The sequence below is a fragment of the Thamnophis sirtalis genome, unplaced genomic scaffold, assembly GCF_051295495.1.
Source record: "Thamnophis sirtalis isolate CommonGarterSnake01/CBP01778 unplaced genomic scaffold, rThaSir2_p1.2 scaffold_2, whole genome shotgun sequence".
NCBI lineage: Eukaryota > Metazoa > Chordata > Lepidosauria > Squamata > Natricidae > Thamnophis > Thamnophis sirtalis.
In genome coordinates, this window is record NW_028261382.1 from 173565323 (window position 1) to 173696412 (window position 131090).

Below are 131090 nucleotides of genomic sequence, written 5' to 3' on the forward strand. Positions count from 1 at the left end.
CTTCGATGGCGTGCATCCAGGAACAACTCACTGCTGGCTTCTGGATCACTCTTCCTTGTCTCCTCCCCACTGGTCCAAGGCTCAGGCGCCTCCTGGTGGCCAACCAGCGCCTCTGCACCCTGCTCGGAGTTGGAACCCTGTCCAGGGTCCTCAACATCCTCCAGAGCCGACTCATAGGGCCCCTCGCTGTCGGAGTCTGGTGGCAGCTCCAACGGCTCCTGTTGGGCCACAACAGGTGTGTATTGCTTAGATTAAACATGTAGTTTTGGATCCTACTATGTAAGAGCATCTCACTTAAACAAATACATCTTCACAGTTCTTTCATTTTTGTTTACTTGACCCAGTCATAATTAAGAAGGGATTCTATGTAGCAATTTCCCTTTGCCGCAGTTGTTTCTGACAGCTTAATGGTCAGATATTTTAAGGATTTGTCGATGAAATACTATTTGATCAAACCCTACGTCAAAGTCTTTTGGTCGTGTGCTTTGCAGCCTGCCTTACTCCACAGGGTGAAAATTGCTTACCTTAGTCACAATTTGAACACATTGGAGGGGCACTTGGTATCAAGAAAATATCTTGATATACCTAATTTACCTCCTAAAACTTGAAGTGGTGCTCCAGTTAAAAATTCTAGGTCAGAGTTCATGTAATTATCAAAGGGAGTAATTTTGTTGTTCATCTATGCTGCCTTTATCAAGAGAGATACAAGAATTGGGTGACCTATATCTGATTGCGGGAGTATTTTGATGTGGAGCCCAATTAAATTGTGGCAGCAGGCATGTAATAAAAATATGTGTGTTTCATCCACTAATTATATCGTCATATCTAAAACCAGTTAACATGCCAACTTGATTTCTTGGCATTTCTTTTGCTGAGCATTTAGGCATTAATTTGAGTTTGCAATGTCAGTTTCTTAAGGTCTCTATAGGAATAGCTGGCTTAAATTGCCCTGTGTCACATTTAAATTGTTTTTAAGATTTACAAATACAAGGTAATATTAGAAAGAAATGAGAGAGATAATATGTTTGGATATGTTTCTGGCAGCGCTCCAGGAAGGTCAGTGCACTTATTGAAATTTGCTCCATTTTCTTTTATCTGTCCTCTCTTGAACACACACACCTGCAAAACGAAGAAGTTTGAGATCGTTGTGCCCCTCTCCCCCGCCCCCCAGCGTAACTGGCAATAGATTCGGACAGTGAGGAGGCTGGGGAGGAACACGGGACAGTCCTGGAGTCTGGGGAAGGCTCTGAGAGACCGCCTGCTGCCTATTACCTCCCAAAGACCCATTAGATCGCACAGGGTCGGCCTCCTCCGGGTTGCGTCTACCAGCCAATGCCACCTGGCTACCACCCGGGGGAGGGCCTTCTCTGTGGCAGCTCCGGCCCTTTGGAACGAACTCCCCGCAGGGATTCGGACCCTCACCTCTCTCCAGGCCTTCCGAAAAGCCGTCAAAACCTGGCTGTGCCAGCAGGCCTGGGGTTGATGAGTTCCCTTCCCCTCTCAACCGTGTGGCTGTGTGATTCTTGGCTATTTTAACTACTTGTATTGTACTCTGTGTTCCCTTTCCCCCTTGAGTTGTTCGCCGTCCTGAGTCCCTCCCGGAATAGGACGGCATATAAATAAAACTAATCTAAAAAAAATCTGATGAGAGCTCTGTGTCGGAGGCAGAGAGGGGACCAGAGCTGAATGCCAGTTATCAGCTGCCTTCAGAGTCAGACATCAGTGAAGCAGACGAACAGCTGGAGCCTGTTCCCAGTGTGCACATGCACAGTTGCCAGACAAAGAGAACAGCTAAAGAACGGGTCAACTTGGGAGTAAGGCTACAGGTAGACGATGAATGGCCCCTCCCAGAGGAAATAAAAGGAACAAAAGGGGAGTGGAGTTTGCAGGAGACAATGGGTTCGCAATTCTGAGACTCCTTGCCAAGTTTTGCAAATATCTGCCTGGCATCTCTCCAAGCCAGATAAGGTCTGTGACTCTAAATCCTCTCTTGAAAGACTGATGGACGTGAATGAGCAGAATTCACAGCAAATAACAAAAAGTTTTTTTGGCAGGACAAGTAATTTGCTTCATGCTCTTGGGAAGCCTCGGTCAGAACAGATGTGCTTAATCAGCACAATACGAAGGAAGGAGAAACAGCAGCGACAACAGGTTCCTATAAGTGTATTGAAAGGTCAGGATTTTGAACAATTTCAATTTTTAATGCCAAAGTTTATTACACCTCATTGATTAAAAATGAAACCAGCCACTTCCTATAGCAAAACAACAAAAACGTTAATTATCCCGTATGCAACCTGTTCTGACCCCCCCCTTCTTCGTTTGTTCACAGACGACAGTCAGACAGACTTAAAAGGAAATAACTTTATCAGTCCTGGCTCACGCTGGCTGCGAGCCCAAATTTAAACATACATAAAGTCTCTGGCAAAAAGGTTACGCGGCAGAATACAAAAACAAAGAGCTCTTACAGCAAAAACCAGGTTTACGGACAGAAAGCAAATCACTTCTCCAAGTGTCTCTCTGAATCAGGGTTACAGAAAGCAAATCCCTTATCCAAGTGCCTCTCACAAACAAACCACGACCAACGAACCACGAACGTTGACTTCTGCAACCAGGCCATGGCACCATCAGTCCTTTTATCTCCAGAAGACGCCCCTAACGAGCCCCATTGTTATTCCTGCATTGTTATTCCTGCATCCCGACTCAACTCACAGCAAACTTCTGAGTCACAACAGCAACCATTATACTAATGTAATAAATCAATTTTGCTGGTTTATGTAAAATGGCGAGACAAACTCAAAACTCCTTCAACAAATAAACTTACGGTGCATTAAAGGGCTGTTGAGTATCTAAACATGCCACATCTGGCTTTAAAAGTATTTGTGGTAAAGAGGGAAGAGGTAGATTGTATAGATAGATCTGTTGTTCCATGTTTATTCTTATACTAAAACCAGTCATTGTGCACCAGAAGTAGCTCTGTTGCTGTTCTTAAGAGAGTTTGCCAAGTATCCTCATCGGAGACATATTTTTTTTCAGAACCTTTCTTTTCCCCTCTTTTTTTCCCTATCCATTGTTATAATTTTGTTGCACAAAGAAAGTCCCAGAAGACCAGGGGTGGGTTTCTTGCCCCGTTCCAACCGGTTCGGTTGGAACGGGGCCGGCGGCGTCCTAATGCACATGCGCGGTGCACGCATGCATACTAGCATCTGCGCGACGCTCCAGCTGCTCCTGGACGATCGCGCAGGCACTGTATGCGTCCTGCACATGCGTGGAAGCGCAGAACTCGTCAAAACCGTGTAAGGACCGCAGGCAGGCGGGCGCGCCCTTCGCCGTTCCCGGAAGTTACTTACTTCCGGGTTTGGCAACCAACCGGTTCGCAGGGACCGCCGCGAACCGGTTGAAACCCACCCCTGCAGAAGACTCTTCTCATTTAACAAGAGGACCCAACAGACATGAAGAAGGAGAACATTGAATTACACCGTACAACTATTTGAATTCAAGAAGTACCTCTAATAAACAGCTGGGGCTGCATTGGAATTGTCGTTTGGAAATAAATTAGAATTTGAACTAAGCCAGAACAAAACATTGCCCTGTTGATTGAATCAATTATATCCCCTTAAACAGCTAGAAACTCTTATCTAACTTGCCAGTGGGGGGTATTTTCAATAGCGACTCTTATAACTGGCATGAGCTTTAGAGCCAGCCACAACTCAATCCCACATTAACAGCTCTTTTCATCTTCCCCAATTTAGCGTTCGATTTAATGTCTTAAAAACCTGGACTCCCAATTTTAAAAATTCCAGGTTTTATTGGAGCCATCCTAAAAAACTAATGCTACATTGCAAGGGTGTGGATCCGATCCGGCCTGAGGGATGCTTAAATCTAGTCCATGGGGCTGGACTGGAAATAGCAAAGGACCTCCCTACAGTGCCACTGGCAGCCAAATCGGGGCGCGGGGTGGCCTCCCATGCCCCCTGCACCCCGTTTTGGCCGGCAGGGTGCTGCAGGAGGCATCCATCACATCTCCCCCCCCCTCCTCCCCCATTTGGCTCGCAGAGGAGAACTGACCCAGCCCTCAAAAAAATCCAGTTTAACACCCTGCTATATTGCAAGCAATTCTGCATACAGCCCTCATAGGAGGACAACTGATATCTTATGCTCTACGTTTTCCCAGACTCTGAGCTGGTTACAAGGAAAAATTAATGATTTGATTCGCCATACTACCACACTCCTAGGCTCTTTCAATAATTTTAAATTAACAATTGAAATTCAGTTTTCTGACAACGTATTCGAAACGCCTAAAAAAAACCCTACTATTTTCAAAAATGGCCTAAATCCTTGAGAAAATATCTGCTTCCAAATGGCTTCTAGCTTTCAAACCTGGACACAGGAAAAAAGAAAATACTTGCCAACAGAATCCATGATGTAGGATTTGCTCTTCTGGGCATTTAGCCAGGCGATCCTTAAAACCAGCAATTACTGTTGTTAAGAGTGACATAGAAACCATTTTTCACTCTCTGCTTTGAAGAGATTCTCTGTTTTCTTCCAGAAGGTTTGAAAACTTTTCCCTGTGTCAGTAAGAGATTGTGTGAAGTTACATTATAATACCAGGAATTGTTGACAGTATAGCAATGCTACCTCCTTCGTAAACTCTTTGAATGGCCTCTTAAGTCAGATTGAGAAGTCAAACGCACGCACGGTTGAATTTATAAAACCTCCCCCTGTGACTTTCACAATAAAAGGGAATTCATAGGAAGGTGGACAGAGAGAGATCATCCTGCCTGTAGCCTGGAGTTATGAAGAAGATGCCAAAAAGTAAAGCTTGGAATGAATTGAGGCTGGCAGAACACTAAGAACAACAAAAAGCTAAGGAAGAGAAAAATAAGACAGAAGAATCTGTATGCCAGTGTTTTAATGGAGTTGACAGAATGCCAATGGGCAGAAAAGAGAAGGCAGAATTATTCAATTTTTACTGCACTGTAGCTTTCTCTGAAAAGAGGACGTGTGTTTCACCAGGCAATAGTGAAAAGGGGGGAAATGAAGTTTGAGATTGATGGAAACTGTTAAGAATATAATTCTAACGGTTGGGTTGGCAATATATAAATCATGTAACAATGTTGTAACCATTTCTTTAAATCATACTGTAAAATGTGATTGGTTGCTGTTTTCCTCAATCGGCCATAAGAGGGAGCCAGAACGACTGTTAGTTCTCTCTGTTTGTTAGATGCTGGGCTGATCTGATCTGAGTGTTTTGGAAGCTGACTGTTAGAAAGTGCCGTGAGCTATTGTAAGTTTTGCAACTGTTAGCAAACTTCGAGTACCAGACTGTTTGTATGTTTATGGACTATGTTATTTGGATTATCCCTTAACTGAAAGACATTGATGACTGACTGACTTATCCGTGTATGACTTGGACTGTTTGATGGACTCTGATGCCTCTATTTCCACGGAGGTAAAAGCCTATTTAAACTGCAGTGTCTCTGTATGTTGGTTTGTGTGTTCTCCAACACAACTCTCACAACGCTTCTCTGAACGTACTCGCTCTCCCAACGGGGAGCTTACCTAACAAACATGGTTAGGGAAAACCTAATTATACTCAGTTTAAATCTCAGGCTAGCAATTAAAAGGATTTTCTGATAGTTTGCCATTGCTCTTATGTGTCACTTTGAGAAATCCTGGTAAGTTGATGTTTTATGGATTTGCTTCAGTGGTGGGATACAACCGGTACGCCCCATCGGTATGGGGGTACCGATGCCTGCTGGGAGCATCAGGTACCGTTCCGGTATGGTGCTCCGGAGGTGCCCGCCCGCCCGCCCGCCCACCCTCCTTACCATTTTGAGCTGTTCGGGGCTTCTGCGCATGTGCACAGAGGGTACGGTGCCTGCGCGACGCTCTGCCAAGCAGACGGAGCGTCATGGGCCACACCATGCCCACCAAGCCACACCATTCCCACCATGCCATGCCATGCCATGCCCACCAAGCCACGCCCACCAAGCCACATCAAGCCCACCAAGACCCGCCCACAAAACCAGTAGTAAAAAAAAATTAAATCCCACCACTGGTATGGAGAGCTTTTATGAATTGTATTGCTGTAAATTATTTTTAGTTATGTTGCCCTGTCTTATTCTCAATTCATCGCCTCAACGACTTTGGCTGATTGTCATCTTGATTGCAAATTGTATAGGAATCAGCAGCATAATATGGCTAAAAAAAAATGGAAATGCCATTTTAGACCACATTTACAGAGGTTTCTAAGTATGGATAATAAAGTTTGCAGCAGCGTATCAAGTTCCGGCCACCAGTCTTTTAAGCAGAACAACATGAAACCGATTTAGAGAATCACAGTAAAGGTGATCAGAGGACAATAAATTTATTAGATTAAAAAAACATGAAAGGAATTTTGACCTTGAGCAGAAACACCGATCGGGTAAGGAGGACGGAAACATTTTTAAAATATCTGAAAGGATGTAACCCTGAAGAAAGTCAAACGCTCTTATTGCCTCAGTGCACAAGTCACAAGTTTAAATTATATGAAGGCAGATTCTGCTTTCCGCCAATGCTTGGGGGGAAAAAAACTGAAAGAACCGTTTGACAATTGCTCAGAGGGCTGATGCCCCCCCCCCCCATGTTGAATGCATTTGGTGAAAATCTGAAGAGCCAGAAATCAGGACTTCTGTAGTTTAGTAGTTTATTGATTGGTTGATTGGTCTTGCAACTTTTATCAATAAAATAGTAAACTAAAATATATAGTCTGTAAATAATACTTGAGTAGCAAATCTTACTCAGTGGCCAAAATATTTTGTACCCCAATCCAAAAAGACACGTATGCTCTGAACATCTTCAATTACAGCATATTTAAGCACTGGTTGAAGACAGGAAACACAATGCAAATCTGATGGAAGAATATCTACCAAACAGGCATTTCACCAAAACCTTACACTTGGGAATCAGGAAGCCCAGCTAGCTGGCAGCATTTGGACAATGTCAATCAAAAAGCTAACCATGATCACAGCTATTTCGGGCTTGACTGGGAGACCATCAGGAAAGAACTGAGCTACAAATTAGATGGTAAGATGGAGAAAAACATCTTGGAAGAAAGCAGTGGCCATTCAATACCATGTACATTCATAGGTTCACCAAATCACCAGGATGGTCTATTTGGAAATGGTTCATTGTTCTGACCCACCCTCATCCCACACCAACACACATTCCGAGCCAAAGATAAGTTACGGCATTTAATTAACAGACAGACAGGTCCTTGGCAGCAAACCGGCACAGACAAGCTTGGGCAACAATCCAGCACAGATAAGCGGGTGGCAGCAATCCAGCCTGCCAAGCTCACAATAATGTTCTCCAACATTAGTTCCTACGTTGACTTCTGCAAAAGGGGCGTGTGCACAAGCAGTCCTTTTATAGTCTGGAGAGGAGCCTAATGACCACCAGCTGAGTGCAATTACCTCCTGTAATTACGTAATTGTTCCTTACGCCTATTAGCTCTCTGGTGCGGAGCATCTAAGAATAACCCCTTGGCTCCTCCCCACTGCTGACGTCCGGATCACACTCCCTTGTCTCCTCCCCACTGGTCCAAGGCTCAGGCGCCACCTGGTGGCCAACCAACCTCTCTGTGCCCTGCTCAGAGTTGGAACCCTGTCCAGGGTCCTCCACATCCTCCAGAGCCAACTGATAGGGCCCTCGCTGTCGGAGTCTGGTGGCAGCTTCAACGACTCCTGCTGGGCCACAACAGTTCATTATGTTATGTACAGGTGGCGCAGTGGTTAAAGGCAGCACTGCAGGCTACTTCAGCTGACTGCAGTTCTGCAGTTCGGCTGTTCAAATCTCACCGGCTCAGGGTTGACTCAGCCTTCCATCCTTCCGAGGTGGGTAAAATGAGGACCCGGATTGTTGGGGGCGATATGCTGACTCTGTAAACCGCTTAGAGAGGGCTGAAAGCCCTATGAAGCGGTATATAAGTCTAACTGCTATTGCTACATTAAATCTTTGATGAAGTTTACCCAGCTATATTTTTCTTAAGTTTTTGCATGGCAAATACAGGATTCTGAATGAAAGTGTAGAGATGGACAACTTCTAGCCCTCTATAGCTCATTGGACTACAAATGTCATCATAGTTTCCTAGCTATGATAGCTGGTGTTTGTGTGTGTATGTGTGCACGCGTGTGTGTGTATGTGCCTAGGTGTATATGTGTCTATCTGTATTAGGCTTTGTCAATCGGTGCCCACGGCTGTTCCTGGAAAATGATTAAAGAATCAATGCAATGCACAAAATATGCCAAAAATATGTCTGGATTTGTTAGGTTTAATTATGCCTGAAACAGCACAAACACATCAAAGTAAAGGTTGAGATGCACAAAGCATTTCCACAGAACTCTTGCCAAGAAAAGCAGAACTTTATCACAGATTTGCAGGGCCAATTATGGATAAGGACCAGAATGAGGAAGCTTTCTCATTGTGAGATCAACTATTGAGGCATATAGCTCGGTGTTGTGGCCCAGCAGGAGCCGTTGGAGCTGCCACCAGACTCCGACAGCGAGGGGCCCTATGAGTCGGCTCTGGAGGATGTGGAGGACCCTAGACAGGGTTCCTACTCCGAGCAGGGCGCAGAGAGGCTGATTGGCCACCGGGAGGCGCCTGAGCCTTTGGCCAGTGCGGAGGAGACAAGGGAGAGTGATCCGGACGCCAGCAGTGAGTTGTTCCTGGATGCCGGGCACCGAAGAGCTAATAGGCATCAGGAACAGTTGCGCAGTTACAGGAGGTAATTGCACTCAGCTGTTGGTCATTAGGCTCCTCTCCAGACTATAAAAGGACTGCTTGTGCACACACCCCTTTTGCAGAAGTCAATGCAGGAACTAATGTTGGAGAACATTATTGTGAGCTTGGCAGGCTGGATTGCTGCCACGGCTTATCTGTGCTGGATTGCTGCCCAAGCTTGTCTGTGCCGGTTTGCTGCCAAGGACCTGTCTGTCTGTTAATTAAATGCCGTAACTTATCTTTGGCTCGGAGTGTCTGTTGGTGTGGGATGAGGGGGGGGGGGGGGTCAGAACAATGAACCATTTCCAAATAGACCATCCTGGTGATTTGGTGAACCTATGAATGTACATGGTATTGAATGGCTTGGTGGGTGTGGCAGGGGAAGGATGCTGTAAAATCTCCATTCCCTCCCCACTCCAGGGGAAGGTTACTGCAAAATCCCCATTCCCTCCCAATCAGCTGGGACTCGGGAGGCAAGAGAATAGATGGGGGAGGGACCAGTCAGAGGTGGTATTTACCATTCTCTGCACTACTCAAAATTTCCGCTACCGGTTCTCCAGAACTGGTCAGAACCTGCTGAATACCACCTCTGCTGTGAACCAAAAGGTGAGGTATGTGAGCTCCACTATTCCTTTAAGACTACCCCAAACTTGGGGTGATGTGGATTCCAAAGCAGAGTGCATTTATTATTGGCTGTAAGTATTTTTATCTTGTACATTATTGCAAAAGGTTTGCTAAGAGCAAGGACAAGACACAATATTTTGTTCTCTGTAATCTATTTTACCCTTGGAAAGGGGACTTTTATATCTTTGGTTAAGAAGCACTGTAAATTTCCAAATAAATAATAGCTTGTCTGTTTTTCTACTTAAAATGATTAAGAATATTTCTTGAAATACATAAAGCTTTTAATGAAGGAATGATCTATTGTTTTCCTCTGTTTTTATAAGAATGACCAGAGTAATCAAGCAGACCTCTTTATTATCATGTGAAAACATGTCCTTTTTCTCCCCCACCGCAGAGTTTATTTATGGACTAGTTAGTAGATGAAGTATCTATCTATTATGAATATATGTGTGTGTGTGTGTGTGTGTGTGTGTTTGTGCGCGTGCAAAACATATACACAATGATAGGAACTCTTCAATTATCATCTTGCTCAAGCCCCACAAATTTTGAGGCACAGCAAGGAAATGAAGGCTGTGACCATCTTCACACTGCTGAATAGGCACGTATATTGCTTGTACAACTCATTGTGAAAATAACACATTGACTATAGGTCATAATGGAGACTTACACAAGGCAGCAAAAATATGGTGGTTGATTAAAGTAAATATGTAAGACACTGGTTTTAACCCAATTGTAAAAAAGCAACATACAGTAGTAATCTGAGCCTTTTTCTGCAAATGCACTGCAGTTGTTCAGATGTGAAGAGATTAGTCATCTGGAACTGAATCATATTATTCTATTCCCCGCCCCACCTCTTAGAGACAGTACAAGGTTACAGCAGCGACTGATGTATTCACATGACACCAGGGGAAAGTGTTATTCTTTTATACTCTACATTCAAGAGGTGATATAATCTTAAGAATTAATCCAGCGTGTTTTCTACGTGCCTTTTAAAAGCTGCTTTTGCCGCAAAACAAGAAATGGGGGAAATATTAAAATTTGCAAGAATTACTACAGGTCACAGTTCAAAAGGGACCTCAAAGCTATAAAAATGCATTTCCTGGGGAAAGATGAAAGAACACTGGATGAAGAATAAGGACAACACTTTGCAGCACTTTTAAGAGGTGTTAAGAAATATTAGTTTTATTTTAACAGGTTCACAGCTGAATATTTATTCTATAAAAACTTTACAGATTGTACAGTTTATATATAGTTCAAACTACTAGAACAACAAAAATTAGGTCCCACAGATGCAAAAATACTGTACCAACCCAAGGAAAAGCAGATTTATACACTGTACATCTTTCTGCTAGGATGAGGTGGTCAGGCTCCAAGTATAAAGTTCAAAACTGTACAAAAATAAGGTTTAATTTTTCCCCATTCTTCATACATTCAGTAAGATTGCAAGTATAGATATCTAAATCCTAGTAGATATCTGGAGTAGGAATCATCATACACTCCCGACAGGAATGTAAAATAGGTCTATTTACACAGGGCACTCTCGTACACCAGACCGTCTATTATGCACCCCGATCCAGAAAAGGCATACAGGGAAAACAGAATTTCGCTAGCACATTGCCCTCCTGGATGCAGTTCCATGCGCACAAAAGGGCACTGTGTGTTTGGGGGGAAGATGGAGGAGTTGCCTCCAACAACTGATGTAGGGTTGTGAGAACCAAGATAGTAAATCTGCAGGCTGCCAAAAATACATACTACGTACCCACTTCAATCACAAGCACTACTCTTGTTCTCTGGAGGGGAACCACATCTAGTGCCTTGCAAAATGCCTACAGCCTGTTGCTGCATGGAGAGTTCTCTGGATCAGGGTCATAGTGTATAATTAAGATTAAAAGCATTGACAAAAAAAACCCCCAAACAACTAAGATAAAGTTGCATGAAAAAGGAATAATTAATAGTGTGCCACACAAATTTTAACTTATTAAATAAAATATATTCTACAGGAAGCTAAATATGAACATAATATATATATTTTTGGTGTATTTCTTTAAACAAGCAAATAGAACAAAACAACGTATAGTTTTTTTCACCCAGCAATAGAAGCAATTATGTAGTAAAATAATTAAAAAACCCTAAATTTTTGTAAAACCACTAAGACTAAACTATTATTTAACCCATAGTACATATGGTATTTCAGTGATTCACTAATACTGCAAAACAAAACTTTTTTTGGGGGGTGGGGGGGGGACAAGAAACTGGCATCTTCATGCTATCTGGGTAAGAACGGGTTCCCCAAAACAAGAAGGACTGAGTGTGTGTATAGAATAAATCCTGAGCACACTTAGGGATTTGGGGGAGGGGGGGCATTTTCTATATAGGGTACTTTTTTCTTAAAAAATATTTGTTTTTTTTAGAATACATTATTTGAGGTATTTTCAAACCTTTCTCAAAATTCAAGGCAATGCCTCTTCTTAACTGACTTTTGGGGCAGTGAAAGTAAGGGCCGGCCAATACCCGTTTTATCTCTTGACTCTAGTGAAAAAATAGTAAATTGCTTCAGGAATTTCCTGCCACATACAAAATAATGTAACATCTCATTTTATTCACCACTTTCTTCTGATACAGTACTAGCCAATGATAACAAAGTAGAAGACAAAAGTTTGGTAGTGCACTCCATTATATATTTTAGTTTGTGTATATAAAGAAATATAATATATATTTATATATATATATATATGTGGAAAAAGAAAAAAAAAAGTTCAATGCTTAACATACAGTACTTCTTTTAAAAACCCTTGACCATAAAACCAATGCTCCTCTACCTTTTAGCCCTCATTTTCCGAGCTTTAGGTATGTTTTATTTTAATTTCAGTTTTAGGGTATTGATGAAAAATCCAGATGTCCAAGTAAATACAATCCAGTGTCAATGCACATCTCTTCAAAATTCATCAATCTTCTTCTGTAAGTATTTTAACATTGAGTCCATCCCTTGAGCAGAACCCCAAATTTTCTTTAAAACTTCACACTCCTTATCATTGGCTTGTTCCAAGTCCACCTTCATAATACTACGAACTAAACCTTTGGATTCTTCAAGTACCTATATTAAATTTTTAAAAAAAGACAGGAATGGTATTATTTAATACTCAAGATACGTTTTAATCATAAATAGTGGTCAGAGAGAAAGCACGTGAATGCAGACTGTTGTGGTAAATGCACTGCATTACTATGGATGTCTGGGAACTGAGAATCACAGCTGGGACACAGTTCTTCTTTCTCTTTTAAAAATTAAGCCTTTCACCTTTCCCGAGGGGACTCAATGCCAGACACTTCTCTAGAAGAAGGTATATAAAGAGAAGGCATTTCACACATGAATGAAAAATCAGTATATTTCTATTTTGCCACAGTTATAGCTACTCCATCCTAACTCCATCAATGCTTGCTTTAAAAGGTCACAAAATATTTTTTTAAAAAATTCAAAACATTTATTTTAGTACCATAAGTGTCTAAGCGTATTTTTTAAAAATTAAAGAATGGATTTCTAAAGTTGTTTTGCCTTCAGCATTACATTTTACACTTCCTGTTTCTGCTGATCTAGGAACTGAATTGCAAATTCGGAGAACTACCAAATTAAAAAAAATGAACAGTATATTCCAATCAATCATTCAATCTGGGAAAAGACTCAAGCAAATAATTGAATCATAGATCTGAAGACTGGAATACTTCCCACATCTAAATACTTGTACATTTGAAATATATCAAGACCTATTTAGAGTAGAATTTAAAAAAAAACTATCACAAGTGATATATTCAGTTTGGAATTGACTTTTTCTTGGTGGGGCAGTGCACTTTGACGCAGTGTTGAATTCTGTCAACTTGGCAAGTTTTGGAAGCGGTTTGCCATTGCCTCTTTCCTAGATCTGAGAAAAAGTATGCGGCACAAGTTATCCAGCTGGCTTCTTGCTTAAGGTGGGAGCCGAAGTCAGAGTCTCCCAGTTTTTAAGCTAGTCTCTAAATTAAACTGGCCCCCTCTGCAATTAATTATCATTACAGTGTTCTTTTCAAAATTATTTTCCATTCCTGAGACAAGAATTTTGTTTACTAAATTAATATTGCATTTGTTTCTGTAATACTGCATTTCTTTCATTTTTGCCTTTTATGATATACATTATCTTATTTGTATCATCTACAAAACTGATTACCATTCCCTTAATTTCTTTATCCATGTTATTAATAAAAATAATTGAATGACATGCATATAGACAAGGATGAATTCTGGTGACCACAACGGTAGGGCTAGGAAAGGACATTCTCTTTTTCTATTTGTGGTCCAGATTAGAGAATGAAGTCCTCTACATTCACCTTTCTGGAAAATCAGGGGAAGGCCAACAAATACTCTTTCGGAAAACGTTTTGATAAACAGAGAACACTTTTAAAAATAAAGGCTGCCTGAACAGCCAAGAAAGGAAAAATAGACACACACCCCAAAAAGGGGGGGGGGGGAAATAGGGACCATCAACTTTTAAGAAAATTTCGCCTTCCCTTCAGCAATCCTTTATGTTTTCATGCTACACTTTTGAAATGGATTATGCACAAAAGAGGATGTAAAAGAAAAAAAACCTGGACAACATTTTATTCATAAATATGTTATTTGTATTAAAAAAATAATAAAAAACCATTTAAAAAAAGGAAAAGAAAGCCCACAGCCTCCCTGGGATTACGCAAAGCATAGATGACCCTATGAAATTTTCTGTCATCAGATGTGATGATGGCTACCAATTAGGAAAGTTTTAAAAAGGAACTGGACAACTGCTAAGGAAGTATTGATGTCTGTTTTCTAGCCCTTGGATTCACAGCCAGACAACCTTGAACACTAGTTGCTAAGGAGCAAAAGTGGAGGAGAAATATCACTCCCCCCCCCCACAAGTCGGTGTGTTTCCTTAATGCATTTTGTTTAAAACAGTGAGTCATAAAATGTTGGCTAGATTACCAATTTGCTTTTTATGTTTTTAAATAGATTGTGATTAAACAGATTGTAATAGCTATGTTCTTCTGTGTCTTATATAGTTGTTAAAGCATATGAAATGAGACAGAACCATATGATACCGCAAAAAAGAGTTCCCAAACCCTACTGATTCCATTTTCCCTGAAAAGGACTGGAATTACCATAACATTATATCCTCCAGGTCATTAGAGTAAAGTCATCTATCAAAATTTGTAAGACTGTCCCTATCCTTTATCTGAGTTTAGCTGACTGAAATGTCTCTATTTATAACAGCTTGGATTTCAGATAGTACTACCAGCTCCACAACCTTCCATCCTTGACTTCAGATTTATGTTGAATTCCTTACCTTTTCCATCATAAGTTAAATTATATGCAATAAGAACATATTTATATGCTACTTGTTGAAATAATTAAAAATATATTGTTATACCTCTTTGAAAAAATAAATAAAATTAGGATGTTAACTATTTTTGGGGACTTTTACTGGCAATTTCACAAATGAAACTTTTAAATAATTAAATGTTAAGCCAATCCAATAATCTCCGAGGCCATGTTTTCTCTACTCTGCCCTTTCAAATAAAAAAGAGAAAGGAAAGAAGAAAAATGTTAAAATATTCATGATTGGGAGAGACATGGGAACAAGGTCAGCCAATGAATAGGCATAGCAACTAAGTCAGCCAATGGGAGCTTAAACAGACCTGAGTCTGTGCAGAGAATTGAAACTGAAACTAATCTGTAAGGTCTGAGTCTGCTGCTCAAAAAACTAGCAGCCTGTCTGGGCTTGTCTCCTGATATGAAGCTAACTGCTTGTGCTTGGCTGTAACTCTCCTTCCCTGTGTTTACTTGGAAGAACCACCTGCTGGTATTGTACAAATATTCATCTATTCTTATGTATATAAAGAAGTTAATGAATCCTGCTGCATCAGTTAAATGTGTGTGCTTCTGGATTTGAATTTATACAATAAACTCTGACAGAAAGGCATGTAGGAGGTCAGAAATCCAATGGCTCCTCTGGCTCAACTGCCTTTCTGATCCCCCCAAAGTCACCAAACTGGCAGTAGACTTGGAATTTGCACAAATCAAATCATTTTATTTGGTTTCAAGGGAAGAGAATATAAATCCAAGGGTTTTTTTTAAAAAAAAACAAAGACAAATGAAAAAGTCTGTTTCTTCTCTTCCACTTGTACAGGCAGATTTTTGGATGTATTGCAAGCTGTGACTTGCTGCATGAAATAGGATTTTCTATTAGTACCCTTTACTCAATTTTTCTTCCTTTATCAAGTGTTTCATTACAGCTGATTTGGGCTAATGAAAAAGCAAAACAACTAGAAATGTATGTAATACACATCAAGATAATGTGGAATAAATTTATTTTAGCTTTGTTTTACTAAATGTGAAAGAAATGTCAACAGATCTTCTCTGATTTAGGGCAGCACAAAGTGTTCCAGAACATTATCTTATTCAACAATTTTCCGAAACAGCCACGTGTCTGCAGAAGGAATTCTGTTGACACTTGAATGGATCCTGGATGAATCCTGTTATCTGAATTCTGATGCACAGTTGCACATCTGAAGTGCTATTTCAACATGTTGCTCTCCCTTGTGGTTTGACTGCATGTTCGTTCCCCCATATCAGTGCTCTATTGCACAACTCCTTTGATTACAGATAAGATGTGGAAAGGATTCTTAAGGATAAAAATGAACAGGCATTTAATGTATAAGTAGTATATATTCAATTTAGAATACAATCAACTTTTATATTTTCCTAAAATTAGCATTTTAAAAACACAAAGCACAGACAGTAAAGTGCAAATATTATCTCAGAAAGATAAACTGCCTCAATCCCTCTAGCAGGCTGTGGTGGGACTGCAATTAACGTAGATGCTGTGCTAAAAATGGGTATGTACATGCAGAGAAAAACAAGCAAATGAGTTTTAATTGCTGCAAGAAATCTTAGTCGAGAAACATTAACATTCCCAACTGTAATTAAGGCTGGGGTCTACAAGACAGCTGCAATGTGGAAGCTAGTATCTTTCATCCTTCATTGAAGCTACCCAGATGTCACTGGTTTGGTTATATAAGCATCTTTTGCTCATAATAATCGGTACTAAATCAAGGCTAGATATTAAACAGGTTGAAGTAGCAATCCACACTCCATTGCAAATCTCACCGTGGAACTACAGAAAGGCCAACCAAATAGATTAGTAGATGACAGTTAAAGGCACAGTTAAAGTACTTTTAATGGATTGCAAAATGTACACTGGTCTCACTCAGGACCACTACTAGAATGCAGGTGTTATGAGCATAACTTATCTAATGCAGCAGCAACAAATTATTTTGTAATAGTGGTTGGGGGTTCAGCATATTATAAACCTTACGTTCTGCAGTAGCAGATAATTACATGCAAACACGTCTTTATTTGGTAAGTAAGTATTATACAGTAAGAAATTCTAAATTAAACAAAGCAATGTGATGAAACTAAGCTGTTCAGGTAAAAAGTCCAGAGTGAGTTTTCATGCCTTTTCTCTTCCGTAGTTTTGGACCAGATATAGTCAAAACAAGAGAGGCTTTTTTGGAGTGCATTCTTACCATAAACACTTACAATTTGTTTTCTAGATTTGTGCATTACACAATAGCTGCATTACAGCTACTGATGATGTGCTGTTGGATTTGGGGAACCTACAATTTGTTTCCTAGATTTGTGCGTTACACAACAGCTACTGATGATGTGATGTCGGAAATTGGGAACCTATTTGCAGAATTCATCCACAAGTCATTTCCTTCTCTGTGAAATATTACAATCTGCAGCTGAGTGCCTTTTTAAGAGAAGAGACAATAAAGCGTCAGCTTTTGGGTTCAAAGTTAATTGGGATGATTGGTAGAAACCCTACCTGCCCATTGTATGTTTTGAATAGTGAAAATCCTTCCCAGAATATTGCAGGGCCAGGTCAAAATGGTTTTAAACTAAATTTACTGTGTGAACTGACACTTAATCATTATAACACTCTTGAGTATTAAACTTCCATTGAAAGAAGCAAGCAACTTACAACTGAATTACACGTGACAAGTTCCTTAATTCGGACCATAACCTCCTGTATGAATGTTCCTGGCCAAAATACTTGAGATACCAGTCCTTTCGAACAAGCTTCTTGTGCTGTTAGCTTCCTTCCACTAAATAACATTTCATTTGCCTGAGAAAGACAGAAATTATTTGTCAGTTATAATAAAGCATAATATTTTTCTAAATATAAAACATTGTGGCTTAAATAGCAATAGCAGTAGACTTATATACCGCTTCATAGGCCTTCAGGCCTCTCTAAGCGGTTTACAGAGAGTCAGCATATTGCCCCCAACAATCTGGGTCCTCATTTTACCCACCTCGGAAGGATGGAAGGCTGAGTCAACCCTGAGCCAGTGAGATTTGAACCGCTGACCTGCTGATCTAGCAGTAGCCTGCAGTGCTGCATTTTAACCACTGCGCCACCTTGGCTCTACTTGGAATAATTAACTAGAATACGTTACTTTTTGTTTGTACAGTGAACTGAAATAAAGCAAATATTGAAAGCAACACAATAATTCAATGTCAACTGATGATATTTGAGTTTCAGAGTGTTTATGATGCAAGATTTTTTTTAAAAAAATCTGTTTATTGCCAAAATATAGAATCTAGATTAGGGGTGTCAAACTGGTGGCCTGTGGGCTGGATGGATCACGTGCAGGCCATACCCAGCCCAGCTCCGCGAAGGGAAAAACGTCTCAAAACATCATGTGACAGCAACGAGTTTGACACCCATAATCTAGATCAGTGGTGGTCAATCTGGTCCCTACCGCCCAATAGTGGGCGTTCCAGCTTTCATGGTGGGCGGTAGGGGTTTTGTCCGATACTGAAGCACTTTCCTTCTTTAAAATTTAACTTAAAAAAAATTCATAGCATTATTTAAAAACATTTTCATCAGGTTTTCATAAAATCACCATTACTGTGGAACTGGTGGGTGGTTAGAAAATTTTACTACTAAAAGAGATACAAAAGTGGGCGGTAGGTATAAAAAGGTTGACTACCCCTGATCTAGATTCTTGCAGGGGAAAAAATCTAGTTAGTATTAAAAGAAAAGCAAAAACCAGAACAAATCAATGCAAAGTATACCATTAGTTCTAAAGTCAACAACTTTAACTGCCTTGAATTGATTGCAGAAACATCTAGCATGATAATATCTCAAAGGAAGTTGAACGGGTTGTCATAGAAAATTTTTGTAAGGGAAACAGATTACAAAGTCAAGCTGTGGCAACGTGCAGACCATATGTAAGTTCTACCAGTAATTTTTGTGACCTTTGGAGTCTCTCCCTCAACTTTGGACTGCCACCCCAAAATATCTCAAAAATATTAATAAAGCTCCTTACTATTTTTAGATGGAAAATAATAAAACAAAACAAAATAAAATAGTTGTTCAAGGTCTGGGGCTGGGATGGCAAACCCATGGCACGCGTGCTGGAAGTGGCACCCATCTCTCTGGGTGCGCCAGCCGTGCCCGTTGTTCTTCTGGATTACGGCGCGCACATGCATGGTGGCCAGTTGGTCTTCGTACGTGGGGGACAAGCGGAAAAGCAGTTCCCTGGCATGCATGCGCGCACTGGGAAGTTGAGCTTCCAGTTTCTAGCACACGCATGCATGCTGGCCAGTTGGCATGTGCGTGCGCATGCGCGCAGAAACCAGAAGACCAGGTGATTGGCATGCATGTGCATGGCAGAAACTGGAAGCTTAGAGAGTTTGAGGGAACTGCTCTTTCTGGCGCTCCCCCATGTGCGTGCGTTCCCATTTCAGCATTCGGTGCTGAAAATGTTCGGCAACACTGGCCTAGGATCTATAACCCCTTAGTTCCAATGGGAGTTGAACACAAAGGAATCCAAAAAATAAACCAGGAAGCTGTTGTAGCTCACCGAACAACTGCCCCATTAATAGGAAGTAACACATAGTAGACTAAGCAGATTAGACTATTAGACTATCAGTCCACAAGACTTAATTCCAGTTTCACATAGCCTATAATCATTTATACTATCCGAAACGCTAGGAAACCTTTCATGCCAATGATATATTTTTAGTTCGGCTTGTACAGATGCATTTGAGAAACCTATGATTTGTTTCTCATTGGATACCCAGCTGCCTTCCTGATTTTATTTCAACTGACTCCAGAAAAAGCATTGACTGCTTTAATGTAGGTTTTTTTTATTTTTGTAATTTTATGCTCCCCATGTCCTGAAGCAGCATCTTTTCTAAATTAAATCCAGCATCTCTTCTTCAGCTCTATAAAAATAGTTCTTAACTTATTTTAGATACATAAAACATAAGTATATAGAACTAATTTTTTTTCCTGAATATGCAAATGCATCAACACAAAAGCACACAGCAATATTTTAGGAGCCAGAAACTGCTTTTTCCCAAAACATTTTCCTTATACATGAATCATCAAAATGTTACATTTTTTAAGGGCTATGAGCCATAAACAAATATTTTGAGATGTCAATTATGTCAATTCAATTACATTGAAAACTATAGGCACATGAAATGTTATAAATATATAGAATACATATTTATTTTACAGATGACTTACAGATGCCAGACCCATTATTCTTGGGAATGTGAGCGATGAACATCCATCAGGGCTTTGCCCAAATGTTGTATACGGAGTCTGAAACCAAGCCTTCTCATTAGCCCATACCACATCACATAGAGGTAATATAGATGCACCAAGTCCAATAGCTGGGCCATTTACTGCAACAATTATGGGCTTTTTAAACTGAATAAAAGTATTTACAAAATTCCTGAAATAAAATAAGAACACGGTTACAGCTCACATTTTAGCAGCAATATTCTTCAGTGAAATCTATTTCAAAATTGTAACTATTCTAGTAATTATTGCTTATAAAGACTTTTTTAAAAATATGAGTGTCACAGCCACATTTTCCTAGGAAAGTATAAAACAAGAAATAGTAACATCACTCTTTTATTAGAGGTGAAATGGAGGAAGGGCATCAAATTTAATAATCAATCTCTAATGGAGAGAGTGAACATAGCCACATAAGCTGTTTGTAGCCAGTGTTTTTTTTTAAAAAAAAAATATTAAAACATTTTGTATTAGTTCTCGTCTTACAACAGTTCATTTAAGTGACCATTCAAAGTTACAATGGCACTGAAAAAAGTGACTTACGGCCATTTTTGACCCTTTGGACTTTGGCGCATCTTCATGGTCACATGTTCTAAATTCAAATGCTTGGCAATTGGTACATACTTATGATGGTTGTCTTATCCCAGGGTCATGTGATCGCTTTTTGCGACCTTCTGACAAGCAAAGTCAATGGGGAAGCCAGATTCACTTAGCAACGGTGTTACTAATATAACTACAATGATTCACTTAACAACTGTGGCAACAATGGTCCTAAAATAGGGCAAAAAACCACTTAACAAATGTCTCACTTAGCAACAAACATTTGGGGCTCAATTGTAGTTGTAAGTCAAGGACTTGCCTGTGTTTTGTTAGGATGCTCAAAACAATTTGATAAATACATACAAAAATATTTTTGAAAAAAGAAAATGCTACAGCTCTAAAATGAACTTTACTTCAAGAAGTAACATAAGTTACTAAAATGTTTTTTACATTGGGGATAAACAGTAAGAAATAAAGCAGACTCACTTGCAGTTTTTCATATTACACGCTTAAAGAAATAAAACATAAAAACATTTGAAATAATTTATTGTTTTAAGGAACATAATCGCATTTCATTTTTTTCATTCTTCAGCACTGATTTTTGTTTTAGATATTAAGATTTGGTTTTGATAGAGTCATTTCTTAACCAAGTTTTTCACATTTGGTATTAATAATAAATAGTGGCTTATTACAAACCATCCATCCAAATTTCCTTTTCAGTGAAAGAGGGAAGTTGGAAAAGCAGAACATTAGATTCTCATTCTGTGAGTCCATACACACAAACACTCTCAACATATACGTAAGTTCCAAACATCCAAGCTGAATAATCTTTCTGGATAATCTGGTTTCCTATATTATGAGACTTTTATGAAAGGTAAAAATTGTATCTATTCAGTAAGATTCTTCCGAATATAAAAATTCTTGCAAACATGCTTAACCTAATGGATGTGCAACTCTTCCTAGTTTTAAAGAAGACACCTTTACAAATATCTCCCAAATAATAAATATTCTGATTTAAATCCATTTACTGAGGGGGAAAAAACCCAAGTATAATTGGAATAGCAGTTTTGGTTTCACAAATAGCTGTTTTAGGTCATGATCTATTAAAGCACAACTTGAATAATTTTACAAACCTAATTGCATCTGCCATCTTAGTACTTTCTCTTTTTCTATCGTCTGTCAAACGTCGAATAAAATAAATGAAATCAAGGCCACAACAGAAAACACTGCCAACTGCACTAAGAAGTACAAGTTTACTGTCATCAACAGCTGCTGTGTTCAGTGCACTCTGGACTTCTTTCATCACCTGGAATGAGATGCATGAAACACATAAAAAAGGGATATATAATATTTGCTTCTCAAAAGCTTTTCATTTACCACGCATTTCTGTAATGTGAACAGCAGGTGGCATATGTAACCAATTCAGAGACATCTAAATTTAGGATAAAAGTCTAAAACTTTTTTTTTGCCAAAAGAGAAAGACAGACAACAATGGACAAATGTTTTTTTTTTTAATGTAAGCATTACCAATATGAACTTGGGTTGTGTTCAATTTTACTGAGCTCAGCAGAATTTATTCTCAAACAATAAGGCTGAAGTAAATATATCTAATTTCTAAATTCACTATAAAATTAGTCAGAAAACTTTAATTCTTAATAATTTATAATAGTTTATAATAGTTTATAATTACAAAAATACTGAAAAATAGTACACAGGCAAATCAGTAAATCACTTAAGGTAATTTGAAGCTTTATAATTACATTCTTGTCAAATTTCCATTAACCTGAATGGTTATATATATATAAAACTTTAGCTTCTATAACTTATATAATTGCTAGTATTATGGTCAGTGTAATACTACCAGTATAATACCATGGCACTATTCATAACTTGTTTTAATTTATAATTTCCCAATTTATGACCTGCAGTGGTGAAATGAATTGACAGTGACCTATGAAGTTTTAGGGAGACAGGTTTCTTGAGGGGTGACGCAGTGGCTCAGTGGTTAAAAAGACGCTGGGCTTGTTATCTGGAAAGCTGGCAGCCGTGTTTTGAGATTCGAGCATCAAGTGATGGGGTGAGCTCCCATCCTTGCTTCCAGCTCCTGCCGAGCTAGCAGTTCAAAAGCATCCAAATATGAGTAGATTCATATTTATTCTCTCCAAGTACCACTATGGTGGGAAGGTAACATGGCTCTATGATGTCATGCTGTCCACATGAACGTGGAAATGTCTTCAGACAGCACTAGCTCAATGGCCTTAAAAAAGAGATCAGCACTGCCCCCTGTAGTTGGAAATGACTAGTGGAGGAAAATCCGCAGGGACTCCTCTACCTTTTGTTTCTTAAGAACTCTCTGAAAATTCAAAAAAACCCAAAGCCTGGACTTCCTTGTAAGATACATGTTCTACCAATGAGCTCTCGCTATCATCATTCTAATCCTCCTGAAAAGGCTTCTGCCTCCTTATCTCCAGCATCCAACTCCACACTTGCATTTACTAATTTACTAACGTTTTGCCATTTACTAATTTAACGTTTTGCCATTTACTAATTTACTAACATTTTGCCATTGATGTACTGCTTAACTTTTAATTTCTACACTATTTATTTATCAATATATGGCCACCCAGCTGACAAGAAGTGACTCTAGTGGCATAGAGCAACCAAGTAAAACAATAAATATATAAAAACAATGATTAAAATATGCAAAACCAGCAAACCTAGGAGAGAATAAATATGAATCCCAATAACAGAGCCATTTTAGAATACCCCTGATCTTCCAGAACCCCAGGCCTGAAAACATCACTAGATGTTGAGGGACTATTAACAGACGAAGAGTTAGCTTCACTTTAGGGAGGTAGATGCTACAGGAGAGGAGGCCCTCCTTCTGGGACGCACCTCTAGCAGATGGGACCCAAAGCCTCTTGCAGATGGGATCTGAAGTTTCTAGCAGATGGAACTTGAAGCATACCTCTTCTGGGAGAATTAATGGGTAGGGCAGATGTAATTAAGGAGAGGTGATCCCTCAGATAACCCGTCCCATGCCATGAAGGATTTTAAAGATTGAAACCAGGACCTCGTCTTGACCTGGAAGCAAACTGGCAATCAGCGCAACCCACAGAGCAGAGGTGTAACATGCTGTCCTAGTTGAAGCTTCCAAATACTCTTCAAGGACAGCCCTATGTATAGCACATGAAAGTAATCCAATCTGGAGTGACTAGGGCATGGGTGAGTTTTTGGGAGAGCAGGAATCCCACCCTCCCAGTTTAAAAAAAAAACGGAAGTAATGAAACAACTCTAACCTCTGGATTTAATGAATTGTTCTCTGATGACTTGGTGGATAATAAAATATGCGTGAATCCATCTTGTTTCCGGACAACAATGTCTCTGTAGCGATAAGCACTTTCAGTTTGCCGCACACTGAATCGTAGCCTTTTATCAAAAGGCTGATCTCTCCTTTCATCAATAAATCTTCGTTTGTTGGCTGCTACTCCTGTTACTGATGTCTGAATGTTGGTACCATTGGTTGCCAAGGCTTCTATAAAGGTAGACGTTCCTGTGAAAAGGGTTACAGTATTTTTAGACCTCAGCTTTATTCATGAAACATATCAAATTCTTATTCTCATGGAAAGCATGGTAATACCTAAATACAGGGCGGGGCATAACCTTTTCCTAGGGGGTCACAGCAACACTTGTAATAACAACACAAATAATTCATACACCATTCGAAAGCCCATCAAAAACTGAGTTTATTGACACGATTTAATAGTCAGTATGACCACCATTAGCCCTTCGAACAGCATTCAAACGAGGTGGATAAGAACACAACAAATCTTCAAACAGTTCCGTTCGATTTTCCAGATTTTTCAACACAGTTTCCAAATTCATTCTCAAAGTTTCAACCGAAACAAATTTAACATTTAATAGCTCATTCAATTCAGTTTTTTATGGGCTTTAAAATGAGGTGTCGCGGAAGTTGTAAACTGCTGTCGATCTTGCTGTGACCCCCTAGGAAAAGGTTATGCCCTGCCCTGAAAATCGAACGGAACTGTTTGAAGATTTGTTGTGTTCTTATCCACCTCGTTTGAATGCTGTTCGAAGGGCTAATGGTGGTCATACTGACTATTAAATCGTGTCAATAAACTCAGTTTTTGATGGGCTTTCGAATGGTGTATGAATTATTTGTGTTGTTATTACAAGTGTTGCTGTGACCCCCTAGGAAAAGGTTATGCCCCGCCCTGTACTATAGCAAAGAATAGCAGAAGCAAAAACTAAATGTTTTAATGAAAGCTTACAAAAAAAAGCGTTTCTGAAATGCAACTGCTTACGGTTCTACAGAATACGTATGAGAGAAGGTGGAAATTATACTTATATGGATAATAGGGGGAATATTAAAAGTCAGATAACCAACACTGAATTCTTAGAAGAATCATTTTATTGCTGATACAACAAAATGTAAAAAAGTACAGACAAATACACAGAGAAAATATTAAAAAGTACACAAGCACAAACATGTGTTGACTCAGTGTACTTTTCAGTGTTGACTTTTAGTGATCACATAAATCTTCTCCAGGTTGATCTGTCCCCAATGTGGCCCTTCAAATCTCCCAACAGTGCACCCATCTCCATTGTAATCAAGTCCATATACCTTACTACTAGTTGTCCTCTTCTTTTTCTTTCTACATTTTTCAGCATTATACACTACTCAAGGGAGTGGGGTCTTTATAGAATGCATATCAAAGCCTGGGGCCTGGATCTGGCCTATGAGGTACTTAGATTTGGCCCACCGGGCTGCCGTGAAAACAGCCCACGGTATTTCTGTCACCGAAAATGGGCTCCCGAGCGCCGTTTTCAGCTGCCCCGGCCTCCTGTAACCCTTTGCCAGTGAAAAACAGAGCTCCGGAGGGCAGAGATGTTGTTAATCTGAAGACCTATACATATACAGATATGCCACTGAAACTGGAAATGTTGCCTTGCATTCATAAACTTTTCATACTTCATAGCTGCCATATTTTTTGTTTTGCTATTTCATAATCAATTTTTAAAATGTATGTTAAGAGACACTTTACAGATTCAAGAAAACAAGAGATTTAAAGTATGCCTCATGGTTCCACTGTGATTCAGGCTTCTGAGAAAAGATGGCCAATTGAAGACAGCTCCACGGACAAAGGGAACTGATGATTCGCAGCTTTGCACAAAGGAGATCAGCTCCCTCCCTTTGATCTTTTATGGATTGAACAGAATGACATGAGATTGCCTAATCTATTTTTCCTTATGGGTGTTTCTTTTCCTCGCAAAAAGGCCACAGGACAGTAATCTTGAGGTGGGGGTGGGGAATTAGGAGATGGAGGAATTCACTATTTTTCTCCAGCCGCAAAGTGGAGACTTTCCAGGACACTACACTTCCTTTGCTAACTATTTTTGAAAACTAACAATGGACTTAAGGAAGTTAAGCCACCTTTGGAATGGCAAGATTGGAAACACTGGGCGAGTATGTTTTTAATCCTTAATATTAGAATATGACGATTTACTTTAAAAGTTTTATAACTTTTAAGAATTTAAATAGGAAAAGTAAGATAGGGTTTTGGGTACAGAAAATTCTAAGGTTCCAAAAAATTAAGCTTTGGACTTCGAATATAAATATTTTGAAACTGTTTTCCCCAAAAAATAAATCCATGCCTATGGAAAAAAATTGCTTATCAGTTTGGAGTCAAAAAAGAAATTTGTAATAAGGATTAACAACCATCCAAATGGATTGCAGAAAAAGACAATCCTGTATAAATAAAAAGGAAAAACGAAGATTGTAAAATTGTCTTATTCAATCAGGGATAAAATTGGATGAGTATTTATTCTGTATGATTCTGTTTTTCTTTAGTTAAATAGTAAGGAAGTTTGGAAAGATTCTTTTATGAAAAAAACACAGGTCTTGTTATAATTTAGTTTTAAATTTTAGTTTTTTGTTTGTATTAGGATAATGGGATTATTTTATACATGTGAAATGTCAATGTCCTTACAGGGTGGAGATATAGAAAATGCATTTAAAGATTTGTTATTTGGAATATCCTGCATTGTATTTTGTCTTTTATAAAGCGGAAATTGTCTTTTTTTGTCATATGACACTTTTAGGGAATTGTTTATAGGATCAGACAGGTAATCCATACATGCTTCCTTCAATAATGGTGGCTTGTCACCATGAAATGTACATAGACCTCAAAGAGGATACTCTCAGGCGTTTTATATTTTTAGTTCTTGATCTTAATAAATAGATATTCCTAAATATGACTTACAGTTGGTGAAATGTGTATCCAGTGTGAATTTATTTTGCTCTTTTAAATTGTCTGGTCTGTTTTCCTTTTGCATCATTGATCAAATACTTTGAGATGTTTTGAAGCAACATAGGAATAAGTTAAGCTTTCAAAAAAATTGATATTTAAGTAATTAGATGACCAAAAAACAACACATCATTTTAAAGATATGGCCTTTAATATACTGTATTACATCTCCATTAAGCACCCAGTTTCTTATTTAAAATATAAATCACAGATGTATAGGAGCTTGTAGGAGTGTCTCTGAGTCCTACAATTTCTCCCAGCAGCATACTTCCAACAAACTTCCCTAATTTTGTTGATTCAGTTTTCACTGCCAAACAATTTTGGATATGGTTACTCTCGGTTGAAATCTGACTCTTCAGTGGCATTTTTTGCTCACATTTATCTTTGTTTTGAAAAAGGTGGGAGTACAGCATTTAAGTAGCTGTTTTCAGTAAAGACACAAGTTCTCTATGCATCCATCTTCGCAGAAAATAATGGAATGCCTTAACAGATTTTGAAATACGCAAAATAAGCAAAATATAATATTTACTAAGTTTGAAATATGTTCAGACAGCTAGATTTTACTTTAATATTCATATTAACCGTGCTTGCAGGAAACATGTAGTTACATATTTCCGTTTCTAGCAAAGTAGACACTAGTTCAAAACATATCCCCATAGATTCCATGTATCTATGCCAATCTATGCCACATATTCTGCCAATGAGCCTGAGGACCTCAGAATGCCAAGTGACTGGTCTAATTGTCTCCAGGGGATGGGAAGTTATTAGTTTTTGTTCTTGGATTTTATCCTTGTAATTATACATACTCTGTAGCTCTCCACTCACTCCTTCCCAAAAGCTTGCAGGTACTCGTGCATACAGAGGCATGTGCACAGTGATGTATGATTTACAAAAAATGTAGTATATTCATATTAAGTGCCCTCACACAATTTTGCACAATACTGAATATTAGTTGCCAGTGATTTATCACATAAGAAACTGAATATATTTGTTAGAATAGAGATACTACACCATATCTGGAAAATATTATTATTAGCAACTTGAAAGTTGTGTTCGGAGAGATAAATTTCCACACTTACTCTAGACGAAAATGTTTTAACCACACTTTAAGACAAACAAGGAATTAAGTTTAATCCTTTTCTATTCCAGTATAGCAGCCTTATAAATATGCTGGCAATTACAACCATGCTCTTTTCCATCATCCTTCCTTCTACTTTTGCTAGCATTCTAAGAGTGTTCTCTTTTACAACTTTGTTTTGTTAACGTGTTTTGTTTGTTCCTTAGCAGAACTGCTTCAGGAGGAAGCTGTATATTGAAAAACATGTGACAGAAAGTCATGGCGGTTGGATCCAAAGAACCAGAGCAGAAAGAAAACACTACTGATCCTAAATGCATTGTAACTGCATTAGACAGGTCCTAAATTCATTTGTATCTTCCTCTATTGCAGATGTGGGGTCTATATACAGGGCTGGCTCAGGAATTCTGGGAGTTGAAGTCCATAAATCATAAAAGGGCCATAAAAGGCCCACCCTTGCTCCAGAGGAACCTTTGCAAGTAAAAGATTCTTGAATATAGTTTTCTTTTTCATCCATAACATTTTGCGTGAAGTACAGAACGGACCACTGAAAACAGCAGGTATTTTCCACATAAAGGATGACATTTCCGAATCGAGCCTTATGAGTGTAGTTTAAGCACCTGCTGATTCCAAACCTACTCTGGATGATGTAAAGTAAGGCCAAAAGAATTGTTGAGTAAGGAAAATACTTATCTTGATAGAGGCATGCAAGCTTCCTTATGAAAGCGACAAGGGGTAAAAAATAACAATAAGCCCGCAACAGACAGGTAGCCTTTGTAAGCGGTTCAGACAGAAGTCTTCTCTAATTCACGGACGTATATGGAGGGAGGAAGAAATACAGCACAATCAGACTTGCAAGACTAGGTCATTGTAGCTGAGTTGATTTCTTGGTTGGAATCGATGAGGCTGACAGAATAGGAAGTACAATATAATAATTACAAGTTGTCCTTGAGTTATACAGCAATTGGGCCTGGGCTTGTCATTGTTAAGGAATGCAGTTGTAAAGGGTGATGCCACAAGGCTGCATCATTTATCAGTGGTAATCCCGGAAGTCCCCCATTGTCATCATAAATCCAGAACGTGCAGTCTTTCAGTTGGAAGCCGCAGGAGTCCCAGATCAGGAGTGTGAAGGTGCATGTGTGAGAAAGGGGGAGAGGGGCTGGAAAGCCAGGGGAGGCATTGAGAAGCAGCATGGAAGAAAACTGGGGACAGAGGGGACTATTTTCCTTCCCTCAGTATGAGGGGGAAGTTCTGTTTCCCTCAGACACAGCCAAGATTCAGAAAAAGCAAGCAGTCAAAAAGCCCAATCAGGAACAAACACGGAGAAAAGATGAAGGAAAAGTACAGATTTTTTGACACAACAGAAAACCTAAAATAGAAAATAATTAAAATAGACAAGAGCTTTATTATTAAGATTCATTTCTACAATAGCTGTAAGCATTTATAATTTACAATTCCTTTTCTTTTACTTGTAAACATTCCTTTTGTAAAAATAAAAATCTTTCCCCACAGGGAAGATGCAAAACCCCAACCAAACGTCCACGTTTCCATTACGTGGTGACTTTTGAGTGCGGTTGGTTTGGTTATTGGTCAAACAAGCAAACAAAAAAAAACCCCGTGTGTCATAACCACACCACAAACAATCTGACAGGGCCCCCCAATCATCCGAACCCAAGCCCTGAGTAAATAACTAGGGCTTTAAGGCTTTCTGGAACATCATCCAGGTAAGACCCTCATGGAAATTAGGAGGAATCTCATTTCAGAATGAAGGTGCGAAGAGAGGAGGCATATTTTTGAGGTCCCAATTGATAAATTTAATTGACGAAGAATCAGCAACACATCAACTCTGTTGTATTAAACGTGGCTGGTACCACAGGTGATAGGCAGATCCTCAAGTAGCCAGGTTTTATTTCATGCAGAACGTGGTAGGTCATAAGTAATATTTTGAATCACGGTTTTGAAGCATAGTGGCAATACTATGACATCTTCCTATCATAGCTTAACAAGCGCCTCGGGCAGTGTTCTAGGTGGAGTAAAAGGTATTTGCCAGCCTAGTACTAATCCCATATGCAAGTGGAAAACTGAAAAACTGTTCCTTAAAAACTGTAGGGAAATTTGACATCTCAACAGTAGGTATATGCATATATCTAATATACAAATATATCTCACAATGCTGGACCTCTTTGAGTGTATAGATGTGTCACTTAGGTTACCTAATCAGTAAAAACAAACATTTATTATTCTCCTAGAATGAACACTAACAAAATGAACACTTATGGTGAACTACATGAGCATTAAAAATGGTACACACATGTGAAATTTAATAGAAGGGACTCATAATAGATATTGTGGTAGATGTAACCAATCACAAACTACCATTTTCTAGGCGAAAATTGGTGTGTTTCTGGGAGAACAAACTGTCTTAGTAAAAAAAGGGATGCATGCGGGTGGGTGGGATAGGGTTGGTCTCCAAATAACAATGTCAATAATGAGTGATATTCTTTTGCCACAAAGGAAAATTATATGGAGTTCATAGGAAACAAGCATAGCCACATGCAAACAAAAACAAGCAAAATACATACACAACATTAAAAAGTCAGTTCATTAAAAAAACTGAAGCAAAATATGCCATGTAGCCAAAATAAGTAAATAAGCAATTTGCTTTCTCAAGATCTACCTCTCTAGAAGAGATTTCAATTATTGAAGAAAAACAGAATAAATCACAAATGACAATACACTTAAATGGCCATAATGGGAATAGATGGGAAGTGGAAAGCAACTAAGCTGTACTTTTATGACTGGAAGTGTAAGTAAATCACACTAAAACTGATAGTTCTCACCAGTTTTTTAAAAAAGATCAAGTTAAATTTACAAAACAATTACAATATTTTTTTCAAAATATCAAGAGCGAATTGAAAACAGTTCCATGTGGCTAGACAGAATTAAATGAGAGGAATATTGTTTTTACTTAAAAGAAAAGTGGGAGTAATGAACTCTGGGAAGAACTTAGGGACATGTTAAAACAGATAAAGAAGTACACAATAAATTCAAAGCAAACCTTCTGAAACATACATAATTACAGATATTAAAACAGCATTTACAGTGATATAAGAGGAGGTTAAAAAAATGAGATTAAGGCCAAAATAGAGGAGTGAAATGAGATATAATTTTGCAGAAAGTGAAATATTTTTGAGGAAAAGTTGGAATGCAATAATAAAAATAAATAAATTAACAAAAGGTCAGCCATGTAACACTGACTATACTGATCACTCACTATTTGTGCATTATTTTTAGATTTTTTTGATCGTGTCTTTATTATTTCTATAAATAACTTAAGATGGCGAACGTATCTAATATTCCTTCCTCCTCTTATTTTCCCCACAACATTAATTAACCCTGTGAGGTGAGTTGGGTTGAGAGAGAGTGACTAGCCCAAAATCACCCAGCCAATTTTTCATGCCTAAATTGATATAATTTTGTTGAGTGAAAAGACATATTCATAATTAATACATTAAAAACCAAAACTGATTTTATTTTACAAATTTATTTTACAAATTGTGATTATTATTAATTATATATATGGAAGACTAGTAGATAGTGATAAAATTGTTTCAATCGAGAGAGGGAGGCACCCTAATTGGTTTCCAGAAACATAGTTGCTACTAGCAATTTGACATCATAAAGAGAAATGCAAAAATTAATGGAACCATTTCACATAATTTTGCAGTTTCATACTACAAGATGGACCCTTCTTTATATATCAACATGTAAAATCTGCAATCTTCCATATATTATTTCTTATAATTTCTGTGAGCAAGGATGCCAAGTACAATAACATGTGCATGATTTCAAGTAATATTTGTATTAAATGAGTTTTAGTAGAATTTTCTGGAAATTATTTTCCAAGAGAAGGCTGAGTGCACCAAGAAGAGAACATGTATCAGATTAGAGAAATCGGACTCACAGATTAGTCTATGCAGTCTGCAAATTATCTTGAAACTGGGAAAAAGCACTTCCTAACAGAGTGCAATCAGAAAACTGCAGCAGATTACTTCTGAAGCAGATACATAAGATCTATCAAAATGAACTCAATTGTGGTATGGATGAAAGCAGTAATAGAATCTGCTGGCATCTATTTTTTTTTCTGGTCAAAAATACATATTAAAAAGTCATTTATGAGAGATGTACCAGAATGCGACTATGTTTCTGAAAGCTGCACAGAAAAAGAATCTTAATAGGTGTTTTTTTTTAAAGACTACTTCTGAGAGATTTTCATTTAAAAAGTTAACACATGGTAATTTATATTACAAAGAATTTATATTTTAAATTTAAAACATAGAAGTTGAATAAATGGATTCTTGGAGAGCTAGATATCACAGTAGACACAGGGCTGCTGTCATAAGCAACCAATCCAGTGTGTAGGCTCTACTTTCACACAATAAATGGCTTTGAAAATAATATCATGATTTCATGACAGAGAGAGGGCGGGGGGTGGGCAGAGCAAGTGAAATAGGTATATTATCTGTCTCCCTGCTTCCAATTCTTCAACCAAGTTATTATAGTCAATAAAAATGGAGGTATAAGGGTAACATGTATAAATATCTGAGTTAAAATACTATGGCAGAAGATGTAAGATTGTTTTGTTATTGGAAAGATACAGGTTGATAGATGGAATAATATAACTTACCGTATTTTCACCCATATAACCCGCGGGTTATATGCGGTTTTTACATGCACAGCGCCCCCCTGCGGGTTATATGCGTGGGCGGGGTATACAGAAAATATTTTACACGATCGGAGGCTTACACGATCGGAGGCTTGCTTCTTTCTCCGTTTCTTCCCCCACCCCGATCTCAGCTGTTTCCTTCTCCTCCGTTCCTTTCCTCTTCCCCAGCGTGCGCAGGCTTCTTTCTCCGTTCCTTCCCCCACCCCGATCTCAGCTGTTTCCTTCTCCTCCGTTCCTTTCCTCTTCCCCAGCGTGCGCAGGCTTCTTTCTCCGTTCCTTCCCCCACCCCGATCTCAGCTGTTTCCTTCTCCTCCGTTCCTTTCCTCTTCCCCAGCGTGCGCAGGCTTCTTTCTCCGTTCCTTCCCCCACCCCGATCTCAGCTGTTTCCTTCTCCTCCGTTCCTTTCCTCTTCCCCAGCGTGCGCAGGCTTCTTTCTCCGTTCCTTCCCCCACCCCGATCTCAGCTGTTTCCTTCTCCTCCGTTCCTTTCCTCTTCCCCAGCGTGCGCAGGCTTCTTTCTCCGTTTCTTCCCCCCCCATCTCAGCTGTTTCCCTTCTCTTTTACTCGTCGCGGGTTATATGCGTGGGCGGGTTATATGCGTGGGCGGGTTATATGCGTGGGCGGGTTATATGCGTGGGCGGGTTATACGGGAAATATTTTACACGATTCGGAAAACCCGCGGGTTATATGCGTGTGCGGGTTATTTGCGTGGGCGGGTTATATGGGTGAAAATACGGTAAAACTAGTTAAACTTAGTGAAATTTAGTGATAATAGATTTTAGAAATATTAAATGAAATGCCAGTATGTGGTTATGTATTAAATCTCGGTATATTTTATGATGGAGGATGTTTAAATAATTATAGTCAAATAAAAATGGAGGTATAAGGGTAACATGTATAAATATCTGAGTTAAAATACTTGAGTTAAGTATGAATTATGCTTGATGACTGTGGAAGAGATGCATGAAAACCTTTTGTAACCAACTGATACACTTTCTACAATATGTAAAGAAGATTTTATGTGTTGTGTTTGTTTTGAAAATAAAAATAAATTCTATTTTTTTTTAAAAAAAAGCAAACTGACACACACCATGAACACATAGCAGATCGCAAACTCGGAGCCAAACCAAAGCCCAGGATGTTACATCACAGCCATCTGCTCAGGACATTACATCACAGAACTCAGGAGGTTACAATGCAAAGGCTCAGGATGTTACAACGCAGCCAATCTCCCAGGATGTTGCAACACAGGACTCAGGATATCACTATTCTAGAGCTCAGGATGTCATCACACAGTCCATTATGCAGGTTGTTACAACACAAAAGACTAATGGGCACACAGCTAGTACCTCAGCCACACAGGATGTTATGAAACGGCCGACTAATCTGCATACATCAACTAATCAAGATGTAACAACACAGCCAACCAACCCGCTTACAGCAACAAAGCCAGCACTCCACACACTCCCACCAATATTTATAGAAAGATGGCAGCTCCGATCACGCTTTGCACGAACAAGCACGAAGCCGAAGGCACCAGTCTGAAGATGGTGAGTGTGACCTCGTTGAAACGTCACCAAGATACTCTCAATCTTACACGGGAAAAGGCCCAAATACGCCAAGACGTGCATACCCGTATCCTTGAAAATCTACAAAAATCTACGATCTAATCTTTCTCCTATTGATACACATATGTGTATATTATAATATATTTGTTTGTATTTCCCCTCCCTTAATGCAATTATCCAAACCAATAAATCCTTTGTAGGACATATCTAAAAATATTTTCAATACCAAACATTGATGGAATTAACTTTCCCTTTGCAGAAGGGGTCAGCATAGAAACAAAATTATATGAGTTCAATGATGAGACTATTTTTATACTTTTAACCCAGCAGAAAGCAAGGGGCCAGATTTATGGACAAAAGACTTGAGAAAAGTACAATTCAAGTTTTATGTGCATCACACCTGTAAATGCACAAATGTGCACATGCATTATTTATACACAAGGCAGCCAAGGCAATTCTCACCAGAAAGTATTTGGAGAACTTTCCCAGTGCTTGCAACTTTATTCCCCCCATCCCCAAATGTTTGGTTTATTGAAAAAAAGATTAAAATATAAAACACCATTATAAAAAACCACAAGAAAGAAAGACATTAACAAAAATGTCTTAAAAACTACACTTATACACATAACATCCTCCCTCATTAAATGTTGAGCGATATAGTACAACAGTTTTGGTTTCCCACCCCTTGCGAAACAAGCCAAATAAATTTAAACTGTTAAACTACTAAATCTACTTACAAATTGTGATCCTTATATTATGCAACAATATAAAATAATAAAAATTGTGAACAGTAACAGACTTAGTTGAAATTCCAAAACCCTCTGTTAACAAGCTGTTATTGTAATCAACTCAGAAAATTTACCATGACTTCAATCCCTAATTATCCCAAATATTAGCCTTAATTGGTCCTGGATCAAATATCCAAGATTGTTTCTTCACACTATCTCTTATCAGTTCCTGTTTGATTGAATACAATAGGTCCAGTCTCCAAAGCCAATCTATCTTCCCCCAAAATTCCAGATAAAATTGTTCCCCAATTAGATGCATTAAATTCCACTCTCCATCAAACACCTTAATGAAAAACAATTTGCCACTTGTCAACCCAGAGAGTTCTCTGCTATTATACTGCTTTCAACTTTAAATTAACGCATGTGAAAGGGTTGAATGCAAAGATCATCTATGCTCAATTATTTTCTTTAAAAACACGGACAATATAACTAGGGAGGTACTGACTGCAGAAAGAGCACTATCGAAGAAGAGCAGTCAGAGGGAAAGAAAAGAAACTGTACTTCATTCATGCATTATAATAAAATATCTAAAATGAGGGCAGTGTTTTCATTTCAACTGGTCCCTGGTTGCCTGTCTGTACACAATGCATGACTGGAAGCTTGCATTCAAATAATAGCAGCGGAGTTGTGCTATAAGGTCTTCTCTTTTCAGATGCATGTGCTGCAAAAGGAACACAACTTGCATCATGATGATGCTTTTGTTTGCCAGTTTCCATCACCCAAGGAAAAGTCTAATAACAAGAATGTACATGCATACTATTTGACTTCTGTACATCTAATCTAATTTTAAATATCTATTGGTATTTATTTAATCTTCAGACTTAGCAGCTATTTCAATGATCAAATAGTACTAAACATTAATAAAAATACTTAAAAGCTTATTGAGGTTTTATGTATCTATCTTATTCTACTGCCCAAAGGAAAACAGAGGTCAAAGCTTTTCTTTTTATTTTCCCCTTTATCCTATTTACACTATTTTTCTCTTCTCCTTTTCCTGTTTTATTTTCCTATTATCTTCATTTCTCTTAGTATATCTGTATTTTATATTTTGATAAACTAATAAAATATTTGAAATCCAAAAAGCTTAATTGAAACATTGTTTGGGCTCATCTTTTTATTTTTTTATACTAGCTGATAACCAGGTGTTGTCCAGGTATTTATTTATAGGGGGAAAATGTCCGGACCAAATGTAATTTATAATGTTGGATTTTCCCCCTTACCAGAGGGGAATTTGAATTTGACTCTGCTGTGAACTCTGCCATAGTATTGCACTCTATCACAATCTATTGATAAATCTGTCTAGATTTAATTCTGGAGATTAAAAATGTTGGTAGTGTTTGCTTTGTTCACTCTCCAAGATGCATAAAGGATTCTTATGTACGCAGGTGCATAAATGGTTCTCATACCTTCTGTAACTCTAATATTGGTAAATTATGTTTTATCACATTGTTAAAATGATAAGGAATGCTTTTCATGGTGAAGAAAAATGTAGCAGAACAACAAGCATTCTAAGTTAGCATTATTGCTGACCATAAGGCAAAGGTTCTTTCAGCACTACTGGCTTTATTTCCCCCCCTCCAATTATAATGAAAGAATGCAAGGATTGAATTAGATCCTCTTCATATAAAGGATGTCTCTAAATGGATGCATTACACTACTATCTTCATTAAATATACTAATAAGAGCTAGGAGGCAGCCTTTGAGACAGTGCCTGCCTTAATACATTAAGGCTATTACAGGTTAGAATGCCAGGGTTCCAAGTAACACATTCATAGCAATCAAAACTCCAAGGCAGGTGGATTCCTTCCTCCAAGAATAGATTTATTGGATATGTCATATCGGCACGACCTGGTGAAAACTGACTCTAAATGTTCCCATGGTTTTCACTTAATTCCCCTAATAATAAAAGTTCTTTCACTTTCTCCAAACAGTCAGTCACATGGTCCAATCAGGATACAGTCTAGTTGCTAGATGACACTAGTCCCCTCCTTCTAGAGACCTGATGAGAATATCTTTGGTTCCCAAGAAAAAATATTTTATTTTGGCTACAGCGCCCCAGTTACCTCTACGCCCCCTCCCTTTCCTATAGATGTAGTTATGGCAGCACTGAAGCTCCAAAATGGCCACAGCCAGGTCAGCTTCAGAGTTTACATAGAATTTCTGAAAAATACATGAAGTCACTGAACAATTAATTCAATTTAAAACATAGGGTGAGCATGGGCATATGGAAACAATGATTAATTTGACTGGCTACTCCATTAACACAATTCTTAATCCATCCTGATCTAGCCTCAGGAGTAGATATTGAAATTGTCCTAATTTATTGCATCAATTAATTTCAATTAAGCAATAGTATGCAGTATTTCATGACATAATGAAAAGTGGGGTATCAAAACAATAACACAAAAAACTTCCTATCAATATTTATTCTATCAGAAACACATTTAATGATTAAATCCTGGAAAGAGTAAGTGAACTATGGATGAAATAATGTATTTTTAAATTTCCAGGGATTTTAGCATTAAGTTTAATAATTAATAGAGATCAGATTTCTCACACCTTGGATGACCTTCAGATCTATTTATCTGGAAAAATACTCAGCAATGGTCATGCTGGTTGAGGCATTCCGGAAGTTGAATTCTACACTCTTGGAGGGTATCAAATTTGGAAAGATTGGTATCAATCATAGTATACTTAGGTCCAAGATAAAAGTAAAATGAAAAATATAAACGCATCTATCACACTCAACAGATTTTTTAAAAGATCACTGACAACACCTTTTCTTTCTTTTCCCCTCCCCTTTCCCCTGTCCTATTTTTTTCCTATTATTTGCTTTTGCATTTTATATTATAAACTAATAAAAAGGGAAGAATGTGGCAGGCCCAGAGGGAAAAAATAAAAAAAAAGATAACTGTGGCTTCAGAAATATCTTTAACTTTTTTTTCCCTCTGAAGTGACGTTCAGTAAAATTATTGATAATGAAAGTTGTACGAAGCAAAGACTGCATCTGCACAAAAACTAAAAATGTTTAACAAATGTTGCTTTAATACATAAATAAAGCAATGATCCAGTGCATTGGTTTCCTAACACTTTCTCAGCAGGTTTTAAAATGCCTTCACTGTTACGTTTAAGCACCATTGACATCCTGGACTTTTAATGTCAAAAGTCTGTATCTTATATTTAATATGAAACTTCTTGATAGTGTCAATTTCAAAGCCCACTAAGAAGTTCTCAGTCACTGTCCAATAAGCATGGAAAACACCTTTTCATATAAAATTTGTACCATATAAATCTAAAGGTTTCCTAGACTCAAGCACTAGATAAGAAACTTATCTACTTTGTTTCTTGTTTAGATTTTAACACTGAACAAGGCAATAAACAAGTTTTAATAATAAATAAATAAATAAATAAGTGGAATAATTTTAATTTCTGTACAATTATGTACTTTATAGCTACGCTTGCCCCATAACTGGCTAAAAACTATCTTGAGTTAAATATGAGAACATATTTAAACAAATCATCCTGGGGTGTAGTGTTAAGATACTGGATTTATCTGTTTAGCATCTGTACTTTTTATGATTTCTTGAAGAACTGGACTCCTTAAAGTGCTTCATCAACCAACCTACCTATAATTCCTTCGTATATCATACATCCAGGATTTAAAAAGTATTATTTGTAGTTCTCAGGCTGGAATAGTTGCCACTTTTATTTTCAGCTAAGGAATGAAGAGAATGTGCAAACCTTGCAAGACTCAGATAAAAGAGCAAGGAGCTGCTATGACCTCTTTATAAAAATACATTTTCTGGCCTCCCAACATCCATTGTTTGCTTAAGGATTAATATTCCTGATTAAAAATGATAAAGTTCTAACTTTCTTTTTAAAAGTGCTAAATTGAATATGTCAGAAATCCTATTATTAATTAGCTGAAATGTTTTATCATATTAGTGTAGTTCAGTTATTTAATACACAGTCCCAATTTCCAGCTGGCACACGTTTTCTTTTGCCTCTCTCGTGTTCCACATGACCTCATCATGCTTCTGGAGTGTGTTTTACTTTTTGCCATCTCCACCTCCTCATTATTTCAAGTATCTTTAGGTGTCCTTGAGCTCACAATCCCTATTTCTCTTTTTTTGTTTTTCCTATTATATGTACAGTGCAGTTCTTTTAAGTATATAGCATTTTGAAGGCACACAAATGCAAAAAAGATATGGTAATTTACTAAAATATTACTTGGCTCCATTACTCTGAGTGCAAAACTCTTAAAATGTTTTGGCTGAACTGAACAGTTTTTGAAAGATACTTTTTTTTCAAAAAGAATATCTTTTAACCAATATAAATAGTTAAAAGATAAATGGTGCTGGAAATATTATAGGTCAGGTAGAAAATTTTAACCAGCTTTCATGGCTTAGGTGGGGCTAGAACTTACAGTGACCTGGTTTCTAGCCTGATACCTTAATCACTAGTGCAAACTGACTCCTTTTATATCTAGATTAAGCCTACATATAGTTTATACTCTAATGAAGGAAATAAAGAAATGTAAAGAATGTATACAGTATATTGAAAAGGAAAACAAAGTCCTTTTTTTGTTCACTTTGATATAACATTAAATGCCCTGAAAGATAGGTGTAAAATGTGCTGCCAAATAGCCAAGTCCTCTTCTGCCTTACTAACAAAACCGTTCTACAGTTTCAATTCCCATGGTATTTGGTGGGATAAGCAGAAACAATTAGACACTGGAGGACTCACTGATAATCTGACCCTCTGCCAGGTAGAACTTTCTGAGTGACAACAAGCACCTTGAATTGCACAGAAACCTTAATGCAATGCAGTGTATTTTGTCAATTAGTGGCATTACATGGTCCTATCTTAATATGTTCTAAAGTGTCTGCACTGATACATTCTTTTCATCCAAATCCTTTCCAGAAGAGGTCCATGAAGCATGCACTACAATAGCCCAAACAGGAGGTGACTAATACATGATACTATTCTTGATCCAGATTTGGGCAGAATGGGCAAACAAGATGATTTTGGGGAAAGGCCCTCCTAATCACAATTGTCACATACTCCTTAAGAAGGAACTATAAGTCCAGGGCAAGTCCTAAAATTGTGCACTAATTCTGACTGGAGGAGTGGTGATTCATTCTGAATTAAAGATGGATTGTATCTGGATCCAGGAGGCACTTAGCTTTGTCAGGGTTGAACTAAAGTCAGTTCTTCTCCACCCAGACTCCTACAATCTCCAAACAACGGGAAAGAATCTGGATGGCATCACAAGGTGATTTGATGCAGAAATGTGCACATGAACATCAATGCTGGTTAGTGATACTTCAGCCCATGCCAACGGATGAACTCACCCAGCAACTTTATGTAGATGTTAAATAGGAGAATGAGGAGAGAGCACAATTCCGAGGCACCTCCTGAAACAGCAGTCAAGAGCTAGATTTTTCCCCTTATCTATTTTGACTGTCTCTGGAGAAAGAAGAGCCAGTGTAAACCTGCCTCCTGCACCTCGAAAATAACAAGACTTCCCCCAAAATAAGGCCAAATGCTTATTTGGAGGAGTCAAAAGAAAATAAGACAGGGAAATACGGTACATGAGTGCTCTTTTGAAGACTGTTAGTCCAGTCAACTGCACAGTCACTTTATATAAGAGACTGAGAGCTATATTGGTTAAATTTTATTGGCTTTGTTGACAGTGACTGCATTATAGGTTTCCTATTGCTTCTGCTGACAATGATTTTTGTGTAGATGTACCTCATACTGTTTCTATTACTGGGAATGGGAGGAGAACATCATTTTGTCTACACCACAAGCTACTTTGTGTTGCCAGTCATGGCCACTCACTGCCAGCACTGCATTCATTCCCTTTTGAAAGAATGCTGAGCCTGTGTCCAAAAATAGCTGAGCCGACAGATTGCAGGAGCAGAGGAAGAGTACAGAGTGAAAGTGGAAGGACTTCTCCAGATACTTGGTCTCGACAACCTATTAGGATGCAAAACAATAGGTGGCTAAATCCAACATTCAAAGCACATGCTAACGTCTGCTCAGCCATATCCCACCCACATGAATGAGAACAAGTGTTGTTTCTCCCACAGCCAAGTAAGAGGGGAAACAAACGAAGGGGAAATGCACATTTGACTTTCTTAATTTGCCCTGCTTTAAAACTGTAGGGACAGAACCACTAGCTGGCTTCATTACCAAGGCAGAATAGGGCTGGGCTAGTTGGCAGGACATTTTACACCAGCATATTTTTCTGCTAGCTCATGGACCAGTACACTGCATTTCAATGTGGCTTCTTTAGTTTCTCTTCAATTTCCACATGCTATTTGTATAGCCAAGTAGTCATATATATAGTTTGTTTGTTCTTATTATCAGTCAGTAATTACTCAATGAAGGATAACTCAAAAATCAGAAATTGATTTCTCTGTAGGATGCATTCCTTGTTATTAAGAACTTGCTGGATAGCAGAGAGGGAGAAGAACATAAAAGAAAGACCAGAAATTTTCTTTAACTAAGGTTACTTTTGACCTCTAGAAATCCTGGCTGGCTCCTAGATTTATAAATGTTTTGATACCCAGATTAATTTAGTATATATTCCTGGGAGCACCATAAATAAAAGGAGTGTTTTCCAATAAAAATTAAATCCAAGGGACCAAAAGCAAACCCTTGTTTTTCCACTTTTAAAAGTGAATAAGGTATAGTTTTAAATTCTTACTCTATTTTCAATCTTTTTCACAGACTTAATAGAAGCTATAGCTAAGTACATTCATTCTCTCATTCTCATTCTCTCTCTCTCTCACGCACACACACACACAGAGGGGGATATTGTGAATAAATCTAAAATTCATTTTTTATTAGGGCCAACTGAGATTCACAGTCATAAGCTTTGAGTTTCTCAGAGTGGAAGTTAACAAAAAGAAAGGACAAGTAAAAAAATGCTAGTAAAGTTCATGTTGAAGAGAAATGAAGCAATATTTTCTCAGGGGATATGATAGACCTTCTCTTTTGGGAATACTATGCTTTATCTTTATTAAATACTAAATATTATTAGATACAGTATTAGAAAAATACTAATAATTACCAACTGAAGGTCTTAAAAAGAAAATCAATGCATCACATAGATACTTACAACACTGCAAGCTGGGGAATCTGTAACAAATGACCTAAATTTACTATTCAATCTAAGCAGATTGTCCTTTATATGGGGTCATATGCAAAATAATAATTTGGTAATGTTCATACTTACAAAAATGAAATTAATTTTAGATACATATCTAGGTACATATCAATGAAATAACGATAATGATTTAGGGAAAAGAGTATCCTAGCTGGATACTTAACTGTTGGGATTTTTAACTGAACAGGACATTGACTTTTTTCAAAGAGGTCAAAAATATAGGTAGCTGTGTAGGTTCTGGCATAACACGTAATATTTAGGCCATTATGAAAAAATAAATCCATGTTGTAAAATACATTTTTAAAAAGCACACACATACCTTAGCTTTTTATTTGGTGTTTTTAACTTTCTAAATAATAGCAATCTGATAGTTTGTTTAATTTTTAAAAGACAGAATGATTGCCTCAGGAATCAGATTTGTTTGACTAGAGTTTCCTTTGTTTTTTTTTATACGAAGTATTTATCTACGCATAATTTAGTAGTGAAGTAAATAAACTGTGCTATAAGGGTTTAAAACAGTGGTTCCTAACTATTTGTTTTTGGTATCACTAGTTCACTCCATCAGAGTCCCTAGGGCCCATCAACATAAAACAAACAAACCCTATTTTTATTTGCAGTTTATTATATTGTTTATAATATATTTCTCATATAAAATTTCAAAAACATTAAAATGTTTCAATAATAGCTACTATTCTAACTTTAAAATACAAAAGAAATAATTTTAAATCATTAATAATAATCAAAATTATTGGTGAAAAACTACTGGTGACATTCAAATCAGCCCTTTTGACCAAACTCACCTTAGAGCGAAAACTGTGGGTTGCATGCTTGTTCGGAATTAGTTTAAGAGGTTCCACCACAAATACACGTACAACAAAAGCGCGCCTGACTAAACCGCGGTGTCTAAAGCGCGGTGACAAAACCGCACGACGAATGAGCGACTAATTAGCCTGAAAGCGCGCCGACAAAAGTGCGCCGACAGAAGCGCGCTGTAATGTAACCCTCAACCTAACCCTAACCCTAAATCTTACCTTAAATGAAATCGCGCTTCTGTCGGCGCGCTATTGTTGGCGCGCTTTTGAAATCGTGGTTTTAGTGCCGCGGTGTTGTCGGCGCGCTTATGACGTTCGCGCTTTTGACGGGTCACGGTTTAGCGCGCTTTTGACGGGTCACGGTTTAAGATACCTGCACGCTTGCCACTTCACATCCTACTAATACTTTTAGTTGAGACAAAAGAAAAGATAACTTTATTCAAATGGATTATCTATAACTAAATGGACATTAGCTACCTCCTAAAGCCCAGAGACCAGATGCAGTGGTCTACAGGAAATATTCTAGCTTTTCTTTAAAACAAGAGTACAAAACTGCCAGACAGCTTAAGATTAGAATTCTAAATCCATAGGCAAAAGCAAAGTAGAAATAGGAGCAGCTAAGGACAAAGAAACCGCTTCCCAAAAAGCTTAGCAACCTGATACTTGTCTAAGAAAATGTAACCACTAAAGTGCCAAGCCAATCTTTACAATTTACATTATATGATTCTAACAAAGTAGGTTGTACTACCACATTGTTCATGCCAATTTTTGGAATTATGTTAAAAAAAAAACATTATAGACTATTTAGATAATGCAATTCCAAATGTAAATGTATGTAATATAATTCTTTCTGGTCAAAAGCTATAACATTTATTTATCTTTGTAAATTGGTTATTTTAAAAAAATCAGAAACATACTTTTTTCATCTTCATCAATAGGCTCAGAATTTAAAAATAAATAATGAACGTAAGTTAGTTCCCTTCATCATCAGATTCTGTGCTCATTTAATAAATTATTTCATTGTTTACATTTATTACGTACCAACAAACTGTAAATATTTTCTAACACTGCCTGGAAAGAAAAACATTCCATACTTTTACTGGAGTGACATGAATTGTATAACGTAATACTGTAGTTATGCTGAATGCTAAGAATTAAATCCTAAAGAAAATTTCTAAGATCAGAGATCGTACAGTTATATTGGTTTGACTTCAATAGCAAACTGAAATACTGCACTCTGGAATATAATTTAACTGAGAATTTGTAGAACTGCTGCCATTCGGAGTTGATCATAATTAAAACAAATATTTTATCTCGGTTATGAGATTATCTTTATAAGTATACATATAAGAATGTAAAAAATGAATAAATAGAGCCAAAAACACCATAATATCCTCACTTTTTCTAGTTCTTGAAATCTAGAATGTGCATAATCTTAGATGTTTCTTCTATCGTGGTTTGCCTTGTTACTGCCAATAGGGGAAGAGGGAGACAGGCATGGGAGAGAAATCACAAGATTCTACCTACCTACCTACCTACCTACCTACCTAAGCAGCCCATCTTGAAGTAGTCCTGTCCTTGGTTCCAGGCTGTATTCAGCTGGCCAGGTATGGTCATCTCTGCGCCAGAGCTTGACACTCAACTATGCCTTCCTTCCAAGTTAATTTCTTTGGGGAACTCACCACAAAGAGGTTTCCATAGATTCTTTCAGTGCAGCATTAGTCATCGTACATGCCATGTGCAATGATTACACTATAACTGCTTACATCTGGAAAGCCAGTCATGTGCCCAGAGTAGGCTTCATGACTTCATGAGAGATCTGAATGGAGTAACTGCCTGTCTGGTCTGCAATTCAGCTGGCGTCATATTGCTCATGGCTGTGAGATGAGCAGCATGGTTACAATCACTGTGTTACTTCTGTACATAGGCAGTTAGGCCAGAAGAGAGGAGTAAGCATAGCAGAAGACGACTCTGCAGTAATGAAGCAGAAACTTGGAAGGGAAGAAGGGGCTGCCTTGAGGATTTTGTAGGGCTGGCCAAAAGCCGAAGGTTTGCTGCTCTCTGCTCTGGGTGGCGTCTCAAGGGGCAGCCAAAGTCTAACAAGGCTGTGGACTTCACAGCCCCTGCTGGCAACATCTGCTTCTCCCCAGTAGGAGTAGAAAGGGGAGATTTGCCCCTCACTTCTCTGGTTTAGCATCATACAGTGGGTGGCAGCCCCACTCAGAGAAGCCAGAGCTTAGAATGATGCAGAGCAGCCCAAAGTGTACAAACTCGCCCTCTGGCTTCTGCCAGGATTATGAAGTGTGAAACACAAAATTACAGGTGATTTTTTTTTTACTGTCACTCTACTGGCTCATGTGGTTATCTGCATGTCCATAGGCCAGACAAGACCACCTGGCTCCCTTGCGATCTCTTCCACAGGAGCAGACTTAGTGGCAGTTCGAGGTGGTAGGAAGCAGGCTTGATGGGAAAGGTGAATTGAGCCCATGAGACCTTTGTAGCTTTTTATGTTTTTTTCAGGGGCTCTAAGGCTGATTCAGAGCCTCACTATCTGCTAGTAAAATGTCCATTAGTTAACAGGGATTCATTAACGTCAGGACCGTTTATAGCACACTACTAAATACAACTGCAAATAGATTATCACATCATCCGAAATGCCACTAGGGACGTGATATAAAATTGGCATGCTAGAGAGATCAAATGTTTTGTACTGTACTTGGGACAATGAATTAAAATTTGTTATAAATCTTTCATAAGACTAAGAATGCTGCTGTGAAGTTGCTAAATTGCTTTTCTAAAGACAATTATAGTATCATTTATTGCAGCAACTGATGCATGGATTGCTTGTCCCTTATCTCTTTAGTAATCAGGACATACATAACAACATAGCAAAGCTTTTTTTTAAAAAAGTCATCTGCAGGCAGCTCCAAAACAAAACTTGAAACATAAATAGTAACAGAAGGCCACAGAGAAGGATCATTTATGTAAAAAACTGAAAAGGATGGAATTGATGCTTGGTCCTATTTTTCAGACATTCCTTTAAAACTACATTTAGTTTTTTAGCTTCTGATTTGCTTTTTTACTGAGTCAACAGCAATATACACAGAAAATTATGGTTAAAAAGAAAAGTAAAAAGTGAAAAAAGAAGAATATTTGTAAAACAAAAACCCATGCAGCTCACAAGCAATTATTTTTTTAAGTTACATTTAATTGGGCACCACCAAAGAATTCATCAACAGTGAAGTTAAATTCCATATAAACTTTTTACCCATTCCTTGTATTGAAAAAATTTATCCCTCTACTTAAAAAAAGAGGATGACGGAGGGAGGGAGGGGAAGAGAGAGAGAGGAGCGGGTGTCAGGAAACAAATACTATTTCTACTTTTTCCAAATTCCTGAAATAATTGTTTAATGTTAGGAAGGAATAGTATCTATCTGATTAGCAGGAATTCTAACACTAGTTCATTAGATTTACCATTCTTTGAAATCCTAGTCTTAACAACAATTAACTTTGTTGAAAGGTATTAGAATAACATTTCCAATCTGATATGCCAAAACCTCCATCATGTTTGTTTATAACATTTGCCTAAACCTTTTTAAAAAAATAATAATTATGGAAACAGGAAAAAAAAGAATTGTTAAAAGAAGGGTTTTTTTAAAAAAATCAAGTGTTATTCCTTTATTCCTACTGTAGTACTATTTAAAATGCATAATTATAGGCCCTAGATTAAAATTATATAAACTAGTTGTTCAATTAATTAGTATCCAGAAATTTTTCCATTGCTAAAAATGTATTAGTAAGTCAACAACAAGCATACAAATTAGTGGCACTATTTTACAATAACTTAATTTAAATCAACTATTTTTCTTATATGAAGAGTCAAGTATGAATTTATACTATTCATTCTAAAAGCTGGATATTAACCAGTGTCTGGCTAGTAGGTAGAAATAGAATTCAAAGGAAAGCAAATTCTTTATACCCTCGAGAACATGCTAGTGATACAGACATTGGGGTGTAACAAAGCAATATAATGGAGAGGTTATACTCTAGATTCACAATTGAATTATGCACTAAAATACTCTGTAACTAAATTAATGCCATGGTGGCAAAAATATCAGCCTATATATTGCTGAGTGAGAATGAATAAGGGAAGTTATTTTGCTGCTGAGTACATCTTTTTAGGAGAACATTTATGATTAATTGCCAAAGGGATTATTATATGAAAGAGAGAGGATGATACTACAAGAAGTGGCAGTTTCCCTAGAGTCCCATAAACTAATAATGTTCTCCATCTTACTAAATAAGTGGGAAGTCTCAACGAGATCTAAGTAGATGCCAGCACTTGATCAAATTATCAGGGATTGAAAGCTAAGCAAGAATTTGGATTAAGGCTATCAGGGAATTTCAGGGTTGAAGGTTGGACTGGAATGTTGAAAAAACAGGGAACAAGGCAAGAACAAACCAGAAGTGGTATTCAGCCAGTTCTGACAGGTTCTGGACAGGGGTAGGTTTCAAAATTTTTGCTTCCAGTTCTATGGGCGTGGCTAGGTGGGGGGGGGGAATGTGATTGAGTGGGTATGGCCAACTTGACATCACTCACGCCCACTCAGTCATATGAAAATCAGAAAGTCCACAATTGCCTCTTTAAAAAAATGCCTTTGGGACATTGCTAAAAGTCTACATGGATATATTGATATAAGCAAGCCTAAGAAAGGTGTTTATTTTTACTCTCTGATAGTTCTACCTTTTCTCTCATTTCATAAGTAATGTAACAACCTAAGAAGTCAGTAACAAAAAAAATATTCCCTGGTATTAATTCCTTTTTTTTAATGGAGGTTAATATTTTGGACAAAAAGGAACGTTTGGAATAAATAAGAGTTTGCAGCAAAGAATCAACAGAAAAAGAAGCCAACAACTCCAATGTGTAATTAAATATTAAAGTTGACAAATGATATCCTTGACAAGTTGATACGTAAAGAAAGAATTCAATTTCCCAAGGTTTGTATTAAATTTGGTAATGGAAGATATAGCCCAGGTGTCGCTCAAGGAACAGCATTCAAAGACTGAAGACTACCACTAAAAACCCTGCCCTGGATTAGTTATTCATCATACTTGAGTATTGGAGAGCATCCAGAGTAAGTAAGCTATCTGAAGATGACTTCAGGAAGAGAAAAGAGTATTTCCTTTTAGATACTGAAAAAAGGTTTATAGATTAATAACAGCATTTTGAATTGGGGCTGGAATTGGAAGCTAGTAAAGATAATAAAGAACTGCTGAGATGTATGAAATCTGTTGTAAACACTTGTTATCTATATCTGTAAAAAGCTTTACTTGTCAGCTATTTTAGACAGGTATGAATTATTACTTTTGGTTCTGCAACTATTTTTGCAGATCAAAAGAGAGAAAATATATTCCACCTTTCATTTTTTTCTTTTCCTCAAAGTCTCAAATAAATCTTATCTTCATTAGTTCTGGGCGATATTCAATTCAATTTGCAATTTGAGCTAAGAAAATCCACAAAATTATCCCATTACTTTTAAAATTGATTTTATGTCACTACCTTTATTCAGTTATGATTCAAATCAAGTATCTTTATTACAGTCTCTGACCAGCCAATACAGTAAGAGAGAAAGATAATTTCATACAACAATTTGTTATTGGGTGGGGGGAGGAAAAGGCAATGAGACAATAAAGGTAGAGGTAAAGGTTCCCTCGCACATATGTGCTAGTCGTTCCTGATTCTAGGAGGCTGTGCTCATCTCCATTTCAAAGCCGAAGAGCCAGCACTATCCGAAGACGTCTCCGTGGTCATGTGGTCAGCATGACTAAATGCCAAAGGTGCACGGAACGCTGTTAACTTCCCACGAAATATGGTCCCTATTTTAGTTCTCGCATTCTTTACATGCTTTCAAACTTCTAGGTTGGCAGAAGCTGGGACAAGGAATGGGAGCTCACCCAGTTATGCGGCGCTAGGGATTCAAACTGGCAAACTGCTGATCTTTCTGATCAACAAGTTCAGCGTCTTTGGTACTGAGCCACTGCGTCCCTTGCAAGCAGTGGTGGGTTCCTACTGGTTCAAACTGGTTCGGCCAAACCGGTAGCAGTTTGGCGGCCTGGGTCACTGGAACCAGCAGCGACCCAGGCCTGCCACACCCCCAAACCAGTTCTTGCAGCAGCACCATAGGCAGCGCCATCTTGCTTTTTGCTTCTGCGCATGCACTGAGCAATTTTTATTGCTCTGCGCAGGAAGTGCACATCAAGCCCGCATGTGTGCGGCGCACCCACGAGCAAACCGGCAGTAGTGACTGCCGGAACCCACCCCTGCTTGCGAGACAATAAAACAACATATCTAATTTAAAGTATAGTGCAACTATAATAATAATAACAGTTAGACTTATATACGGCTTCATAGGGCTTTCAGCCCTCTCTAAGCGGTTTACAGAGTCAGCATATTGCCCCCAACAACAATCCAGGTCCTCATTTTACCCACCTCGGAAGGATGGAAGGCTGAGTCAACCCTGAGCCGGTGAGATTTGAACAGCCGAACTGCAGAACTGCAGTCAGCTGAAGTAGCCTGCAGTGCTGCATTTAACCACTGCGCCACCTCGGCTCTTTGTGACTATGTGACTCGGTGAAAGTATTTGGCCACCTGGTAGTGAAGTGTTAGCATTTTTTAAAAATAATAATAATAAACATAAATGTTATCAATATGTCTCTCAAGTTTAGAGATAATTGGGAAGACTAGAGATGTCTTGGGACATCATAAAAAAATCATAGGTGGACATGAGCAAGATTTCCTATGTCTGGAAATTTTGCACAAGGGCAATTTTTTTGCAAATATGGACTCTCGTAAAATCTTCATGCCAACAGTGCCAATGCAAGGACCTCAAAGGGAGCTCTGGAAAAGGCCCAGCTATAACTGCTTGGAGTTGGATTATATAGATAGCCTACAGTAGAAGACTCTAATATAGTGGGATAGCTATACTAGTATGTATGAATCAGAGTTCTGAGCAAAAGAGTTAAGCCTAGTGATAACTGAGTCTGACTTAAGTTTCTGCTAGGAGCCAAGTCATCTTGTGCTGTTAAGTAGATGAGATAATTTGACTGTTCTTCCTCATCTGGAAATTCTTTTTTACATAAGGTTAGAACAGCAGATTCCTGTAAAAAAATTCAATTGGCTTTGGCAAAGCACATATATGGTTGACCACCATTATTTATATTTCAATAGTTCCCGTTCTCCAAATAAGACTATACTAACATTGGCTTTTATTGTCTCAATATATTAATCTGAACAGTTGTTTGTTAGAATTGCAAAAGTCTATTACACTTTATCATGGCAGTAAATTTAACAATGCATTATTTTGTCAAAACTAGAAAAATACTTGTCATGCCATGGAGATGGTATTTTCAGTTGAATTTGACTTTCTTTGGAACAATAAACTGTCCTAATTTATGCACTGTTTTTGCAATTTAACTTCAAAAATCATTTGTTATGTAGCACAAGATCAACATTTTGAAATAAATCTAAAATGCTCTATAAAACACATAATTAGTTCATTATATCTACAATATTATTTGTGATACTGAAAACAAATTCTCTTCTAAGTAAAAAATAAGAAAAAACAAGCATTTTACACAAATGTCTACATTATTTAAAACTACTTGGTTGAGTACTACTGTTAATAATAATGAACTCAAATCTTGAGTAAGAATTAATATTTTAAATTTGGTCACCATAGGTGTCAGCTCACATTTAAAGTTGAGCTTTATTTGCCATTCTATTGCTTGTTTTTTTCAGTGCTAAGCTATCCTACTGGGATTTCTTTTCACAGTATATTGAAGCTTTAACCATCATAAATAATGTTGTTTCATCTACAGATTCTTCTATTTCCCTGTTCACTACTTTTTCTGGGTCATTAATGTATGTAGTAGGTAGCTTAGGAATACAATTACTTTCCTCCACTGAATTGCAATAACATAAATATGAAGCATACAAGCTCATTAATTTTATTGCAAAATTCAAAAAGTTAAGTATTCCCTAAATTCTGATTCTGATCCCATACAACCAATAGAAATTAATTTTAAAAAAGCTTTGGCTAATGGAGGAGGATAGAAAATTAACAGTGTTATTCATTATTTCCCTTAAAACAGAAATTTAAAACAACTGTATTTTATAATCAAATTGCCATATTTTTCAGAGTATAAGACGTACCTTTTTCCCTTAAGAAAGAGGCTGAAAATCTGGGTGCGTCTTATACACTGAATACAGCATTTTGTTGCCTCCTGAAACCCCACCACTTCACCAAAATAGCAGTGCAAAGCTTGTAGAAGGCTTTCAGAGAGCTCCTGGGGGCTGGGGAGGGCAGAAATGACCAAAAATTATCCGAGGTCAGCTTTCTTTCTGGAGTTCAAACCATTCGGCATGGGAGGAACGCAAGCAACCCAAAGAAAGAGGCAGTAGTGGGGAGGAAGCGGTGCTAAGGCCGGGGCTGCTGAAGGAGGGGAAATGGGGGTGATACATGCGACTGATGAAGGAGTATAGGTGCCGAGCAGGTAGCGGTTCTGGGGCAAGACTGGAGATGGGGAATGGCACATTCCCCAGCCTGGCTAAGGTGGGAAATGAGCGGGCAGCGGCTGCAGGGCAAGGCCGGAGCCAGAGAAAGACTGTTGGTCTTACCTGAATGGTAGTTCTGTGCGCTGCAGGAGACTCCCTGCATGGGTTATAATTTCTGCCTATTAGCCCAGAAACTAAGTTTGAATTGTTTGGACATCCCTCCTTGGCTTGACTGGAATCAATTTCTTAATGAAGATTTCTCTTGAAATCTTTTTAGAAATACTCTCAAAATATTTTAAAAATGGAAAATACTTTTTAAAATATTTTAAAAGTAGAGATTCCAAAAATGTAACTATCACTGAAAGTATCTTCTTACTTGACTCTGAATCATAACTGAATGATGTAGGAGAAGAGCAGACAAAGCTGGAAGGTGGAGTTAAATGCATGATTAGTTTAGAGTCCCCTTATCTAAGGGTCAGTTAGATTTAGTGCTGACTATTTAGTGCCAATTTGGTGCTGATTATTATTTGGCTAGATTCTTGCAAAAAAGCAATAATAATATTCTCTGGCATTAACAAATAGTCCTGGTTACTTTTTTAGAAAGCTGTTACAGTGCAATGTTTTCAAAAATATTTTGAGTATATTTGGAGGTTTTGCAGTCCCAACTCCTTGCAAGGATTTCAATTACACACCACTAACCCCCCTGTATCTAGAAAGTCTGGACACTCATCAAATACAAAAGAGCTACTCTTATTTTGTTTCAATGGAACAAAAGGAGGAAACTCATTAAAAAACAAATAAACCAATCTGAGCTAAAATAGTTGAGCCTATAGTCAATGAGACAATATATAGCACATGCATGGTATATAGGCAGATCCTCAATTCAATTCCCAGCATCTATGAATAGACTTGAGAATGGTAAGAATAGCAGCTTAAAATAATGAAATTGTACACTAATTATTAAAATATTGGTAAAAATAAACTAATATGGCTCAAGCGTTTCACTATTGTGTAATAATTTTTTTAGCCAGTCTTCATGCATCAGAAAGTCATCATTCTTAATAGCCTGACAAAATGCAAACTTGCAATAATTTGCTTTATTTTAATCCCTTTTCTGAGGCTGACTCTAATCACTGATTAATCTCCAAATGTAATTATAGGCATGAGGTACAACTATATTTTTCCTTCGTTTTGTAATCATGACTGGGAATAAAAGATATGCCTGCCAAAACGATTGTGCAGATGATATTTTTTAAATTGGCAGATCAGACATTCTTTACTATGAATACCACATAACATTAAAGAAAGTATTGCGAGTAGAGGGGGGAAAGGAACTGAGGCATTTCAGTGGCAGAACATCCGTCAGCAAAACAGATTTTTGTTTCTCTACCACCTATCTTACTAAACATTATGATAGATCGGCTTCTTCATTGTTCAGCCACCAATTTTCTTTGGATACAGCAACTGTGAGGTGAGAGGCACTTATACAAAGCTGTTTATGATTTTTGCCTATAAGTATCCCATTATACAAAGGAAATATGACAGAAGAGGCATTAGAGAATCATCATAATAAGCAACAACCTTAAGGTTTTATGCACTTTCAATAATTCTTCTTAGGGAAACTGTTAGACTAGAATGATATAGTTGGCTTTCAAAACAGAGGATGGGATAATAATTACATATTTCTAGTGATATTATAAAAGATTTCAAAAGCATCATTGAACAAATAGTTTAAAAGCAGTAAAAAAACTGTTATAATATTTCAGATCTAGTGAAATATTAGATGGCAGATGTTGTCAGTTTTTAACAATCCCCTTTATTTTACATGCTAGCTGTTCCTGTTCATGCTAGCATTTATTATCAGAACCTTTAATTAAAAAATTTAAAAAAATATTGTTGCATCTAAATATGTAAAACGTGTTACAATTAGATTAACAAAGTTCACAAAATTTGTGAGTTTATATAGACAAGGTTTAAAATACAATTCAATTTTTAGTTCTGAAACTTGTAAGCATTACAATTAATACAAGTAGCCCTCCACTTATGATCACAATTGGGCCCGAAATCCCAGTCATGAGTGAAGCACTTATTAAATCAGACACTACATGATTGCTTCACAATCCTAACTTTCTCATTTGTGGAGGAGAAAATGCTAGTGAACCTCAGTATTCTGAAAGGTTTTCACCAGGGTTTTTGTCAGATTCCAGGTCCATTCAGGAGGATTTTCCCTTCCTGCACAGGAAGGGGTGTGTGTGTGTAATCCCTTGGTGTATCCAATGTCCAATGTTCTCTTTCCTTGCAACTTTGCCTGCCAGTTTCCCAATTGACTTTTTCCAATGAAGATTGCAAATGGTGATCACTTGATCACAAGGCACTTGGCAATCAGTCGTAAATGCAAACAGGTTGCCAAGTACCCAAAATGCAGTCATATGACTGGGAGAGCCAGCATGACGTTTTATCACAGCTGGAAGTGCTTCATGAGATTGTTGTGACTGCAAATGACTGGACTACCTGTAATGTGGTACTTGAGCCACAAAATATATATTTCCAATTATAACTGATGTATAAACTGACATAGGCAAGCCATTGTGACTTCATTCCCATATCAAGCCAAATCATAGTTAAGGAATAGCAATAGCAATAGCCCTTGGACTTACAATATATATTGCTTCACTGTGCTTTATATTCTTCTCTAAGCCATTTACAGTGTCAGTATATTGCCCCCAACAATCTCTAGGTCCTCATTTTACTGACCTCAGAAGGATGGAAGGCTGAGTCAATCTTGAGCTGGTGAGATTAGATCTGCTGGCAATCAGCAGTCAGCAGAATTAGCCCGCAATACTGTATTCTAGCCACTGCGCCACCATCTCTTAACTATAGTTTAGTTTTAGTATAATGTCTAAATTGACAAGCTACAAGAAGCAGTTATTCTTTTTCTAGAAGCCTTTGCACCTAGAAATTACCGCCTTAAAAATGTTGCAAAACACAGCTGACATGCAGCTGTTAACTAGGAATTCTTTATATTTGGAAGTTAAACTGAACCAAACCCATCTGAGCCTTAAATCTCCATTTGCAATGTGTTATTAGAGAAGTGATTTAAAATTTAATATTTCAGTGCAAAAGTTAAAAAGTGCACATCAGTTACTGAATCAGAAAGCAGTAGACAATTAACAAATACAGACATATGCCTAAAAGAACAGCAATTAGCATTTGAAGAATCTTGGCCTCTCTGTATGTTGGACTTATTCTCATTAGTCCCAGACACATTATGACTAATTTTAATGTATACTGAAATTGTAATCTAAAATAACTGGAGAGCACAAGGTTTCTTTATCTGGCTTGCGATAACTTTAAAAAAATGTATATAGCAGGGATGGCAATCCTTTTTCGCCTAGCGTGCGAAAAGTACACACTTGCATGTTCACCCTCATAATTTAATGCTGCCTCCTGCTACGTACCCCCTGTGCATGCACGTGTGTCCCCACCCCCCGTTGTCCCGCACATGTGTGCACGCTTTCCTGGAGACTGGGGAGGGCAAAAACAATCTCCACTGCCCCCACAGAGGCCCTCCGGGTGCTGAAAACAGCCCATTTCCCAACTTCCAGTGGGCCTGCTAGGTCCGTTTTTCGCCCTTCCCAGGCTCCAGAGGCTTTCTAGGAGCCTGGGGTGGGTGAAAAATGGCCCAACACGCAAACCGGAAGTTCGGGAATGGACTTCCAGATTGCCCGTTGGGCCGTTTTTCTCTCTCCAGTGGCTTCAGGAGGGTGAAAAACGGCCGAAAATCAAGGCTGAAAATCAGCTGGCCAACGCGCGCATGCCCACTGAAGTTAACAGGACAACACCTCGCATGCCCTCAGAAATGACTCTGCATGCCATTTGTGGCACGCGTTCCATAGGTTCGCCATCATGGGTATATAGAATACTGCTGACTTTTAGGTCAGAGACAATTTTCATTTGGATTTAGTAACTAATTTGTGGCTGTTACTAGAAATAGGCTCTTGTGTAACTTGGTTTTAGAACTTAATTGACCTGCAGGGGTGTAATAAGGCTGACCAGACTAGTGATTATGAGACAAGAGGTTTCCCTTGCAATTAAATAACTCTCCCGAACTTGAAAGCTTTGAGTGCCTGCTTTGAACATGTGCATGCCCAGAAAACATTTCATGAGCAAACTGTTCCTCTGGATCCAGCTATTGGACCCATGAAGCAACTGCAGTCATTTCACTGCTTGATGTGACAACTTTGGGGCTTTCTGGATGTAAAAAGTATATATTAAATAAATACGAGCTAATAAAACTCCCATCACATCCCTGGATTACTAACTAGGGATTGAGTTAGTGAAAATACAGCTTTATAATAAAGTTACATATTTCAAACGTATTTTCACTAAACAAGTAATGTCCATGCTTCTATCTACTTACATAGATTTGATGAATGTGATGAAAGAGATTATCTTTTGAACCAACTATAAAATTTATCTTTGAAGTCTATTACTGTTGTCCACTTTTTTTTAATCAGCAAGGATGTTTCTCTTGATCAATGCCACTGTCTTATCCAATATTTTTACAGCATTGCCTTTCTACCAAAATCAGCAGAGACCACAATGGCAAACTAGAAACGCAATTCTACACACACACACACAAAATCACCCATAACTGATCCACTACCAAAGCAACAACTCAACCTCCCACAAGAAAAGCTGTGTAAGAACTTTATTTAAACAAGCTCAACCTTACTGCAGCAACCCAGAATAGCAGAAAAAGGAAACAGAGCATCTCTACAACAAAATAGATACCCACAGGACTTTATCAAAAAATCCCTGACCATTCAACCCAATACAGCACAACCAACATAAACCCTATAAAGAATTACACTGCCATACATCAAGAATATCTCAGAAACCACAAATTGACTACTAAGACCACATGAAATCAGCATAGCACACAAGCCAACTAAAACCCTCCAAAACATTTTAAGCAAACCAAAAGAACCAGTAACCCCAGAAGAAAAAACAGGATTCATCTACAACATACAATCTAAGAACTGCAACAACCTCTATGTAGAACAAACAGCCAGAAAACTGGCAGAACGCATCCATGAGCACCAACTGGCAGTCAGAAGACATGATGAAGATTCTTTAATTTCACAACAAGTAGACAGATTTAACCATAGTTTCAACTGGGAAAATATGACAATCCTACACCAGGCCAAGTTCAAAAATGCCATGGTATTTCTAGAAGCCTGGCACTCTGACAAATCAGCCATTATTAGACACATAGACATTAATAACATCTATAGGCTATGCAAGAGAGACAATCAACAGCCCAACCAAAGAATCTCTAAGACCGCGGCCATCCACACAGACAGACAAGTCACCAGAATATAAAATGACAGCAAACAGCAGTCTCTATATTAGCACTGATGGTGTTACCTAGTTAAGGGTAATGAAAAATCTGCAAGAAAACAAGCACACTCAGAGAGAATCAAGAACCTCTCAAATCCTGTTCAAAGTAGTACAGTTCTAGAAACAGTCTAAGAAACATGATCAAAAGCTCTGTAACACATAGAAACCTCCCATATAAACCAGGACCTTTATATACAATTTCAATTCTTAACATCTATACCAAGGATATAAAACTTGTGCCGTCACATTGCCATCACATGATGTATCATGATGTTTTCCCCTTGGTGGAGCTGGGGTGGGCATGGCCTACATGAGATACATCCACCCTGCAGTCCGCCAGTTTGACACTCCTGAGCTATACTATAATATTTCAAATGCTTTATAATAAGATAGAAAAAATAAATACATCAGTGCGTTCAAAAGAATTATAAAATATGGGTAAGAGAATAGAGGGGATATCTGATAATGAATTACAACAAATTCAAAACATATTTTGTGCAGATGTCCACATCCAATGTCAGATAATTTTACTCCCTTCTTTTCCTGTGAAACTTCTCATATTCCCTCAAAGATTATGTTCTACCTAGAAGACTGTAACTGAATATACAGAACATATCATAGAGAAACAGCAATATACCAACAATTTACAAAGTAAATAAATACACTTGTCCAAAAATGAAAATGGCAGAATATACTGGTTCCCTATCAACATCAATGAACTTTACCATTTATTTCTAAAATCTATCAAACAAATAACAATTAATGGTTGGTAAATTCAAGACCCTGATAAAACCTGTCTTTAAAAAAATCAATCACAATATGCTTCTCAGAAAAGTGTACACTAACAAAATTTTGTTGTGTGTTTTATTGTAAGATTGGCTCCCACTTTATCTTTTGTAAGGGCCTGAAGATGTGATTTTGCCAACATGGACTCTAGTGATAAGGAGCCCCACTGGAAGTAGTGGGTTATCGGTTTTTCTACTGCAATTTTATCCTTATAATCCGCCCGGAGTCAACGAGAGTGATCTGTGTGACCACATAAATTTTCTTAATAAATAAATAAAAATTGAGAACATTCAAGGTAAAAAAATACATATTGCATATTTGATCCTGGAACAAATTGGGCAATGAGACAATTTCTGAAACATTAAAAAGTTACTCGTGAATATCTACAAAATTTGCTGGAAAACCTGTCCATCCATACATCTTACCTTTTCCATTTATTGTTAATGCAGATGCAATGGTAGCTGTTACTGGCACTGGCAATTGTGGCACTAATGAATGTATTCTTGGCCTGCTCCCCATTCTAGCACGTTCTTCTCCAGGACCTAATAAAGCTCCAACTGGTTTTTCTGCTGCCACCTCGGGGGCTACAGAATCTTCATGATCCTGCTCAATGCGATCCAGTTTATCAGGACTTTCATTCTGAAAGCCATCTACTGCTGTCCGACTCTTTATAGGACTTTTGGGCACAAGAATTTTTATACCTGATTTTGAAAGGTCCATGTTTTTTCTACCAGAGAGAGGAGTGTTGTTTTTCCGAAACTTCTGAGCAGCAAACAGTTGATTTTTTGATTCATGGTCTTTTCCAATAACTAAGGACTTGGAGGATTTTGAAAAAGAACTATTAGTAGATCGAGAAATTTGTTTTCTTGCATTATTTGGAGATGTCCTGTTTGTCCTTGTTAATGTGCTTTCTTTTTGTTTTTCATTGTGATGTCTGTTAAATTCATGTATATATTCTTCACAATTCACAAGGTGCTGTTCAGGTTCCCATGTGTCATCTTCACTCTCATAGCCTTTCCATCGCACTAAATATTCCGTTTTTCCTTTCTTGTTTTTTCTTTTATCAACAATTCTCTCTACCTGTTGAAAGAATTAGAGATGGCAATGAAGATGTACTTGTGAATGTTTAAACATGAATGTACAATGAGGCAATTTGAAATACAGAATCTAGAAAAAATTATATTTTGTTTCAATTGTACCAATTAATTTTGGCAATCAGTGTAAATAATTGTATACTCTTTATTAGTAAGCTCAAGCAACCTTAAATGTTGACAAATGCATGAAAGTATGCAATAAATTATATGATGATGACTAAAAAGAAAAATCGTACTAATATCATACACATTTTTAATATTGTATGCTGCCTGGAGTCATAATGTATGGGGCGCCCATATAAATTTACTTAACATATAAATAATAAATATTTGACATTCTGTGATGGGAGGAAGTCTGCACCTTCAGTTATATATCAAGTATTAATATGTTTATTGCCATCATAACTAGAATGCCTTACTCTCAGTGACATAACCCTAAGCTTATACAAAGAGAAAACAAGATTATAATCATTGGTGAACATATATCTTTGGATGTTGGGCAACTCATGAATTTATTATCTTATCTTTATCTTTAAATGTTGAAGGAGGGGAAATAGCTTTTTAATGGACAAATAAAGGATGCAAAATGTTTTAAAATTCATTATTAATGTCACCTTTCAATATTACTACCAACTCATTAAAGTCATAGAACATAAGATAAAATAAACTTCTTAATTTGACAGAAATGTAAACCATAATAGTGTATAGTGGAAATCAGTTCTTGGTAAATTTAGTTAGAGATATAACTTGTTATATTAATGTTATTCACATATTAATCATATTGGAGATAACCAAAATAATACATCACATTTCCTCTTGATGTCCTATTTGAATTCTCAGTATAGTGTCTCCCTCTACTTATGCTTACCATGAGTCGAAGGTTTATAAAATACTTGGCTTTCTATTTTTTCTAAAGTAGAACTCTGTTAATATTTCCACAATAGACCACTCAAAAATGAAACTAATATCTATAAAGTGGCTACAAAGAGAATATGACAATAAACACTAAAATCTGGGATGCCTTAAAATCGGATGGAAATTTAGTTTTAAATTTTCAAACCAAGTGTTTTAATTATTGTAATGATCACATTATTTTTAATATGCTTAAAATATATTTATTAGTTCTGAATTTAGTTATTTAAAATATTTTTCTTGGTGTGTTTTCATAACAAATATTTCAACACTGAATACCTGACACTGCCATAAATAGCCTGTTGCCAGCTCCCATAAAACAGAATGTCATAATGGAGATGTTGTTGATAGTATAGAATTCTTTGCCTTATAATATTGCATATTCTATAGGTTTAACAGATTATACCATTTTACTAAGTAGCAGGATTTGTATAGTTATAATACATGAGCATTTCATACAAGAGCACCTATTTTTTCATCATTTGAGGATCTACATCTTGCAAAAATCATATTCAGTGTTATTTCTCCCCAATCAGAAATATTGACTCATGGAATGCATATAGTATAGCAAAAGCGATTCCTTTCTACAAATTCAGCATTCCTACATCGTGTAAGTTTTTCAGTGTATTATATAAATCACTTCTATCAAAATATAAAATTATCGTACAAATCCATTGAAATGAATCTGCTGAGATAAGGATAAATTTATCATATTCTCCAAAGCACCTGAGGGTAGAAGAAGAAGCAATGGGTGGAAACTAATCAAGGAGAGAAGCAACTTAGAACTGAGAGAAATTTCCTGACAGTGAGAACAATTAATCAGTGGAACAGAAGTCGCCTCCGGAAGTTGTGAATGCCCCATCACTGTAAGTCTTTAAGAAGAAGTTGGATAGCCATTTGTCTGAAATGGTGTAGGGTTTCCTGCCTAGGCAGCGGGTTGAAGACCTCCAAGATCCCTTCCAATTTTGCTATTGTATAATTTGTATATATGCAAACAATTTACAAAATTTTTGTAAAGGAATGATAAATTTAAAACCTAACATCCAACAATAGCAGTTATTCATATACTGGTGAAATGTTTTAACCAACTTGGTAACTTGATGAGAAACAAATTAGATAGATGATAGATAGGTAGATAGATAGATAGATATCTAGATAGATAGATAAGATAGACAGACAGACAGACAGACAGAAATGTAATTGAATTGATGAAAACCTGTTTTTATGCACATTATTGCTAAACAATTTTCATTTTAAGTAGCTGATATCTCATTCTCTATATGTATACCAAATATGTTTTCATGAGAAAACTCTGTGTGTCTGTGTGTAACTCTCTCTCTCTCTCTCTCTCTCTGTGTGTGTGTGTGTGTGTGTACCTTTATTAAATTTCAAAATAAAATAAAATAAAAACTAATATACAGGTGAAAAGAAGAAGGGAATAAAAGGGGAAAAGTTAAGTAACAAGATATATATGTGTATATGCACACACACACACACAAAGTGACCCCCTGTTCTGACCTCAGCTTACCCAAATCACAAAACAATTCCTTGCCCTAACAAAAAACCCTTTTTATTAAATTACTATGAATTTAACTCATTCACATCGAGCAAAGTCTTTCAAGGGAGGATTTTACAGTCACAGACTTTATCTGGCTTGGAGAGCTGACAGGCCGATATCTGCAAAACGTGGCAAGGAGTCCCTGAGAGTCACGAACCAATTAAGTGAACTAATTGTCTCCTGCAAACTCCACACCCCTTTCGCTCCTCTTTTATTTCCTCTGGGAGAGCCATTCATCATCCACCCGTGGCCTTACTCCCAAGTCGACCCCTGTTCTTTAGCTGTTCCTTTCGTCTGCCAATTCTGTGCATGCGCACACTGGGAACAGACTCCAGCTGTTCGTCTTCCTCACTGATGTCTGACTCTGAAGGCAGCTGATAACTATCATTCGGCTCTGGTCCCCTCTCTGCCTCCAACAAAGAGCCCTCATCAGAGCCTTCCCCAGACTCCAGGACTGGCCCATATTCCTCCCCAACCTCCTCACTGTCCGAATTTGCTGCCAGCTCTGCTGGCCATTGGCGGGCCACAACATCTCCAACGTTTTTCAGTATAGAGACAATTATAAAATAAAACTACCTAAGTTTAAATAAATAATTTCTCTTTGAAAGAGATGGGCGGTTCAGAAATATGAAAAATATATAAATAAATAACCAATTAAATAAATACCTAAATACATTAAAATATTAACCAATATTTTTAAAAACCATATTCATATCATATTGAAGGTAAAGGTTCCCCTCACACATATATGCTAGTCGTTCCAGACTCTAGGGAGCGGTGCTCATCTCCATTTCAAAGCCGAAGACTCAGCGCTGTGCGAAGACGTTTTCTATGATAATGTGGTCGACGTGACTAAACGGTGAAGACGCACAGAACACTATTACCTTTCCATCAAAGGTGGTTCTTATTTTTCTACTTGCATTTTTACATGGTTTCGAATTGCTAGGTTGGCAGAAGCTGGGACAAGTCACGGGAGCTCACTCCCTTATGCGGCGCTAGGGATTTGAAACACTGAACTGCTGACCTTTCTGATCGACAAGCTCAGCGTCTTAGCCAATGAACCACCGTGTCCCTCATATAGTATTAGTTTAACTTTAATATAACACATAAACATTTGTTAACTGTAAATCAATATATTTAATAATCCACAATATTTTTCTAGTCAAATAAAATCTAATCCCCAAATACCATACTATTTATCCTGAGGAGAAAAAAAATAGCGCATGCAATAGATTTTATTTATTTATTTTATTTGTTTACTTATTTATTTTAATTCACGCACCCCTGTGCTCCTTTCTCATCAGCAAAGCACTTGAGCATTGTGTCCCTGTAGCCTTCAGCAGCCCTTTGGAAAAAGCCTTTGCCAACTGAAACAGAGTTTTGGAGGAAGGCGTCCGCCTCTCCCAAGCTTTGCTGGTGCTGACAAAGGCTTTTTGCAAAAGGCTGCTAAAGCCTACAGGGACGCAATCTCCCTACAGGTGTTAGCAAGGAAATGGCAAATGAAGGGAAGGCCTGAAGGACTAAAGCCTTTCCTTCATTTGCAAATGTCCAGGCCTCAATTCTCTGAGAATAGAGGCCTAAAGTGCAAGATCATGCGTGATCAGTAGCATGAGATCTCGCGCTACTGATTTTGCATGATCTCACAGTACATTAGGTCTCTGTTCTCTATAAATGCACTGAAAGCCTGAAGCAATGACATAGGCAAAGAACCCGTGACAGAGAAGAGATCTTTGAAAGGTGAGTCTCCACAGGCCGAGTGTCTGTCAAGACCTGGGGTGTGTTTGTGAATAGACAGGGAGAATGTTGCAGAGCCCCTGTGGTCATTCGTAAGGGCAAACAACTGCTGCAACATTCATAATTTTGGAACTTGTTCATAAACGCTAGGGAGCGCTTATTGCGTAACTTCGAATGTTCGCTAAAGGAATGCTCGAAATCTGAGGATTACCTGTACAACATAGGTTTCATTGTATTTAGTTTTGTTATGTGAATTTGCAACTTAGTTGTCAATTAATTCTAAAATATAATTTATAAAAACACTTCGATACTGAGCAACGGATTCTAGTCTATTAGTGAAATTCAGTATAAACCAACCTCATGTAAGTAATCTTGTACAGAGATCATTCACAGTTAAACGGTGATGATAAAGTAACTTTGCCACCTGATTTTTGCAGTCTATAAAGCAAGGGAAAATTGAAGTAAGAGCATTAGCACAGTTGCACTTTCACGCAGAGTCTGCTTCACTTAGCTAAGTTGTTGGTCTCAATTGTGGTTGCTAAACAAGGACTTGCCTGTATTTCATATTCCTATCCCTAAAAACCCAGCACACATAACAGAATGAATCTGAAAGAACTATCTTCCACTCTTTTTGATTCCCCAGTTCTGGATCCTGGCACTAAATAGCCTAAGTCTGTGAGAAAATATAATATTCTCTGATCTTTGCTTTGTCATTTACTTCAATTTATTTGACTAGATCTGTTGTTTGAATTATGGGACAGGATGGAAGAGCTAATAGGCCTTTAAAATATTTTCATATTTAATTTTACAGCAAATTACACTGTTTGCTCAGCATTTAGAATCACAAATCACTATTGCTATTATGCCAACATTTACTGCATTTAATGTAAATATATGTATATACTCTCCTCCCATCTCAAACGAGAACTCTGGGCATCTCATAATCTAAAAACAACACTATGAAATAATTAACCAGAAACAAATAAAAACAGAAACAACAAAAACCTGGCACCACACCCAAACTCTCTTGATGCAACCCATAACAGTGTCTTCTAACTGCAGCTTCAACCTATCCTTTGATAGGCTTTGAGGGAAAGCCAGTTCTTCAGTTTCCCAAAGGTTCAATGGATGGGTGGGTGGGCGGGCTGCCCCAGAAAACATATTAAAACTTTATTAGCTGAAACAAAGAAAGTCATGCATGATTAAAATTCATTTTTGAATTCAAGATAGTTTAATGAAATTCATTCTGAATATAACTTAAAGGCCTCTTCATTGTTGGCTTCAACATCAATACTATCTTAAAATAGAATTATCCCTTGAAAATTGGTCACCATCACCTTTACATCTGCTAGATTATTCCAACCTGTCTCTCAGTGGATTTCTTGGTAATACCAGAAGAATCATGAGGCTACTGTAATCGTGCTTTGTGTGACGATACCATTCTAGTTTAACTTGCTTTAAAACCTTGAAACATATCAATTAAATATTTATTTATCTATGTAAAAGATTTGTATAGCCATCCGTTTTAAAAACAACTTTCAGGGGCTCGCAACAATAAAATAGGTTTACTTATAAATGATAAACAAATTATAATGCAATAATTATAAAATCTAAAACCATAAAATAAAAAACCAAAACTCAGCATGTCAGCCATCCCTTTGGGATGACCCACAATTACTACCAGATAGCCTCATTCTGTTCCACCCCCAGGATAAAAAGCCAGATCTTGATAGCCTTCCAAAAGCCTAAAAAGGGGGGGAGGGAGTGGGGAAAGAAGCTGTAAAATAATCAGGAGTAGGGTGTTCCATAATGTACGGGCAGCCATGGAAAAGACAGTCTGCTGGATGGTAAGACTTCATGAAAGGGACCTGAAGCGTGCCTAGCCTATCTAATCTGGTAGGATCGGTAGATACTCTCAGATTCAGGGGGTCCAGTAAATAAAAGTGGTTCTATGCTATGTAAGGATTTAAAGGTGAAAAACAGTATCTTGAATTGCACCTAGAAGAAACCGGAAGCCAGTGAAGCTCACAAAACAGGTGTAACATGGAAAAACCTAGGATCTCTCAGTATTACACATGCCACTGTGTTCTGAACCAGTTGTAATTTCCAAATGAGGAGCCATGCGTAAAATTCTCTGCAAATATTCCATACTGGAAGAGACTAAGGAATGAGCGACATTGAGCAAATGTCTCCCGATCCAGGAAAAAGCAAAACTGGCACGCAAGACAAATCTGTGCACGAGCCATGGCAGTCACCAGCACCTTAAGCAGGAGCAGAATCAAGGAGGGCCTCAAACTGTGTATGAGCTCAATGTGTACACACACACACACACAAACCAGTTTGAAATTCATTTTTTTAAAGTATTCTGATCACTTCTGGAATGACGATCCTGACAGAGTTCAAATAAAATAACGTTGAACTTCAGAAGAAAGAGGTTTTCTGTGCATATTCTGTGATTTTGCTACTGGGCAAGGCAGCTTCATCTGAAGCAGACTTTTCCTTAAGAATAAATAAAAACCAGATGTCTTGAAAATCATTGTTTAATACTACCAACCACATGTTAAAAAATAATAGACCTAGTACTGTATCAGTAGGAGAGAATATTCTTGTTCAAACAGTAGCATGGCAAGATCTGTCACATGAAATAAACCTAGTAAGGCACTAAAAATAAGTTCTACTCAGGCGTTTAAAATTAATAAAATATTGTCTCTTCTTGCAGCTGAAATGGCACCTAAGAATTTATTAAATGTAATTGTAGAAATAAAAGTCACATGCTACAATAGTAGATAATAGAAGCTAGTGATCTGACAGGGGTCAGTTGGCATGATAATAATTTAAAACCCTTTATTAGATTATATCTGCAGAGAAGAGATGAGGCTAACTGAAGTTAATATTAATGATTTGCTTTATTCTGATTATTTTAATACAATACACACTTTTAAGACAATTATACCTATATTTTAGTTATTTACTTGTCTAAAAAAACGGCCTTGAAAAACATACGTTAATATGTATTGAAAAGTTAATTTTTTATTTGCCTAGTTAGACTGTGCAGATACTTCTTACTATAATCCTCAATTTCTGAGAAACTCAATTTTAAAAGCAATCCATTAAACAATGAATATGTTTGATTCAATTAATATTGGTTTTCTTTGAGGGCGGGAGGGAGGCTCATTCCTTATGCAAAGATCTAGTTCATTTTGAATATTTAAGTTTTCTTTAATGTAGACAAAATCATTTTTGGCGTCTTTATACATGAAAGCCACTATGATCCGTAGGCTAAAAAACAAAAACTTATATATTTCTGTATTTTTTAGGTGGTAGGTAAACCTTTATTATAATCTTTGACCAAAATGTGTTACATAGATAGACAGATGATGAATGAATGAATGAAGATATAAAATATCCATTAAAATAAAATAAAAAAGAAGTTAAGTGCGTTAAAGAGGAAAGGAAGAAGATGAGAAGCTAAGTATACAACAGGATAGTATTGCCATAGCTATCAAACTGCATTGGATTATATGTATACAAACTTTGTGTACTAGCACAGTTATCTCGTGAGAAAAATGTGGAGGGAAAGTGCTAACTCCACATAGGTTTATTATTATCAGTGATCAAAACTGAATGCAATTTTAGAACAATTACAGTAAAAAAGATACAGACCTCTATAAAATAAGATAAAATGTGTTTTTTTTTAAAAAAGTCTGAAAATATTATTAGCACTTAAACGTATTTATCGATTATGAAAAACAAATGGAATCACTTATTTTCATTTTAATTCAATAATGAGAAATTTCTAGGCTACAGGGATAAATCTAGTAAAATGACATAAGTGATTTCATATCTAGTACTGGTGCTAGAGAATCAGAATGGTGAGTTGTTTAATATGCCAGGCGAGAAACTAAGAGACTATGACTTCTAGTCCTGCCTTCGGCACGAAGCCAATGGGGCCAGTCACTCCTTCTCTGCCCTAGAAAAAAAGCAATGGTAAACCATTTCCAAATATCTTGCTCAGAAAGCTTTAGAGAAGTAGCCCAGTCAGTTACCAGTAGTCCCAATGATTCCAAGGCATTCCTCTTCCCAAAGGCATCCCCCACCCCCAAAGTGACCACTGACTGGTACTTAACATTGTAAAATCATAAGGTAACAGTTTTAAAATTCTACCCATAGGGATCCTAACATTCTAAACAGAGAAAGCTAAACTGTCTTATGATGAATATAAGTAATCCTTGACTTACAACTATAACTGAGCTTTGAATTATGGTCATAAGTTGTCTCAGCTGTTAAGCGGGCCACCACATGACCATGCCCAATTTTACGACCTTTTTTGCAGCAGTTAAGTGAATGTGGATGTCAAAAAAGCAAACGCCATGGTTGTTAAGAAAATCTATTGTTCTCTATGGGTACTTTTTGCTGGAAACTGAGTCACTGTAAATGCAGCCAATTGCCAAGTAACCAAAATGTGATCATGCCACCATAAGAACTCACTATAGCTGTCGAAACTTTGAGTCCGGGTAATATGTAGTCCCGAGGAGATTGTTGCAATTTATACAATTCAACCTGTATTAATATCTTGACCCATTTTATGAATTCCAAAGGAAATCCGAATTGTTTAATATGACAAACATGTCCTGTTTATATATCTTGTCAAAGGCATTTTCAGAATCACATGGTAAAATTGATCTTTGTTTTTATTAAAGTTTATACTAACCTAATATTGTCTTCTGTTTGCCTAATGTTTATAAATTTGATCCTTCTTAGTAACAAACAATATCATTTGCTGTAATGTATTTAGTAACACTGTTAAAATCTTTTTATCAACATTAATAAATGATGATAATTAGCACACTGAGTGTGATCTATATCTGCTTGTATTAATATAATGCTATTTAAATGCTGCTGATGAAACTCCCTTATCAAATATCTCATCATACAATTGAAAAAGTTTTGGCACCAGAAGTTTTATTAACATTTTATACCACCTAATAGGGAATCCATCCAATCTTGGTATTTCACGTCATTATAAAATCACTTTTTAAATCTCTCACTCAGTAGAGCAAATAAAAATTGTTTTTCTGTAACATCTAAATATGATAGGTTAATTCTATTTTTTAAAAGCCTCTATATTTTCATTCTATACGTTCTCTAGTTTGCTATATAACTCTGAAATTTTTTAAATTGACAATTTATACCTATTGAAGTTTTATATATTTTACCTCTTTCACCTCTAATAGTTGGAATCACTGCCCTAAATTTCTTTTGCTTTAAGCAATTAGCCAAAATGTTGCTGTATCTTAATGAGTCTCCCTGTTAATTCTATTATAAATATGTGAGCATCAATTCTGTCTGTTATAGACAGTATTTTATTCAAATTTGTTCTTCTGTATTTGTAATACTTGCTCATAGATATTGCAATTCATATTTCAATTTTTTTTCATTTTTAATCTTGCTCTATATGATGCATAAGCTGTGATTCAACAGATATCTTTATACTTCCCTTTCAAAAATTTATGCACCTATTATTTATGAATTCATATCAATTACACTAATTTTATGCTTAAACTGGTATCTTCCTCTGAAGACCGTAATAATCAAACAGCTCAAATTTGTAAATTGTGCCAAGGTGAGCACAGAGCCAACTTTTAACATTATTCTAGAAATGTGCACTGGAGAAGGGTGATTTTAATTGACCAGCTGAAAGAAACCTATTTAATGAACTGTAGGATGAGCTGGTTCAACAAGAAATACTTGATACATTAGATTGAGGGCACATGCTTAGTCTCTATTTATATTGTAGTATTTCTTTGCATTTATCTACCCTGAAAAAAAATCCTTTAATGTTTGTGGAACTAAGCGCCATTTTGCAAGCAAGTACCTTGATTGTCCCAAGCCTGCCTTCCCAGGAATCTCAGGATCCCACTTGAGAAGTTCAGAATTTGGGTTATCCAACAAATAAGAAGACTCCTGATATAGAATTCAAAGCACTGGCTATTCATCCTATTTGATTTACTTCAGATAAACATTCTCCTGCCCTAATGAATTCTGGATTCACAAACTATTAATGTTGTACTGGGAGTTGAGAATAACTTTGGGAGACATGTGGAAAAGCCACAGCCTAGGCAATGGTCTCCTGAGAGAAATTATACAGAAAAATATGAGTCCAAAGGAGGAATGGGAGTAGAGAAAGCATCTCAGAATTATTATAGCCCATTGCATCTGGACATTGTTTGTAAACATGTCTTGCCAACTCAAGACAATAGACCCAATTATGCAACTAGAAGCCACTCATGAAAAAATGTAAGTTCCTATGCTTGTATACTATAAACATGGTTCCAGAAGCCCAGGACCCTACATCTGCACAAGTTGGCTTCTTCAAAGGTACTTACTGATAACAATTTCACAAGAGGTTTATTGGACACACTACATCTCCAGCCTCAAGGGAAACTTTTCTTGTCATGTAGAAAGATGAGAGTGGTTCATGAATTCAGACCTTTGAACTCAATAACAATATTGGATTGATTCTCTTTCCCAATGATCTTTGAACTTTTGGAACAGTTATAAAAGATAATTTAGTAAACATGTTCAAACAGGTATTACTGTAAAGAAGGAACATAAATACTTAATTGCTTTGATATATGGTGTGAAAGATTAAATATATAACTAGACAACCTGTGATCCTTTGGGTCATCATTTCAGAAATATTTCCTTACTTGATTTCTCAATGCCTTCATGGCAGAACTTCTAATATGCTGCCTTCCTTGGAAAAGTTCTTAAAAATTCAGGGAGATATTCAGAGATGTGAAAATAGCCTATTTTGAACTCAAGTTATGGACAAATTATTAGATTTTTGTTATGAAAATTAGTGTGTCCTGAGAGATTGGAATGAAATGGCTTTCCCACAAAAGATAGTGTTTCTGTGAAAAATATTTAAAATACACGAGGTAAACTACCAAAGATTTTTTGTTGTTGTTGAACAAATAATTTGGAGCTTGTTGATGCATGAAGATATAAAAATGATGACTCCAAAGAATATTTTTCTGCAAGACATAAATGTCTTCAAAAATAGGTATGATTTGAATTTCTAAGACTTTGGCTATTAATTTTTATGAAGTCAAGATATTACCACATACTTTTTTACACAATAATCAAGTGACTTTAACTTTTAAAAAGTAAAATTGACCTTTTAAGTGGAGATTGAATTAGATTTGTTGTTACAAAAGGAACTGGTAGAGGACTATCAATAGAGTTTAAAGGATTTTTTTGAGAAACAAACAGGTAAAAATTGTTTAGTACGCAAATAAAATGAGAAAATATTTTATACAACAATAATAGTGAACTTAAAAAGAAAAGGCAAGAGAAAATACAAATGATTTTGGATGGGATTAAAAAAAGAATCTAAAAAGCTCTAAGGATGACCACTATTATCAAATTAAGCTTTTACAGAGGCAATTATCTATGTTAACAATGTGAGAGATGGAAATAAAGGTCAACCTTATAAAACAAAACAAAATGGAATTTGCAAATAAACCAGAGAAACTGTTAGCATAAAAGCTGCGAAGAGAGTGGCAATGTTACAAGAAGGAAATATTGTAATAACAGATAATGTAAACATTCAAAAAGAAAGGTTTTATCAGTATACTACTTTATGAAAAGATCAAGAAATTTCCTCAAAAAAGTGATATTGCTATAATAAGAATTTACCAAAGATTACTGAGAATAGAATAACAGAGTTGGAAGGGAACTTGTAGGTCTTCTAATCCCCTCCGTCAAGCATGAAAATCTATACTTTCAAACAAATGGTTGGCCAATTGAGAAATTTTGAATGGATCTATAACAGCAAATAAAGCTATTGAACAGACTAAAAGAAGAAAGTGACCTAGTTCAGAAGGGCGGCCAGCTTCTTACTACAAATATTTTGAGGATGTGTCTTTACAATCTTTACAACAAACAATGAACATTATTGTACAGAATGGAAAGAATCTTGATAGCTAGAAAAAAGAAGCTTAAATAGTATTAATATCTAAATAAGCACAAGATTTTAGCCTTTAACAAGAAATTATCACTCAATATCTTTATTGAATAATGGCTATAAATTGTTTATTGTGATTTTGGCTGAAAGTTTAAAGATAATTTTATAGGACTGTATTCAAAAAGATGAATGCAAGTTATCTAAAAGACAATTACAGGATAATATTCAATTCACTTGATCTTAATCAAAAAGCTGAGAAATGGTGAAATAATATTAGAAATGTTTTGGCTATTTTGGAGTACTTAGAGGGGAAAAAAGAACAAAAACAAGCTGCATTCATATTCTTAAATTTAGAGAAGGTATTTGATCCTTTGAATTGGATTGTCTTGTTTAACATTCTGGAACATATGAACCTTGGATATAATATTATTAAATGATTAAGATCAATTTATATTTTACAAAAAAGCACAAATAATTGTTAATAAGAGAACTAACAAAAACTTGTAATACACAAAAAATGACAAGACTGTTTTCTGTCACCACTATTGTCATTTTAGTTCCTGAAGTACTGAATAGCGACATACGAAAATATGAGACAATTATAGAAGATAAGGTTAAGAAAGGTTATTAAGTATAAGTTAAGGGCATTTGCAGTTGATATGGAAATTCCATTAGATGGAGTAGAAACAATGGGAAAATTAACTTTTGTATATCAGCATATTTTAAGATCAATAATCAGAAGACAAAGTTGTCAATGAAAATATGAAATTAAAAACAAGTAAAACTAAGAAAACTTAAGATTGAGAATAAAGTAAAATATTGGGTATTACTGACAAATATGAATTGTAAGTTATTTCAAAATAGAAACTGGAAGATTGACTTTGATCCAGTCTCTTAGACCAGTGTTTTTCAACTACTGTGCCGTGGCACACTAGTGTGCCGTGACATAGTGTAAGGTGTGCCGTGGGAGAATTACTTTATATATAGTCAATATAGGCACAGAGTTAAAAAAATTTAACATTTTCTAATGGTGGTGTGCCTCGTGATTTTTTTCATGAAAAAAGTGTGCCTTTGCACAAAAAAGGTTGAAAAACACTGTCTTAGACCAACTCACTTCACAAGGTAATTGTGGGGAAAAGAGGAGAAGGAAGGAGCATTGTGTATGTTCATTGCCTTAAGTTACTTAATAAAAGTAATAAAATCAGGAAAAAATAATAAAATAAAATAAATTTAAAAAAGATTAAACAAATTAAAAATAAATGGAAAGGTATTCCAAATGACATTAAGATGGAGAAATTAAAATTTTCACTGTGATGAAAATGAAGTCTTTTGCTGAGAATATTTTTGTTTCAGACAATAATCTTTTTATATATATGGCAAAGAAAAAATACTAATTAAATATAAAGTGCTAGATAATGCAAAGGAAAAAAGAGAAGTGGGTTTAGAAGATTTGAAGTTGTATTTCGCAGCTTGTTGTTTGTTCTGGATAAAATAATGGATGCTGCTGAGAAACGAGACTTAGAATTAAAAAGTCGTAAACTGAAGTTTGGATGACATGGATAGTTATGGTACAATAAAAAGTAAAAATTAATGTGTATTTTAGAAGACATTTTATTAGACATTCCATATTTAGAATATGGAATAGAGATAAACCCAGGTTGTCCTGAAAACTCGTTTGCAGATCTCAGCTCAAAAAGTATGGCATAGAAGAGAAGCATCACAAAAAAACAAATGAAGAATTATTAGAAAACCATCAAGGAGAATTTAAAATTAAATCAAGGGGGCAGAGTTTTTTTATTTTTTATCTTTCTTTTTTATTTTCTTTTTTTGGTGCTTTTAGCTTTGTATTTTTTTTCCCATTTTCTTTTTCTTTCTTACTTTATATTAATTTCTATTAGTTTTTCCTTCTTTTTTAAAAGTTTAAGATAAATCAATAGACAATAGACAGACAGACACACACATATTTTGGACCATACTTCTACATAAGAGTATTGTGAAATTCAGCCTTGGAAAGTGAATATCATAACTCTGTTTTTTAAATAAGGCAGGATTCCCATACTTAACACCTCACGTTCATGCTGTTTCTAATTTCCCCTTTAAATGAATTAATCATGCTACAGGTTCACTTACTTTTGTCATTCACATGTATAGAGCACCGCCATCTCTCATCCATTTCCTAACCTGGAGCCAGTCTGTTTTGTTATGCTCTGATAGTACTGTAGTTTTTTGATATAAGTTTCTCATCAGGACAAGGAGATGTTCTGGGTATTGAAGCAATGTAGAATAAACAACTTTATTTGCAAATACTGAACCAAAGGTCGAAGATTAATATAATTGAAGGAAGTTACGGTCATTGCATAGCATTGGTTCCACTCCTCTAAGTTTGTTATACTCATTTAAGTTCTTCTCTAATATCAGGCCCTCTGTTTGTCCCATTTTATTTCTATTCAGTTATATTGTCCCACTCCAAGTATCTCGTTATGTTATCATCCCTATGGCCTCTTTGACTGCTAATTTACTCTTCAGAAGTATATTTTGATTAAACTATCCTACTTCAAACATTCAGAGTGATTTTGAACTGGATGTTTGCCTCATAGAATCGGTTTAAAACCTGTTTTGCTGCCTTTCAGTATTATTTTAGGCATTTACTTCCATCCTTGTCCATTCTAAATGTTTTAAACTGATTCTATGAGGCAAACATCTAATAAAACAATAACATAAATAAAATAAAATGGAATATCCCTATTACCTATGCATGCGGTTTTATAGAAAGGTCTTCAATCATTTTAATACTTTTATAAATCCATTTTTAAACTGAAGTATAATGTAGTTACTTTTCCATTCTGAATCTACCTAACTAGTCAAAAATAAAGCCATTTGAGTGCAGCAAATGGAGAATCTTCTTCTCTTGTTCAAAATATTCTACATTAACTTTGTTCACAATACACAGGAGACCTCAACTTACTGTCACAATCGGAACTTCCATCGCTCAACAATGTGGCATTAAATGAGTCATGCCAATTTTACAACCTTTTTCGTATGACAGTTAAGCAAATCTGGCTTCCCCCTTTGACTGTGGATATCAGAATCTGGCTGGGAATATCACAAATAATGATCATGCAACCCTAGGACGCTGCAACCATTGTAAATATACTGTATGCCAATTGCCAAGAGCACAAATTTTGATATGACCACAGGAACAGTGTGATGGCTTAAAGTGCAAGGACTGGTTCTAAGTCTCTTTTTCATTGCCATTGTGACTGTGAACGGTTGTTTAAAAAAATGGTTGTAAATTGAAAACTACTTATAAAACTATCCTTCTATCCCAGGGGTCTGCAGTCTTAAACACTCAAAGAGCTGTTTGGACCCGTTTCCCACAGAAAACAAAACACCGGGAGCCACAAAACCTGGGTGGGCGTGGCCAACTCGATATCACTCATTCCCACCCAGACACATGCCGCCCCCAGTAACGGGTACCCAGGTTTTTTGGATCCAGGTGGTTTTTTTTCTATGGGAAAGGGACCAAATCTCCCACATTGTGCAGCGTGCTTTCACTGTAGTATCCAAGGCGCTGCAAGAACAGCAGGCAGGTCATGGAGGGGGCATTGGGTCTTCCCCCCGCGCCCTGCCAAAAGAAAAGCCAGCTGGGCTAGAAGCCTCCTATCCTTCCTCCTGTTCCTTTCCCTCTACCACCCACTCAATTTCATTTTGGGACAGAGGGGGGCGGCTGGAAACGTATGTTAGAGTGATGTTGGAGCGTGCCTTCTGCCTCTCTGGCGCTCGGCCTGCAACTCTCTGCGCTCCTCCAGGCCCGGCTTGCTGAGGAGGGGGGAGCAGCCCTGACACCTCCACTTCCCCCCTCCACATGCCCAGCCATAGCTGCCTGGCTTCCTCAAAGGCGCAGCATATTTCAAAGATGGCAGCTCGTGTCTGGAGGTGCCAAATAGTGTTCCGCTGTGAGAGCCGGGCCAGGCCTCTCCACCATCCAACTAGCCAATGGGGGCACTTCTGCTGGGCCAGCCTCCGCCCCTCCCACTGGGCTTTTGTGCTCAGCGCTTGGCTGGGGGAGGGGAGAAGTTCCCCACACAACCTTCTTTCTCTTAGCCCCACCAATAGGGGAGGAGGAAGGGTAGGCTTTGGGGATGGCCCACCCTGCAAGATCTGATCCCGTCGTTCTCTCCCAGCTCTCTTTGCTGGCGGCAACAGCAAATTCTACAATGAAGGCAAAATCCTGTTGCCATGCAAAGGAAATTACGGCGGCACTTCGCTCCCACACTAAGGTTCTGTCCATTGCCACTGCCACAACAGCTCTTTCATCCCTCTGCTGCAACAGGGTCACAGGGAGCCACAGCAGAGGGGTGAAAGAGCCACATGCATCTCTGGAGCGTTGGGTTGCCAACACCCATTCTATCCTTTCACAAGGGTCTAAAGACCTGGCTCTGCCAATTGGCACTGTCAGAACGGTGGAGGTGGTTGATTAACATCAGATTCCACCTCCCCCCAACTCTACCCCAGATTCTCCATGTGTCCTTAGGTTTTAACGTTTGATTTTAATTATTTATGTTTTAATTGCATATGTACAGATACATTTTTATAACTGTGAGCCGGCCAGGATTAGCTACCCTATGGTAAGATGGCCAGCCAATAAATTAAATAAATAAATAAATAATAATAATAATAATAAATAATAAATAACAATAAAGCTTAATTTTATCATATTTTACAATAGAGTATTGTATTTTACTATACCTTAATGCTATATGTTGTTGATTAATAAACCAGTAATTATTGATTAATTCAATATTTGATGATTCTGTTTTCCCTTGGTTTGTTTTGTTTTTACATCTTTATGTTTTCTGATTGCTATTTTTCTTTAATTTAAGAACTGTGGCAGTTTTGTCTACATTTTGTATTTTTTCTAAATTTAAATTTATTTTTTTAAATGAGTTTTAACAGCCAAAATTGTATGTTCTTTTCCACAGATTTTTAAAAAGCTCTGCTGTTTCCTAGTTTATACAGCTTACACAATAAAAGTGTACATAATTATTTTTTATTTGTTTTTTATTTACATAAACTCTGTAATTATTGAAAATATTTTGCAACAAAATGTGTAACTTAAATATACTGCTTTATAGAGCATGAAATGTTTAACCCTGATATATATGAAATCACATTGGAACATTACAACTATGGTTTCAAACCATTTGATTTTGCAGTTACATAAAAAGTTACAACTAATGGGGAATTCACTACTTCTCCGTTCCGCTGAAATCTCTTGGGTTTCCTGAACAATCTGTCCACAGAGGATTTTCAGAACAAATTCAAAATGCTGGATGATGAATTGTATAGATTTGGGAGAAAATTGACGGAAGCTGCTTTATGAAAAAAATGTTATAGATGATAAGGGACTTTAGAGAGATACTGTATTACACGTAGAGGTCTGACACAACATTTTATGTACCATCTATGAAATTGTTTAATTTTTCCACTGACATCAATTGACAGATCTCTTCTCCAACCCTGGAAGAACCCAAACCCATTTTTTTCAATGTGATAGCTAGCTAGCCAAATTACTTTCCTGTTCTAACTAGTTTCCAGGACTATTTACCCCGTTCCCATTTTCCCAACAGTCTATGCTAATGTTATTATAACATAATTATTATGATTTGAGAGGGAATACACTACGGAGATTTTACCTAAAGAATTTTCATCCTCCTGTATATCTTGTGCTATTACAGTCTACTGACATTTCCTTCGGATTCATGACTAGAAGCAATTTTGCCTTCAATGTCACAAGAATAGGAAGATTTGAGTCAGCATAACTATTGCAGGAGTTTGCAACAGTTTCTGTTCCAATTTTTTAGCTACGCCAAACCCAACTACAACAAATAATTAATCTTACTATGGATGTCTACGGGTAGCTTTCGCTGCTATTACTAGGAATATTTTTTAAAATAGTCCTTAAATGTGAAGGAGACATAATTCTGAATGTTCTTTTAATTTCTTGTCTTCTTTTATTTTCCTGCCTCCTCATTCAATCACTCCACTTTTCCTCTTATGCAGCTACATGAATAAGGGGAGAAAATCTGACTAAATCCTGAACTACTGATTATTGGTCCCTTGGATCACAATGTAGTGCTCAAGGGCATCAAAGCCTCAATCAACAGAACCCCCAGGCAACATCAAAGAACATGAGGAAATAATTGAAGCTTTCAAAACCTTCCTTCACTGGCAAACAAAAGGCCACCATGAGATGCTTAGGCAGTGATATCAAACTGAAACTCATGCTCAGTATACCAACAACCCAGAGATCAAAGCAACAGAAATCTAGGCGTGTGTGTGTGTGTGGTGTCTTTTAAGATGCAGGTCAAAATGACTACATGTACTTGTTCCAATGACAAAACAGTACAAACTGAGCACTTACATATTCCTATGTGCAGGTTTTCTTCATGGCTCAATTATAAGCCATTATGGCTCTGAAAAATTAACACGGTTTTCAAGACTAAAGGTACTCCCATTTGGAAGCAACGTTCCCATGGATAATTTATCTGTAGATGAACACTCTATTTACAAGCTTTCTGCCTGGGAATCCTTATGGCATCTTCATCCTTCATAAATTGCGCCCTTGTATGTCAGAATCTAGTTTTCAAGGGAAGACACTCTAATGCCTCTTTGCTTGAGAATCCTGAGTTCAGGGGCTGAACAACTCATCTCAGTCCTCTGACACTTGTCTCCAAGTGACTATCTGGGATTTATGGCACATTTCCACCTATCTGAATTTTAAACAGCATAAATCAATATTAGAAGAACACATGTATATATTCATTATTTCCTTCCAGGGTAACCAAAAGTATTGCAAACTGCAAAAAAGAAGAAACAGCAAGCTGAAAAAACTGAAGGTATAACAGATAAAAAACATGGGAATACAACTGAATTTGATTTACTGGTATACCAACACCATCCACTTTGTCTCACATTTACTAGGCCCTTTTAAAAGTAATCCATAGACACTACATTAACTTTATGTTTATCCTGGCAAGTCAAACTCAAAATTTCCAGATCATATGCTAGGCAGAAGAATATTCTTTCATACAGATTTTTTTCATGTTTTTCAAAAAATATTCTATTAAGTAACTATTTTGTCTACTCACTCAATTTTTTTTCATACATGAACAATGCAAACTTTCAAGTTTCTGTTAAAACTAAATGCTTTAATTTTGAGATGCATATCTCGTATTCCATTATATGAACTAAGCTACAATGCACAAACATGCATTCAAATTCATGTCCCCAACCCAAACTACTCTAATTTTACCACCAATATTCCTTATCCATTTATCTGTAAATATATTAAACAATCAGAAGACATCACACATCCTTTATCTAATTACCACTCAATAATCAAGCATTCATTACATATGCCTCTTATATTCACACATCATATTCAAATTATATTCACATTCATCAACCAATCTTCAGTTTCATATTCACATTTCCCCCCATAATTCAAATTCATTTTTTTATCATGGGTTCTCTCTTTCTTATTTACCTTATTGCATTTATACAATTCAATTAAAAACTGGCTTGCACATCCTCTGCACAGCATAAAGTTGCAGCGTACCTTTAAATTTTGCTCATTTTTATGTTCCACCTATCTCCAATACAGTCCTTTCAGCAGTTCCAAAAAGGTACCACATGAATTTATGTTTTGTTAGCTTCCTCCCATAATTGGGGCATACCAGGGGTTGTAACTTTAAATATATACATACATACATACATACATACATACATACATACATACATATTTACATCTTAGGCAGATGTGTTAACCACTAAGCCACAAGGTCCTTCTCCGTTATCAGCTGAGCCAGGGAGATAGGTATATATTAAGTGTTACAACCCCTGGTATGCCCAAATATGGGAGCTAGCTGATGAGAGCTAAATAGCTTGAAATAGATCTATTCTAGTCTCCCTTTATTTATTTATCAGCACAAATACAACACAAATGTAACAAAGTCAACAGCAAAAATATTGGGTTTCTGTCTGGATGGTCTTTTGCGATGAGCTGATGGAAAGAGAGTGGAAGCAGTGGGCTTCCTCCCATATTTGGGCATACCAGGGGTTGTAACACTTAATACATACCTATCTCCCTGGCTCAGCTGATAACGGAGAAGGATCTTGTGGCTTAGTGGTTAACACATCTGCCTAAAATGTAATACAGCACAGGTTCTAATCCCAGTAAGGGTATGGCTAGCTGATGAGAGCTAAATAGCTTGAAATAGATCTATACTAGTCTCCCTTTATTTGTTTATCAGCACAAATACTATATATATATATACCAGGAACCAACATTTGCCTAGTTTCTGGTAAAAAAACCCAGCCATGGCAGTTTACTTATTCTATTCACTTAATAACTGCCATGTTCCCTTAACAATCATGTGAGTTATTTAAAGTCTGCTACAAAAAAGGTTGTAAAATTGGGAACAATCATATGGTGACCCACTTAATGAAGGACATGACTTATTTTTTCCAAGTTCTTTTTTGTATTACTTTATAATATAAAATACAAAAGTACAAAAGCAAATAATAAGAAAAATAGGGGAGGGGAAGGGGAAAGTGTAGAAAAGAAAGAAAATGTGTTGACTTCCCACTTCCTATGGTGCTGTAGAGTAAGATAACAACATCAAGCCTCAAACTTTTTACTTTTACATAATAGTATAAAGTAGCCATTTCTATAACAACAAATCTATTTAATCAGTAAAACCCAAAACCAAGGTTTCATTTTTTTTCTCCCATCTGAAGCACAAAGTCCTAAAACAGCTTCCAAGTAGAAACAAAAGTAGTTGTGTTTTTTTCTTTAATCAAAGCAGTCATTTAACCATCTGTGCAAACTTCATCAACTTTTGCAACCACTGGTCCATTGTGGGAATCAAAATGTCCTTCCATGTTTGGGCATAAAAATAATCTTGCTGCAGCCAGCATATATAACATCAAAGTTTCAATTTTTTTCCCAAATCTTTTTTCATTAAACTCAAAAGAAAAGATTCTGGTTTTATTTTTATATTCACTTTGAGAATCTTCAGTGTTAGGATATCAATCAACTCCAATATTTCTTTGCTTTATAAATGTCCACCATAAATGATAAAAGGTCTAGGTTCAATTACAGTTGTAAGTCAAGGACTACTTATAGTGAAAATAGGGGTATAAGTATAGAGTTATGCTTAAATTTGCCAACAAACAAGCTTGCCTTAGGCACTAAAATGTTCTTAATTGTCAGGTGCAAGTAATCAGAACATAAGTTGAGTTCAAAGCACTAAAAGTTAATTACATGCTATCTATACACAAGTGTCTTGTCTACTGAAGGTCAAGCCAAATTTGAACTAGATAAGGGTCAATGGATTGGGGAGGGGATGGACTTGGGTCCTTTGTGAAAGCATAGTGACTCCAAAATGATGATGACCGTTGGCTAACCTGAATGGCTGTTCTCTAGGTACTGTGGGAGTGTCCAAGCATGGGTTAACTTCAGCTTGCTGCCCAAGGACTGAGTTCAAAGTTTGTGTAGCCACTTCTCCTGCTCCCTTTAGAGGCTTAGTTTAAAAAAACGAAGATATGAGATCTAGAAGGATGCTGTAAGGAGTAAGGTCTATGCCATGGAGGTGATAGTTCACGCACCCGCAGGTGACCCCAGGGCGGGGTTGGACATTCCCGCAGCGCCTACAGAACGACCATTCAGTTATCCCAACGGTCATTCTCCTAGGCGCTGCTTGGAGTGTCCAAGCATGGGACATACCCAAGCTATGTAGTCCCAGAGTGGGAAGAAGGAAAGTCCTGGTTAGTAGGGGCCGCGAGGACCCGTTGCAAAACTCTTCTTCCAAATGAAGCCTCTGCAGCGGCAAAGGAGTCCAGTCTGTAATTCCGGATGAACGGTGATGGCGAGGACCAGGTAGCCGCCCTGCAGATCTCTTCAATAGGTGCTTGAGTGGCACAAGGAACAGGTCTGGACTGTTGCTCATAAGCCATCTTAATGCAAGCACACAGCCAACAACCTGGTGGAAGGTGATACCTTCCTGCCCATGGAAGTGGGTTGGAATGATATGAAGAACGATTCAGACTTGCGAAAAAAAGCTGTCCTCTTTTTGTAGACCCGCACAGCGCAGCACACATCCAATTTGTGCCATACATGCTCCCTGGGATGACTGGGTGCGGGCAGAAGTCGAGGAGGATGACCTCCTGCGTTCTGTGGAATAATCAGTTAATTTTTGGTAGAAATGCTGGATCCAATCGCAGAATGACTCTGTCCGAATGTAGAACACAAAGGTCCTCTCTAACGGAGAGCATGGCTAGCTCCAAAATTCTGCGCGCTGAAGTAATGGCTACGACAAAAGGCAGTTTTGAATGACAAATGCCGTAGACTAACAGAGCGAATTGGTTCAAATGGTGGCAATGTTAGGGTCTGCAAGACAATCGTTAAGTCCCAAGTTGGGTAGGTTGGTAGCCCTCTTTAGGAAACTGCGAACCTTCAGTGTCTGCTGAGCAGTTCAGAATCGTCTCTGGACAAGATGGTGGCTAGGGCTGCTGTCTGCCCCAAAGTCTGTTGGGGGCGAGGCCCTTGTCCAACCCCTCTTGGAGGAAGTCCAGGATTTGCGGAGTCCAGCTGCTGTAGTGCTGATATGATGGGAGCGACACCAGGAGGAGATAGTCCATGTTGCGTCATAGATATGCACAGTAGAAGGCCATCTGGACGCCTGGATGGTGCAGAGAAGCTGTCCTGCCTCAGGAGGTGTCAGAGAAGCTGTCCTGCCTCAGGAGGTTCCCCCCCCCCAAGTGCCGCATGGCTAATTGGAGCCTTGAGGGTCCGGGTGTGGGATGACCCTTTGGCTGAGGGGCATTTGCTCCTGAGGTATGCGCCAGTGCTTGGTCACTGACAGACTGACAAGGTTGGCGAACCAGGACCTCCTTGGCCGGTATGGGGCGACTAGCAGTACTTCGACACCCTCCAGCAAGATCTTCCTGATCACTTGAGGTATCAGTGGTAGGAAGATCAGGACCCCCAGTAAGCTGTCAGAGGACTCTCGTTATCCCCGGAAAGGACTACACTATGCTAATATGGAGAGTCCAGCTTGCTGTCTAAGGACTGGAACTCCCCAATGTGTCCTTTTAGGGAACTGAGTTTTTCAAAACTGAACTCCAAAGGGAGCAGGAGGTGTGGCTACACTAAATATTTAAACTCAGTCCTTGGGCAGCAAGCTGAAGTTAACCCATGCTTGGACACTCCAAGCAGCACCTAGTAGAACACTGTTATCTTCCCAATGAAGTGGTACTTATTCATCTACTTTGCATTTACATGCTTTGAACTGCTAGGCTGGCAGGAGCTGGGGGAAGTAATGGAAGCTTATTCTGTCACATGGTCTTGAACTGCCAACCTTCCAGTCAACAAGTTGAGCCTCTTAACTGCTCAGCCACTGCACCCCTTATAAAATATTTGACTTCCTTTATATAGATTGTGCACATTTTCTCCTTAAATAAGATTCCATTCATTAAGATTTATAAAGGCATATAATCTACTTAATAATGCAATAAAGGAGGAAGTTGGTTTTATAACAGTTTTTGATCATAGTTCAATTGGTATATACTTTGACTTCAGTATTTTGTGCTGCTAATATCAAGGTGAGAAAAAAATGCCCCACATTCTATCTTTCCAAAATATCTAGCTCTCAAGTCTCCATGATTGAATAAGCATTTCATATTTCTATCAGATGGCATCACATTTCTAGACATCTAGATGAACTGTCTGGGATACATTATTTTTGTCCTAGCCAGGTATTTTTTACATTAGCTTTGACTATAGTTCTCACTACCAAGACAGACTTATTCTAAATTAACTCTCAACATAATGGGACTTGCTTCCATGAAATTCTGCTTAGTACTGCAGCTTTCACATAATTTATGAGACAATTTCTAGTATAATTAGACAGCTTTTCAGTTGGTTTAGTTTGAATCATAGTAATACAAGGCAACACCTTGAAATAAAAAAGCTTCTTTAATATGATTTTAGCTCTAAAATTGGACCTAGCAAGTCTAAAGATCATTACATTTATGGCGATTTCAAAGAAGTCTTAAATTGTCAACTGTTACAACTTCATTCACCTCCTTTGTAATTGTGGACAGAACAGAATCGCTTCAGTCACCTTGGACAGATCAGCCTTTCCCAAACTGCTGTCCTCCTTGATTAAGTATTACTATAGATTTCAAATTCTCCAAAATCAGACTGGATTAGGGAAGAGGAATTTGAAGAACAGAATATAAGTCTACAATCAGACATGTCTACTGGATAGTGTACACAACAGGAATCAGTTTTCACTATTACAAGCAAATGTGGAAAACTGAAGAGCCAAATTGTGTGACACTAAAGCAATCAGATTAGATTACAAGAGTAGAAAGTAGCCATTTAGTTCAATCTCCTGCAGGAATCCAAGCAAAAGCACCCGATGTGTTCTGTTTAAAAACAATCAGTGAACGATAGTATACTATCCTTGAAACCTGTCCTACTCAACAGTGCCTACAGCAAGTTATAATAATATCAAAACACATTATATCATTGTGCAAAGGACAAGTTAGTTGTGGCATCACAACATGTGACATAATTTGCTTCCTTTGTTCCACGTTGGAAAGGTTCATGCTATTTGCCTCCCAATTCTGTTCTTTCTCCATAGATATCTGTAGATCCTGTAATGGAATGTGTGGACGATTTTAGGGAAAGAGGAGAAGAGATGTTGCCTAGAAACAATCAGAAAAAAATGTCTATAGAGAATCTCAATCATCCAGGTCATGGATATCCCAAAGGTGCTTTTCAAAAGGCAGCTGGACTTTCTTGGTTTTTTCCTTGAAAGTATTTTGCTTCTTATTCAAGAAGCTTCTTTACTTCTGACTGAATGCTGGAGAATGGGGGGGATGGACAGAGAAAACCAATGATTTGAACAAGGGATAAAAGAGGCTGTCTGTTTTAAAACTGAGTAGCCCTCTCTCAACAGAGGAGGAGGTATACACCACCACCAATCTCCAACAGTCCTTTCAGCAGTTCCAAAAAGATACCACATCCATTTGCACTCTAATTCATGTGACCCTGAAGATATAGAAAAATGCCCAAGTGGCCTCAATGACTCTGGGAGAGCTAATTACCAATCTTCAGAATGCTAGTGACCATATGACTGGAAGGAATACAAATCCTTCCATTCCCCACCATTCAGTAAGAACTGAAGAAGCAACTGTTTTCAAGGGAAAACAAAGAAAATCCAATTGCCTTTCAAAAAGCACCTATGGGACAATCAGATAAGAAAGACAAGAGCCCCCAGAGGCTTAACAATCAGAGAAAGAAACTTTCTGCCATAATGGATCTAAATATGTGGGGAGGAGGGGAACTTCTGCCTTCAGACTTGCAAGATTCTGTTAATGTAACCTTACAATATAATAGAATTAGTTCACCTACTCATGTTTTCTGTCTTGTTCAGCTGGGAGGACAGATAGATCCACTAACAAAATTGTTCTTATTCTTAGGGGAAGTTTTTTCCTAACATTCAGCTGGAATCAACCTTTTTTGTGACTTAAACCCATTATTCAATATCCAGCATTCTGAAATAACAGACAACAGATCTTGACCTTCTTCCATTTGACAATCTTTCAAGTGCTTGAGATGGCTATCATATACCACTTCAGTCGTTTTTCTCAAGCCTTCATTCTTCTTACGCGTTAATTTCCAGTTGCCTGATCATCCTCACTACTTTTCTCTGAACTTGCTCCAATTTCTCCGATTATTTAAAATATAGTTCCCTGAACTGAATTTTGAATTTAAAATGTGTTTCGACCAAAGGATGGTAAAGTGGAATGACTCTTTCCAATGATTTTGAGTATATATTCTGTTGATGCAATCATAAAAGTGTTGTAATAAATATAGATTCTTTGGTAAGTATATGTATACTAAATGTATCTGCTTTATAAAAAGATTAAGGATGCTCTGTACCAACTTTATTTCTATACTGTTGATTACATGACTAAAATATTATTTGGTTCAAAATGTTTAAGAAGTTGCAGTCTTAATTTTAAAGTTACATTTTTAAAGTTTAATATTTTATGTTTAGAACTTAATATTCATCAGAACACACAGTACTTCCAGGCTAATTTCTACAGAATGTGGAAGCATAATATCCATAGAAGTTAGAAATGTATCATACAACTCTTGCCTAATGTATAAAGAATAATCCTAATAAAACATTAAAAGAATACACACAGTTCTAGACAACAAAGAGAAGTTAATAAACTTAAGAATGGAGCATATGTTGAATTCTTAAGGATAATGAGCTTTTATGTATGTTCTCAGGTCAATCTAAATGTTGAACCTAGTGATCATAATAGTTGTCTTGCTGTACATAAAGCAAATTATGCTCTTGGGAATACAATATGTATGAAAAAAGAGATTATGTGCTCCTGTGCGGGAAGAATGTTGATTTCTGGGATCTCCAATGCATTTTCATTGCCCAGTTCTCTTCAAATTTGACAGAATTCTTGATAGAATACACTGTGTATATTTAGCATACACCATGACTATTCATCTCATTTAGTTGGTTTCTTTCACCATAACATTACTAATAGCCATTTTCTTGCTCTTAATATGCATGAAGTATCTTGACTAATCTCAGTGATACATGAAAGTCTTTGATTTTATTTGGTTCATAGGAAATTGGAATTAAAATCGTATTTATAAAAACCTTTGGAGGGAAAATAATCATGAGCAAAAAGAATTTAAATATTTATAAGGCATTATGTATAAGCAAAATGGAGAGGGGGAAAAAGAATATATGGGCCAAAACTGATAGTGACAAAATAGAGAAATTAGAATTGGAACTATTATTTCTTTGTGGAAGTTAGTTGGAATTTTTAAAGAGGAAAAAAAAACCATTTTCCCCGTAGTTGGGTAAAGTGATTCACTCCACTTCTTAGAACCAAAAAGTAATGAATGCGTTAGACATGGAAAATTTTCCATTTTGAAAAGGAAATCCCTTACTTCTAATAGCATCCTTCATGTTGCCAATCTTGTTGACATCCTCACACTCCTGTCCTGCCGGAGTAGACTTTAGCTAAATATCATTTGGGGACATATTTAATCCTTTTAGCTTTGTTTTAATTTTCTTTATGTCTCTTCCTTTGGCTGGTGGATGTTTGTTCATTTTTTATAAATTTCTTCTTTTAAACTGAAAACTAACTTGATTAGCAAGTTTTATACTAAAATATATATTTTATAGAAGTGTTACTATTTTCAACTAGTTCAAGCCTACATCTTTCAATGTTCCTTAGTATCAAGATTGAACTGCATTTAGTATATGCAAAGATTTCACCATTTATCCAATCTATGTGAGGCTAACTGTAATTATTAATTATGGTACATAACATTTTCTCCTTTGGATGAAACCTTGACATCATTCTCCTTCTTGAGATCACACCAAAGATCACTCTGCATTTTGAGGCCTACTAAGGTCATCCACAACGGAAAATGTCTGCACTCCCTGAGCTGTCCAATTTATTTAATTTAATACACTCTTTGAATAATGACACTAACAGCAGTGTGTTATTACCTAAGTTCATAAAAAATACCGTATTTATCGGCGTATAACACGCAGTTTTAAAACTAAAATTGGAAGCTTAAACCCTGCCTGCGTGTTATACGCCGATCTCAGCCTGGCGGCAGCGTCACACAGACTGTGGAAGGAGGGGGAGGAGGAGGGAACCAAAGAGAGCTTTTACCGAGTCTGCGCCCCACAGCCAGGACCGTCCTGGCGCCTCCAGCCGCGTTTCTTCCTGCAAAGCCATTCGGGCAACCCGAGAGTTCCGCTTGACGCCAGAAGGGCTTTGCAGGAAGAAACGCGGCGTTTCTTGTGTGTGTGTGTGTGTGTGTCTGTCTGTCTCCGCCATCCCCAACCTCTACACCTTGCAGGACTGCTGCGCCTTTGAGAAGCCGGGGTGGGGGGGAGAGGGGGACGGGAACGACGCCTAACCCCCACCCACACAACCCGGTCCCCGGGAATGCCGCTCCCGCCGTTCAGAAACCGAGGGGGAGAAAAGTTCAAAAGCCGCCGGAGCCAGCTGGAAAAGGAGCGACTTTCCCCATTAGCCGGCGCCCTCCGCCAATCCGCAACGGCCTCGCAAATTAAAAACCGAAGGAAGGCGGCGAGCTCAGCCAAGCGCGGCCAGGCAGCCAGCGGCGCGCACCGGCTTCCCTGCGCAGGGAACTTCTCCGGCGGCTGGGGGGAGGCCGTCAAGCGGAACTCTCGGGTTGCCGAGAGTTCCGCTTGACGCCAGAAGGGCTTTGCAGGAAGAAACGCCGCGTTTCTTCCTGCAAAGCCCTTCGGGCAACCCGAGAGTTCCGCTTGACGGCCTCCCCCCAGCCGCCGGAGAAGTTCCCTGCGCAGGGAAGCCGGTGCGCGCCGCTGGCTGCCTGGCCGCGCTTGGCTGAGCTCGCCGCCTTCCTTCGGTTTTTAATTTGCGAGGCCGTTGCGGATTGGCGGAGGGCGCCGGCTAATGGGGAAAGTCGCTCCTTTTCCAGCTGGCTCCGGCGGCTTTTGAACTTTTCTCCCCCTCGGTTTCTGAACGGCGGGAGCGGCATTCCCGGGGACCGGGTTGTGTGGGTGGGGGTTAGGCGTCGTTCCCGTCCCCCTCTCCCCCCCACCCCGGCTTCTCAAAGGCGCAGCAGTCCTGCAAGGTGTAGAGGTTGGGGATGGCGGAGACAGACAGACACACACACACACACACAAGAAACGCCGCGTTTCTTCCTGCAAAGCCCTTCTGGCGTCAAGCGGAACTCTCGGGTTGCCCGAAGGGCTTTGCGGGGAAGAAACGCGGCTGGAGGCGCAAGGACGGTCCTGGCTGTGGGGCGCAGACTCGGTAAAAGCCTCTCTTTGGTTCCCTCCTCCTCCTCCTCCTCCTCCTCCTCCTTCTTTCTGGACCCCCTTCCTCAAAGATTTGGTACCAAAGCAATGGCGGTGAGGAAGTTGTGTCTTTTGGATTTTGCACTGTTGTCTTTTCAATGGTTCTCAGACTGGTTGAACCTTTAGCAGCTGGGGTGATATTCTTTACTGTTAAGGTTACAATTGGATGTGTTGGACAAATCTTAAAAGATGAAACTTTTATTAAAACGTTTGACTTAACTAAAAACGTCTTCCTTTTTCTTCTTAAATATGATTTATTTATTTATTTTTACTTCAGAAGTTTGATGACCGTTGTACAAACTAATCCAACCTAAATGTAGAGGAGGAGAAGAAGGGGGGGGGGATTTAAAAAGAGCAGAGGAAAAAGAAAAGAAAGCATGAAGAAAACAAAGAAAGGGATGGGAGGGAGGGAAGGAAGGAAGGCACTTTATGTTGAAACAGAAAATATTATATAAGGAAGAAAATGGAAATAACTTTTTGCTCAAAGAGGTGTTTTTTCATTTCATATTTGCCTTTTAAGAGGAGTTAATGTTATAATTCATGTTCTAATGTTATAAATTTTAATCCAACATTAAGTTCCGAGCTTCCAAGTCATTTATTTTTAATGAAAAAAATTTTTACTCAAATTTTTGTGTTAAAATGGGGGATGCGTGTTATACGCCGGTGCGTGTTATACGCCGATAAATACGGTATTTTACATTTCTAATTTGCCCAAAGCAACCATAGGTAATATTGAAACTGCATATACAATTGCAAATTAAAATCACATCTATTCAGCATACAGCACTGCAAACCATTTAGCCCTTTAATCAACCATACCATCACACAATAGAAGTTCTACTTTTGCTAATTGGAGTCATATGGAACCAATGAACAAGCTATTATTTTCAGGAACACGCTCAGAACATCCACTGTTATAAACATTCTCACCACAGTTACCAACAATTTAATAATGCGCAGAGACATCTGTTATATTCTTAACACACATTGATTTGTATTTCAGTATATCACCAAAGCCCACATCTGACTTTAAACTCTGAGAACATTAACATTTTGTCTAAATTAAATATTAAGAGGGCTATTTACTGAGCACACAATAGAATAATGAGAACTCATATTCAGAAAGTACAGGGACAGATCTTAAAGCACAGGAACAGAACTTCACTTTTAAAGAAGTTACAAAAACAATGCTGTCCAATTAGCACGATTTTCAATAAAACATAAATATCAAATTACTCTGTTGACACAAAAAATGGTCTACCTACTTCATTATTTACAATCAAGTCCTAAAGCACTCCTGAGTCACTCTAGAGTTGAGTCACTCAAAACTGATAATTCAACAGTAACTACCTTTAAAAAGAGATAATATGTTTAGCAATATTTCACACAGAGCCACAAATGAACAACAGACAAGTAAAATCTTTTCCAAGCCTCTGGAAAAAAAAATGTTGGTATTCCTATTAAACTTTTATAATCTGATCATCTAAATATTAATTCTCACCAGGGTGGATTTGATTTAAATCAAGTTGATTATGATTTAAATCACGATTTAAATCAATTTTTAAAGAGCAACTGTCATTTCTGTCACGCAGCAACTCCTCCTCTGACCCGCTGTTGACGCAACGACAGTCACGCTGCTCTGTCGAGTATGTTGGACTTGGAGCTTAATCAAATTGCTTTTTCGGCCTGTGCCGGTCTTGGAGCTAATCGTTGCGGTGGCTTTGCCAATCAAACGGGGAGCCAACCGAATCGTTGCAGGGGCTGTGCCGATCAAATGTGGAGCCCCCGGACCGTTGTGGTTTTCATAACTACAGATGTTAGAGCAACTGGTCTGTAGTCATTCAGTTCCTTGATGAAGGGCTTCTTCGGCATTGGGATGATAGTGGAGCGTTTGAAGCAAGAAGGAACATGGCACATCTCTAGTGATTTGTTGGAAGATTCTTGCACTTCCTTTTCTGTGATGACCAGGGGTTGTGAGCCCAATGGGATGGAGTCACTTGTAGGAGGTTTGGCTGTTGTTGGTGTCTGAGATGGGGGTTGTGGAGATAGGTGGCTGTAGTTTCCTTCCAAACCTGCAGTAAAACACGTTCAGGTTATCTGCCAGTTGTTGATTTCCTTCAGCCTGGGAAGGAGGTTAGCCGTAACCGGTGATATTTTAAAGAGTTTTCCACATGTTTGGCTGGTTCATTTGTTGAGAACCGATCCCTTATTTTTTCAGAGTAGCTTCTTTTTGATGCTCTGATCTTCCTTGTTTCTGGCCTGATTGTACAGCATTCTATCACCTCTTCTGTAGGCTTCCTCTTTGGAACAACATAGCTGCTTAAGTTTAGCTGTAACCAAGGTTTATTGTTACTGTATATTCGCACGTTCCTGGTCAGTACACAAAGGTCTTCACAGAAACTGACATATGATATTACAGTATCTGTGAGTTCGTCCAGATCTGCAGAGGTATCTTCAAAAATATTCCAATTAGTGTAATCAAAGCAAGCCCATAGCTTTAACTTGCCTCCTCAGTCCAAGTCCTCACTGATTTAATTGTTGGTTTCATGGCTTTAAGTTTTTGTTTTCCCAGGTCAAGTAGCAATGGACTACGGGGAGCAGAGATTCATAGCCCCTTGCAGAAAATGACGAATCAAGGGGTGGTGAGACAAAGATGCAAAGTCTCCACAAGTCAAGACGGACGAGAGGGCAGCCACCTGTCGGCGTAGGGTGTTGGGCGAAAGGCCCTTATTCAAGCCTTCCTGTAGAAATTCCAGTACATGATGTAATGGCGCATGGGCCTCTGTCACGTTCTTGCCCAAGCACCATGAGAGAAATGCTTTCCAGGTTGCATCGTAAATGTAGGTCGTGGATGGTCAACAAGATGCTTGAATTGTGTCCACCACCCAAGGAGACAAAAGTCCCGCGATCAAGCCACGCTGCTCAATCGCCAGGCAGTCAGTTTGAGCCAACCTGGGTCCAAGGAGGAGGGTCCAGGTGGAGGAGGACCCCCTTGGCTGAGGGCATCCATAGAGATCAATGGAAAATTGCTTGAGGCATTCCAGAGTTATGCTGGAATAACTCTGGAATGCCACATACACACACAGCCATTGTATGTATGTATGCATGTATGCATGTATGTATGTTACCATATTTTTCAGAGTATAAGACGCACTGGAGTATAAGACGCACCTTAATTTTGGGGGAGGAAATCAGGAAAAAAAACCTTTCTGCTTCTTTCCCAGCAGGATCCATCAGTATTCATCTGGCTAACATCTTTGCTGCCTCAGTTGGAGCCTGATTCCCGAAGCTACCTGGCAAACTGCGATAAAAGCCTTTTCAATGAAAGAGTTTTTGGGCTGCAGGGTCCCCTCCGATTCCAAAAAGGGCGCACGTAGAGACCAAACAAGTGCATCGTGTTTCAGGTGGCAGGCAGTTCCAGCATGTGCTGCCACCTGAAAATTATTTCCTTCCCAGTTCCCCGGTGCACATCACAGAGCCACGCGCCCTCCTCCTCCTCCTCTACAGACTCACTGCCTGTTTTCTCCTGGCCAGCACCCTCAGCTGGGGGAGGCAGGGAGAAAAGCGAGAGGGCAGCGCAGTTGGGCGAAGGCACAGGAGTTGGGCGCGGACACAGGGCAAACAGATTAGAGGCAGCCAGCCAATTGCTGGCTTGGTGGCTGGCCACCCAGAGTGCGCAGGCAGCAAAGGAAAGCCACGCTGTGGCTCTATTAAGATGTGCATTTCACAGTGGGATACAATTTGGGGGTGGCAGGTGGGGCAGGGAATGGGGTGCCCTGGCAGCCGCTTCTTAGAGCCCACGCCCTTAAGTGTCGCTGCCAGGGACCATGGTTTCGCGCCCCCTCTCCCGGATAACAGCCGACAGGAGAGGAGAGGCAGTGCACCGGGCAGTTTCATCACCCCCGCCCCAACGAGCGAGGGGAGGGGAGAGTCCAGCAGCACCCAGGGCACTTCTTCGCAATTGGCAGGGAAGCCGGGCACCCCATCCCCTGCCCCACCTGCCACCCCCAAATTGTGCCTCACCACGAAATGTGCATCTTAATAGAGCCACAATATGTTTGTATGTATAGATTTATATATCCAACTTCCAAAAATGTAATCATAATGGATTTAATACTACCCCATGGTTTTACAAACTCATTTTGTAGTTTGCTTTTAGAAACCACTGTAACCTCCCAATACAGACATCACCCACTTATGCAGCACAAAACATATTAACTTGGTTTGAATCATTTTGCTTGTAACACAAGATTCTCCCCCAATGTATCATATTATAATTAACCAAATTAAATAATTCAGATTGGGTCACAATTCTACACTGCTAATTGAACATTTCTAATGTTCAAATATATGAAGATAAAAGGTCACATGTCAGCTCAAAATTTAAGAAAAAAATAACAAATTCCATCACGTCTATGTGATTAATAAAATAATAAAAAATAAGTTTTTTTAAATTGGTGTATCCCTAGGTAGGGAATTAACTAAGAAAAATCTGACTATAGGATCCATTGTATTTTTTAAAGTCAGTTTCTAACCTATAAATCCAGATATATGCTCATTACAAAGAGTGAATAATTATGTTAATGTCAGAGAAATAATTACGATTTTCTTTTCTTTAATGTATAAGAATGCAGAAATTACAAAGTCAAGCTTGAGATAATTTATGATTATAAAATTGGCATAGGCACCTGTGACCAGATGGTCTTCACATATGCTTCCTAATACTGTTTATTATTTATTTATTACAGTTGTACATTAGCTCATAATAGTTCTTAAGAATTGCAAAAAGCAAATGTTGGCCATTTCCCCTAATAAGGGTAGACAATGACTATTTAAATGTTTATATTTTTTTGAAAGCTGGACAAGTCATGACAGGCTGTGAATACAGTGGTACCTTAGTATTAATTGCTTTGAAACTCATTGAATTTGGTACTCAATGCATTCTGATACGAAAATGTTGTCTCAGTCATTGTTGGTAGTCAACACACAAGCTAGAACTTTTCTGTTTCGGCTACCTTGTGACTCATTATTATTTTTCATGGGGGAAAATATGTTTGATACTCCTAATTTTTGGTACTCATCATTACTCCAGAATCAATTACAATGAGTACTGAAGTACCACTGTATCTCCAAAGATATGGGTCAATATTCCAGTTAAATTTTAGAAGTGATTAATTTGTCTGAGTTTCAGATTGTGTCAAAATCATAGTTTGCTATTGCTATTACCAAAAAAATGAGTCAGTAAAAATGAAAATAAATTTTCCCATAAGAATGTGAAAGTGCGTTTTAGTTCTAAGATCTGTGAGAATATACTGTGTTTCCCCGAAAATATGACCTGTCCTGAAACTAACGCCTTGCCATATTTTTCACATGGACAAAAATATAAGCCCACACCAAACAATAAGCCCCTTGGACAACCCTTCCCTCTGGCCAGGCAGAGCACCGCTCCCCGACCTAGCAGTATCCTGAAGGCGCCAAGCAACATGAGCGCCTTTCCCCCCCCCAGCTCCAAGCCGCAGGAGCTGGGGGGGGGGAAGGCGCTCATGTTGCTTGGCGCCTTCGGGATACCACAAGGTTGGGGAGTGACATTCTGCCTAGCCGGATTGGGGAGTTGCCAAGCGGCTGCTCCCTTGTGAGCGGGCTCCCAAAGTGCCGGGCACAGCCTCAGGAGCAAAGCAGCCCCCTCTCCAGGTGGGCAGAGCACCATTCACTGATCTAGGAGATATTCCTAAGGCGCAATAAGCCCCCCCCTATAATAAGCCCAAGGCCATATTTCGTGGGGCAAAAGAAAATATGACCCTGTCTTATTTTCAGGGAAACACAGTACAGTTATTGATCATTCATAATGTATGATTTCATTCCTAAATTATATTGATAATGTAACTTTTTGCTTCAAAAAGTTAATGGAGAAATAACTATAAGGTAATTACATCAAAACACATATAAGCAGCAAATTAACCCACTAAAAATCTGTTTACCCAAGGTATATTTAACATATAATGTTATTTCACTAAAATCAAGGAAGTTTGTTTATAATAGTAAGATTTTGATTTAAAGTAACATTTAAAGGTTAGAACTCATATGGTATTTTTAAAACTGCTCCAATAATTTTACAATACAATACAATACAATAGCAGAATTGGAAGGGACCTTGGAGGTCTTTTAGTTTCCTAGGCAGGAAACCCTATACTGTTTCAGACGAATGGCTATCCAACATCTTCTTAAAGACTTCCAGTGTTGGGGCATTCACAACTTCTGGAGGCAAGCTGTTCCACTGATTAATTGTTCTGTCAGGAGAATTGTTTGACTCCCTCTTCTTTGTGGCAACCCCTGGGATATTGGAACACTGCTATCATGTCTCCCCTAGACCTTCTTTTCATTAAACTAGACATACCCAGTTCCTGCAACCGTTCTTCGTATGTTTTAGCCTCCAGTCCCCTAATCTTTGTTGCTCTTCTCTGTACTCTTTTCTAGAGTCTCCACATCTTTTCTACATCGTGGCAACCAAAACTGAATGCAGTATTTCAAGTGTGGCCTTACCAAGGCATTATAAAGTAGTATTAACACTTCACGTGATCTTGATTCTATCCCTGTTTATGTAGCCTAGAACTGTGTTTGCTTTTTTGGCAGCTGCTGCACACTGCTGGCTCATATTTAAATGGTTGTCCATTAGGACTCCAAGATCCCTCTCACAGTTACTACTATTGAGCAAGGAACCACTTATACTGTATCTGTGCATTTTATTTTTTTTGTCTAAATGTACAACTTTACTCTTTTCACCATTGAATTTCATTTTATTAGATAGTGCCCAATGTTCAAGTTTGTCAAAATCCTTCTGTATCTTAAGTCTATCTTCTGGAGTGTTGGCTATTCCTGCCAGCTTGGTGTCATCTGCAAATTTGATGAGTTCCCCATTTATTCCCTCATCCAAATCATTGATGAAGATGTTGAAGAGAACTGGGCCGAAAACAGAGCCTTGGAGTACTCCACTGCATATTTCCCTCCATGAAGATGCAGTTCCATTGAGGACTACACGTTGAGTGTGGTTGGTCAGCCAGTTACGAATCCATCTGGTGGTGATGCTGTCTAACCCACATTCTTCTACTTTTATCTAGTAGTAGGTTATGGTCTACCTTATCAAATACCTTACTGAAGTCCAAGTAAACTATATTGAAGGCATTCCTCTGGTCCACTAATTTTGTCACTTTGTCAAAGAATGCAATAAGATTAGTTTGGCATGATCTGTTTTTGACAAACCCATGTTGGCTTTTGGCTATTACTTGGTTTACTTCTAGGTGTTCGCTAATTCGTTGCTTGATTATCTTTTCCAGAATCTTTCCTGGTATTGAGGTCAGGCTGATAGGTCTATAGTTTCCTGGATCTATTTTTTTCCTTTTTTGAAGATGGGAACATCAGCTCTTTTCCAGTCCTCCGGCAGTCCTCCGGTGCTCCAGGATCTCTTGAAATATATAGTTCAGTGGTTCTGAGATCTTGTCTGCCAGTTCCTTCGTAATCCTGGGGTGTAATCCGTCCGGTCCTGGTGATTTGAACTCGTCTAGGGTAGACAGGTGCTCACTTACCATTTTCTTTCCTATTTCAATTTGTGTTCCTACTCTGATTTTTGTGATGCTGTTTTTGATAGGTTGGACTGTTTTATCCCTTTGTGTAAAGACAGATGCAAAAAATGAGTTAAATAGTTCTGCTTTCTCCCTGTTGCTTGTCACCTTCTTGCCACTTTCTCCCAGCAGTGGACCAATTGTTTCCTTAACTTTTTTATTGTTTTTAATATGTTGGAAGAAGCTTTTTTTGTTATTTTTTACTTTTGTGGCAAGCCTTTCTTCATTATGAGGCTTAGCTTTCCTTAATTCATCTTTACAGGCTTGTGCTATTTGCTGATATTCTGCCTTAGTTATGTCCCCGTCTTTCCAATTTTTATACTTATCTCTTTTGTCAGAGAATTCTTTTTGCAGCCATGCTGGTTTCTTTTGGGAGCTGTTATTTTTCTTCTTCATTGGTATAGTGCTAGACTGGGCTTTTGTAATCTCATTTTTCAAAATTTCCCAAGCTTCTTGAGTTGTTTTCCCCTTAAGGATTCTCATCCATGGAATTCTTCCCAAGCTCTAAATTTATTGAAATTAGCTCTCTTAAAATCCAAGACTCTAGTTTGACTTTGTTCTACTACTTGTGTTTGCATAATGTTGAATTCCAATATTGCATGGTCACTTGCCCCCAGAGTTCCTGTGGCTTCAACACCTTCTATCATTTCCTCTATGTTAGTGAGAATTAAGTCCAATATGGCCGATCCCCTTGTTCCCTTCTCTACTTTTTGGGAAACAAATTTGTCTGCTAGGTTCGTTAGGAACCTGTTGGATCTTCCACTTGGTGCAGAGTTTGCTTCCCAGTTGATGTCAGGGTAGTTAAAATCCCCCATTACTGTTGTGGTGTGCTTCCTACATACCTTAGTTAGCTGACTAGCAAAAAGTTCATCTACTTCCTCTGTTTGGTTGGGTGGCCTGTAGTATAGACCTATGGCAATGTCATTCCCCCCCCCCCCAACTTTTAATATTGATCCAAATGCATTCAAGATAGTTCTCATCATTGTTGTACTCTATTTCTGTAGAGATATAGTTATTTCTTATATATACTGCAACTCCACCTCCTCTTTTATTTAGTCTATTTCTTTTAAATAATTTAAACCCTTCTAGTTGTATGCTCCATTTGTGGGTTTCATTCCACCAAGTTTCTGTAATGGCAACAATATCGTATCTGCCCTCATTTACTTGAATTTCTGACTCACCCTGTTTATTCCTCATACTCTATGCATTGGTGTATAGACATTTAAGTCAATTTTGATTGACCCTGTTTACTGTCTTCATAACCTGTGTTGACTGCCTGACTGCCCCTATGTTCTTGCCACTTGTATGATTCATAGGTTTTATCTAATTTTATCTATTTTATCTAATATTATCTGATGTTATCTAAAATATTTGAGCATTTTAAGTTAAATATACAATATTTCATTTATTTTTCATTCAGAAATGTGATTTAAGAAAATTAATTATTACTCCAATCTGCCCATCAATAATCTCTCCATTTATCATAAACATTTATACAACATAATTATAAAAACAATACTTGGCTCTTAGCACAAGTTGTCTCAATCTGGATTTTAACACTTGTACTCCATCTGTTCTATCCTCTTGTCCTCTGTGCTTATTTTCCATTTCTACTTACATATACTGTCATAAAGAAAAATAAAACATATCTATGCTTATGTCGTCTAGAAATCACAGACATATAGAGAAGCAGACACATGGCCACTGCCATTACCAAAGGTATATGTTGATGTATGCAATTTCTCATATTATTATTGCATTTTTTCACTTAAGACATATTTCCAAGAAGGAAATTGCAACACATCTTCAGAAGGAGTATTCTACTGATTTAAGTAATGGGAAGAAAGGCCAATCCTTGAAAGTTACTCTTAAGCTGTTTAAAACTTAAATATGATCATCAACACCTTAAACTAACATTTCTCAATCTTGGCAGCATGAAGATATGTGGACTGCAACTCTCAAAACTACCCAGCCAGCAATTGTCCATATATCTTCAAGATGCCAAAGTTGAAAAACACAGTCTTAAACAGAAAGTGGTACGCAACTGATATGTGATCCCTGTCTAGGTATGCAGATATACTCTTCACCATAGTTGTCATCAGTAAATCTAGTGATAGCTGGGTTCAAGAAGCACATTCAAGCTGTGACCTTGTTCTTTGTGGAGGACCTCAATCCCATCAAAAATAGTGTTACCTCAATTCTCAAGTACAGTTACTGCCTTATATGGGTTTAATTATCGTTTAGTTTCACTCATCCATCCAATATGAAGATTAAGCAACATTAAAAGATTATATACTTGATTTAGATGGTAAGAAGCAAGTACACTGGGAGTTATCAGCATAGAGATAGAAGGAACCTCAAGCCGATGTAAGTATGTAAATCTAATAATATGATCTGAGGAAGAGATGATCTATGGCAGAGTTTGAAACACACTGGACTGGCTCATCAGAGGAGCCAGATGAAAAATGTCTCCTCCATAAACAATATAGTGAGATATAATTTGCAGAAATCCATACCAGATTGGTCATTACCCAGGCTAACAAGGACTGTGTTGGGTATTGGATTTCCTGGACAATGGGCTACATAACTCAGGTCTGTTGGTGAGCAACTAGGGCCAGAAACTGCAGGACTAAAAAGTTGTTTACCTGCTGCAAAGATACAGAGTTTGAAAACAAAGAAATAATGATGTATTACAAATCAAGTTCAACAAGAGGTTATCTAAAAAATGCACCAGTTCTGCAAATAACAACACCCAGAATCAGCAATAACAGAACAGGGTTAGCCAAATTAAGGTCAAGTTATTTTTTTTTTTAAAAAAATGAAGCATTCAGAGAAGCAGAATTGGAAGAATTGCAAAGGTCTACCCAGGGCAAAGAAATCAAAGCCCTGTCAGAACTGTAAAGTTTTGAACTATAGAACTCAGACTACAGAGGCAAACTAGGAAGAGTCAACCAGCACAGATATTGTTTTCATTCCCACATCAGAAGCCCTCTCTTCTGCCTTTCCCTCAGAATGAACAACAGCTTCTAACTAAAAAAGAATAACTGAGCATCTAGAGCAGCACAAAAAAAAGGGAATGTTGTGTGCATTAAGGCTTGTTCCAAAGAAACAGCTAACACAAGTATTAAAAGACGCCAATACTGTAATATCAAATATAAGCACCAGTTCACTGCAAGAAATAAGCCAACTTATGTACAGCACAGCTGCACTTATAAGTGAATACTTGGGGTGCAAAATCAACAAACAGGGAAAAAAGGCCAACAGCACACCACCAGAATGAAAGCTCAGACTGGAAAATAAGATCAATCATCCAAAATCAGATGCGGGCAAGCTAGTACAGATGAAAGAAAATAAGCTGACGAGCAAGAACAACAAAGAATACCCAATCAAGAAATATGACCTACAAATAAGAAAGATCAAGGAAGCACTGGAAATAATAAAATAGCAAATAACAGTTATAGGCAAGAAAATCAGCAAATATACAGCTTGAATAATACACTATAGGCAGAATTTCCAATTTCAGTCAAATCAGAAAGTTTTCTACCAATCCATTAATGGGAAGACTGCAGTAAAGCAATCAGCAAGGAAGAAACTATGAAGTTTTGGGCATAGCTATGGGACAACCCAAAGAAATACAATACAAATGCAGCTTGGATAAATGAGTTGGATAAGAATAAAAAAAGAAGGTAAAATAAAGGAAATTGTAATAACAGAAGAAATGGTGGAAAAAAGACATGGAAGTTCAAGATTTGGTCAGCAGCAGGTGAAGATGAACTGCATGGTTTTTTGTTGAAACATCCGATTGGTCTCCACCCAGTCATTTCCAAGCAGTTTAATAACATACTGCAAAGTGGTGAAGTTGAGGATTGATTAATGTCTGGCCAACCTTATCTGATAATGAAAGATCTAAGAAAAGGGGTTGCACCAGGAAACTACAGATTAATTACCTGCTAACTCACAACTTTCAAATTGCTAACTGATGTGGTAGCTGATGCAGCCAACAGCATCTAGTTGAAAACAAGTTCTTTCTACCTGAACAGAAAGGAAACTGCCCAAACAGTAGAAGAACAAAAAAATGCAAGAGAAGGAAGACCAACACTGATGATGTTGTTGTTAGTTGTGAAGTCATGTTCGACCCATTGCAACCCCATGGACAATGTTCCTCCAAGCTTTCCTGTCATCTTCCATCCTCTGGAGTCCATTTAAGCTGCTTCGGCGATTCCATCCAGCCACCTGATTCTCTGTCGTCCCCTTCTTCTTTTGCTCTCAATCTTTCCCGGCATTAAGAAAACTAAGCTCTTCTCCAGTGAGTCCTTCCTTCTCATTAGGTGGCCAAAGTATTTGAGTTTCATCTTCTCCAGCACGATAGTTCAAAGGCCTCAAGTCTTTGGCGCTCAGCCTTTCTTACAGTCCAACTTTCACAGCCATACATTGCAACTGGGAAAACCATCGCCTTGACTATACGCACTTTTGATGGCAAGGTGATATCTCTGCTTTTTAGTAGGCTGTCTAGATTTACCATAGCTTTCCTCCCTAGGAACAAACGTCTTTTAATTTCTTGGCTACAGTGCCCATCTGCGGTGCTCTTGGAGCCTAGGAAAATAAAATCTGTCACTACCTCCATTTCTTCCCCATCTATTTGCCAGGAATTGAGAGGGCCGGATGTCAGGATCTTAGTTTTCTTAATGTTGAGTTTCAAGCCAACTTTTGCCCTCTCCTTCTTCACCTGCATCAAAAGGCTCTTTAGTTCCTCTTCACTTTCTGCCATTAGAGTGGTATCATCTGCATATCTGTGGTTGTTAACATTACTCCCGGCAATCTTAATTCCAACTTTTGATTCATCTAGGCCCGCCTTGCTCATGATGTGCTCTGTATATAAGTTAAATAGGCAGGGCAACGGTATACAGACTTGCCGGACTCCTTTCCCAATTTTGAACCAATCAGTGGTTAAGCTTGGATTGATTATCAGAAGACATTCAATTGCCTGCCAAATGATTGTATAATCAAGTACCTAGAAGTAACATGAATTAGTTGAAACATTAGAAATTTTGTGCAAAGATCAATAGCAAAATGGAAGATGTAATTGCTGGTCAATGGTGATAGACTGAGAGGGGATAATATAAGGAGAAGAATTCTTCAAGGAGACTATCACCATTACTGTTTGTTATTATAACATTATACATATAGCAGTAGACTTATATACCACTTCATAGGGCTTTCAGCCCTCTCTAAGCGGTTTACAGAGAGTCAGCATATTGCCCCCAACAATCCGGGTCCTCATTTTACCCACCTCGGAAGGATGGAAGGCTGAGTCAACCCTGAGCCGGTGAGATTTGAACCGCTGACCTGCTGATCTAGCAGTAGCCTGCAGTGCTGCATTTAACCACTGCGCCACCTCGGCTCTATATATGGCTATATATATATAGCCAAGAAACTGAAATGGAATTTGGACTGGACAAATGTACCACACTTACCATCAAATAGGGAAAACTGAAGGAATCAAGATGCCCTATGGGAATAATATCAAGAGTTTGGATGAAGATTGCTACAAATACCTGCACATGCTTCAAGCTGCTCAAGTCTAGCATGCTCAAGTTAAGAAGAAGGTTAGAATACATCATTAGAGTGCAGAATATATTGAAGTCCAAACCCGGTAGAGAAAATAACATCAATACGATCAATACATGCAATTCCAATGTCATTAGATACACAGCATGTACACAATATTTGACATGATTTGGGCCCTGCATAGATCAGAGTGTTTTCTTCCTCTTCCATCTCATCACATTTATCTTGATTATGGTAATACTTTCTTAAATCAAAACCACAGAGGCTAGCCTTCTTTTCCTTGAACAAAAGTGGGAAACCTCTGGCTCTTTAAATCAGTGGTTCTCAACCTTTGGTCCAAGGACCACTGGGGGGGGGGCGTGATGTCATCACAGGGGGTCCACAAAGGTTTGAAGAAATGTTGTGATTTAAATCTTAAGTTCAGTCTTGGGAGTCCATGGCTACAAAAGGTATTTAAAGGGGTTCGATGCTGAAAAAAGATTGAGAGCCACTGTTCTAAATGCTACTTTTATTACTATAACTTTCAACATCCTCCATTACTGATGTAATGGTTAGGCTCTTACAGATGGAGAATAATAAGTTCCGGATTTCTGACCTAAAGAATCACATAATTGAAAGCGTGCAATAGATTTCAAGCCATATTTGACCTGTTCTACTGCACATTTTTCAAACAATAAAATGACCAATGTAGAATATAGAGAGAGGTTGCCAGGCATTGTGAATTATTACAATTCTAAATTCTTTAACTAATTAGATTGCAGGAACTATTTACTAGCGTACTTTTCAATTTTACAAGTATTTCACTTTCATTTTTCAAATTCACTAGAAGATCCCAAGAAATATTTTTTGAATAGATATAACATGTTATTTTAAAGTAATTTATATTATCATATAATACAGATAGTCCTCGACTTGTGACCACAACTGAGCCCAATATTTATGTTACATGGCAATTTTTTAAAGTGAGTTTTGCCCCATTTTACAGCATTTCTTGTTCAACGTATCACTGTAGTTAATAAATTAGTAATCTGTTTGTTAAGTGAATTAGACTGCCCTATTGACTTTGTTTGTCAGAAGGTTGCAAAAAGTGATCACATGACCCCAGGATGCTGCAACAATCATAAGTATGAACCAGTGGCCGCACATTTGAATGTTGATCACATGATATGGGAATGGTGCAAAGGTTGTAACTATAAAAACCGGTCATGTCACTTTTTCAGTGCTTTTATAACTCTGAACAGTCACTAAATAAACTGTTGTTAATCAAGGACTACCTGTACTATTATTAAAGCTACCTAAATAAGAAAACACAAAATTGTCATTCATTCATTAAAAGGGCAAATCATCTAGCAATTAAGAACACAAATAAACACGTCTTTCCAATTCTTTATTTTAAATTATTTTATTTTTAAAATGTTTTTTTTAAAATTAAAATGAAACTGAAAAGATTGATTTACACATCGTATACCAGATTTATTTTACCATGTTTTTTTTCAATTTTTGTAGATTGCACCACATATTGGTATAATATCAATATGTAATACCATATAACACCACATACTGAACATTATGGCTTAGCAGAATGCATACATTTAATAAAGAAACACTTTTATTATCTGTTAATTTCTAATCCATATAAAAGTATCTAAGAAATAGTTCCATTGCAAGGACATCATAAGAAAATGTATTCCCAGCTGCCAAGGAAATTACTTCTGAAACTGCACCTGAGAAATTATCTTAAGAGAGTTTGGGAAGGATCATCTAGCCCCGTGATAGCGAACCTATAGCATGCGTGCCAAAGTGGGGAACGTGGAGCCATATCTGAGGGCACACAAGGCATTGCCCTATGTCAGCTTCAGCGCGCATGCACGTGCTGGGCAGCTAATTTTCGGCCTTCCAGAGGGCAGGGGAGGCCATTTTTTTGGATGGTGAAAAACTGGCCCATTTTTCACCCTCCCCAGGCTTCAGGAGGCTTTCCTGAAGCCTGGTGAGGGTAAACAACAGCCCAACGGGCCTACTGGAAGTCCAGAGGCTTCATTGAGACTTGGTCGCATGTGCGGAGAGGAGCATGGGGGTTGTGTGCGCTTGCGTAGGGGGAGGGCATTGCATTATGGGTGAGTACGTGCACGCGCACCCTTTTGGCACCGGAGCAGAAAGCCATTTGCCATCACTGATCTAGCCCAAAGAGTTGAACTCAGGGTCAATGAAGGAACTGAAAATAAAGTACACCCAACATATTATTACTTAGCCTCTACTTAAATTTATCCAATACAAGAAGGCCCATCACCTTTTTGTATATTTGGTTCTATCATCAAAATGCTCTTAACAAGCCTTTTCTAAATATTCAGTTGAATTTTTTCTGGATCTTAAATCCATAATTCCAGTATAAGTCTCTTTTCCTGAATAGGATCTGCATGGAAATAACATTTTTGTCAAATTATGACCACAGAACCATTCAATTGTGCATCACTTAACTGTGACAAATTTATTCTCTTTTGTATGAACATGCACTATCCCGATGCACATACCAAAGGACAGAGTTGGAATTGGGTGATGCTACTTTTATCATTTCCCCTTATTATCCCCTGCAGAAGCCTTTTTCTACAGGGTGATTGTATCATTGTCAGTTCTCAACCCTAAACATGATCAGCTACCTATTGTATCGCTGTAAGAATTTGTATGTAAACCCTTAATGATTCTCAGCGTCCTTCCAATTCTGTTTCAGTTTTGCTGAATTCTTCTTAAAGTATGGTGACCAAAACTAGACACAATATCTGAGGTGAGATCTGGTCAAAACAAAATAGGATAGAATTATATCCCATGATTGTGAAAGTATGTTAATGTAAATTTTCACCGAATTCATAGGTATCTCATTAAAACAGATTAAGACTTTTCTATAAAAACCCTAGAATCAAAAAGTACATAGTATATTCAATGTACTTGGAATAACAACTCTCTAATTCCAGTCTGGCTTCAGGCCCGGTTACAGCACTGAAACCGCTTTGGTCGCATTGACCGATGATCTCTGGAGAGCCAGAGATGGAGGCTATGCGTCCATCCTGGTTCTCCTCGACCTCTCAGCGGCTTTCGATACCATCGACCATGGTATCCTTCTGCGACGACTGCGGGAGGTGGGGGTGGGCGGCACTGTTCTACAGTGGTTCTCCTCCTACCTCTCGGACAGGTCGCAGTCGGTGTTGGTGGGGAGGGAGAGATCGTCCCCGAGGCCCCTAACCTATGGGGTGCCGCAGGGTTCGGTTCTGTCCCCCCTGCTATTTAACATATACATGAAACCGCTGGGCGAGATCATTCGAAGGCACGGGATAAAATACCACCAGTATGCGGACGATACTCAGTTGTATCTGTCCGCCCCGTGCCAACTCAATGAAGCGGTGGACGTGATGAACCGGGGCCTTGAGGCTGTTAAAGACTGGATGAGAGCTAACAAACTGGTACTCAACCCGGAAAAGACCGAGTGGCTGTTGTGTTTTCCTCCCAAAAATTTGGCTAACGTTCCACCAATCAGGCTGGGGGGGCAAAATTTATTCCCCTCGGACAGGGTCCGCAACTTGGGAGTCCTCCTGGATCCACAGCTGAGTTTTGACCACCACTTGTCGGCTGTGACCAGGGGGGCATTTGCCCAGGTTCGCCTGGTGCGCCAGTTGCGGCCCTACCTGAACCGGGAGGCTCTCACAACAGTCACTCGAGCCCTTGTGATCTCTAGGCTGGAATACTGCAATGTGCTCTACATGGGGCTGCCCTTGAAGAGCATCCGGCGACTTCAGCTAGTCCAGAACGCGGCCGCGCGAGTGATCATGGGCGCACCACGGTTCGCCCATATAACACCAATCCTCCGTGAGCTGCGCTGGCTACCTGTTGATCGTCGGGTGCACTTCAAGGTCTTACTTACCACCTATAAAGCGCTCCATGGTAGTGGATCTGACTATTTGAGAGACCGCCTCCTGCCAATTACCTCCCTGCGTCCCATCAGATCGCACAGAGTAGGCCTCCTCCGAATTCCATCCGCCAGTCAGTGCCGACTGGCGACTACGCGGAGGAGAGCCTTCTCAGTTGCTGCTCCGACATTATGGAACAACCTCCCCGTGGAGATCCGTACCCTCACCACAGTCCAGGCCTTCCGCACAGCCCTTAAGAACTGGCTATCCCGTCAGGCCTGGGGATAGGATTACTCTCACCCCGCCCGAATGTTGAGTGAATGTTGTGTTTTTATGATCAATTTTCTTTTAATCACGATTTTTTTTTTTCTTTTTAAGTCCTGTCTTGCACTCCCTTCCCTTCACTGTTGTAAGCCGCCCTGAGTCCCCTCAGGGAAAGGGCGGCATATAAATTTTCAATAAAATCCTAAAAAAAAAAAAAAAACATCCTAAATAATTTACTGATTCTAAATTTCTTAAAGAGAAAGCTGCAATGCTTTCCCTTTTCTACAATCTTCTGTACGCAGTCGCACACACACAAAATCAAATAATTTATTAATCAACATTTTTCCAATTAAAATGCTTTGAAGATCTTATCAACACAATTTCCTAATTGGATTATCACATATATTACTATACATTTCATTTTGACAGTTTAGAATTAAAAAAAGGTATATCTTGTTTTAATCATTTCATATTATGTTATTGCCTCCTAATGCAATAATTCCAAACCACTAACTAAAAATTTTATTAGAGAATTCCAGTCTCATAACTTATCTGAACACGACATACAGCTGAAAACAGTGTGATTCCCTTTTATAAATATGAGATTCAGTTCTCTTCCATCTGAAACATATGCTTATCAAGAAACTGATTTTAATTGTCTTACTAAATTTTTCAACAGTAAACCAGACTTATTATAACTTTTTTTTTTTAATCCAAGAATATTTGTAAAGAAAGTTTCTATACCCAACGCATCTTCAGTAATAGCATTAGTTAATCCTTCCATTCCATTTAAGGTCCAAATGATGTACTTATATAAAGCACCTGCCATAGTCTTTAATATCTTAATTTGCTTTCTCAAACATTCTTCCAAGTTCTTTAGTTCATAGGGTTAGCTTTCTGTAGCCCAATTAACATGTCTGAGTGATAAATAAACACAATGCAACTTGGAGGGTGCCATTCTGTACAATCAACAGTATGGGTTACTACAGTCATAAGCAACTCGTAAGTTCCATTTCTGAACAACAGATTCAAGAATCCCCAACATCAGAAATAAGGAACTGGATTAAATTGGCCAATGACCTTCCTAAAGAAAAAACAATTCAGAAAATATATGCAGTAATGAAATATAGGTTCAAAAATCCCAACAGATTGAGTCTGCTACTAAGATATTATGTTCCTGACAATTCCCTCAAATAACTGTCCTCTAAAGATCCCCCAAATCTTTTAGTGTCTTTAGCCATAATTTACTTTTATAATCAATTTATAATCAACTAATCTTATAATCAACTGAAGTTGCAGATTACTGGATCAAAGAACAATCATTCAGAATTTTCATTCAAGACACAAATGTCCAAGCTCAAATGATATTTGGAACACATTATGCAAAGATTTAGCTCTCTTGAGAAGTCTATAATACTGGAAAAGGTGGAAGGAAAGAGATGATCAACCACAAGATGGATGGACTCCATTGGAGCAGCGACACACACTACTGGAAGATCTAAAGGACCAGACTGGGGATAGATAATCATAGATGAAATCTATGTGGTTTCTTAAGAGTTAACACTTAATGGCACATAATCATCAATCAGGTTATTAGTTGAAAAACTTCATTTGTTCAAAAACTGAACTCTACTCACTCATAAATATGGACTACTGCCCACTGATCAGCTGGAAATATTTTCAGTTCCCAAATTCTTCCTACTGCATCACTTAAAGAGTTCAACATTAAAACAATACTATTTTACTATACATAAAGTTGTAAAGTGGAGCACAATCCCTAGTAAGCGTGTTAAAGAGGTGTATCCTTATTTTGTACTACTACTGAATATATATTATTAATTCTAAGGTTCCAGACTCACATGGCTGCTAGTAAATTAAACGCACAAACACATCAAACCTGTCTGAGAAAGTATTTGTCCAATGGTAGAAGAAAACTCGCACCGGCTCTTCAATGAGTTTTACCAACCAAATGAATTAGAACGGTTCCAAAAAAATTCAATGCAAGTATACAAAAATACTCCATAAAATATTTAAAGGAAAAAAAAAATCAAGACACTGCATCCAAAAGGAATCCCTCATCCTGTGCCTGTAATATTGAAAGGTTTATAAATGGCATCAAAAGACTGGAAATTTAAAAGTTGTTTTTTTTTTAAAGTCACCTTCCTCCATCCTCCAAGCAAAAACCAAGGAAGCTATTTTACTACCCCCTGCTTAATCCACACCTGGGCACCCCCTCAAATTAAAATGCGTTGGAACCAGGCAACCCCTTCCCATATATCTCATCCACCCACCCACCCACCCAAAAAACAAAACCCCTCCCCAAACTTGTTCCTCCTGCTAAAAAAAGAATGCAGAGTTAACATTAGTTTCGTGCATCAAAAGCAGCTGGATCGCCGAGGTGTCAATAAATGTCCTTTCGAAAAGAGAAGACGGCGACCCCCCCCACGTCCTTTCGCCTTCCCCCCCCCCCACCCCAGCCCCCCCCCCACACACACACATAAAGCAGGGCAGGATTTTGTGCAACACATTATATATACATATATATAAACTTATTTATAAATATATAAACTATATATATATATACATTTTGCACACTACCAAAAAACACACTTTTCTGCGCAAAGAGGGTCTGGAGCAAAGTCGCTGTCAGCGCCCGCTACTCTAACGTCCGGCAACCCCCCCTGACCAAGAGGGGGCCACCACCCTCTTCCTCGTGGCGAGGGCAATAAAAAAAGGGGGGGCGTGGAGTTGAGAGGAGGAAGGGGGGGTCGGGTTAAAAAAAAAAAACCAGAGGGTGTGGGGGGGGTTTCAAGCGAGAAGAAATGGTTTAACACTTTTACCGTCTCCGGCTTTCAGTCATATTTCCGTCCTCCTCTAGCGAAACTGGGGTTGGGGTGGGGGGGGGGGGAAGGGAAGAGAGAGAGAGGCAGGCTCGCAGTTTGGAAACACACACACACACAACACACACACACAAAACACACACACAAGAGAGAGGGCCCCGCCAAGAAAAGCCAGAAGCCGAAAGAAACTGAGGAGAAAAGGGATTTTTTTTAAGCCCTCACAGACACACGGAAAAAGGGGGGGGGGGAGCCCTGGCGGGAATAAGGAATCAAGGCGGGGATTGAAAGAAGAAGCTTGGGGGGGGGGTGATTTTTTTTTTACCTCATAGAGTTCCTCGGAAGCCATGCTGAGGCGCCCGCCTGCCGCCAGCCTCCCGAGGTGGAGTTGGGGGCTGGTTTGGAGCTACTTTTTGTCTCACTTGGGTGTCTTGGTGTGGCCTCCTCCTCCGACGCCGCCGCTTCGCTTCCCCTCCCTCCCCACCCACCCCTTCCCTCCTCCTCCGACGCCTCAGATATGCGCGTATTTCTGCCTCCACTCCACAGCGCTCCTCTCTCTCTCGCCTCAAATGCCCGGGCGCTGGTGGTAGGTGGTAGATGGTGGTAGGTGGTGGTGGTGGTGCCTCTGCCGCCCTCCTCCTCCGCTGCTTGGTGGTGCCTGTGCGCAGACCGAGCTGCGCAACGGGACTCACTCACACTCACACTCCTCTCTCTCCCTCGCGCGCGCACTTGGCTCGCGAGGCGCGGGAGGAGGAAGAGGAGGAGGAGGAGGTTGAGGTAGCAGCTGCAGCGGCGAGAGGACTCCCTGTACCCGCCGCCGCCGCCGCCACCAACTCGGTGCCCCCTTCCAAGCGCCTGATCTCCGGCGCCTGCCTGATCTCTCTCCTTCTCTAGGATCGCTAATCGAGCGCAGAGAAAGCGCCTCCCGCCTCGCCTAGCGCCATCCTCTTCCTCCTCCTCCTCCCCCTCCCCTTCTGATCGCCCATTGTCTCCTCAGCTGAGCGGCGGCGTGAGGGGGCGGCCGGGATTGGGCCAATGGCCGCCGGGGGGGGGGGAAAGTGGGAGGAGCCACGAAAGGGGAGGAGGGAAAAGAGGAGGAGGAGGGGGAACGTGAGGTGAGGAGGTGCCCGGTCTGCCATATGCATCGTTGGGAGGAAGTGGTTGGTGGTGATGGTGGAGGTTGGAGACCCAAGTTTTTTGAGGCTCTTTTGGGCAGAGCTCCCACCTCCCATGAGGTTCTAAGGAAGGGACAAAAGTGTCTTGTCTTCATCCTGGTCTTCAGTCAAGCTGAGACACAAGCTCATCCATTTTCTCCACCCATTAATCTTCCTTTCCATTGGCATCTGAACCCCAGTATTCTGCATATCTGTTTAGTTATTCAACTACATCCATTTGCCAGTTTCTCCTCTGAAGTCTTCCTCTTTCCACCTCTTCCTACATTTCACTGGAGTCCCACCTAGCTTTGCTATGGCACCTTTCCCTAGTTACTTTGGTGAATGGTCTTCATTCAGTCAAGCTGATACATAAACTCATCCCCTCCATTTTCTCCACCCATTAATCTTCATTTCCATTGGCACCTGAACCCCAGTATTCTGCATCTCTGTTTAGTTATCCAACTACATCCATTTGCTACTTTCTCCTCTGCCTCTTCCTCTTTCCACCTCTTCCTATATTTCACTGGAGTCCCACCTAGCTTTGCTATGGCACCTTTCTCTAGTTAACTTTGATGAATGGTCTTCAGTCAAACTGATACATAAGCTCAACCTCTCCATTTTCTCCACCCATTAATCTTCCTTTCCATTGGGCACCTGAACCCCAGTATTCTGCATATCTGTTTAGCTGTCCAGCTACATCCATTTGCTACTTTCTCCTCTGCCTCTTCCTCTTTCCACCTCTTCCTATATTTCACTGGATTCCCACCTAGCTCTGCTATGGCACCTTTCTCTAGTTAACTTTGATGAATGGTCTTCAGTCAAACTGATACATAAACTCAACCTCTCCATATTCTCCACCCATTAATCTTCCTTTCCATTGGGCACCTGAACCCCAGTATTCTGCATATCTGTTTAGTTATCCAACTACATCCATTTGCCAGTTTCTCCTCTGCCTCTTCCTCTTTCCATCTCTTCATTTCTATATTTCACTGGAGTCCCACCTAGCTTTGCTATGGCACCTTTCCCTAGTTAACTTTGGTGAATGGTCTTCAGTCAAACTGATACATAAGCTCAACCTCTCCATTTTCTCCACCCATTAATCTTCCTTTCCATTGGGCATCTGAACCCCAGTATTCTGCATCTCTGTTTAGTTGTCCAGCTACATCCATTTGCCAGTTTCTCCTCTGCCTCTTCCTCTTTCCACCTCTTCATTTCTATATTTCACTGGAGTCCCACGCCAATTTCTCCTCTGCCTCTTCCATCTCTTCATTCCTATATTTCACTGGATTCCCACCTACCTCTGCTATCTCACCTTTCCCTAGTAACTTTGGTCAATGGTCTTCATTCAGTCAAGCTGATACGTAAACTCATCCCCTCCATTTTCTCCACCCATTAATCTTCATTTCCATTGGCATCTGAATCCCAGTATTCTGCATATATATTTAGTTATCCAGCAACATCCATTTGCCAATTTCTCCTCTGAAGTCTTCCCTTTCCATCTCTTCGTTCCTATATTTCACTGGATTCCCACCTAGCTCTGCTATCTCACCTTTCCCTAGTTAACTTTGGTCAATGGTCTTCATTCAGTCAAGCAGATACGTAAGCTCATCCCCTCCATTTTCTTCACCCATTAATCTTCATTTCCATTGGCATCTGAACCCCAGTATTCTGCATATCTGTTTAGTTATCCAACTACATCCATTTGCCAGTTTCTCCTCTGAAGTCTTCCCTTTCCATCTCTTCATTCCTACATTTCACTGGATTCCCACCTAGCTCTGCTATCGCACTTTTCCCTAGTTAACTTGGGTGAATAATGTTCTGGACTGGCTCTTGCTTCCTCTTTTCTATCTACTCATTTGCCTAGTTTGTTTATACCTTTCACTTCCATTCATCTCAATCTTTTCTTGTAGTCTTGCTTAGTCTTTGACCTCTTTACCTTCTTTTGGTCTCTTGCAATCCCCTTTTCTAAGTGTTCTCTCGTACAATCAACAGCTGTCCTTCCGTCACGTTTCATTTATTATCATATTCTTTGGTATTTTTTATTCCTACCTAACCGTATGCATTCTCTTTACTATTTAGATCAGTGTTTCTCAACCTTGGCAACTTGAAGATGTCTGGACTTCAACTCCCAGAATTCCCCAGCCAGCATTCGCTGGCTGGGGAATTCTGGGACTTGAAGTCCAGACATCTTCAAGTTGCCAAGGTTGAGAAACACTGATTTAGATTGTCCTCTGCCATTTTTATCCATCTACAATTATTATTTTTGCGGTTTTATCTTCAGAGCGTGCAATCTTCTTTTGCTTCTTTATGTCACTGTTCATCAATTCAGCCTTTTTGCTTCAATTTTCTCTTTTCCTTTTATATACTATCCATCCTTTCCCATTATTTTCTTAACCAATCCATTCTATATGAACTTGCTTGTTCCTTCTTTACAAATAATCCCTACTCATCACCTTATACAATTTCTTTGTTAATATCCCCATTCATCTTTACTGTCATTATCATCTATTTTTACTGTTGCTGTCTCTTAAACACTTCTATTGTCTATGGATTCCGTCTATCCATTTGGTACCTATTGGTATCTTAGATTCATTTATTAATCTTTATATATATCTTATATGTAATACAGCCCAGGTTCGAATCCCAGTAAGGGTATGGCTAGCTGATGAGAGCTAAATAGCTTGAAATAGATCTATACTAGTCTCCCTTTATTTATTTATCAGCACAAAAATACAACACAAATGTGTAACAAAGGCAACAGTAAAAATATTGGGTTTCTGTCTGGATGGTCTCTTATGATGAGCCAATGGACAGAGAATGGAAGTAGTGAACTTCCTCCCATATTTGGGCATACCAGGGGTTGTGACTTTAAATATATACCTTTCTCCCTGGCTCAGCTGACAACGGAGGACAGCCTGTGGCTTAGGGGTTAATACATCTGCCTAATATGTAATACAGTCCAGGTTCGAATCCCAGTAAGGGTATGGCTAGCTGATGAGAGCTAAATAGCTTGAAATAGATCTATACTAGTATATACTACTATATATATGTGTGTGTGTGTTGTATTTGTGCTGATAAATAAATAAAGGGAGACTAACTCTAAAATACATACATACATACATACATACATACATACATATATGTGTGTGTGTATGTGCGTGTCTGTGTGTGTGTGTGTCTGTGTGTTATATTTGTGCTGATAAATAAAGGGAGACTAGTATAGATCTATTTCAAGCTATTTAGCTCTCATCAGCTAGCCATACCCTTACTGGGATTAGAACCTGAATATAAGAATATATATACACATTTTGTTTAAATCAATTCCTGTCATTTTATATAAAGCATCCAGAACATCAATTGGTTATACATAATTGTTTTTCTGCCTGCTTTTACACACTACTGTAAATATCAGTGGGCATTTTTAACAAGACAGAATAACAAAAGGAGTTGTGAATAGCTTCTTAGCAAATTCCTTCCATCATGTCAACAGAAAAAAAAAATGCCTCTAAAATGACCAGCTAAAAGCCTATAATCTATTATCAATTAAGGCAGAGCCCTGATAGATACACTTAAGGATTTTCAAACAGGTCTACAAGGGGAGTAGTACCAAGAATAGTTAAAACTGGAGTTTTTACAGTTTGGGTAATTAATAATTTAATCAATTATTTTCATATGAATACAATATTTCAGCAGTAGAACCAATCTGATGATGATCATGGTTTGGGGACTTGGAATATCAGAGGAATAAATCTACAGGCTATATGAATCAACAACTGAAAGGAAAATAGATATGTTGTATGATGTCTATCAGTCTAAAAGGAAGGTTGAACAGTAAAATAAGAATGAAAACAATGTAATGCCTAATCTCCATTCTTGATTTTATCACATCTTTTCTGTATTCTTGTTTTGTCTGTTGGGCCTTCAATAGATTTTTGTTCTTTACTCCAATTAATAGATGTTCTTGACTTTCTTTTAAAATAATCAGCCAGTGCATATTTTTCTTCTTCAACTGTTTGCTTCACTTGTAATAATCCTCTGCCACCTGATTTTTGGGGCAGGTATCGTCTATCAGTATCAATATCGAATATTGAATATTGAATGAATGTTGTTTGATCTTAGTTATATATTGTATTTTTATGTTATTGTATGTCTTCCCCTCCCATAAGTTGTTAGCCGCCCTGAGTCCCCTCAGGGAAAAGGGCGGCCTATAAATAAACGCAACCTACAACCTACAACCTATCACCACGTGGATGTAAACTGTAGTGCATTGTCATTAGTTTCCTGGTTTTTCGGTCCAAAATGTCCAAATCAGCTTGTGTCCAGTTAACTATACCAGCTGTGTATCTTATAACTGGTATTGCCCAGGTATTTATGGCCTTGATTGTATTTCCACCATTCAATTTAGATTTCAAAATTTTCCTAAATCTGTTGGTGTATTCTCCCCTGACAATAGTTTTTACTTTTCCATGCTTGATGTTATCCAACTGCAGAATGCCTAAATATTTGTAGGCTTCATTTTCATTGCATTTAATTAGTTGGCCATTGGGCATTTCAATTCCTTCACATGTAGTGATTTTGCCCCTTTTTATGAATACAGTGGCGCATTTTCCCATGCCAAACTGCATTGAAATATCGGTGCTGAATACTCGGACTGTGTTTTTCAGTGATTGGATTTCTATTTCTGACTTTCCATAGAGTTTCAAATCATATATACATTATTCACAAATTATTATTATTATTATTATTATTATTATTATTATTGACACAAATAATGTAATATTGTTGACTAAGAACTTGAATGAATGATTACAAATGTTAAGTGGGAATACAGTAGAAACTCTGGTCACAACCATAATCCGTTCCATAACTTTGGTCGCAACCCGATCTGGTCGTGACCTGAATCTAATTTTGGAAATTTGGCCCTTAGAAAAAAATGGCGCAGAAGGGGAAATCGGCTACGAAAAAAAAATGTGAGTTTTTTGATCGGAACCCGATTTGGTTGTGGTCAAAAGTGTTCGTGACCAGAGGGTCTATTGTATAGATTTGAAAGGCGATATACAGTGATCAAGATGATTGCGTTTGATGGGCAAGATAACAAAATATGCATACATAGACTAAAGAAAAAAAATATGTACTGTATATTTTGATAGAATGTTTCTAAAGATGGGAAATTGAGAAATTTTAAGATTGCAAATGCTGATTAGAAGTTTGTATATAATCTGTTGTGGAAAATGAATGTTCCTTGAAACAACTTAGAACATTGTTAAGTGAGCTTGTCCTAACTATTACATGGAAGTGAAGGTTGAATGTATCAGGAGATATATAAGAATAATATGAACATGCAGGAAATGGAGTATCTAAGGAGTATGATTAAAGAAGACAGAGTTAAGAATGAATAGGTGCTGAATAAATGTGAACTGAATGCAAACATGAGTGATTCAGTGTGAAAGCAAGAAATACACTGAGATATTTTGCTCCTATATAGACAACGTGATCAAAGTGCAAAACAAATATATGAAGAAATAGTAAAAGAGTCACAAGGAAGAAAACTGAGAAAGCAGTGATTGGATGGTATTAATGAGAACCTCAAAAAAAAAATCAGGCAAAACATTTGAATAAGATGTCACAAAGTATATTGACATGGTGGAAATGGTATCAGGGATGGTGCTGTATTCTGGGTGAAGTATTTTGGGTGATGTTGACATAGAGTAGATTCAGCTCTACAGTCCCCCCCCCCCAATCTCATACCCTTTTATTTAATTGGTTTACTATTTCTTACTCCCTTTTCATACTTAAGGAAGCAAACAGCGAGTGGACGGATAGATGGACAGGCAGAGCATTTTAACAAGGATTCCTGCACCACTGAATATCCTTTCAGAAGAAATAAAAACAGCTGGCTTATTATTATTATTTTTTTCAATCTTACTAGGACTCTGTCCCTGTGTTTTCTTGATGGTGATGGTGTAGCAAACCTTAATGGGAAATTATAGAACTCGAACTGGTAGTCTGATGGGATAAGAGGAATTCGGGAGATGAAAACTGATTGACAATTCTCCCTGCTTGACGCCTGCGAAAATCATGGCTTTGATTACGTGTTTGTACAGAGTTGTCACCTGAAGCCTGGTGTCATTGCACAGTTTCAGAGGGCTCAGATTGTGCAACAGCATGATTGGAGTGCCAACCTTGAGGTAGAAGACATGAGGTGGTAATCCTGGTGGGTTGAGAGTGTGCAAGAACTCCACAGGGTAATGTACAGCATCCTCAACCTTAACTGCTCATTAATTTTCAAGCTTTAAATGTCAATTTATCAAGCCTGATCGCATAGTTTCATAGCAAAGCACAAGTACCCAGCTAGTATACATACATACGGTGGCTCAGTAGCTAATATGCTGAGCTTATATTAGGCTGCCGATCTCAAGGTCGGCAGTTCGAATCCCTAGCGCCCCATAATGGAGTGAGCTCTCGTTACTTCTCCCAGTTTCTGCCAACCTAGCAGTTTGAAAGCATGTAAAAATGCAAGTAGAAAAATAGGAACCACCTTTGGTGGGAAGGTAACAGCATTCCGTCGTGCTCCTTGGGAGTTTAGTCATGCAGGCCACATGACCACGGAGATGTCTTCGGACAGCGCTGGCTCTTCGGCTTTGAAGCGTAGATGAGCATTGCCCCCTGGAGTCTGGAACAGCTAGCGCATATATGTGAGGGGAACCTTTACCATATGTATGTATGAGACAATCTGTCATTTTTAAACCAGATTGTAATGTACGTATGTCTGTGTGTCTTTTCTAAATAAGATTGCAATAATACCCTAACTAAATTCTCCATTCCAATGAATAAAAGCCATTACTGTAAATGCTGTCCTATACTTTTTATTGTACTTTAAACTTTGAATATAATATTGCATGCCATTCCACATTGTCAGAATTTATTTTGCTATTTGTACTCCATATTTTCTACTTTATTCAGGTTGGAAGAGATTTACAGTCAGATAGCTACAGTTATACATCATTGGACAGCTGCTTACCAAATGAGACAGAAGTTTATTAATACTTCCATGTGTTATGAGGCCATATCTCCCATATTTAGATTCCAATTTCTCAGTATCTAGGACATATTTCATCATCCCTCTTGATCATGAATAAAGTACTTTCTTTTCTAGACATTAGGAAAGCCAAACATCAGGTGCATCCATTGTTCTGCTGTTTCACAAAAAATTGAAGATCTCGGCAGGTTGTGTTATCTTTATTTGTTTTAACAAATACATTGCATTGCAGACTTTTGAGTGGCTGTCTAGCAAATACCTAGTTTTAGACGTCACCTACCAGGTTAATAACATCAGCTTTTACTTTGTATTATTTGTTCATTAATCCCTTCTTATTTAATATCACACATATTTCATCCATTAGAAGTACAAGCAGTCATTGACTTACAATCAGAATTTCCATTGCTAAGTGGTGGTTAAGTGAGTTGCACCTGGTTTTACGAAGGTTTTTCCCCCCCATGATTTATAGCAATAGCAGTAGACTTATATACCGCTTCATAGGGCTTTCAGCCCTCTCTAAGCGGTTTACAGAGAGTCAGCATATTGCCCCCAACAATCTGGGTCCTCATTTTACCCACCTCGGAAGGATGGAAGGCTGAGTCAACCCTGAGCCGGTGAGATTTGAACCGCTGAACTGCTGATCTAGCAGTAGCCTGCAGTGCTGCATTTAACCACTGCGCCACCTCGGCTCTGATTGTTAAGTAAATCACTGCAATTGTCGAGTGAACCACACAGTCATTAAGTGAATCTAGCAATAGCAATAGCAATAGCAGTTCGACATATACCGCTTCATAGGGCTTCCAGCCCTCTCTAAGCGGTTTACAGAGTCAGCATATTGCCCCCAACAACAATCCGGGTCCTCATTTTACCCACCTCGGAAGGATGGAAGGCTGAGTCAACCTTGAGCCAGTGAGATTTGAACCGCTGAACTGCAGATAACAGTCAGCTGAAGTGGCCTGCAGTACTGCACCCTAACCACTGCGCCACCTCGGCTCTATCTGACTTGATCCATTGACTTTGCTTTCATCGGAAACTGGCTGGAAAGGTTGCAAATGAGCATCATGTGTCCTCAGGACATTGTAACTTATAAATACATGCCAGTTGCCAAGTGCATGAATTTTGAGCAAATGTTTGTGGGGATGGTGTGGTTGTAAGTGCAAGGACAAGTGATACCGCATTTTTCAGAGTATAAGACGCTCCGGACTATAAGACACACCTACCTTTTTGGGGGAGGAAAATGAGAAAAAAATAATTCTGCCCCTGCCTACCAGCATCCATCGGTAGTCAACTGGCTAGCATCCTTGCAGCAAACAGCCTGGTCAGCTTCAGCACATTATTGCAGCCTGATTTAGCACAAAAAGCTGATTGATGGTTGGATTGACCTCCCAGAATACCACCGATCAGCTGTTCCAGACTGCGGGGATAGACCGAGTGTCACGTTTTTGGCTTCCGCACTTTGCGTCTTTGGCCTCTGAGCATTGCGTTTTCAGTCGCCACCGCAGCCACTCCCTGCCACCTGGAACCGGTTGAAAATACGATGCACAGAGCCAAATAACGGTGTGTGCTCAGCCCAAAAAATGTGATGCACAGAGCAGTGAGTGGTGGCGATGAGCTGTAGTGAACCTCACAGCCTGGGATTGAACTAAAACGGGACATGCGCATGCCAAAAACGCGATGCGTGGAGACTGAAAACAACCAAAAGGTGGGGACCAGAGGATGGGCAGGGCTTTGGCAACATTCGGTGTATAAGACCCACCACAATTTTCACCCACTTTTTTGGGGGGGAAGGGTATCTTATATGCCGAAAAGTACGGTAAGTCTCTTATTGTAGCGCCATTGTAACTTTGAACACAGACTAAATAACAGTAGACTTAGCAGTAGACTTATATACTGCTTCATAGGGCTTTCAGCCCTCTCTAAGCGGTTTACAGAGAGTCAGCATATTGCCCCCAACAATCCGGGTCCTCATTTTACCCACCTCGGAAGGATGGAAGGCTGAGTCAACCCTGAGCCGGTGAGATTTGAACCGCTGAACTGCTGATCTAGCAGTAGCCTGCAGTGCTGCATTTAACCACTGCGCCACCTCGGCTCTTAAATCAGTGGTAGTCAACCTGGTCCCCACTGCCCACTAGTGGGCGTTCCAGCTTTCATGGTGGGCAGTAAGGGGTTTGCTCTAACTCTGCTTTATAAATTTTATAAAGTAAAGTTACTTCCCTACTTTATAAATTACCATTACTGTGGAACCAGTGGGCGGTTAGAAAATTTTACTACTAACAGAGATACAAAAGTGGGCGACTTTTGACTACCCCTGGGCTAAATGAATGGTTGTAAGTTGAGGACTGCTTGTAGTAGTTGGTAATCCAAAATTTGAAAGTTAAGAACCATGTTAAATACCAAAGTCCTGATTTAAAAATTATCCACCTTATGTGCCTATTTTATGTGTATATTGATTAGACAATAAATTGTTATTTACAGTACCCCTTTTTCTGAGAGGTGTAGTTTTAAGAAGGCTGGTGCTTATCTAGAGTTCAGAATTTGCGGAAAGAGGTTGCTGAAGACTGGTGACGTGACTATAATACACAATTTACTTTGACATATATTCAGACTGAATATGAAATACTAAGAGACTTCACATTCCATCTATTTTGTGTTCCAGTTCAGATTTCTTAGAAATCTCAAATCTCCTTTCTAGCACAGATTACGGGTAGTTGTCAATTTACAATGGTTCATTTAGGGACTGTTCAAAGTTACAACGGCATTCGAAAAAGTGACTTGTGACTATTTTTCACACTTACAACTGTTACAGCCTCCCCATGGTTGCGTGATCAAAATTCAGACGTTTAGCAACTGACTCATATTTATGACAATTGCAGTGTCCTGGGATCATGTGATCACCTTCCGCGACCTTCCGATGAGTAAAGTCAACAGGGAAGGCGGATTTGCTTAAGAACAGTGTTACTAACTTTAACTGCAGTGATTCACTTAACAATTGTGCCAAGAAAGGTAGTAAAATGCGAGAATACTAACTTAACTCTCTTACTTAGCAACAAACATGTTTGGCTCAATTGTGGTCATAAGTTGAAGACTACCTAAAATTAATAAATAAATAGGTGTTCTGACCCCCTCCTCCGTCCAGTAACGAAAACCGAGACAAGCTTAATTAGAATGTCCTTTAATAACAAGACTAGAATCTCGGTGACTGAAAGCCAAGCAAGCAAACAGATAAGGACCTTGGCAACAAGTCCGACAAACCTTGGCAGCAATGCAGCCTGCCAAGTTAGTTACGTTCTCTTTAGTCAATGCGTTGACTTCTGCAAGAAGGGCGTGTCACAAGCAGTCTTTTTTATAGTCTGGAGTGGAGCCTAATGACCATCAGCTGAGCGCACTCACCTGTAATTGTGTAATTGTTCCTGACGCCAAGTAGCTCTTCGATGGCGTGCATCCAGGAACAACTCACTGCTGGCTTCTGGATCACTCTCCCTTGTCTCCTCCCCACTGGTCCAAGGCTCAGGTGCCACCTGGTGGCCAACCAGTTTCTCTGCTCCCTGCTCAGAGTCGGAACCCTGTCCAGGGTCCTCCACATCCTCCAGAGCCTACTCATAGGGCCCTTCGCTGTCGGAGTCTGGTGGCAGCTCCAACAACTCCTGCTGGGCCACAACAAATAGGGTACTTTGATTTACTACTATAATGCTTGGTTAACAGCTCTCCATCATCCAGTGTTGCAAAAAAGTTTGGGAACCCTCTTGAATTATCAATACTTCTGCATAAAATGACCTAAAACATGATCTGTTTTCCACCCAATTCCTAAATCTAGATAAGGAGAACGGAAATATGTAGCTTTGGATCATTTTCTTCAATAAATCAATGAACAAGGATAACATTTTTGACTTGTTTGTTTAATTGGATTCCCTTTATCGAGTTGTAGGAGTTGGGTGAAGAACAGATCATGTTTTAGGCCATTTTAATTCAGGAATAAAAGGGTTTACAAGTGGTGGTTCAGTGGCTAAGACGTTGAGCTTGTCAATCAGAAATATACATGCAAATCAAATCCAGATACAATAGCGACATTAAAACATACGAACTACAACTGGAACAACAGGAACTAGATAAGATAATTCAAAATATGGAGAAGAAAATGATGGAGAGAATATACAATTTTTTGTTGAAATATAAAAAGGAGGAGGAGTTTGTCAAGGAAACTATGGTAAGATGGGCAAAAAAATTCGGCTATAACATTGAATTGGAAAGATGGGGAAAATGTTAGGGAACATATTTGAAATTGACTATGTCTGTGGCATACAAGGAAAACCAGTAAAAAATGTTTTATAAATGGCACCTGGAACCCGTGAGACTTGTAAAAATATCTTCAAACTTATCCCCATTGTGTTGGAAATGTGAGAAATCATATGGGACGTACTATCACACATGGTGGCCATGCGAGGTGGCCCCCCAAAAATGGGTTAAAATCAAAAACTGGTTGGAAGCTATAACAGAATCCCATAGGTTGGAAACCGGAGACATTTTTATTAGGCTTAACCACAACAAAATACAATAAAGAAACTTTATACCTAATTCTATATATTATTACAATGGCCAGAATAGCATATGCACCGAAATGGAAGAACAACACAATACCGAGTGAAGATGAGATCATACGGAAGATCTTAGAATGCACAAAGATGGATAAATTGAGCAAGGAAATTCAAGGAAAGGAGGAAACAGAGTATTATTTAATTTGGGAAAAATTGTATAAGTGGTTAGATGATAGAAGAGCCGAGGTGGCGCAGTGGTTAAATGCAGCACTGCAGGCTACTTCAGCTGACTGCAGTTCTGCAGTTCGGCTGTTCAAATCTCACCAGCTCAGGGTTGACTCAGCCTTCCATCCTTCCGAGGTGGGTGAAATGAGGACCCGGATTGTTGTTGGGGGCGATATGCTGACTCTGTAAACCGCTTAGAGAGGGCTGAAAGCCCTATGAAGCGGTATATAAGTCTAACTGCTATTGCTATTGCTATAGAAATAGGAAATAAGAATTTGGAAAATGTAGTTTGTATTATAGAAGAAGTAGGAATTAGTGATAAAAATGTAGGAAAAGTAGGATTTACAAAAGTAGGAAAAGTTATATATTAGTAGAAGAACAACAAAGACTATCTGATACAAATAACCAAACAAAGACTGAGTAAGAAATAATAGGATTATAAGTGTAAAATTACACAGAGATGTATTGAGAGGGAAATAGTGTTTGTAAAGATGCACATATCTGCTGTAAGAAGGAATGTGCAGTTCCGATGTTATTTGTAAGTGTTGTGTGTGTTTTTGTCAATGTGTATAAGTGTTTATAATAAAAAGAAAATTAAAAGAAAGGTCGGCAGTTCGGCGGTTCAAATCCCTAGCTCTGCATATTGGAGTGAGCTCCCATTACTTGTCCCAGCTTCTGCCAACCTATCAGTTCGAAAGCGCGTAAAAAAATGCAAGTAGAAAAATAGGAACCACCTTTGGTAAGATGGTAACAGCATTCCGTGCGCTTTCGGTGTTTAGTCATGCCGGTCACATGATCACAGACACGTCTTCGGACAGCGCTGGCTCTTGGCTTTGAAATGGAGATGAGCCCTGCCCCCTAGAGTCAGGAACGACTAGCACATATGTGCGAGGAGGGGAACCTTTACCTTAAAAGTGTTCCCAAACTTTCAAGCACCACTGTAGATTCTAACTGGCAACTGACATTTTCAGTTTCTCTGTGGCTGTTGAAAAACATCTTCAGCTAACAACTGCTGCTTTGTCCAATGTGAGAGATATTGCCATATGGCACCAAATACAGAAATCTTAGGATAGAAATGTATAGGGGGGGAAAAAGATTCCATTGGGATCATCTTGACCTCCCTCATTCTTGAATCTTTAACTGTAAGCAGGCCCTTTTTCCCCACTTAGGAAATGATACTCCATAGGCAGATTTTTAGCTTTCACGATTGATTTTTTAAAATAGTATTTTGAGTATTCAGTTTCCATGGGATAACCTATGCTGAAAATATTCCCAAATAGCTGGATTATTTTTTTTTGCAAATGATCCATTAAATATATTCAGCATTTTTATCATTCATCCCCTTATGACTAAGGAGGTCAAAGTCCCAATCACATTTCTAGGGAAAAGATACTACAAACCTTGTAGATAATATACATTTGTTTGTGGTTTTTCCAATTAATGACAAACAGCTTTGTGTGGATGGGAAGAAAGTTATTTAACTGAGTCATTTTTTCTTAGTAACTTCACTTAACATGTTACGCCTTGTTTAAACCATAAATACCCCCATGTTTATATACATAAAACTGAATACAACATTTTCTCTGTATGCTGTCTTCCTAAAAGTGCTTGCTTTTAGGCTATTTTAGGTCAGGAATGTTACTTTATTCTAATTCTGCAAAGCACAACGTGCGTTGTTAGCAGGAAATCAGTTAGATCATAATGACTAAATAGCTGGAAAATAAATCAATTTATTCCCTGGAAAATGTATTTGGATGCTTATCTGCTGAGCTTGCCGAAATGTAGGAACTCTGCTAAAATAAGATTGGGGAAGTTGGCAGAATCCAGCCATTATCTTAGCTTGTTTGCGAACCAAATTCTCCCAAGCAATAATGTGGTTTGTTTGCATATTAAAATGGTTTGCCAGACCAGAATAAGAGTTTAGCACATTCTGTAAACCTGAATATCAGTGCTGGAGATAGATCAGTGGTGGGATTCAAATAATTTAACAACCGGTCCTCTGCCCTAATGACCATCTGGGTAGGTGGGGCTCGGTGGTCATGTGACTGAGTGGGCGTGGCCAACTCAAGGTCACTCGGGTCGATGGGCGCTTCGCCTTAGCTCTTACAACGTAATCAGGGTTAACCGGAGAGGCAGTTTCTGTAAGCAGGGCAATAAAGATGAGGCTAGAAACAACACCAGAATGTTTCCTTCCTGCCTTCCTTACAGGATTAGCCCTGCAAAGTGGGGGGAAAAAAACAAAAGGAGATTCCTTCCAACAATCGGTTCTCTGAACTGCTTAGAAAGTTACCAACCGGTTCTCCCGAATAGGTGCGAACCGGCTGAATCCCACCACTGAGATAGATACTCTAAATAAAGACACTTATGTGGTGATAGATAATCATTTTGCAGCATCAGAAGTAGTAACGGGGGGGGGGGTGAAGAAGTTTCTTCAGTTCTGGGGGAATCTGATCTGAAATTAGAGTCTTTGACTGGTGACTTACAGCGCCTTCAAAGCACAGGTCACCAACCTTTCGGACCTCAGGGACCACTGAATTCATAATTTTAAATCCCGCAGTCCGCTAATATGATTTTTTTTTAAAAAAAAGATAAATAGTATTTAGTGCAATATAAAAAATGCAAATGATTTTTCTGTGGACCAGCAAAATTTTCTCGAGGACCACCAGTGGTCCACGTACCACCGGTTGGTGACCATTGCTTCAAAGAATCAACCAGCTACTATTAAAGTTACGTCCAGCCTCTCATCATTATTGTTCCTTGACAGAATGATGATCATGTGAGTCTAGAAGGCAGTAAATTTACTAATAGGGCAATTACTTGTCTTAAATTTCAGAACGTGAGTAGGACCAGGAGAAACTGAAAAAATTCTCAGTAAAATATTCAGGGGAATCTCATGGATCTCTTACATGCCAATTTCCATGTTCAGTAGCAAGGGCCTCCCATCTTCAACCCATGCTTGATTCCTTAGATAAGGGGGGTGCAGGGGAGGTGGCGCAGTGGTTAGAGTGCTGTACTGCAGGCCACTTCAACTGACTGTTATCTGCAGTTCAGCGGTTCAAATCTCACCGGCTCAAGGTTGACTCAGCCTTCCATCCTTCCGAGGTGGGTAAAATGAGGACCCGGATTGTTGTTGGGGGCAATATGCTGACTCTGTAAACTGCTTAGAGAGGGCTGAAAGCCCTATGAAGCGGTATATACGTCTAACTGCTATTGCTATTGCTATAGCCTTCCAAAAGACAAATAATGTTATGGCAGAGTAAACAGAACATACTCCTTCAATGAGCTGAGGCAACAACCTTGGAATATCTTACGGCAGCTTTGACTGAACCATTAGTTTGTTGATTAATTGGTTGAGATGTGAAAAATAAAAATATTCAAAACAACTGCAAATTAAGAATATTGTAAAAGCAGCCAGTGATTTATACAGTGGTTCAGTAATGACAAAAGGGGCAAAATGCCTTCCTTTTACTAAAAGATGTTAGCCCTTGTATATAATTTTCTTTTTTTTCCAATTTTTTATTTTATCAATTTCATATATACATTCACAATTATATGGTCTCATAACTGTTATTAATAATATGTATTTATAACAATTTTTTCCCTACAGTTGACAATATACTTGAAAATTGCTTTCTTACCATCCCATAGATCCATCTTATCTTACAACGGTCCTACTTCTTCTTCCCTCCCTCCCTCTTTCCTTCCCTTGTTTCTTCTCTCCTACTCTCCTTCATTCCCTCCCTCCTTCCCTCCCTCCTTCCCCTTCCCTCCCTCCTTTCTTCTCTCCTTCTCTCCTTCCCTCCTTCCTTCCCTCCCTATAATTTTCTTATTATCTTAGGAAGAAACTCGGGCTGACCATTTGATAAAATATGTAGCTGGATGTAAATGAACAAGTTAATTGTTAAAATCAGTTTCTTAACTATATATATATTTAAATGGTTGATATAAATATTGTTTTCACATCTCTAATGCTGCAATATTATGCAGAAACCTTTCTGGAGTCCTTATTTCTTAATATAAAGCCATATGACTGAGACTGGATTTAAACATCTCGATATAGTGCCTCTGGGGAAAAATAAAAATAAATATAAAATGGTATCCCTAAACTTTAGATGGCTAAAAGCAAATCCCTCAAGTATGTTGCCTATTAACATAAAACTATTTGCAGTGGAACCAATTTAATGTGCATCACAAAATTTAAATTGATCTGATTTGGGAGAAGGAATGATAGTGTGTGAGACAGGAAACATTTCTCTGACCAACTGATTGATTCTGAAGTTACTGATATGAAATCTCCACGAGTCTCAGAAGGGTTAGTAGATGAGTGATAGGACCATAAATTTGCCACATATATTTCACTACAGATCGCTGCTGAAGAGCAGGCCTTAGATATGTAATATTTAAGGCTGAGAAGTAAACCACTTGTCGCACTCAATGCTGTGATTCTCTCCTTACTATTTTTTTTTTTAGTATTTATAAATTTTTATTTTAAACACATAAGCACATCAACAAAACATAACTTAAAAACAACATAGGAACTATAAGTTCCATCGTATATCATACCGCAGTTCCGAATCGGTTTCTTTGCAGTTAGTGTTTTCCCTTCTATACATTTCTATCTTGCGTTCGTAATCTCCTTATTCGTTATCCATTTTTATGTACATTTCTTAATTTATTTAAACTTAGCTACTTATGACCAAATATTATTTACCTATATTATGCTATATATTTTTACTGTCATGTATTCTCTTACATACAGTTCTAGATATACATTCACATAATTATTCTTTTTCTTTGCCATTCTTATATTATTATTATTCCATTTGAAAGGTTATAAGGTATAGTTTAAAATGCTTTGTTTACCATCCTTCGCACCTGCTAAGACACTACCTTGTTTTCTCTTTCTTTTCTTTTCTCCTTCCCTTCCTTCTCTACTTCCTTCCTTCCTCCTCTCCATCCCCTTCTTCCTTCCCTTAACCTCTTCCCTACTCCTACCCTTTTTCTTCTTCTTCCTACCTTCTCTCCTTCTCTTTCTTTCTCTTCCTCCCTCCTCTTCTTCTTTTTCTCTCCCTTCCACCCACCTTCCCTTACCTCTTTCTTCTTCCCTTACCTCTCCTCCACACTTCTTCTTCCTCTCCAACTATCTCTCCTTCTCTTCCTCTCCCTTCTACCCTCCACTCCTTTCGTTTCCTTCGTCCCTCCATTCTCTACTTCCTTCCTCCCCTCCTTTCCTTCCTTCTTCCCTTCCTTTCTTTTTCTATTGTTATAGGTGTCCCTTTCAGATCCCAGTTCATGTTTTCTTGGGGATGGTATTTCCACACACCCATTTTTGTTTCATATCATTTCCTTTTTTCTTTAGGGTTTCCTTACTATTTCCTTACTCCTTACTATTCTTTTAATTATTATTAGTTTTCTTCTGACAAGATCCTGCAGTTTTCTTGGCAAGGTTTTTCAGAAGTGGTTTCCCATTGCCTTCTTCCCCAGGCCTTAAAACAGATGATCATAACAAAAAAAAGGCAATAAGTAGAAGAGGCCTTTTAATCTTCTGGTGTTTGGCCACTCAAAATTGACTACCTGCTCAGAAAATCTAACCCACCTAATATAAATATACAGAGTCACAGACCATAATTTGTATGTGTGTAGGAAGCACCTCCTCCCATTATAATGCATATTCACTTTCATATTTTATAAGATGTTTTAGCAATAGCAATAGCAGTAGACTTATATACCGCTTCATAGGCCTTTCAGGCCTCTCTAAGTGGTTTACAGAGAGTCAGCATATTGCCCCCAACAATCCGGGTCCTCATTTTACCCACCTCGGAAGGATGGAAGGCTGAGTCAACCCTGAGCCGGTGAGATTTGAACAGCCGAACTGCTGAACTGCAGTCAGCTGAAGTAGCCTGCAGTGCTGTACTCTAACCACTGCGCCACCTCGGCTCTTCCAAAAATGATACTTTTACAGATACTTACAATATCTGTACAAGAAAGTACAAAAGCCAGACTTCACACGCTCAGACAGTCTTAGTTTATCTCAACGGACAACACCAATTTAATGAAAATAAGAAGAGATGTAGAATAGCATAGCATAGCATAGCATAGCATAGCATAGCATAGCATAGAATAGCATAGAGGAGAGGAGAAGACTAGACAAGACAAGACAAGACAAGACAAGACAAGACAAGACAAGACAAGACAAGACAAGACAAGAGAATATTCTTTATTGGCCAAGTGTGATTGGACACACAAGGAATTTGTTTCCGGTTCGTAAGCTCTCAATGTACATACAACAATAGTGATAACACAACAGAAAGGTTGTAAAATGTGAAAAACTCTCTTAACAAATATCTCAACAAATATCTCAACAAATATCTCAACAAATATCTCAACAAATATCTCAACAAATATCTCAACAAATATCTCAACAAATATCTCAACAAATATCTCAACAAATATCTCAACAAACATCTCAACAAATATCTCAACAAATATCTCAACAAATATCTCAACAAATATCTCAACAAATATCTCAACAAATATCTCAACAAATATCTCAACAAATATCTCAACAAATATCTCAACAAATATCTCAACAAATAGCAACAGAAATGAGCTCAATTGAAATGGTTGTAAGTCGGGGACTACGTTGCATGTTGTGATGCACCTGTAAATATTTGTAAGTTAGTATTACTCCATTCATAATGTGCGCATGTCTTAACCCTTAATCCGAGCTAATCTGTTAACCTCCCCACACTCCAAGAAAACTATCTCTGGAGTATTTCACAAAATTTTCCTTATAACATAAAAAGTATGTGTAAATATAATTTTCTCAGCAAGACCCAACATACGTTTACTTTTAATTAGGACATGATCAGCAGCACATAGTTTTGACTGCTCATTTAGCCTGCTGAATATTTTTAAAGCAGATTTATTAAAGAAAAGGGATTTATTCTCTACTCTTTCCTAGACGTGAAGTACTTACATTGAATTTTGTAGGTCTGCTGCTAAATAAACATGCACAGGTTATGGTGTGAATTGTATTTGATGTGAAGGGTCTCTCGGGGGCCTGTTTCTCCAACTGTTGTTTTCCTTAACAGCCCTTTAGCTTTATAAAGTTGTGCAGTCAATTTCATCAGGTTTATTCTCAAGCAACAGCCCTACAAGAGTATCCCTTCTGGATTTGAATTACTAATATTTTAGAAGAAGCGATGCTTGTTGGATTCAATGGACTTTACTCCTAGATAAACAGGTGCACAGTTGCCATAAAGTGTTTATTTCCAATGAGTTCTAGGTTTTCCTCAATAAAACAAACAAACAAAAAATGAGGTCACAGTTTGTCCTATATTTTATCTGATAATATTTTTGTGCCCTTCGGGATTATAATTCTTTCTCTTCCCCTGACAGACCCAATTAGCAATATAGAGCTGCTTCATAGTTTTCCCCCCCAAATAATGCTACATTAATTCAACAAAATACAATATCCTCAGACTGTCTTCAACTTGTTTTATCGCTACATAATACAAAGTCCAATTACTGTCCAAGGAGAGAGAAGCGGGGTTGGAGACGCTATTTTAAGATTTACTCTGTTTCAAATAATTCAACTCGATTTGCTCATTCATTCGGTGACGGCTACCAAACTCCCATAAGTTATTTTTGCAGCCTTAAATTATTTTGGTAGTAATTGAAACAGATGTTTTGTTTTTGTTTCAGTTTTTCTCCCTCACATGTTTTATGGCATCTGAAAGCGCCACAAATATTTGTGGCTATTATTCCAGGTCACATCCATTATGGCAGTTTGATGGAGCAAGGCGTGCGGTGGGGAACCTGGAGATTGCTGTGCTACAATTCACACATTTTGGCTGCCCTGTCCCCCCTTCTCCTCTCAAAGGAGCAGAGGTGGGTTCCTACCAGTTCGCACCTATTTGGTAGAACCGGTTCGTCAAATCTACCGAACCGGTTAGAAGAGGTTCCACCAGTGGACCCAGAAAGCAGGCCACACCTACAGAAGAGGTTCCAAAATTTTTTGAAACCCACCACTGCAAAGGAGCCTTGTTTTTATGGCTCATACCAAAGAAAGTACACCTTAAGTATCGTTTCGTTTCATTTTATTGAGCTTGTATGCCGCCCACCCCCGAAGGACTCCGGGCGGCTTACAATAAAACAAGGGAAGGGGATAATACACAAGACAACATATTAAAATATACAACAGTCACAATTTCCGAGGGGCTGGATATTTCGAAAGCCCTCTGGCCTGCTGGAGCAGCCAGGACTTAACGGCTTTGCGGAAGGCCGGGAGGGTAGTAAGGGTCCGGATCTCCACGGGGAGATTGTTCCAGAGGGCTGGAGCTGCGACAGAGAAGGCTCTCCCCCGGGGAGTCGCCAGCCGACACTGGCTGGCAGATGGGATCCGGAGAAGGCCTAACCTGTGTGATCTAATCAGTCTATGGGAGGTAATCGGCAGGAGGCGGTCTCTCAGGTACGGATATCAGCAGCTGCCTGAAGTTGCTAAATGGCCTCCAGCATACAAAAATTCGTCATGAAGTATGAGAAACAAACAGAAAGTCCATGAATTGTTATATGTAATAACTTGCATAAGTATCAGAGTCCCTAAAGATGAAAAAGATATCTGAAGTTTTTCATGGAACCCTTAATGAACAGAGGAACAACATCTTAGAACCATATGGGAAGAAACTCCTGAGTTTTCAATAAGGAATAGACAACCTGTATGGGGATTACATTCAAAAAAATATTTGTTTTAAAGGCATCAGCTTCTGTGGTAATGTGCAGTATGCAACTATGCTTTTCTTTCTTAAGATGATCGATGCATTTCATTAAAGCACAACGCTTGGCTGATTTTGATTTTGTCTGATACCTCAATTCTAGCTTATTCAACAAATCAACTTTTGAAGAAGTCTTGATACAGTATGAATCAATTATACTATTATATATCAACAAACGCCTACTTTCATAGGCCCTTCAGATCCAGCCAAACACCTATCACAAGCCTCTCTTACATAACTTGAGGAAGTTTAGCATTAATTGCCAGGAAGGCATGATTATTAAGAACCTCTTTCCTGTGTAGTCTTGTTATTCCTGCTGCACTAATTAAAATCACCAAAAATGGGTAGTAACTCTGCTTAGCTCTGGTAATCTTGTCATCACAAGTGCACAGTTGAAAAACATGTATCGCTTCTAGATTATTACCCCAGTTGGAAGCAGATGCGAGTCCTTCAAATCCATTTTTACTCTTGGTGATTTTTATGAACAAGATTAAGATTAAGATTTAGTTTATTTGTATGCCGCCCTTCTCCGGGAGGGACTCAGGGCGGCGAACAACTCAAAAGGGGAAAAGGGGATACAAACACAATACACGTAATTAAAATACACGAAAATCACACAGCCATACCAGTCGAGAGGGGAGGGGAACTCATCAACCCCAGGCCTGCCGGCACAGCCAGGTTTTGACGGCTTTCCGGAAGGCCTGGAGAGAGGTGAGGGTCCGAATCTCCGCGGGGAGTTCATTCCAAAGGGCCGGAGCTGCCACAGAGAAGGCCCTCCCCCGGGTAGTAGCCAGATGGCATTGGCTGGTGGACGGAACCCGGAGGAGGCCGACCCTGTGAGATCTGACGGGTCTTTGGGAGGTAATTGGCAGCAGGCGGTCTCTCAAGTACCCAGGTCCAGTACCATGAAGGGCTTTATAAGTTACGACTAGCACTTTGAAGCGTATCCGGAGACCGATCGGTAGCCAGTGCAGCTAGCGGAGGATAGGTGTGACGTGGGTGTACCGAGGTACACCCACAATCGCTCGTGCGGCTGCATTCTGGACGAGTTGTAGTCTCCGAATACTCTTCTAAGGCTGCCCCATGTAGAGCGCATTGCAATCTATATAGTTTTTATTCGCAACATTTTTGCAAGTG

General features: G+C 38.5%; 1 protein-coding gene across 2 annotated transcripts; it reads right to left on the reverse strand.

Moving 5' to 3' along the window:
- Nucleotides 1-10541: 10541 nt before the first annotated feature.
- CDYL (chromodomain Y like) lies at nt 10542-108682 on the reverse strand. 2 transcript variants are annotated; one of them, XM_087707514.1, is made up of 7 exons: nt 108552-108682; nt 58228-58882; nt 23885-24138; nt 21719-21891; nt 19992-20202; nt 17433-17576; nt 10542-12481 (listed from the first exon to the last, which is right to left on the reverse strand). In XM_087707514.1, the coding sequence occupies exons 1-7, from the start codon at nt 108573-108575 to the stop codon at nt 12323-12325; spliced, it is 1620 nt and encodes a 539-aa protein (XP_087563640.1). In that variant the 5' UTR covers nt 108576-108682; the 3' UTR covers nt 10542-12322. The 2 variants fall into 2 exon arrangements, with proteins under 2 accessions (XP_087563640.1, XP_087563641.1); XM_087707515.1 differs by lacking the exon at nt 108552-108682 and adding an exon at nt 73200-73814.
- Nucleotides 108683-131090: the final 22408 nt, after the last annotated feature.

Excerpts from the sequence above, each read along its gene's own strand:
- CDYL (XM_087707514.1), bottom strand. The coding sequence starts at position 108,575 with ATGGCTTCCGAGGAACTCTATGAG. Across the intron at positions 24,139-58,227 it reads ATTAACAATAAATGGAAAAG|GAACGTCTACCTTTATAGAA; the intron begins GTAAGATGTATG and ends CCCTTTTCACAG. Across the intron at positions 20,203-21,718 it reads AAGATGGCAGATGCAATTAG|GAATTTTGTAAATACTTTTA; the intron begins GTTTGTAAAATT and ends ATTTTATTTCAG.